Source organism: Populus trichocarpa, chromosome 10 (genome assembly GCF_000002775.5).
Source record: "Populus trichocarpa isolate Nisqually-1 chromosome 10, P.trichocarpa_v4.1, whole genome shotgun sequence".
Taxonomy (NCBI): Eukaryota; Viridiplantae; Streptophyta; class Magnoliopsida; order Malpighiales; family Salicaceae; genus Populus; species Populus trichocarpa.
In genome coordinates, this window is record NC_037294.2 from 2249570 (window position 1) to 2393128 (window position 143559).

The window sequence follows — 143559 nt, forward strand, 5'->3', positions numbered from 1 at the left end:
ACTGAGGATGTTTTTTTTATCCTTCACCTATGAATTAGGGGTTGGCTATCTTTTGAAGGACTATGTTCAGGAGATAATGGAGCATGGATGAAAGGGGCACAACTATGATGAGATGTGAAGATATGGTTAGGTATAAAGGTTGAGGATTCACTGGCCTCAGATCTAGCCGACCTTAGCAAATTCCATGCACAAAGAAAAATTCAGAACATGAATTCACATATAAAACCAAAATAAAATGCTAAACAGGAATTATATGCTATGCAATATAATCCATAGGTCATGTGGTTGATCTTAAACTAGTTGTGAAACAAGTCTAGCCTAGCATATACCCTCTCTACCTTAGTGTTGAGGAAGGGCCTTGCTACACCCTAGTAACTCATTAACACCCATTGTCTTCTTGATTTCTTTGAGAGAGAGGACTTCCCTTTAAAAGTCTTCTTCACCGACCCCTTTAGCAACATTTCCTGACCTTTAAGGTCTGAAACCTCTTGAGGACTCCTACCCTCCCTCATTCTAGTAGAAGAAGGTGGGGTTACGCTAAATTCAAATCTTGGGCTACTCTTGATGGTCGTAGATCTCTGGCGAATGTCACCCGTTTCAAGACTAAAGCTAAAATTCCCCTCAAGAGTTGAAAAAGTAAAAAAAAAATTGAAAAAAAAAGGGTTTATAAACAAGCCATTACTTTCAATTCCCATCAATGAATGAAGGACGAATGGCATCCCATTATAACCCTAGTAAGGCTAAACGCCTACTACATTAATTACTCGCCTTTGATGGTCTTCTCAAAATATTTGCTTCATCTTCCCTAAGAAACCTTTTCAAATCAGCACTAGGTTCAGATGTTTTTTCCTTAGGGAAAACAAGACGTGTCCTAACCAGTTGTCTCCCAAGATATCTTGTAAGCCTTTACATGTTATATGCATTAAAGAATTGAAGGGCAGCTGATGAGTGAATATTTTTTACTCAATTTTTTTGTGGCTTAGAAGAGCCCAGGACAATGTAGGTCTGGTAATATGCCAGATCCAATACAATTGGATTTAGCCGTCAGCTAAACCCAATGTAAACACCAAAATGGTGGAGTCATCAATTCCATATATATATATATATATGCAATTGATGACTCCACCATCTCTGCCGATTTTTGAATCGGTCAGCAGCAACGCAGTTTTAGCTGCTGATTTCCTGAATCGACAGCGACACATTTCGTTGTACTGCATACATTAGTAATTGCATTCTCTTAAATGTTTTGTACTGCAGTAGGGACGTCACACCAACGAGGTACCTAGGAAACCCGATACACGGGGACCTACTTTTGCAAGGAATCATGTAGTTTGCATTCTAAATCACGATGTATTTTGTATGAATCAATGTACTGAACGTATAACTTTTATTAGATCCTTTTGTTTAAATTCGTGATGACTATTAGTAGGATAGGAATGCAAACTCATGTCTATGTATGTATATTTTTAATGTGAACTTCTAATCATGCAAACATAATATTATGTGTTTAAGTAAGATTCACTTTTAAATGAAAGGTTGATTGTTGTTGATGTATGGATTGTATCTTGATGATGTGAGGGAACAGGTTTGCCAATTACCGACACGATATGTGTCAGGTACAAAAAAACAATTACCATTGTTTTGAGCTTGAAAAGCCGGGTTGTTACACCCAAGGTAACATAGATCTGGAAATATGTCAGACCAAATACACTTAAGTTTAGCTATCATGTGAACCAATGGTAATTTGGGCTTGGAAATATACAAGACCGAATATGATTGGGTTCAACTATCAGCTGAACCCAATGTAATATGGGTCTGACAAATTTGCCAAATCTAATGCACTTGGGGTTAACCATCAACTAAACCCAAGGTAACGTGGGTCTAGCAAGTTGTCATACCCAATTCATCTGGGTTCAACCATAAGCTGAACTCAAGGTTACATGGGTCTGGCAAATTATTTGGCTCATTACACTTGGGTTCAACCATCAGCTAAATCCAATGTAATGTGGGTTTGACAATATGTCAAGCCCAATATTTTTTGGTTTAACCATCAGCTAAACTCAGGGTAATATGAGTTTGATGGATAGCCATGCCTTTTTTATTTGAGTTTGGCCATATGTCAGGTCCAATTTTAAATTAGTTATGTGAATTATTTATGTCAGAGGTAATGATCTTTCTACATCTATAGATGTACAAAAGGTCTCTTAAGGTGTTTATCACACTTAACATCTCATTAATGATGTGTAAGGGATATTTGTCCTTCATTAATACAATTAAGAGCAAATGACTTTCTAGTCCTTCATTTCCTTAAAGACAACAAAGTTCAGGAGTTATAAACACCCCTTTAACCACCTAGGTGAGAGGTTCAAAACTTTTTCTATTCTAAAAGCTTACATATATTTCAAAGTATTAATCATCCCCAAAAACAAGAACAAACACTCTTGTTCTTGGAATTTAAGATTTTTTTATTCCATTTATTGCCTTTCCCATCTGATTTCATCATCGGAGGGTCATTAAGTCCCACCAATTAAGACTGTTTTTGTAGGTGCTAAGGCTTTTACCATTAATTTGGTACTTCTTGAGCTAAGGAGAAGAAAAATGTATACTTGAACATCTTGATTAATCATTATCCAAAAACCAAAAAATATGTTCTTTGAATATTATGAATTTTGGAACATCATCACTAACCAATTTGTATTATAATTTATTTTTGTTATATTAAAACATTTATTTAAGAATAATACTTGTGTAACTAGTTTGATTTTTCTAATTTGCTCAATTAAAAAAAAACATTATATCCTACATGACGACATGATAAACAAGAAAGCATGTCTAGAATATATATATAATTCACCTAATAATTGTAATAAACATAAGAAAACATGTGTTGTTTGCATAAATGTTACAACTCTGGTCATGATCCCGAAACTAATCTTATAGAAGGAAAATTGTAAAAAATAATAAAACAAAACTCTAAAAAAAAGAGTAAAAAAACATTAGCTTCTAAAAAGAAAAAAAACCAACCCGGTCTAATTTTTAAAAATCACAACTCATAAAATTCTTGAATCGAGTTCAATCAAGAAGCTTAATTCAAAACCAATTTAATTTTCAATGATGAAATTGTGAAAAAAAAAACTATCAATTTAAAAAACATGTCAAAGAAAAAAAGATAGCAATAAAAAAAATAAAGATTAAATTTAAAAGAAAAAAAAAACCTAAGAAGTGATAGACAAACTAAATAGCAATTAAATAAAAAATAAAAAAATAAAAAAGATATAAAATTAAGAATAAAAACTTTTTTATTCATTGAATTATCACTCAAACAATCCAGCTAAAGAAAATATCCTTACTAGTAACCCGTATAGTTATAAAACTTGGTTTAAAACTTGAGTTTGATGGATTAGTCTTTTGACTAGACTGATTATATTGTAAGGAGTTAAGGTGGATTTGACTCGTTAAACTTTTATCTAATCCAGCATAAAGCCTTGATTTCTGCTTCAGCTGTTGTTTAATTTTTAATCTTGAGGGCGGCCATTTGTTAATGTTTGTGCACATGATGACGATCTTGCCTGTTGTGGTTCTTTTAGTTCATTTCTTTTACCAGATGGGTGGCTGAGAGCTTTGTGGCCTTCCCTTTAATTTGACATGCACATTATCATCATTTCCTACCTAACTTCACTCCCACTTCACTACTAGTAGATAAGGTGTGAGTGGAATTAATACATTTTATTTAATGTATAAAATCAACGCAAAGATTTGGTGATTAAAAACATTTGAATCTAAAGATGCTTTTTTAATAAAAAAAAAAGAAGAAGCTGAGGTTCTGACTGTGGTCTTCACAGTCAGAACCTCAGCTTTTTTTTTAAATCTAGTAGGTATTTTGTAGAGGCATTTTCACAGCCAGAGGGATAGATATACACGTAAATATCTATCCATACGCATGCTAGAGGTTCTGACTGTGGTCTTCACTCTACAAGTACAGGCTGATCCTGCCCTAAATCTATCGAGCATGTTGTCCCATAGGAAGCTTTGCCTCTTCAGTTAAGAGCTGGGAATTTTAAGGTGCCAAATTGATGAAACAAGACAAGTTCACCACTTTTTCCTCTGCTTCGGCAGACTTCCCATTATTTCCGAAAATTGTACAAATCCCACGCCATTCCCTTTGTCAGCTTTGCAATGATTGCATGCTCTTGATGCTCAAACCGGGGTTATAAACTTATACATGCATGATCAGTTCAATGCTTACTTTGTTCATTTGTCTCAGTCAATCATGCTATTTGGCCAAGTTACAGGGACTAGAAATTGCTTAAACCACTCATAATTTCTCATTTTATGCCAATGAACCGATGTTTCTTGTCTATCGATCGACCGGTTTATGCTTTATTTTTAAATTGACGTATTTTTAAGTGTTTTTTTATAATTTTAATATGTTAATATTAAAAATAAAAAATAAAAATAAAAACATCATTTTAATATATAATTTTCAATTAAAAAGTATTGGGCAAAGAAAACTCAAGCATAGACTGGAGAGTACTTGCATATAGATGATGCATGGGCAGTCATGACCTTTATTCCTTGGGAAGCAAGAAAAAACATAACACAACATAATCCATTCTTCGTAGGGAAAGGGTTGGAGCAACGAGAAAGAACGCAGTACACACGAGTAATACAAACGACCTTATTCATATATAAAGTAGTACATAGCAATGGCCAGACTAATAATAATAATGCCGCCTTCAGCTACGGTGGTCTCCTTAATTTGAAGGCAAGAATCGGAATCCGGCAGGGATGATGTTTGCAACACTTAGGAGGGCTCCCAGAGGAGTGTTCCCGATGAACTGTAAGGATGACAGGAGGCCACCCAGAGCAGGGAGACTGGAGTTGCAGCTGGTCAGCGGTGTATCGACCTTCAGGTTGCAGTTGGTCAATAACGAGGAAAGAATATAATTTAGAGGATCCAACAAAATAGAAAAAATCCCAGATCCATTGGTGGTTGATGTAGAAACCACATTTCCTCCACATTGCAACTGCACGAGAGCATCTGCAGGAAAAAACCCGTTACTGTAATTACAACTTTATAAGCAAGATAATTAAGAAGAAGAACAAAGTCTAATTATTATTAATTAGATTAGTCATTGAATTTGTGAGACTTTATGATTTGTGAAAAAAGACTAACTTTTTTCTTTTTTTTTTCTATCTAACAAGATTGCTATTAAGGCCGACAACCCCGAAAGTTAGATTAACTCTTGAAATCTTCAGATCTTGTATATTAATCTCTTTTAACGTTATGTCTCAGATTTCAAGGTTTTGAAACCGAAGATTTCTTAGACTTGTAAATTTGATGGGTAAATCCATGATACAGATGATTTAAGCATGATCCAGATGATGTTTGCTTCAATTAATTTTCTTAAAACAATATTTTTTAGAGTTTTTTTTTAATCTATCTAAATTGACATGTTTTGGACAAAAAAAAAATATTGACATAATTTAATATGCTACACGGGTTAATCCACCCAACTCACCCAACTCGTAACCTAGATTTGAGATAGAATATGGGTAAAATAAAGTGTCTGTTTGATATTGTATTTATACATGTGTTCGAGTGCGTTTTAAAAATTTATTTGTTTTTAAAAAATATTAAATTGATATTTTTTAAAAATATTTTTGATAATTTTAATATACTGATTTTAAAAATAAAAATAAAAACTAAAATAATTATTTTTAAATAAAAAATATTTTTTTTACCCAAGTAAGAAACTTGGCTTTTAACTATGCTTTCAATGCTTTCCATTATAACAAAAAAAAATCCTAAAAAAAAAAAAAAAAACTCTTTGCTCCATTTGACGTGGGATGTTGTGCCATCCCAAAAACAGACTGTAATTACTTTTATGATAATCGAGGAAATTTCTAGCAAGGAAGAAATTGCATTCCACGATGTCGTATGTGATGAATGGTAACTATGTAATCATGACAATCTGGTCCGAGGATACTTTACTATCGATCAAAAGAATTAAAGAAAAAAAAAAGAGAGAGAAATCAGGGCTAGCATACTAGGGAAAACAGGGGTTGCTGTGCCATTAGCACCCATATTGCCATTGGCAGTGCAAAATAGAGTCCCTTGGATGCGGATCAAACCCAGAAGGCCGCCTATAAGCCCAAGCTGAGCTTCAGCAACTGGGGCTGCCAATATTGCAGCACCTACGAGAGAAACAAAGAGAAATGATTTGAAGGCCATGGTCTCAATGGCAGTAGTGATATTAATGCAAGAATTAGTGTATAAACTCAATCTTGATCTTGAAATTGAAGTGATTTTTGAGTCTCGACATGAGTAGCCATTTATAGAACAAGGGAGACCAAGTTGCAGCAGATTTTGCTGACTAACAGCTCTCTTATCTCTTCCTTGTTTGTGGTAATGGTGAGTTTACGTCGGATAATCTGCTGCATGAGCATGAAAAGAAACAGAACAATTCAAAATCTTAGTTTTGTCACGAAGCTCTAATTCTTCCTTCCCCGTGTGTGCCTCATCTGTGGTCTTCACCTACAAAACTCCCCCACCCCTAGTTTTCATTAGCATGCCTTCTGTCTCTCGAGAAAAGATAAAAGTCTTCGTTTTCTTGCCTCTTTGGAATTTATAAAGTAGAAGGGGCTCCAACTTCGGTGCAACTTGCTCTGCGTAGCTTAAACTTGGGGGTTCTCCGATAGAATTGTTCGTCTCCACTTGCTCTGAAAAGTTCATAGATTGGTCCATAGCTCCATGCTCTCGCATCTAGCTTGTAGCCTTTTTTTTCTTCCAACTCTTTCTGTCGTCCGGTTCTCGCCACTCTACTTAGCTTCTCAGTGAGGGCATTCAGAATAGAATATGCCCTCATAGACAGAAGCAAGGTCGGATTTCGTAGCTTTTTTTAGTTGGGTGTGATAGTTTTGTTAGTTGTCATGATAGAACTAATAGCAAAGCATATCATTGCCAAAGATTATGGTATTTGGATTCCACTTAAGCTGACAGTTTCACCCATGGATAATGACTTGAATTGACTCGAATAGAAAATTTTTAGACTCAATCAAGTTTCAAGTAAAAATCAAATGCAAAAATTCAGGTCCAGTAGATAATGGATATTGATCTACCCGAACATGACCTGAAATAAATAAATAACATTAAAGGTTGAGAAAATTACATGTTTAGCAAGCTAATTATGTACTAAATAGCTATAAAATATAGCATTCAAGTTCGGGTATCAAAAATGCATACTTATTCAGGTTCGAGTAGTTATTTTAGATTTGGATTCAAGTACCCACGGGTTGAATTTCTTAATATCCATACCCTACCCATTATCCATCGGGTTTCGGGTATCAAATAGTTATATATCATCTACTATTGTTTATTAATCAATAAAAAATAAAATAGTTGATAGTTATGTGTGCTATAACAATATTAAGGTATGTATATATTATATTATATTAAAAAAATCTATATATTCTAGAAATATATTTATATAATATAAAAATATATTTTGGGTTAGGTTCGGGTGGGTTGTCGAGTCGGGTTTGACAACTTTCATACTCTATGCATTATCGATCGAATCCAAAAAATATTTATTTATTTAGATTGGGTTGATATTCATCGGGTTCAGATTAAATTGTGATTCCCGGTACAAAACATTGCTGGTTATCTATTGCTATCCCTAATTACACTTGCTATTTTTTTGATGTTTTAGGACAAGGGACTCAAATTGAGGTATGCCAACTCTTAATTGTTCAATTGAGTTATGTATTCCTGGTTTCTGGTTTTGTGTTTAAAATGTACTACCTGTTTTTGCACTAATTTTAATCTTCTTCGTAGGTTTTTTATTTTTATCTTCATATTTTAACGATGTTAAATATTACCGTTAAGTCTACAACATCACAACACATGTCCAATCTAACAAAATTTGAATTATACAATAAAAATTATAAAAATTGAAAAGAAAAGAAATGATAGCACAAAGAGTCCTTTTCATATATATAAATTACGATTTGAATTGGAAATACAATCAAAACTAGAAAAAGTGAGGTAAAAAGAGGCGTGTTTTAAACATAATCAAGAGCACAGGGACCCTTGCATTTAAATCTCTCCCATGTCTGGCTCAAAGCCATTGAGGCCTTGCTGGTTTCATAATTTCAGTAAACTGAATAATCATATTCCATTTTCACTTCAAAACAAATCCGTAAGGGTATAAAAACCCTAATTTTGTTTTCCACATCATAAAATAGCGTCAAGATTTCTAGCTGAAATCCAGGTCTGAATCAAAGGTGCTGAATTACACAGCACAATACAAGAGGTCGTCAAAATGGCATGGGACTTGTGAGAGTTCATGAAGCACATGTTCTTTCATAACTCAAATCTAATGCTTCGATGATGCCCACCTGCAAAGGGCAAGCTCAAAGTGTAAGGAATAAATGAATAATTGACAGGGCAGGGACTTCAGGCCCCTGCGTGTGAGAAAGAGGTGGTTGATCCATGCGTCAAAATTTCGTCTTTGAAACAAGCACTGAGAAGCGCTTTCTTAATTTATTGTATTGTTTCCTGCCCTAGCAAACACAAGCTAAACACCACCACCTTTCCTATTCAAACCCACTATTACTTGTGCCATCCCCATATGCAATAGAATTCTCAGGCCTCGCAAAAACAAGACTCAACATGAGCAAAATCAGGCATGGCAGCTACTCTTCCATGACCATGACCATATAAAACATTCTTGAACTCACAGAGCTCCTCGCATCCTACCACTTTATGATGCTAAAAGCAGCAACCTTGATATTCCTATATCTTTCTCACAGAAGAAGAGTTACCGTTTATTTACTAGACTTCACTATGTATATATTAACAAGCACTTTGATCCTGATAGTGTTGCTTTCCAAGTCAAGATCCTAGAAGAACCTGGGTTCAGCGAGGAAAACAGCATTCATCATTCTCTTGCTCGTGTACCTATAAGAACAAAAAAACTCTCCTTTTCCATAGATGAGGCGACATTTCTGTAATTACAGATCTGCTGAAAAAAAGCAACATCAACCCATAGGATATTGATATGCTAATATCTAATAGTAGCATATTCTCTCCTACCCGTCTCTTATAGCTATGATAATAAATAAATTTAGAATGAGGAGCAATATCATGAGTTTTAACCTGTTGGGTATGGGATGCAGTGCGGGAATCACATCAGTTGGACTCGCCAGAGACTTGTTGAGGGTACACCAAAACTTGCTGGTGCTTATTGTGAGCACTGAAATGACAAGTCCTAATTGGTGTACTGGTAAGAACCCATGCATGTTGCTAACTAATTGTCTTTACTGAATGTGGCTGCAAATGTATTGAAGCTAAACATTGCCACAATAGGACCTATGGTCTTGCCATTTTCAGAACAACTACGGTATGTGGTTTCATTGATTTTGCAGAAGATGAGAATTGCTACCAGGACAAGCTTATATACTCCAGATTTTAAGAGAGCCTTTGAGCATTTCAGCATGCATACAGGAGGAAAAGCTGTCATTCAAGCAATTGAAAGAAACCTAGCATTGTTGAAAGAAGATGCCGACCCCTCTATGATGACTCTTCACAGATTTGGAAATACTTCATATTCTTCTATTTGGTACGAGCTAGGTTATATAGAAGCAAAAGGAAAGATGAAAAGGGGTGTTCGTGTTTGGCAGATTGCCTTCGGAAGTGGGTTCAAGTGTAATAGTGCAGTATGGAAATGCATTTACAATGAAGGAGCTGATATAGCAAATATTTGGGAAGATGAAATCCATAGATATCCAGTAGAAATACCAGATATCATGAAAATCAACTGAAATTTGTATTTACCAACCATATGAATCAGTACCTGCAAAATTTCAGCAGGACATCTTTGAATGTAAACTCTGATACTAGACAAGAAGATGAAGAAAAGTAAAACACCCAGCATTCACATAGGTCTTACAAAAATTCATCAATGCCAAATATAATCTAGAATATCAAAATCAAATCTGCTACCACTTTTGTCTTGAAATTCTTGGTTTTGAGGTCAAGATCAAGGGATCAAAAACCAGTTAATGAAATGCTAATCTCAAAATAAGCTACAATATCACCACTCCATCGCAACCATGTAAATCTTAAAAACCTCAGCTCTAACGATCTCACAGGTTCAAAAACCTGGTAATACATTGTTGATAAACCATAATACAGAAGTGGACTGTGTGCACCACACACAAGCATTATCCAGGCTCAACTACTAGCAACACAAAGAGATATATAATATACAAGACAAACAATATCAAGGCAAAACATTCTCAAATTCAACAATAATTAGAATATGGTCTCAAATAAAGCGAAGCCTGTAGTAACCAAACATAAATTCACACGAGGCAAAACAGCGCGGGGTGTCCACCAAAATTTCAAATAATCTCATTTCAAAATGTAAGAAAACAAAAACAAAACAGAAGAATTCATAAATACGCTCAATCTTCTTCCTCGCCTTCGTTCTCAGCAATGTTAAAGTATCTCAGCTCATAAGCATTCCTGTCCTTATTCGATGAAATAACCCTAAGCCAATCTCTCACGTTATGCTTCTTCAAGTACTTCTTTGTCAAATACTTCAAATAACTATAATAACAAAAACAAATTTAAAACAAAATAAATAAAAATATATACCATTAATTAATTATATATTATTTCTCATTATTACCGTTTGGAGAAGCTAGAGTCACAGGTGACGGTGATCTTGGACTTGTCACGGGTGACTGTAACGGAATCACCGAGAGCTCCGGGTTTGCCGCCGACTTTAATGCGTTCTTGGAGGAACTTTTCCAGTGAGGCAATGTCCATAATTTTATCTTCCACTGGCTTTGCACAATCGATCGTGAACGTTGTTGCTCCTTTCTTCTTTCCCTTGGCCCCGCCTACAGCTGCTGCTCCCTTGCTCATTTTCTTTGATTGATTATCTGCACACATAAACAGAAAATGTAAATAATTCATCAAAGCACAAGTAATAAATGGGAGAGATAGGTTATTCACCGGAGGGGATAGTTAGGGTTTTGGAGTGCTGCAGAAATGGAGGGGAAGAGGGAGAGTAATTAGGGTTAGGGTTTTATTGGAAGTGGACAGTTTGGCTTGTGGATCTGGTCGGGTATGTAAGGCCCAAAATTCCAGTCAGTTTATTTATTTTTTACCAAACCGATTGATGAAAAAATATATTTGGGAGTTGTGAAAAAATATATTCCAATCAGTTTTTTTACTAAATATTGAATGTCATGATCCCTATAATCAAATTTATATATTTATTTTTAAATACATACTCATGAAATTAATAATATAAATTTATCTCATTAATAATTATAATATCTACAAAAAAATCAAAGTCTAATCCATATTCAACATGTCTAGATTAAAAAAAAAGTTAAATATATTAGATTTGCAATTTATATAATATTACAAGTTAAGTTAAAATATATTTATGCTTCGAGACTAACTATATCCATGAACTTCCATAATAATAAACACTCTAAACATTAAACACAACAAGAATATTATTATTATTTTGGTGTATTATTCTATCATGTACCATGATTATCAAATAATTATTTAATTTAGAGTGTTTGGTATTGTGATAGCGGTTATTTTTTAAAGTATTTTTTGTTTAAAAATACATTAAAATAATATTTTTTTATTTTTTAACATCAATACGCTAAAATAATTAAAAAAAATCAATTTAAAATTAAAAAAAATCAAATTTTATTAAAAACACAACTCAGCCACGTTGTGAAACCCACTCTAAGTGTACATTTGTGACCATAAGCTTATTCATGGACTTGTCAAGTCCAGTCCAGCTCAGTCCGCTAAGTACAAGTGTGACCAAGATCTTTGTTCGTGGAGATACCATTCCGGTTCAAATTCCGGTAACATCATCTAATCTAACATTCACCTGCAACAAGAAAATGGCCAATGAGTGAATCTCTTTTCAATGTTACACAAACGTGATGATACCCTGAGACTAGCAGGCATATAATCAAGACTCTAAGCCTACCTCTTAGTTTGGTGAAAGACAAATTATCCCAGAAAATTACAGGAGATCCCATGTCCCAGAGTGCAGAAAATGGGTGACAACCTTAATTTTTTTCCTCTTCTTTTCCTCTTTTTTTTTTTTTTTTTAACCCAAAGCAGTGCTCAGTTGATTTAGCTGGGCATGCCGAACGGGGACGAAGTTGAATCCAAAACAACCGGGCTACATGAGTGCTGCATTCAAGTAGCCGAATAAGAACTAGTAATTGCACTCTTGACAACTTTTCAAGGCAACTTTGACGATGAGGAGTTAATTTCTGTTCTCATGCTCATTCTGATACAACATGCAACCGCAAATATAGTCGTACACCACAAAAGCTCAATACATGTTTCCATTTTGTCAAAAATGTTGCAAACGAGTATGATACATGGCCACCCAAATAGAAAAGGAGCAAGCACAATCATTAGAAGCGCCGGATATCTTTCGGTGGCTTGTAGTTGAGGGGATGAGTTTCTGGGGTGGCATCTTCATCCTCTTTCCACATTTTTATTGTCTTGTCAGCTTCACATGTAACAAGCCTTGAACCACTTACGTCATAGCAGACAGCATATATACCAGCTTCACTATCCAATGAGCCTGGAGAAAAATAGCTTTCAGCATAAACCTCTTTTCCATTCCACACACAACTAAATCTAACGGAAAAAAATAGAGGGGAGACAGTACCAGGCTGTACAATTGTCTGGGCTTGCTGGAAATTATGACCACTCTTCCAATCCCAGAACCATAAACTCCCGTTGTCACCTAAAACAATGTAAAGGACAAACAAGTAAAAAACATGTGAATATCTCCAACTTCCAACTTCGTTTCAATATAGAGACAAGTGAGGGAGAGTAGATGGTCCTCACATCAACCTATAGGAAAGAAACAAACCAAATTTTGGGAATAATACATAGTTGTCTGTCAGAGGATATCATGGGTCCAAACCCAAGGATTAACAACCTAGGGCTTTTATGGCCCAATGGTCAGGCTGTTTGGCCAGGGACAAAATGTTAGGCTTTAGACATGGACTGTGACTGATGATCTCTATCTAGTTAGACATCATGATTTCTGACAAAAAATCAGTAGAGCTTAGACCATCCTATTACTAATTAAAATGTACACTAAAGCATACCTCCTGTGGCCATTACACCATCTTCATTGACAGCCATTGCATTAATGATGGTTTTCTGCTGAGAACTGCTCCAAAAATTAAAATATCACGTTATTAGACATGATATGTAGGCAGAACATCATTATAAAGATGCCAGATACATGCAATGAAGAAATCAAATGATTTCTTAATAACCAATCAGAATTAGGCAGTGCCCTTGTTTTCGAACTAGTTTTCAGAGCAACTCTATGCAGTCTCAAAAATTAAAGGATTCTTTCAAACGATAAAGGAAACCCCCTTTCCATGGATCAAGCAGGTATTCCTACATCCCCACTTCTGTGTATTAACAACCTAGGTTACCAACCTTGCCACGAAGGATGTTAACAACCAAAGAGGCCAAAACACATAGGAGCTATGAAAATATATGGGATAAACATTTCAAAACCATATCTTGTTCGCCCAAATAAAGAACAATAAAGATGAATATTATGAGGGCAATAGATTTTCTTTTGCCCATAATATTTCGTAATTCATTTCACCAAGCTTAAGACAATCTTAAGCAATTACAGTCATGTAACAGAATCTCAGTCATCACAATACACAGGACAGACATAAAAGATGAAATCCTTGCATATACACAGGAGCGTGAGAACTGCAGAATTTAAGCAACTAGATATTTGTGTTCGAGAACTTACAGCATGTTGTGTAAAAATTCTCCTTTTGGAAGATTGAATTTCTTAATGTTGTCAGCTGATGCAGATGCAAAGCAGTGCCTGCAGCACCCAAAAGAAAAAATAAAACGTAGAACATATAACATATATAAAAATGAAAGCACAATATACCACATCATTTAACAAGTAAAATCAGTGGCATGTGTAGGCACTTACTCTGTCGGATGCAGCGCCATGGCTCGCACAGATTTCTTGTGATGTGTAAGAGTTAACATAGTCTTACCTGCAAGCCAGAAACACCATTATGCTAAACTTATAAAAATCTGTAGTATGAACAGGTAGAAGGGAATCCTCAAGAGAAATATAACTTACCATATCTAAGATCCCAGAACTTGATAGTTGAGTCATGGGAACCAGTAACCACTTGTGGATCCTGGAAACAGAAAGAATCACATTTAACCAATGATGTTAAAGACACAAAGGGAGCTTAAACCATGAAAGCAGTATTTAGTTTTTTCCCTGTCGACTTGCACTTATCACAAATAACAATCTCATTTCAAAATCATGAGGTAGCAAGGGTAATCAAGAGAAAAATGAAATCAGAAAAACAGGAAAATCACATACCGTAGGTCGAGTAAAAACTGAGCACACTGTATTATCATGCCCAGACAGTGCAAAAACTTGCACCTTTGTACGAATATCCCAGACCTGAGAATAATTTTGACTTGTTACCTTTCTATGTAAAAAAACAGCAAGAATTACAAATTTTGACTAAGTGGGTAGCCAAACATACTGCACACTCTATTGCAGGAAGAAAACTACATAATAAATTCCATACCCGGCAGACGGAATCACGCCCCCCAGTAAGCAAAAGGTCAATAGTAGGATGAAGGGCCAAGCAGTAGACACCACTTAGATGGCCATGATAAGACCGGATTGCCTACACAGAAAACATCAGTTTCACAAGCATATTCACTCACATTATAGCTTTGGATACGTTAATTAGGTATAAGTTCCCACCTTATTCTGTTCAAGGTCCCAGCATTTAACCTGTTTATCATCACCAGCAGAGAACATGTAGGTATGTCTTTGGCTAACGGCAAGACCTGCAAAGAGACAGTCCTATCATTTTAATCCGTTGACAGCATGATTAACCAAAAGAAAACAGCAATCATTTATCATCAACTAACCTCGTACTTGCTCGATGTGTCCAGTTAGTGTGAGCTTTAACCTTCCACTTCCTACATCCCATATCTAGTGCACCAAGACACAGGAAGGAATAAAAAAGCCATCAGAAGTTGTTCACACAAGTTGGGGGGAGAAATCCAATCTAGTTTATACTCTAAAATCTAAATAATGCAGGGAAACACTCATTGAACGACTCTAAATTGGCACTCCTAGAAAATAAAAATCTAAGCAACATCATAAATGAAGTACATGAAAAGTGCTTATTCTAAAATTTAAAATTTGTAAAATCATTAGATTGTAGATAATCTGGGTCAATAGTAAGATCTGGAATTTGGTACCCAAATAAATGACTTTGTGTCTCAGATCGCATAATTTAATGAGAAATGACATGATTACAAAACATGCAAAAGAGAGTAAAATGATGAGAGAGTGAATCCTAATAATGAACTAGTCGGGCTTCAAAAAAGCCAAGTATCAGTACATGTCATCAAGATAAATAGATGAAAGAATATCATTAAAAACTTGATACCTTGATTGTTCGATCTGCAGAACCAGTACAAAACCATGTATTACTTGGATCAAATGCAACAGATCTCACCCAACCCAAATGACCACTAATGACCTGCACAATCAGCCAAAGAGCAATGAATAACACCTTTGGGTTTGCATTCAACTACTAAAACAGAACCAGCATTTAAACACAGGCTACATGCAGTCAAAGTAAGACCCCTTGTAACCTATTGATGATCAATAGAACACTTGTCCAAATGGGACATCTAAAAAAATACATTTTCATCGAAAAAGACAAATACTAAGCATTAGAAGCAGACATGCAGTAAAAAGGCTGCATAACAACAAATTCTTATGCAGACCGGACATGTTCTACAGGAACCATTTTTGTTTAAAAGGAATAAAATACACATAATTTATTAGTTGCAAGTGACATTTGAGCAAAATACCAACACAGCCAACAAAGCTTCCCTAACAAGACTAGAATTTTTACCCTGTAGTTCTTCCATGGAGGACGCCAAACAGGGCGTGGCCATTTGCTTGGGATTCTTTCCATTATAGCAGAGGTTGAGAAGTTCCTATAACACAGGAAGCAAACAGAACACCAAGAAGTAATGTTATATGCAACAATACCAATCAGGACTACAAATATGTTAAATAAAGAGCATCACACTGCATATATTGGAAAACAATTGTCCTGTATTTTTTTAAAAAATTAAGCAACCACCATAGATATTTGAAAAAAAAAAAAAAAGGAGTGTGAGGGCACACACCAATAAATTCTGGTTTGATCCAATTCAGTGGGCAGGCGTTATATATAAATATGCGAAGTTTATCTGATTTATTATTGTCACACAAGACAAAAAAGGGAGGAAAATAAACCTTTCAGATGAACCAGAAGCAGTGATCACTGCAGTGCTTTTGCCCGAAACGCCACCATCACTCCTGATAAGAGGTTGAAAGTTATTTGCCAACAGCAAAAAATTCCTCATTGAAATGATAATTCATTTCCATGCCAATGAAACAAAGGGAAGTCTATAGACCATAACATAATCCAATACTCCTGAATTCATATTTTAATTCAATTCAGTATCCACATAGATCATGATCAATATCTCAGGTTATCCTCTTGACATGAAGTGGGAACATGCAAGGGCAAGTAAGGCTGGGATGACAAACAAAACATGATTCCAAACATCACCACATTTGCTAGTTAAAAAATGCATTGAAATTCAATGGTCGAAGTATCACAGAAAATATATCCAGCTGGACAGGAGAGAAATAAGATATATTAAAAGGGCATTGTTGTTCATGCTAACCTTTGCAGTAAAAATAAATGCAGAGAGAGAGAGAGAGAGAGAGAGCTCACCGCGCCTTTGATTGCAAAGATGGGCCAACAACCAATGCATTTTGAGCTCCACTTTTCTGCGAAACACTAGAATCACCTGAACCTGAAAAACAATCAAGGCACGTCCTAACCAAGTCAGTAAAAAAAATCCAAACCAACCAAATTCATTATTTCTCTTAATGAATCAGCAATTATGCACAACACAATTTAATTCTAAAAAAAGTGCTGCTATTAGCATAAACATATTAATGCACTATCAAGTACATATCAATACCCGGAAGAGCAAGGACATTAGAAGGCCCTGAAGCTTCCGTTGTGGCTGAATTAACTTGTTGCGGCTCACACGTGCTTTTGATTCCTTTATACTCCAAATTTATCTACACAACAAGTTCCACTAAATCCACAGCCACCGATACAGGTTTATAATAATAAAGCAAAGATAATCACTAGGTCCGTATCGAAATAAACTGAGGGGGATTTTAAACTAACCTTGTGGTTCATTCGAATTTTTTTACTGCAGAAACAAACCAACAATTAATTTTTTTTAAAGAAATCCATAAAATTAGGGTTTTGAAAATTGCAACCTTTCAGGATCGGGAGGAGCGAGCTGAGCGTGAGTAGGAGAGAAAAGATCGCTGGTTCGTTTTAGAGATTTGAAGCTAAGTTTCTTCACTGATTGTGGCTCTATTGGCTCCATTTCTACTGTGGGACCTGGCATTCTTCCCGTCTTCTTCAACTAGCTCTCTCTCTATTTCTCTCTCTCTGTCTGAGTAAGTGCTGGTTAGGGTTTTGAAGAGAAGACGACCCCGGGTCTTATTGGATGTCTCGTTGTTTAATACATCATTGCCATGGACGATTGTCGTTTGTATTTATATAAAAACCATGTGACCTAGGAAATGGCTTGCGTAACTAGCTTGTCGTGTCAATCGTTTCTTCATTTTGTTTTTTATTTTTAATTATTTGGTGTTGACATGACTTGAGTTTGATAAGGTTAATTGATTTATTAAAACTTAGGTTAACTAACTAAATATCTTTTTAGTTTAACTTTTAACTTGAAACTCAATCCATATTTAATAATAATAAAAAAAAATTCATTTGAGTAAATTTTAGTTTATTATATATTAATAAGACTTGGCCGGACCTATGACCTATTATAAGGTTCAAGTCATGGTTTGATGGATTCACTCGTTAATTGGTAGATTGATTGTTTTTTTTTTAAATTTTTTTTTTAAAAATGATTTTTTTTGAATAATTTAAAAAAAATTGAAACGAAATCATTTTGAACAAAAATAAAAAAACAAAACATTTATCGGGTCACCCAGGGCATTGGTTGACATTTCAGATCACCTAGATTTGATTATGTCACCTCCCTAGATGGTTCGCATGCTTGGTTTTTTTTTCAATTTTTTTCTAATTTTTTTATGAATTTAGATTTAAATGCACTATACAAAATTATTATTCAATTTTGTGATCTTTCACAAATAATATTATAGGCTTTTATGAGAATTTAAACTTTATTTTTTTTTTCAATTAATATGTGCCTAGTATGAAAAAAAAACTCATGAATATTTAATTAATATAAAATTCATGTTTTTTTAAGATTTTTAATTCATTTTTATATTAATTTATCATATTTATCAATATTTTTTTCTTTAACCATATATAAAATACTGTGAATTTGTTTAAATATTTTATTTTAAATTTTCTTTTAAGATCATAATGGATTTTTGTTTAAAAATAATTATTGCAATTTACAAAACATTCTGATATTGGATTGATAAGTGGTTTTGTGAGTATCTGTTTTTTCATATTATTAAATAAGATATGATTTTAAAAAACACAAAGTTAGGTTGGGAGTTTTCATGTTTGACTCACTAAATTGAGTTTAATGACAACGCCAAAGAACTTCAATGGTCTGAATTTTTTTTTTATATTTTAAATAATTTTGATCTAATTTGTAGCATGGCACGAGAAGTATCTTAGTTTTGTACTATATGTTGCACAATCATTTTCTCATTGTATTTATAGAAAGATTCATTTTTTTCTCATATTCTTCATAATCATGAGACATGATCATGGATGCTATCATCAATAGGCATTTCCTAATAACTATTAAAAGTGATTTTTTATTCAACAATAGAGGTAATCTCCTTAAGTTTGTATGCGTTGATATGTGAATTATACATCTATGATAAATTGTTTCATAAACTCACTATTAACAAAAAAAAAAAACTAAAAAGGATCAAAAGATCATGAAAACATTGTGGATTATGTTTGCTTTCATTGTGGACTCAAACAGTGTTTCTCATGAAATTTTTTGTTTGGTCTCAAGGGAAGTTTTATTTGATTACACCTCTTGCATGCCCAGGCACTAACCCACTATGGATTCAAGCAATAGGCTGCGATTTGGATCCTCACGTCCTCTCACATGTCTTTTTCGTGTTGCATTGGCTTTGGGTGGCGTTATGGATGGTGGCTAGAGTTATGGAATGATGGGTTCTTGGGTGATTTTGTTTTGCATGCCATTTATAAGTTGTGTGATATTGCTTCCGCTCTCAAGAAAACGATAGTAGGTTTGTAATCATCATGCATTAAATGCATTCCCCACTTGTTAGGTCCTTTATGATCTCATATGCATTGGGAAAGCTACTAGATATTGGGCTGATTTAATATTTTATTGGTTACAAGTGATTGATTATTTCTGAGTTCTATTTTGATTTATTTGATAAGTGACCAAATAAGTTTCATTTTGGTGTATGCTTCTTAGGTTTGGCTTGGTTTCATTCTGCATGTGTCATTCCCAACACCATATGTCATTTCAATTATTTTCTCATGACACTCTTTCTCTCGAGCTTGGTGGGTTTTGGGTTATTTTTGCTTGTATATTCACATATCTTACTGTGCAGGTTGTGTTAGGGGTGAGCAAAAAAACCGATAAATCGGAAAAACCGGAAAAAAAAACCGAATTAACCGATTAAAAATCACAAAAAAATTCATGTTCGGTTCGGTTCGGTTTCGGTTTCTAAAGCCTGAAACCGATTGAACCGAACCGAACTGAACCGGTTCAACTAGCCAGCACTTAAAAAAAAATAACTATAAATAGAATATTTTCTAACCCTAAAGTAACATTTACCCATCAGTCGCCCCCCCTCCCCTCCCTTCTCTGCATATCTTATTATCTCTCACTTTACTCTCCACGTTGATTTTTCTCCCCTCCCTCTACTATCTATGAGACTTTTGTCTTGCTGTGGCTTCTTTCTGGAAAGCACGGGTTCTTGAGAAAGCAAAGATTAATCAACAATGGCTTTTTTATGAGAGATGTGTGTTTGTTTGTTTTTGTTGGATCTGGTGGATGGATCCCTGATCCTCTCTCTCCTTTTCTTGTTGTTTCTTGTTCGTCCCCTCTCTGGTTTTTGGGTTTTCCCTTTCTCTGGTCTCTAGGTTCCCTCCTTTTCTGTCTCTCTGGTTTTGTGTCCTCTTTCCCCCTCTGATTTTATAAGGCCAAACCTCGAGAGAAATTCGATCTTTATCTTTCTGGGATAGTGATCTTGTATGCTGATAATTATTATTATTTTTTTGCTCTGTGTTTGGTGGGATAAGAACACCAACAGTCCTGTCATTGTTAGACTATTGGTGATGAGTTTCCTTAACATTAATGACGCATCGTGGGGTGAAGGAAACTGGAACAAAATGGGATTTGTGGTAGACAACCTGATCTACAATGTGGATTGGATTTGGTTGTGTTGATGGTTCTAATAGAGGCCAACATTTTTTTTTTCAGACGGGTTCTTGTATTCCAGAGGAGGAAGAGGATGAATAGTGTTGGTAGAGGACCATTGGGTTTGAATCGGTTTGGAAGGGAAAAAAAACCGAACTTGGTAGAGGACCATTGGGTTTGAATCGGTTTGGAAGGGAAAAAAACTGAACCGAACCGAAATTAATCGGTTTGAACCGGTTTTCGGTTCGGTTCAAAAAATTAAAAAAATCGATTTGGTTGTTTATTTTGGTTTAAAACCGAACCGAACCGGAAATGCTCAGCTCTAGGTTGTGTGAGTGTTTAATTTGGTTCCTCTTTTTGATAACTGCTCAATTGTTTTTCATTTAAGTCTTTTTTTCTTTGCTTCAGTTCTTTTTTTTTCTACTTCTATTTATCTAGGCTACTCATGGGTTATGTTGTGTTGTTGGTTTTGTTCTCTAGTGATTTGTTGGTGTTATTTCCCTTTGTTTTGTTTGGTTTCTATATGTTTTTTTACTTATTGTTTTTGTCCTTTTTTTTTTTGTTATGGTTTTGCAATTTTTCTAGGGTGCTCTGTTTGAGATGCTTCATGTACATTATTGTTGTTATTTGTTATTTATGAGATGCCTTTTTGTTTGAGTTGGTGTTGTTGTTTATTGTTTTTGAAATGCCTTTTTGTTCATGCTCTTAATTCTAATACACAATTGGGTTTTTGCCTCCACCATCTAGGTTGGCTAAAAAGGGTTAGTTCCTTGCATTGCTAGTTTAGGGAAGGCCTATTGAGGTTGTTGGGTTGCTTGTCATGTTGTCATGTTAAAGTAGGTTATATTGTCTTGCTTTCTCTTTTCTTTTTTTGTTTTAGAGTGGCTTATTGTTCTTGACCGTTGTCAGCTTGAGTTGTTTTTATTCTTTATTTTTGCTTTAACAATATTGGTTGTTTGCTTGCATAAACTATGCAGTTTTTTTTTAAATTAATGCGTATGTTGTTTTTGTTGGCTCTAGGGTGTTATGTTTAACGTCATGACATAATTTCCTAGTAAATCTTTGTTCTTTATGTAGTTTATTGTCCTTTGTTATAACAATTATTGTGGTGATACAGACCATTCTAAGCCCGAGCATGACATAGTCTATATTTAGAAACAATGCTGATTTTTTTTATTCAATAAATTGATATGCAAAATGCTCTATAACATAAAAAAATCATCTCATAGTTTATTATACCTAAGGGAAAAATCAAATAATGTATAAGTTCTTACAATATAATTTTCTACTATTATAATCGTGTTATCTAATATCAGATGCTTAACACAAATCATGATGCAAAAGGTAAATGCACTTTTATTATCTGATAGATTGCTCACTAGACTAATTAATGTTTGTGAGATGGCAAAAATGACTAGCAAGAATTGTCTATCAATAAGCCATCATAATTATCTATTATGGGTTCATCACAGATTTCACTGCATGCATTGAGTAAAATGCCATTAACAGTTGACTTGAGATGATATGTCATTTCAGATGTGCTAATAAAGAACAAGTGTGGTCTCACCCTGATTTGACCTTCATGATCTTAGAATTGTATTCAAATTCATGGTATCAAACATGCTAACAATACCTTGATAGACAAATGTGTAGTATATTTAGAAAATGGTCAAAATCACTCAGATCATAAGGCTACACCAACAACTAGATGACTCATTCGAGAATTGCTTCCAATTCCAGTACGTTTTACACTTTTCCACTTGGACTTGGCCATTTTTTAACTTTATTTTTTTAATCTTTGAATCAAATTAAAATTAGTTAAAATAGGTACTTAAATATATGTGGGGGATGCTCGATATAGCAGGTATTAAATTTTAATTGACATTAATTAAAATAAACAAATTAAAAAAAATATCAGTGATGTTTTTTAATTAAATATCATTTAATTTTTACTTGGTTTTTGAATAAGATTATGCTTTTTTTTTAATATTACTAGGTGTTCTTTTTGTGCAACCTTACTTCTTTTTTTCTTGAATCTGATTCAATTGTTTTCATGTGTGTTTCTATTTTTACTATCGTTTGATTAAAAAATAATTAGTTTCAAAAAACAAAGTTATTAAATACAAACAGGCTCATTACTCGTATTGTGAAATCATATATTTTGATCTATATTTATCCATCAACTTTTCAATTTAGTATATGGTTATCATTAACAACCTTTTTTCCGTAGTTAGAGGGGCAAATAATTCTCGATTTATTCTACTGAATTTATGTATCAACCTTCTGATTTATGATTATAAGTTTTTTTAATGTAAAAAAACACAACGAAAAGGCCTTTGTATTTATTTTATTTTAGTTGAATTTTTTTTATTTGACCAATGGGGAATCGCGGGCTGACTAACTAGTATTACCTAATACATATAAAAGACCTATCTCTTTCATTGTTCACGTCAATAGTGAGAGAGGTGGCCTCCTCTCTTCTTTTTTTTGGCATTTCCCTTTTTTTTTCCTTTCATTTTTGTTCTTATTTTCTAAATCTCATCCTTTAACATTTACTTGATTTTGATTTTATCTTTATAAATTGTTTTAGTTTAATTTCTATGAGATTATCATAATCTCAAATATACATCTTGAATTATATGAACAGTGAACCTTCTGCCCAATGTTTTTCTTTAATTTTCAAACTTTTTTTCTTTCAATTGCATCCTTTATGCTATAATTATATGAAATTAGTTATAAATTAAAATACATAGAAAATGCATGGCTCACCTTAAATCCATGAAAATTTTTATTTTGATCCAAAAATTCATTTTGTTAATTTCTCAGTCTTTAAGTTGGAGAGAGGAGAAAATTTTATGGGAAACTGTGAAAGAAAGAAAATGATTGGTTGTCTGATTCCAACAACAAAAATGATCATATTTGGTGTCGAGAAGAGGAGTTTGATGGTGGTGGCATTTTTTTTAAGGTCTTGATACGCGGGGTCACTCAGGCCCGCGCACATGGCCTGACCTATTTTTTATATATAAAAACCTTCATCATTGGGTTTTTATGAATTTTTTAATTTTTTCTCAAATTGATTCTTTAATATTGAGTTGATTTTGAATTGGTTTTTATTTTTTTATCATATAATTAAAATAAAAAAAATGTTAGTGAACCCATTGGAATCCACAACCCAGGTCACGAGTTCGGCGAGTTAACTTGATTGACCAAAATTGATCCAATTCATCATCATCTTAATGTTAAAAAAAATACGAGCATTAATTTTTTTTTAATTCAAATTTTTTTTAATAACCATCTAGATTGCTTTTATACTTAGGCGTTTGATCTTTGTTTTTTATGTTGTTGTTTTATCTCGAGACCCACCAAGTTGATTGGGTTAACATTAAAACAACTCATACGTGATTTAATTGGAAACCCAAACTTGACAAAAACTCAAGTCAAGAGTTTCAAGTTTAACTTGATGGACCAAATTTAATAATAATATTAAAAAAAATCAGCAACTTGGATGTTTTTTATGTTGAAAAAATCTTCAATCCAGCCCGCAGCAGCATAGCACAGTAAGAAAACTAAGCTTATACTATATATAAGATGAAGCAAATTCAATGCATATAAGCCAATCAAATGATTCCAAGGTTCATGAACTGAATTTACTTGACAATTTTTGTCTGCGGCTAATAATATAGAATCAGAAATCACTCTTATTAATATGGCCCATGTCCCTAGCTTACTCTCGAAAACTAATCAAATTCATGCATGCCAGGAGCAGAAATTTCCTGATGGGCTAGATGGTTAAGCAGGCTCTGATGGGTTATTGTACATTATATGGGCTAGATGGACCAGAGAATTTTCTTCGAAGCTCAGAAGTCAGACCACATGAGTGCGGGGGCCGTTTGATAACTGAGCACAAGGGCATCCCGAGTTCGAGCCTTGGGATGTGTGCTGTGTTTTAACTTTTAGGCCATTAAATTAAACTCGGCAAATTTCGAAGAGAGAGCCCGCATGATACTTTGAAAGGGGAAACACGAGAGAAAAAAAATGTAGTTTATTTTGTTTTTTTAAATATTTTTTTTAAAAAAATACATTAAAATAATACTTTTAATTTTATCACAACTATGCGCCTAAGGACAAATAACCCGATTGACGGATGCAGTAAAAAGGACAAATGTGGTCTAAGGTGAAAAAACACAGTACTATATTTCTCATGCCTTGTGTTGACATTTCGTAAAATGCTAACCCTTATGACGACTGAGTTGGATTCTCAACGTCTTCTATTATTCTGGACTTTGATTTGGTCAGGCTAGACCGAAGCGTCCACATATTCGCACAAGTGGTAAATTCAGCGTCTGCTTCAATGCATCTCCACTGCAACATAAACCAAAATATTCGATAATAGGCTGCAGCGTGATACAAACTAGTTCAGACAAATTAAACACTTGGTTCTACACAATCTAGTTTGTAGAAAATGGATCTCTTCCAATTTATCCTGTTTTAGACACCTCCATGACAGGGGCTCATGCCTCTTAATGCCCATATGAATTTGTTTCATGACCAGTTACAACACTCGCTCTTGCAAAGTTGTTTCTCCATACAGGCAGGCAGGCAGGCAGTCAATCCTTTTTAATCTATACAAGCAACATTTGAGCCAGATAACTTACACGAATCATGTCATTTCTTGTTGACCAAGTCATGGGAAGCATTTCATTCTCTGCACATAAGAAAAAGGATGAGTAGGAGTTTGTTCAGCATCATGCCACACCACATTAACTCTAATCTATGTTCACCAAATTCCAAATTTACCTGTTTCTCAATTTCAACAGCTGATGCAGAGAGTCTTCGTTTCAAGACTGACCTCTCCTCTTCGCAACTCTCCATCTCAGTATCTATAAGAAAAAAACATCAGTGAAAGAATTGTAAAAACTGAATCGTTTTTTTTTTTCCTTTTCTTTTAAGCTTTTATAGTTCACCACAAATAGCTCCAAAGAAATTCAAGCAGAAGTCCTTTATTTTTCATTGTTTAGTCCAAGAACAAATGTCAGTTCAAGATAGCGCAACGAAGCTTTTCCAGAAACCTGTTACTGCTCATTCCAATTATATATCATGTCGTGACTAATTCCTACAAAGATATTCAGCAGGTCATGAAAAGGGCCATTTCTTTCATCCAGTGCATCCATATCCAGTACAAGTCATGATATATAACAACATAGTTAAAACAAATGGTCTATCACCATTTCAAACTAACTTCTTTTACAGACAAAGATTAGTTACCTGTTCATGTTTTGCTGACCTGCTTTATCCTTGAGGCAAAAACCCCAAAACTATCAATATATATACTTCTCCTTTTCTTGTACTAATAATTGCTTTTAACCAATTTCAATTAAGATTTTTGGTGCCCAATGTTTTTTTTTTTTTTAATTTTTCATGTGCATTAGGTTTGACTAATTGTTAGTCATATACTAAAGATTGTCATGTGCAATTGGATAATTTGGGCAAGAAACCCACAATCAGCACTTTGGAATTATCTACAATCTGATAGTTTTGCAAAAACCAAATTAGGTAAGTTCTTGGGAAAAGATCACACATAAGAAACCTTCTTTTTCTTTGATGAAATACATCAAAAGCATTGGATGAACTAAGTAGAATGATTTCTGATAGGACACTCCTAGACATGGCCTGTGTAGGTTCTTAATGAATAGAGCAAATATGCTTGGTCATCAGTAAATGTTGAAGCCTCACAAGCAAAGAAGTCATATACATCATCCCTTAATTTTATTACATTAAGAACATACCGCTTGATTTATTAAGCAATGCGATGAAATGCCAGAAACAGAAAGATAACTAGCATACAGGTTCACACTGAACACAAGACAGACACAGAAGTCACTGTACCAAGAAAAAAAAAAACATTGCCCAGAAAATATATTTGCACATTAATTGATCAGAATATAGATGAGCTCAAGGACTAGCATTTGTCAATAAACATTTGTAGTATTGAAAACAAGTTTAGCAAATGAGTCCACATGCCATTTAACAGAAAAAATGTGAAACCCTAAAAAATAACCACTGGTTAGCAGTTGTTATCCATTATAGATTACAACAAATGAAAAGAGAAAATTCCTAAAAGATGTCAGAAACAAACTTAGAACAAATAGTTGATTAATGCGTACCATAATAATATGATGACAGGATTGTGATGCGTTCAGTAGGCTGGAAAAAAAAAGGAGAAAAAAGAGTATTTAGCCAGGTGCCGAGGAAGCAGCGGCTGCTCAGATAATAGTCCAAGTGAAAAAATATAATCAGAAGCAAGCAAAGAATGTTGACCTAAACCAATTATTGGCATAGATATATCCGCTGGGTGAAACAAAAGGCCACATACAACAATGCAAATAATAGATTTCTTGGCAAGGAATATTGCAGTCAGGCACAGGTATCCAGATTCACTCCTCATCACTGCATTAGTGTGCAACAGGAATAGAACTCACAACTGACCCCATTAAAAACATCCCAGAATATGTTGAACACCAGATAATCCAGAATCAGTTTTGGGTGTACATGATTTAAACATGCTCCAGACCAGTTTTAGATTTCCATATACTTGAATGAGTGGACAAATATAGCCTTGATTTGAAAACCTTCCACTCTTCTGTCTTCTTGGCATTCATATTTTTCTTTGCTTCCAAGTTATCTAGCATATGACAAGTCACAGCTACACAACAACATAAGCATGCATGTGGCTGTGTGTGTTTCTGAGTGAATGCTGACAATTTTGGTGATTGCAGAGATTGGATGAATTTGTAAATGCAGAAAATTTTTCATGATTACATAGGATGCAAGGGCTGAACCATAAACTCTTATGCTATACTTACTTTACAGAAATAAATATTCACCTGTAAGAAATAATTGAAATCCAATTTCTACTTTTCGCATCATCCTACTAAGGTAAAGCTGAAAGCTTATCAATACTTTACCATCACAAAAATTCCCTCCTTACGAGTACGGAGTTGCTCAAGCTTAGTCAGTGTGTCATCACCTTTGGTAACCTTGCCAAATATTGCATACTGAAAAGAAATCAAGATGGCAGTTTCAGGTCAAAGTGATGTTCAGGAATAATCCGTGTAAAACTATGTTTGGCATGTTGAACTAACATACTTGACCATCTAGATGAGGGGCATTTCCAAGAAGCATTGAGAATGAGGATTGTGCACTGTTTGGATCTTCAAATCTACAACAAAGTAAGAGGCAGCATCATATTAGAACATTACATTTGGATATTACCGGGGAGGGCACTAGAAAAGTGCTGGTCCAAAGTAAAAATGGAATAACTTTAGAACATAAACACATCCCAGGTTGCAGAATATCCTAAAATGAATAATTGCGCAAATTTTTCTAATATTTGACTATCCAAAATAACTTCTGCAATTCCTAGTGACAGTGAAAATACTATAACAGCAATCTTGTCCAGCATTCTCTTATCTTTAGTTTGAAAAGGATGAAATTGGTCTACTCCTGGGAAGCGTCTTCTGTCATCAACAGACAACATATCTCAGTCCCATTGACAATAACAAAGCACTTGGTGTTCAAGAATGCAGTCAAATGTTACGTATTTACCTTGGGCAATATCTGAAACAGTATTAACCAAATACACTAGCCCTAAAAGTGTCAATATGAGTTCCAAAACTATCATTGTTAATATCCAATTTCAAACATAAATATACTCCTCAAGTATGTGTACCAATGCCCTGATGTAAACCCTACAAAAAGTACTCTTTTGAGATTTGAATCTTCAAAAGGACCTACCATGATGTTGGCTTTTGCTAACATGAAAGGTTTGGTTAATCGAATTTAGGGCATTTAAGAAACATTCAACTCTCTATCCAGCAATTAGATGGGTAAAAGAACACAATCCAAACCTATTTGTTTCCCATGAGGTAATCGTTTCAGTGATGAGCTAAATTAATCTGCAATTTGGTTCTCTCAATATATCTTCTGATAATGGTGAATCTTAAAACATCTCCAACCACTTCTTTCACCCAAATGCTTAAAACTTAAAAGCCTTTGTGGCCTTTCCTTTGAGTCTCATTTTGGGAAATCATTTTTTCCTTTGTCTAAATACCCCCTTCTCACTCCAGTAGACAAAGACATTTCTATATCAACAGCAGTTGAGATCATTTTCATTGCGTTGTGTCCCCCAAGTTCTTTTTACACAGCGTTATAAAGATTCTAAGTTATTCTTAGGGTTCACTTTATAACCTGCAAGCTGTTAGACTTGGCTCTCAACAAGCTTACATGCAGAAAATGTAAAACAACTCGAAGAACTAATAATCATAGCGAACAAAGCATCTTGACTATATCAAAACTACATCCATGTCTCAATTAACCCCTTCGACAAAATAATTTGGACAGTATAGGATAGAAATAAGCAATAAATCTCAACAAAAAAAAATGAAGAAGATAACCTGCCCATAGAAAGAATTCCCCTAACATGTTTGACATCACTGAATTCACCAACAACAGTCTTCTTAGCTTCCTTTATTTGCTCTTCATTCATCGGAGCCGATCGTCCACCAACCACATCTGCTACTTGAGCAACAAACCCTTTATCAACCTGCCATATTTTCAGCTTCATATTTCATGTACTTATCCACTAAAACACAACTAACTTCTTCTAAGTAGCACTCGGTACATGAAAGTGGACAAAATGTAGAGCCACAACAGCTCTATTGGTGTTTGGTAAGCACACGGGACAGTACAAAATGTAATTTTATCTCGGATCATGTCAAAATTTCGTGTTGTCCAATTCCATCAAGTCCCGTCCAGTCACCAGACATAATCTTAGTATCCATTAAACTCATTTTAAGAAAAGATTGTAGAGTACCCGAAAGAAGTGATTGGTGTTGTAGCATCCAAGTCGAACAAGCTTGAAAATATGATCTACAGTTTGAGGAGCCACAGAAGGAAAGAATCCAAACTCAATGTCTCCATAGTTTGTCTAAAAAAGAAATCCCAGTTTCAAAAAAATTCATGTGTCATAATAACTCATAGTAAAGAACTAGATTAATTTCAGAAACACGGATGAATAAATGTCATTGAGCCGCAACAAACAAATGAACCTGAAAAACGACACGAGCAGAACTTAGGTGAGGATCCTGAGACGAGGAGGCAGCAACGAGGGCAACATATGCAAAGGAGACCACCCACCATGGGATCTTCATCCTTTTCTCTCTCTCAAACTTGGCGCCTGATCTGAAATTGGTTAGGAGAGGGAAAGAAGGAGCTACGAAGGGACAGTCTGACCTTGCTCTGAAACTAGAACTACAGTTTAGGATGAATTGCAATTTTGGTGCCTATAGTTTTCCTAATCTTACACTCCAGTCACTTTTTTAAGCCTTACTTTTTTTTCAGCTATTTTCTCATTGGGTTAGCTTCTGCATCAAGACTAAAATGTGTGAGTTGTAAAAGTGGTTTTTTAAAGTGTGTTTTATTTAAAAATATATTAAAATAATATTTTTTTAATTTTTAAAATTTATTTTTGATATTAAAATATCAAAATGATTTAAAAAAATTAATTTAAAATAATTTTTTTAACATATTTTGATAAAAAAATAGGTTTAATTTCAATTTCAAACATGCATTAAGCCCTTTATTTCATAGTTTTAAACTTTTTTATATTTGTTTAATATTATAAAAGTTGATTAATGAGAAACCCCTTTTATTTAAAGAAAAAATCTGGTTTGGGTTTTTAAAAAAGTGATTTCCTTCTATTTTAAAGAATATATTTTTCAGAAGTTGTGAAAATTAAAAAAATATCATGTTATTTGTTAATTATATCAAATTTAGTCTTTAAATTTTTTGTTGCAATATATTTTATTTTGAATTCTTTTTTTATTTATTTTTTTCAGTTCATAGAATTTTATTTAATTTGATTTTTTTATCAGTTTTAGTCTTGATTTTTTGTTGTTATTTATTTTTCTCTTGTCCTTTTCTTGATTATTTTTTTTATCTATAAGATTTGGTCCCTTTTTTAATTGTTATATATATTTTATTTAAAATAATTTATAAAATTGTAATATTTTTTTTCAATTTCACCATCTTTTAACATTTTTATCTGTTAGATTTGGTCCCCATTCTTTTTATTACTATTTGTTTTATTTTAAATAATTTATGAAAATAAAATTTTTTTTTCAGTTTCATCCTCCTTCAACTTTTTCAAGTATCAGATTTGTTCCTTGTTTTTTAATAAACTTTTAAAAAAATCAAAATATTAATAATTTATTTTTCAACTTATTTTCTATAGCATAGCCAAACATTAGAAAATATTTTACAACTTATTTTTTATAATATTACTAAACATTAAAAAATAATCCACTATAAATAAAAACTACTTTTCAGCAAACAAACAAAATCAAAATTTTTCTCTCAAGTGATCTTTAAAGCATATCCTCGTAACATTGTGATACACTGAGAATAAGTTAATAAATTTTTTAAAATATTGGTTTATATTTAATCTTTAAAAATAAAAAGTAAACCTTCTAAGCAACAAATCAACATATTTATCATAAGTTTATTAGAGAAGATGGGTGACTAAGTTGCGAGTTAAATGTCAAATATTGGAGTGACATTTAGAACCTATCAATCTATAAGTTATGTGTGCTCGTGAATATAGTTAGGTTTGAGCTCATAATTATATTCAATCTAATTTATGATATTTTATAAATTCTAAACTTGATTTATTTAAAAAAAATTTTACCTGAGTAAGTTGAATATATCAGGTTGAATAAAAAAAAAATTCATGAATCTAAAAATTATTTTAAGCAAGTTTAAATATAAAATTTAAACTCTAAATCCTAAACACACCGTCGTCTTTTCTAAAAGCTTTGATTCCCAATAAATCTACCATTTTAACTCTCCAGTCTCGACCATATAAACTACATGAAAAACTTTTATTCTTTCAACTGGATTGATTTATTATTTATTTATAATTTGTTTTAATAATATTAATATTATATATTAAGGTACTTTATATTAGAAAATAATTTTCAATAAAATTCTAATATTAAAAGTTAAAGTTACTGAATCCCATTTTTAATTTAGCTTTAAATATACTTATTAATAATATTTAATAATTTATATACAAATTTCCTAACACATCTTTATTCTTTATTTTTTTTTCTTTCCTCCAAATGCCAACTCCATAAAGTGAAATAAATAAATAAATAAATAAAGCTAGGCTAGTTTCCTCCTCAGATTCGAAGATAGTGCAGGTGAGCTGCCCTGTGTCTTCCTTGCAAGTTTTTGAATGATCCCTCCACACTCAACCTCCTCTCTGGATATTCTCTTTGGAATAGAGACAAGAACATCGCCATCCGGACAAGCCTCCACGCGGTTAGCAAAAACATTGCATATTATGATAAAAATTAATTTTTTAATTATATATATATAGTTAATTAATTTTCACAAGTATTTTTTTCTCCAAGATCCAAATCAAATTAAGGGCATTATTAATTCATAAATATTAATTTTGATATAATCTGTCGATTCCATCTAATTCAGACGAGGAATATAAAAAATACCGAATGCAATCATATTATAAAATTGAATATGAAATGTTACTGTATCCCCTTGATATAAAAAAAATTATTGGGATCCACAAATAATATTATAAAAACCATATAGTATAGCTTGATCCGTATACATTCAAAGGACTGTGTTTTTTTTTTAATTTTTAAAATCTAGTAGGTGGTTTCCAGTTAACCAAATAAACGTGACAACATCTTTCACAAGATCTAATAATAGTAATTTTATTTTTTTAAAAGTTTAATTAATCAAGTTTTAAATTTGATTTTTTAGAAATTACTAGTTTGAATTTCACAAATCTCAGAAATACTAGAAACTTGCATGATTATTAACTTTAAAATTCATGAAATTTATTGAAGTCCGCGGAAACTGAACCGAATATCCAAGTTAATAAATAAAAATAATAATAAGAATAGTAACTTTCTATATTAAAATAAGTAAATGTATATAATTTGTTTTTTTTAAAAGTAAAATATATATATATATACACGGTTTACCATAAACTCTTTGTGTTCTCCAAAATCCAGAGGGTAAATAATCCATTCTCCAAGGCAACAAAACGCGTCCCCAAAGCACCTTTAAGACCGTTCTCATGAGGAGATGAGAAACCCCATCTGCTCATATTCCCTCTCAGCACCATAACCCCACAAGATTTCAAGAAACCACAAAAGAGAGGGAAAGGATGTTCCAAGAGAGACATCGTCATCAACATCGTGGCCCACCCCATGGAATCCTACTAGCAGTGGTAGTCTGCGTAGTGGTGCTAGCTCCGTTCATCTTTGGTGACCAAGGAGCAGCCATAACCGAGGGTTTTGCTGAGCTTTTAAGCCCGATGGGTCTCTTACTCTTGCCCATTATCCTTCTCTTGGCCATCCAGTTCCTTTCCTCTGATCGTGGCTCGTTTGTCTCCTCTGTCTTCTCTACTGGTGAGCCCGATTCCTTCCACCGACTTAGTGGATCACCTGTTGGTGTTGCCCTCTTTCTTGCTCTGGTCTTGTTCTTGCTTTACAATCGTATGTCCATCTTTGGTGGTGGTGATGATTCTGGCGATTAAAAATGCTGCTTATTGATTCGATGGATCTGGTTGCTTTTCTTTCTGTTTTCAACTGTTGTGGTTTTTTGTGTATACAGTAGACTTTCTTGTATGAATACAAGCTGGGTTCGTAGATTCTCTTGTATGAACATGGGGTGGGTGGTGATTCGTCTTTAGATTCATGGGTATTATGGTCATTAGAAACAGATGAAAATTGGTCCTTCAAATTTCATTGTAACGAAATGACAGAAATACCCTCTTGAACTTACCCTCCCCATTCCCCCTTAACTAAAAATCGGTTTATTTTTTGTTTTAAAAATATTTTTGAAAAAATTTAAAATTTATTTATTTATTTATTTTAAATTAATATTTTTTAATATTTTTATATTATTAATAAAAACTCTTTAAAATACCATCACTGTTATACTCTCAAATGTCCCTCCACGATCCATGATTCACTCACGGTTACTTTTCCTGAAACCTTCTAGCATTTCTCATAATGAAGCGAGGGTATTATGGTAATTTAGGCTGTTGTTTATTCAGTTACATAAATAAAAATGTGAATTAAAGGTTGATGAGCAAATCCGACCAAACACGTTATCACCACTATCCTCTAAGCCAATTAAATACGTTATTACCCCTATTTTTCAAGCTAGATACCGTATTTATAAGGTCCGGGTTGGAGTTTGACCCGGTTTAAAGCTTGGATTATGGGTCAACTGATGTTATTTTATTTATTAAAATAAAATGATATTATTTTTGTAAAATAAATCGAGCACAAATTAAGTGGATTGTCTCCTTTTCTAGGGTATGTTACCCTAAAAATAAAATCAAATGTCGATATTTGACCTTTCCCTTTTTTACTTGAGATTGAATGAGTTGTCCATATATATATATATTTTTTAAGAATATTTTAATTCAAAAATATATTAAAATAATATTTTATTTATTTTTAAAAATTTATTTTTTACACCAGAAAATCAAAACAACTTAAAAATATAAAAAAATAATTTTTTAAAAAAATATAATTTTAAATTTTAAAAAAAATCAGGTTGGACCACCCAGCTAAACACAATGATCTTGTTTACTTTTATATTTTAAAAGTAATTTTTTTAATTGTTTTAAATTAATATTTTTTAGTATCTTCTGATTATTAATATTAAAAATAATTTTTTAAAAATAAAATAAATATTATTTTAATATATTTTTTAAATAAAAAATAATTTTTTATCACAACATTATATTTTAAAAAAATCAGGTGAAGATTCAAATATGATCCAAGTCCATTATTTATTGTTCACAGATATAATAATAATAATAATAATAATAATAAGCAGTTTAGCTACTTGTAGTAATGATTGTCAGGGAATCACGTAGAAGGAGATGCTCTTGCAGAACTAATGCATCAGACTGTCATCATCACATGGAGAAGAGATTGATTTTTTCCTCACAAACAAACAACTTTTAATATTTCCTTTCCTTTAAGCACATGGAGTACATATTTAACATCCTTTTTTTTTTAATTTGAATTTTTTTCGTTTTTAATTAATTATTTTAAAATTATTTTGATATAGTAATGATGAAGATGGATTTTAAAAGATAAAAAATATTTTATAACACAACATATATCATATAGAACATGGTGATAAAACCTTGTCAACAAATTAATTTGGTAATTTATTAATATCAAGTCTGGCTCGCAAAGGTTTTATCTTCAGGCCTTGTATGTTTTTGTGTTTTAAAAGTATTTTTGAAAATATTTGAAATTTTTTTATTTTTTATTTACTTCAAATTAATTTTTTTTTATGTTTTCAGATCGTTTTGATATGTTGATGTCAAAAATAATTTTTAAAAAATAAAAAAAATATTATTTTAATATATTTCCGAGTAAAAAACACTTTAAAAAATAACCACTACCAGACTTCCAAACACCCCGAACTAACTTGTAACCTGCGGTGAACAATTAGAAATCCGACTGGAGATAGCAACAGGAAACATGAAAGCTGTACAGTTGATGAGATGAAACTATAGAATAATCCTCAGCCCAGCACCAATCATGAAGAAACTCAAGAAAAAAACCCTAAATCCAGACAGCCATACGAAGAGGTGTTCATGGGAGGCACTCACACTGCCTGCCATGGAGCTGAATTGCAGTCATCCTTGATTAATGCAAGGCCAAAACGACGATCAAGATGAACAATACAGATGTTGATGGAGAAAGACCAAATATTTCTTCATATATATATGTCTATCTCTTTTCCGAGCTGTAAATCTTTTTATTCCATGAAATCAATCTTGAAAGGAAAGAACAGAAGCAGCAACGCGCACGGTATGAACAAGCTGTGTGCAAATTGCAAAATTGCAACTTTTTATATCAGATATACAATAAGCTCATGGCATATACTGTGGGTGTTAAAAAACCTCGTTAGTTTGCATCTTGAAGCAGCAATAGCAACGTCATGTTTTGGACTCCAATTTCATAATCTGATTTTTAAAAAAATAACAGGAAAAAAAAATTAAAAAAATTATACTTTTTATGTATTTGATTGTCTTGACAATTATTTAGATTGGCGTGTTTTAATTTTAAAATGATTTGATTATTCATTGTGGTGGGTTTTGAGTTTATTTTTTTATGATTTTTAATTGAATATTGATTCATGATTCATTGGATTTGTGTTGATTTATTTAGATTAGAATGCAATTTGAACATAATTTATGAAGTTAACAAAACTTGGTGCTTGAATTTTTTGTATTGTTGGATTTCTTTCTATGTTGTTGGGTGATGAATAAATAGTTTGCGTGGAGTTGATACCTTGATTAAAGCACGTTATTGCATTTTGTCGTACATGATCTTAGTATAATTTTATTAAAATTTTAAATTTTTAAAAGTTCATCTTGCAATTAATTTCGAGTTCTCTACATTTTTCTATCCCAACATATTTAATATTTAAAATTACGACCTACATATAAGACACTTTTTCGGTATTAGATAAATCGGTTCCCTTTCACAAAAACAAAAAAAAAATCTCTATAAAAAATATATACTTTTAATTTACATATAGTCAAATCTCTCAAAAAAATAATCATATTTGCATAAATAAATAAAAAATACAAGGTATAATTTAGCATCTTTGAATATAAAAAATCAAGAAAAATAGTAAGAACTTGGCTTGTATTTTAAAAATACCGAAAAAATTTATTTTATTTGATTATATATTAAAGATTACAAACTTATACGTAAAACGTATTTTCAATATTAAAAAAAGAATATAAAAATATATGTTTTGACATTAGAATGATTATATTTTAACCTAATAAGATAAATATTTTTTTACCGAGTATGACTTTTTTTAAATCTTAGACGGACCAACAGTTAGAAAGCACATTAAAATATTTTATTTTATATCAGATAAACAAACAATACAATTTACCTTTGATAGAGTATATCAGGGATGATACATTCTCCCTATATACAATCAGTCCTCTTATTCAAACTCTGAGACCAGTTAGGATTTCTAATTAGTAAAATACTAGGCAGCAACTCTAATTTTTTTTTTTAAGAAACAAGAGTTCCTTATTCTTTTCACTCTTCATCATAAAAATCTTGCTTTGGAAAAACGATCTCCGCGACGCCACATGCATAGAACAGACCACATTTTCAAGTAGGCCTATTCATGCAAAATCAGACCAACCTGGTCAACCAGACTTATTTTTGGGCTTGTGGTAGGCCTCGAGCTTTCAAGCCTTGTCTAATGAGAAAAAACTACATTTGTGAGAAAAATTGTTGAAATCCACATCATAGAAACCACCAAGTCCGTTGTCCTCGCGCTGCCACAGGCTATTTTCTTAATTGTGCATTGAGCTAGATTGAATCAACCGATGATTGAGAAAAAAAACGTATAAACAAACAAACAAAGTGAGCGAAACAATTTAACCACCATGTGGCAAGGCAAGGTAAAGTAGTGCGAAATGACATACAAATCAATATTTATATGAACAGTAAAGCAGCATAAGAAACTCAGTTATATGACATGGAACATGACAAAATAAAAATGGACAGACAAAAAAAAAAACCCTGCTGACAGATGTGTTGTCACAACCACATAAGATAGTCTGGTGAAGGGACTAGATTCTTCATCAAATGAATCAATTGCCGTAGTTGCTTATGTAAGAGCCAAGGATTTAGATTGGGGAGCATCGGCATTCAATATGAAGAACAAATGGTGAATGATGTGCGCATACTTGGTATGAAAAGACTTTGCAACATGAAATACGGATATCACATGCATAGGTGTAAATTTAAAACACTGCTGCTTCTCTTGAGATTCTGGTGGTGACATGGTGACTTGTATTTGAAAGTTCATGCAGACTCGTAGAGTGAAAGGAAGAAAGAAATGCCTGGGTTTTGGGGACATTGGCATCTAGTAATCATGTAAATAAAGTTTCATCACATGCTGTAACAAGGATAGGCAAAGAGTTTCATCATAGAACTTGTGAAAAAAACTGAGTATCTTCGAGAGAAGACAGGTTGTGTTTCCTGCTATAAAGACAAACTTAGTTCATCAAAGACATCAGTTCCAAGGTGAAACAACAGTGAGCGATTTTGGAATTAAGGAAGACATGCGGAATTTTCGATATTGGCGGCATTTAGTGGTAGCATATTCAAACTGTTCCTTTGGATTGTTGAGGATCAATCATAGATAAGGAGGCGCAGCAGAAGGAAAACGTTGCCAATGAAATACTAGAATCAGGCGAAGGTAGATGAGGTAAGAATTTCAAGTGTAGCATGGTATAGAATAATGACACATCAAATGAGAAACTTGTACAGGAATCCGAGAGTATAGCTGCTTAGTTAAATTCAAGGGGAAGCCAGGCCAGTCAATGCCTCACAAAGTTGGAACTTGAAAGACCACACTGTGACCTTGCACAGCTTCATGCAGACCAGTAAAATATCTTATGATTGTGAAAGTAAATAACGTAATAGTGCATAAACTCATACCACTAGTTTATCCACAAAACCCAGAGGGGAGAAGACTTATTGTGGACAATTAATTGATAATAAACATGAGAGTTTTATGCATATTCACATATTGTAAAGAGAATGTACAATAGACATATACCCAAAGGACAAGGAAGAGATTGAAGCCACAATGTTGGCCAAATGGTGAAATTTAAGAAGAATGGGATAGAGAGAACCTAATTCTAGAGTAATATTTCGGAATAACATCTAATCTCCGAAGCAAGCACAGAAACAGTCCCTGATAATGAATTAACATGTGCCTACACAACCATGGAGACAAACACACACAACATAATATTCCAAAGACATCAAACACCAAACTGGTGAGGGTAAGGCTAAACCTTTATATTGCTATCAAAATTTCGATACAATTATGCCTTGAGTCCTGCAAGTGAATCTCATTTGTATAACTTGGGAACCACATCCTTTAATAGCTTAGCACAGACAACACCATATGTATTCCACTAAAATGCATCCATCTTCGAATCACACATGGAGCCAAACATCAGATAGTGAGACATGTCACTAAATAGACGGTGACAGGGGACATCAAAGATCTCCACATGATCGAAGTGGCATTAAATGTAAACTAAGTGACCTTCCTCCAAACAAGCATCAGTAGCAAGAGTATTTTATACAGGAAAGCCCTTCATGAAATCAGGCACTGAGCAATCATCTGAACCAGAAAAATAAAATGAGAAAATGACATGATTCCTAGTCACGAATAAACAGGGTAATGAGCTTACCTTCATGCTAATCCGAGATCACGTAGCTTATCACAGTTAGGAGTGGGCATATTCCTACTCCATTGACGTCTGCGGATTTCTATGTTACAGTACCGCCAAAGCATATTTCTGTAATCCTTAATCACACTGTCTTCAATGCTATCTCGAGCAGGACTTCCAGGAGGAAAGTTCTTATCAAATGCTGATGATTTGACAAAATACTCCACGCCATACTTTTCAGTAGACATGGGAATCTGATAAGCTACATTCTTAAGCAAAGAGTACTCGGGCTCTGAAAACGGCAGATAAGCAAGCAAAATAATCAACAAGAAGGGCAGTATTTGCAGCAGAACAATCAAATTAGGTCCCCCTCCCTGCTCCCCCCTCTGTTGACCATCCGTTTCTCTATTCCTATAAACATGACGAGCCCTAAACACATCTGCCTGACCAAAAAAAGCCCTGAATATCTCATCAGGATCAAACTCGTCGTCATAATAAGAACCACGCGCACTTGTTCTCCGCCGCCTAACATTATTATTATTATACTGCTGGTTATGCTCAAACTCGTCAACCAAACCCGTCTGATCATACTGCTTCCTGGAATCACCATCACTCAAACACTTAAACGCCTTGCATAACTTCTTAAACGCCTCCTCCGATCCCGGAGCTTTATTCTTATCAGGATGAACTTTCAACGACAGTTTCCTATACGCCTTCCTAATCTCTTCAACGGAACAGCTCTTATCGACCCCAAGAATCCCATAGTAATCCTTATTCCTATTAATATGCCTAATCAAGTGCACATGCTCCTCAGTAAAACTCCTCTCCGCACTCATACCCTCATCACCATCATCACTCTTAACAAAACCATTCGTATTCCTATCCTTGGGATCACTTTGATCCACGGAAGCAGAGTTTTCCGATGAATCAAGCTTCTCACATGCAGATAAAAGATGATTAACAGACAAATTATGATTAAGACGTTGCGCCATTTTAATAAATTTGAAAGCGCGTTGTTTATTGCCGGATGCGATTGCTTCTTCGGCAATTCTAACACATCTTATTGCTTCATCTTTGTTTCCATCCATGATAATTATTAATTCCCACAACCTCAACACAAACAATTTAAGAAAATCTGTGTAAAGATAACGAAGACAATTTAGCATATGTTATTATTAATCATCAGATATTGAAGTAGGAAGGAAATTGAGAGTTACCTGGTGATAAAAATATTCGATCTGAGAGATAGAGAGGGAGAGAGATAGAGAAGGGGTGTGCCTGTGCTAGCAGAAGACCATCTAATCACCCAAAGAAATGTTTGGTGTGGGTTCGGTATTTATAGTGATGGGCCCAGGACTGGGCCCAGGACCACCTGCCAATTCTTGTTTATGACACCCCGTTCTAATACCACTTTTTAAAACTCGACGGGCCAACAAGTTAACCTGTAACTTTACATCTAAACTAGATTAAGTTTTAAAAAAATAAAATGAGATTTGATCCAGTGTAATTTTTTTTTTCAAAATAAATCGTTTTTATTACTTTATAAAATAAAAAAAAATAGGCTCAGTTGGATGGGAAAAAAAAAGCCGAAACAAATTTTATGTCACTTTTAATTTAGTCCAATTTGAGCAAATCTCAATGAAAATATTTCAGTTTTATTTTGTCGTTCTGTTTCATGAATATTATTTTTTTATTTTTAAAATTTATATTTTTTTTAATTTATCTTTTAATATTTAATTTATTAGAGATTAAATTTCATAGTTTTTTATCATTTGCTTTTTTGTGGTTATCTCAGTCTCATCATGTCAATTGACTTGATTTTTTTGTCTATTTTTTTAATTGATATTTTTTTCAGTTTCATCATTCAACATCTTAAATATTATATTGATTATGAATCAGGCTTTTTCATTATTTTGATTTAGTTTTTATGAAGTTATTTCAGTCTCATGACCTGAGTTACGAGTTTTGCAAGTTAACTTAGATGGATTTAGGTCAATTTATTGTGTCTTTTTTTAGATTTATTTTTTTTCAATTTCATCATTCAACAATGAGTTTATTGAAAATTGAACTTCATAATTTATCTTAATTTGTTTTATATAAGGTTATCATAGTCTTATGACTCGAGGTGCGAATTTGAAAAGTTAATATATGTTGACCCTGGTCAATCCAATATATTATTATTTCAATATTGAAAAAAAAAGATGTTGTCTTGAATTTTGTTTGTGGAGTAAGGGTGTGTTTGGGTGGGAGGTGTGGTAGCTTTTTTTTTTAAGGTACCACCTTCTTAAAACACACACCACACTTTCTAAAAGCAAAAAATATATGCTTTTAATAAGAGGTGTGGTAGCTTTTTGAAAAAAAACAATCACACCTCCCACCCAAACACCCTCTAAAACTACAGGGCAATTATCTTTGAACTCGTCAAGTCAATCGAATCACATCAAGTCTCCCCTAACATGGTTTAATTTTTTTTCTACTAGAAAAACGCTAGCTATGTCTAGATGTTTATTTTTACATTAAAAAAATTAATTCGATCCGCAACATAATAAAGGTCAACGATCCAATAATTGCTAGATAAAAATGCTTAAATTTTAAAATTATATTCAGATCCTTGACATTGTGTTTGTAATTTCAATTACATAATTCAAGTTAATTTATCTTTATATTTAAACTGGAATGGAATTATATATATTGAATTAATATTTTGAAAAATCCTCCAAAACAAAAATATATCATTACAATTAAAAAGATAAAATGCAAACTAAATTGAAATCTTACAAAAACTATGCCTAATACAAGATAGTTAACTTGAGGAACAACAATACAAGAAACAGAAAGACACGGGAAGCATAAGAACACATTTAACTTGAGTGATGGAGATTGAAACTAAACTAAAACGGTCTGTAAAACAGTTTTTTAGTGAATTTTAATATTTTAAAATAATAATAAAATATATATAAGATATTTCTTCTCTATCCTAATTATTTTTATCTTTTATATTCTAAAATAATAATCAAATATCGCCAACAAAATAATAGATAACATATAGAATTATTTGGTTAAATATTTAATTTGAGGTGAGATAAGATTACCTTCAAAAATATTTTACCAATATAAAGCGTATTCATTAATCTGTATATATTATATGTTTCACAACAAAATATATAAATAAAAAACTTCCGCGTGTAGCTAAACATATGAAAAAAGTTTTTTTTAAGTGAATTTATTAAAAAATATATATTTTTATAAAAATAGTTTGTTTTTTATACATTTGATTATATCATAGAAAATAATATAAAGATTAATTCTTTGTGTGAGGTATAATAATATATTTTGAATTATTAACTTTTTAAAAATAGTATAATTTTTATTTCTATCAATCTTTTTGAGGTCCCTGTAAATTATTGAAATTAATTTATTTTTTTGGAATTCTATTTATATATTATAATTTATATTTAGCATGTTGTGTATTATAATGTATTTTCTAGCAATATTGTCTAAATCAAATCAAAACACTAATATATACACTAAATATATATCTGTATATTAAACATATTGATATATCCTCATATACTATTCTATATACAATATTATATATTTGAAATATATTTTATTAATATATAAGAGAATAATAAAGTATTGTGTCATTTTAATTTTAATTTTTTCATAAAAAAGTGTTTTCCATTTCAAAAAACACTTTTCTCATTCATCTAAAGCTTATTTTTTAAATAAAAAAAATAGAAAGTAAATTTTATTAACTAGTTTTTCAAAGTATAACCTCCAGAACAGAAGGCTAGAGCAATATCACAAAATTTTGTCCCCGTCTACCACTTTAACAAATCTGCCGACATTTTGAAGATGAACTGAGTAAGAAGAGGAAGAATTTCATAAAACTTGCTAGTATCTACATACAGAATATATAGTGTTCAGTAACCCAAAACTGAACTATATCTTGTTCAGGACATCAAAACTGGTTTTTGCTTTGATATATGTTAGCTCCACTGTGATGACAATAAATTAAAATTACATATCTAAATCCTCAACTTGATGCTTCAGTATTTTTCAGATGGAAGGAAGAGAAACTTTAGAAATCAGTTTTCGTCATCAGAATAGAAACTCTGTCTCCTTCTCAGCGATTCTAATACATGCGGAGGACGATCAGTTCGAGCACCAGTACCGTCCTGGTTTGGCTTGAGTTTAGGCCTACTAATGGAGCTAAGTGGTGGTGTTGCTATTCCTCTGTTAACTTCTCTTAGCACAGACCTGACTCTAGCTTCAGCAACTGCATTTGCCATCGCCGATGCCACTCTTGAATCACTTTGCGGGTTTTCATTTAAGTTATCCTGAGCTTTTGTTCCACCTGCAGTCTTAGAAGCCCCAGGTGAAAGAAAGCTGCTATGGTTTTGCATAGAGGCTACAGCCACGGCAGCTGCTGATTTTGCCTTGGATGTTTCGTATTTTTGCATGTCGTAAATGAGCTCTTTCTGAAGTTGCTTGTCAGCGACTAATATTTCATCAATCTCATTCTTGTAATCCTTGAGAATAATCCGGAGACATTCCATGAGCGAACCTGTAAGTGGGCTGTTCTTGCTTTCTAGTAGTCGTTTAAGCTCTATAAAGATGGGGATGGTATTTTGAATAAGACCCTTCTTCACTGCTTGAGTTATGGCCCCTCTCTTGGCAGCTGCTGCAGAGACTCCGCCATCTCCACTTTCTTCCTCTACATCTCCCGCATCAGTCTGTGATCCACGGCCTGATGGGATTCGGATCTCTTTGCACGCAAGAATTTGAAAAGCATCCTGCACCCCCAATTAACAAACAAGTAAGAACAACAAGACGAGGATTCAAAATTATTACCCACCCCTCTGAATTACCACCAAAATAAAAATTGAGAAAGTCTTATTCACTAGGGAATTTGGTAAAAGATGGAAACTATGAGAAGTCCAGCTGCCATTTCACTAAGAGCAAAGGGCAGTAGGTGACTTCTACCATTGACACTCTGGTGAAATGATGGAGCAACCTTGAATGAGAAGAATGGTCGGTGATCTCTTAAACTAGAAAAGCACAGCAATTGAAAACTTACTCTTGCCAATTACACATATTCCTAAAGGGCTTGTGGAAGTGTGGTTCTTAGATAGGCATAGGATTACTACCTGCAGAACAGACTGTCCCCTGACATCCTCCAACTTGAGCATACCATCTGATGCAGCTGCAAGAATCTCAGCACACAGCTTTGCAAATGTTGCCAAGAGGTGCTCGGGAGCCATTTGTTTCAGCAAAGAAACATAGATGTGCATTCTTTTAGACCTTGAGTTTTCATCATTACCCCTGGAAATGATATTCTTCAATAGATTATCTTAATTGAAAATGTAGAGCATTTCTTTTCTTGGTTGCAGAATAACAGAGGCACCTACCTGATGGAAAATAGATGGCTCTCTGTTTGTGAACTTTTAGAACCACAATGCCCATTATGGGCATCACAGTCATTCAGAACAAAAATAGCTTCCACAAAACTGTTGTAAGCTAGAAGCGGTGCCTTGACTGCACACAAGTTATATACATCAGTAAAGCCCAGGAATACGTCACCAAAATAAAACTGATGAGTTGTGATTGCCTATTGACCTTTTAGAATATTCCCAAAGAGGAAATCAGCCAATTGTCTTATCGTTTCTGACTCATCAACTAGTGACAAAAGAAATCGAAGGAAGAGCACTCCCCTCCACTTCACATAGTCCCTCTGAATGTAAAAATATAATTAAAAAGTGAAAAAGGAACAGTGATGATTACTCCCATAAAAAGGAAAAGGAAACAATGGTATAACAAATGACAGAAACCCTGAAACAAAATTTAACCTGCAACAATCTTGAAAGCAGTATAAATGTCTGCCTCCTCACAAGTTCACATGGATCACGGAGACACTTGGTGATCTTCGATATGTAACTGTTGACTTCAAGAACAGCTAGTTAGTGTCAAAGAGATTATCGTTTAATACCAGTCTTTTTTTTCTCTATTTATGAAGAGACTATTATTAAAAAAAACAAAAAAGTTACTTCTGCCATTTGCCTACAGGCCTCACCAATCAACTAGAGCAGTATAGCGAATGCAAAAATCAGCCATCATTACAACAAGATTGTTTCTAAGAGCTGCAGAGTCACTCTTTTCAAGCTCCTGCAACATAAAGTGCATTGCAAGCATTTCAGAATTCAGAAGCTACTTTCAGCTGGAATGAGGAGCATAGTTTTATGGAGTCTTTGACATGAGGGGAAGAAACAAAGATGTAGCTTAAATAGCTCTCATATTGTTCAAGTCTCGTGCGAAGAAAAAAAGGTAGCTAAGTATATCACTGCAACTACAACCCCAGAGGCATTGCTTCAACTCTGTTATTGTACAAGAATCATGCAACTACAACTCCAAAATTGCGAATTCTTTCTAACTATATATTAAGATTCCTGATCAACAATACCCATCATTGCACTAAATGTCAACAAGAATGCTGAAGAAAAGTAGCATAAGTTTTGTATTTACTAGAAATTCAATTGTAACACTAGTGAGATGTTTGTTGGAACTATCGAACCTGCACAAACAAAGGAATATATCTTTTTGCAAGTTCTTCGTCTGCTAAGCAAATCTTTCCCATTGTTAACCATGCTTGAATGTACAAAGAGGGAGCTGTCTGTTTCAGAGAGACTTGAGGGCCTGGCAATTTACTTAATTTTGGATCAGAATTTCCTGAAGTGATGATGGTGTGTAGTAGAGGAATAATGGTGCTAGTATCCGCTGAAGGACAAATGATAACTAAAAACCCAATGGAATAAACTGCAGTTACTGCTTCTGACAACAATCTAGATAGGGCTGCAGCTCTCTTTCCCTTCCTAGTCGCACTTCTAGGAGGTGTGAAAAAAGCATCCCCCTTGTTTGTTTCTGAATCTCCTGTGATGTACTTCTCCAAGATCCGAGAAGCTTTAGAGAGAAGCTGCTGTACCCATTTGATGACAAGACTCTCAGCTTCATCAGCATCCAAAGCCTTCCGCTTGCACAAGGTTCTGAGTGCTTTAACATGAGCATTAACCTACATCAAACATGTCAATGCAATAAAACAAATCATACACATAAAGCCAGGAAAACATTGTGCCAACTCTTTAGTACTGGCTGCTTTAGGTTGCTTAACTCTTTCTAGGAACTATGCAACTAAAGTCATAGTGCCATTGCACTCATCCTCACAAGATTCTATCCTGCGAAGTTCACTTCATTAGAAAGTAACCAGATGGAAGCAAACTGCGTATTCCTTTCAGAGAACATATGTGCATTCTCTCTTTTCACACTTAATGGATTAAAGCAAAAGCAATATGCCCAAGATCAGCAGGATTAAAAGTCTGTATAGGGAACAGGAATAGTATACTTATAAGAGCTCCTATCATTGCATTAAACCTTGAAGTATACAGTTCATGTTGTTTAGAAATCATAATAAAGTAAAGCATTGTCAGCATATTCCTCCACATTTCTTATCCAACATCATGCTAAAGGTAACCTTTTGTAAACAGTGTACAAGCAAAATGAAAATTTGCATGACACTATTAAGAAACATTGGAAGCATGTCCATGCTGGATTCCCAGATGCATAGAAACTGAAGCTAAAGCTTGTCAAGATAAATTTAGCTATAAAAATGCAAGTCAGGCAAACTCTAGGCGTCTTTTGAAACCTCATACATAGCAATGGTGATCAATGTATGGCCCAAGAAGGACATGTTTAGAAATCTAGAATACAGTAAAGCAATATAAGCGTGTTCCTCCACATTTCTTATCCACCATCATGCTAAATGTGAACTTTTGAAAACGGTGTACAAGAAAAAAAATTAGTATGACACTATCATGAAACATTAGAAGCATGCACATGCTTGATACCTAATGTATAGAAACTGAAGTGGAAGCTTGTCGAGAATTTAGCTATAAAAATGCAATTCAAGCAAATTATAGGTGACTTTTGAAACATCAGAACATAGTAATGGTGACTAATGTATAGCCCAAGAAGGATGCTAGCAGGAGAGAACAGAAAAGGAGACGCTCCTATATACTATTATGCATATGCTTGTATAGCTACCTCTGTTGAATGCATGCTGAACTCTTCAATTCTTATGAGCAAGTTATGAGCTAACTCTGCTGCAGGTTCAGGGGGCAGCTCAACAGAAACATTTGAGATTGTTTGCAGGAGAAAAACACGATCGCTAACCCATTCAACAGAGCTGGACTCTATGCCATCTTCATCTTCATGCATAAATTCTTTAGGACATGGACTCTTAAACTCACCTACTGCTCTGTACTTATCAAGGAGCTGCCAGTGATGATGGAGAAACTCCCAGTCAACAGCTTTTGAAAGGTACGCTGACACCTCTGATAGAAGAAACCAAGCACCAGGTGGAGCTGTCCACTTCTCTATTGGCATGGAATTGCTCACCCAATAAGACTCAGAAGTCTTTATGATGTACTGTAATGCTATAGCAATTTTAGGCCTCAGTCGTTTCTTCTTACCCAAGCTTGTGCAGATTTTCTTCACCCAAGGTGTCACCTCTCCATTGCAGATCTCCTTCAAAAGAACCAAGATTCCTGGAAAGAGCAGCCCAATCTCCCTTTCTATATCTTTTGCTTTAACATTGGAATCAGAGAAAGTGGTCTGGTTGCGTATGGTACCCTCAGGTCCTGCTCTGGAAATGCGATCCAAAACCAGTTCCATGAACAAGTTCTCGCATTCTTCTTGAATACTACTTTCATTATCTGTTATTAATCGTGGAACAGAATGTAGCCACTCCATTATCACACTTTCATCTGAAAATGTTCTGAAAGCCTACAATGTCAATGAAGAACACAAGATAAGGAAGAGAGAATGCACAAAAGAGCATACGCAACAATTTATTTATTTATCTATTTATTTTTGTGAAGAAAAAACAAACTGGCCAAGAGGAGACACAACAACTTAGATAGGCGCACAACATACAAGGTCTAAACAAGCGATAGAGTACCATGCTTTACTCATGGCAACAAATTACAGACAGTATTAAACAAGGAAACATTACATGAAGCACTAAAGTGGACTTACCTCTGACAGAGCAGAAATTGCGGCTTTACGTATGCTCACAAGTGGATCAGAACAAGCCATGCCCATAGTCTTGAGCACAACCCCATCAAAATTGCCACCCAAAATAGCACTCAACTTGGTTACCAAAACAAGTGCAGCCTTCCTAACATTTGCCTTCTCATCCATGCACCTTTTCCTCAAAATATCATTTACCCCAACTTCCACCTCCACTTCCCCAAATCCTGTTACTTCCTTCAAAACATCATGATTCTTATCATCACTTGACAAAAACCCCACTAACTGAGCCAAATTAGACAAAGCACGAGCTCGAATTCCAGAACTCGAATCCGAGCAACGCTGAATCAATGCCTCCACACATTTAAAACCCCACGAATCCTTCACTTTACAATCCAAACCCACTCCAATAAACGGATCTTTAAGCAACATCATTAAATTCAAAATCAAATCCACTCCCAAAAGCCTAAGACTGGCCTTCCCTTGTGTCATTTTCACCACATACTCAGCAAACCCAACTTGGTGCTCTACGTCCATCACTCTAACAATCTCTATTATCGCCTCCACTGCGAACCCTCGAGGCTCCGCCTTCTCTGGAGCCTTTTGAGCTAAATACCGCGGCAAATTCACCACCCCCTTCTTAACCCCGTCACTTGTTTTCCCCGCACCCACCATCAAACCCTTCACAAACCCCAAAGCAAAGCTCCTCGCTTGCGATTTCCCCATCAAAATCAACGGCGCTAACGCCTTCAAAACCTCCGCCGCTGTCTCCCCTTCCTCTCCGTGCTCAGATTTCAAAACTTGACACAAAATCTTCGAACACAAACCCGCCAATCTCTCAAACCCCCCACCCATTTCCCTACTGGTCGCCAAAACCAGAATTTCCACTATAGTTTGAACCAAACACTTCAAACTATCAGGAAACCTGTCCAAGTGAATCAAGTCTAAAACAAATACTAATCTCTCAATAACACATAAAAAAACTCTCACGTCAAAAAAACCCTCACCCCCACCCTCACTCTCACCCCCATCCCCATCACCACCCCCATTATTACACGCAACAATCCCTCCTCTTTTCCTCCCTTTTCTCTTCTTAGCCACTCCCGAAGAATTTCCTTCTTGTGGGCAGCAGCGAGGGGACTTAACAGCCCGGCGAAGCGAGCGAAGGAGAGCGAGAAAAGAAATGGGATTGAAAAGAGTGAAAACTGGGGAATTAGGGAAAAGAATAAGAGAGAGGTAAATTTTTGAGGATAGGAGGGAAAGATGCGTAGGGGCCGAGTCCATTGCGGAAGTGAGAGAGGGGAGAAGAGAAGATAAAGAGAAGGATTTAGAGGAGAGACTGGAGAGGAATTGAGAAAGAATTTGGGGGTCATTTGAATCTAGGAGAGATTGGAGATTTTGGAGGGTTGAGAGAGTGAAAGGAAGTGATTGTGATTGGTTTTGAGTGTTTAGGGTTTCTTCTAGGTCTGTGATTAGGGCACAGACTGTTGGATCTTCTTCTTCTTCCATGAATTTGACTGGAATTGTTGCTGTTTTCTTTTCTTTTCTTGTTTTTTGCTCCTTTTAGTTTCTTTCTCTATCTTCAGGGTGAGGGCGAGGTTGACGATGAGTCGCTCGCTCCAGTTTTTGTTGGAAATTTTTTAGAATTTTTGGCTTTCCCGCTTAGAAGTTTCTGCATTTTTTTATTTTTATTTTTTTATAAGGAGAAATTACTCCAGCATTTATAGTTTTTAAACAGATTTGGGTAATGCATTTTAATAGTGTTAATAATAGTTGTTTTTATTTTTTATTTTTTATTTTAAAATATATTAAAATAATATTTTTTATTTTTTAAAATTTTAATTTTAATATTAATATATTAAACAATTTGAAAATATATATAAAAAATTAAGCAAAAAACAAATTTTAAATTTTGTCGAGTTTCTTTTTGAGCCGCAATCCCAAATGGAGGCTCACTGAATCATCTTAAGTTAATCCCTAATTTTTTTATAAAATAAAACAATGTTATTTTTGTTAAAAATAAATAAATAAATAATCAATAAATTATAAGTGAGTTTTTGACTAAATCACTCATGATTTTATTTTTTTTTATTTTGTTTTACACTCAACTGACCCTAGGTCAAGTTTGCGTTGAATCGTCTAGTTTTTTTTTACCTTATAAAATTTTTTAAATATTACACTTTACAACATCCAAACATATTTTAAAATCAATAAAATAACAATAATAACATCATATATATTAAAGTATATAAAATAATTATTACTACACACTCATTTTCTCTTTTCATGCTAGCATTTACTCTCTCTTACGGGAAAACCCAAACATAAATGCATGGTTTAAGACAATATCAAACTTCATTTTCTATGTCACTTTCTCTTCTTGTGTTTTGGTATCGACATTGATGCAATTACTAAGGATTTAGAGTGTTACTTATTTTTAAAGTTTAGGTAGTTTAGGTTGTAAAGTGTAATATTTAAAAGTGGAAAAAAAAATCATATCATAGGATGCGTAGAGTAATTTTTTCTTTTTATAATTATTGAGTATAATATTTGATTTAACCATGGTTATTAAACATGATTTGGTGGTTGACTTAGGAAAAGGATTGGATCATAGATCAAAACGATTGATCTAAAATAATATTATATTTAACCATAGTTATTAAACATGATTTGGTGGTTGACCGTGTGCAAGGCTTGAATCATGAGTTAAGAGAGTTGATTCGATATGACAAAAAATATACTTTTTAAAAAAATAGATCAAAATAATATTGTTGTTTTTTAATCGGGTTAACCTAGGTTTTGATCGAATCATCCAGGTCAATTCATTCCTCTATTTTTGTGAAAGTTATACCGTTTTAGGCTTCCGGTTAACTGAATCTTAGATTGACTTGCCAAGTCAATTCAAGTTCTATAAATAATGGATTTAGCTCTAAATTCCAATTTACTAATCTAGTATGTCTATTTATTTATTTCATAAGCTTGGTTGTGGGCATAAATTCTCCATCAAATTTGTGATCATAAGAGGAAAAAATGATAACCATTACTTTATGCAAGTCCATGGTTACATTGGAAATAACGTGGCGAGATCTTCATGTCAGTGTGGCAAGTGTGACGGTTGATGGCGCATAGCATCCCCTTTTTCTTTTTTTCCAATCCTTTTTTTTCTCTCTCCTCTCATCGGGATTCATGTTATTTTGCAAGAAAATAAATTTGTTCTTTTGTCTATGTTTTAAATTCGGTTCTTGTTGTTTTGATTTATATTTTTTTTTGCTCTGGATCCTTTTTTTTATAATTTTTTTTCAATTTATTTCTTCAACGCTGAGTTAGATAGGAGTTGGGCTTTGTAATGTTTTTGACGGGGTGATCACAATCTCATAACCTGAGTTATGAGTTTGAAATGGTACCTCGAGTTGAAATTTATCTTTTTTTAAGATATTTTTGTAGACATCGATTTTTTTTTCCGTTCACATCCTTCAACATTGGATTTGTTGAGAATTGAGCTTATAACTCTCTTCGATTTCCATTATAGGGGGTTATCCTGATCTCATGACCTGGGGTGCGGGTTAACTAGGGTAACTTGGGTTATTTTTTTACGATTGAATATATTTTTCAATTTTGTCATTTAACATTAATTTAATTTGAGAATTGAGCTTAATATATTTTCATGTTTTACCTTCTTTTAGGTTATCTTATTTGCATGATCCTGCTCAAAGGTCTAAAAGCCTTGCTCGAGTTCACTAGGTTTTTATAATCTATCTTGTTGATTGACTTGTTCTTTTTTTATTTCACCCTTCTATATTTGAATTGTTAGAAGCATTATATATTTTTTCAATTTGCTTTCTACAGGGATTATATCGACCTCACGACTTAAGTCAAGAGTTTAGCAAACTAACTCAGGTTAACTCATATCGCTTCTTTTGTCCTTTTTAATTTTTTAGTTTTATCGTTTAACATTGAATTGTATTGGAATTAAGCTTCATTTGATTTTCTGCATGCATTCTTTTTATGCAGGTTATCATAATCACTTTTTATTTTATAATTAACTATATTTACTATCATTGTTTTTTTTTTTCCTGAAGTCATCTTATTGGATCCGATCAAGTTTTTGACCTCATTTGTGGATTTTTTACCCTTTCCTTGCATCAAAATTTTTTTGGCCTAATCTATAGCTATCAGTATTGTTATAAAATGGCTTTTGATGGACTTGTCTAGGTCAAACTATCACCAAATACAGATTTGTCACAACGCACTAAAGGAACTAAAATTCATTATTATGCTTTATTGCTCATATAAACAATGAAGAACCTTAAATATATCTTTTAAATTATTTTGTAACAATCTTGTGCAATGATTGAGTTGGTAAGTGTGTGGGACATCCTCAAGGTCGTGTGTTCGAGAGCTAGATTGTGTAGAAAAATTCTTAATTATCATTTGTCTTTCCTTTTTTTAAAAAAAGAGGTGGAGTCATCCGCCCCTTTAATAAATAAAAAAAGGGTCAGAGCCCTTTGTTGTCATTTTCTTTTTTCTTGTCTTTTTTTTTTTTACACTCCAAGCAAAATTTACTAGATCCATCTACTTTTTAATTTTGATATAATTCTTAAATATTATTATAAATTTTTATTTGAATTTTAATAGTTTTTTCAGTTATTATATACATGATCTGAAAATAATAATACTAATAATAAATTATTTGGTTGAAATCAATATTTTATTATTGAAATTCTTAAATTGATTTTGAACATCATTATATTACATTTATGATTTTGTTTTTAATTTTCAACCACATATAATATGGACATGTTATTTAAAGATTGTTTGTTAACTTGCTTTAACAATTATAAAATATTTTTTAATAAAAAAAACTGAAACAATAATTACAATTAAAAACATTATGCTAACTAAAATAAATAAGAGATGCATCAGTAGGAAAATTTATTTTGATGAAGAAAAAATTTTAATCCGACTGTATTTTTTGGGTTTAATGACAATATCAAAGAATTTCATGAGATATTTGTTCTATGTTTAAAAAAACTTGGATCCCCTATAAAATAGTGCGAGCATGCAAACTAGTTACTTTATAAAAAATGATATTTGGATTATGCATATGCCTGTGATTTTATTGAGTATTTTATACCCATTCATGCTTAGAAAGATTTATATGAATGAATAATTTATGATATATTAAATGCATATTTAAACCACTAAGTGAAAAACCATCCAACTAAATATAACATTAACCTTGATTCATGTTTAGATATATGGTTCAAACCAACTAAAAATCTATATAAAGTTGACTTTCTAGTCTTTACCTAGACTCTACAAGTTATTATACTTACAACTAAATGGTGTGTGGAAATTATTGTTTCCCCACACCAAAATACACTGTGGATTACAACAGTAATCCACAGTGCATTACTCTCTTTTTTTTCACTTTTTTTTTCTTTTTTTTTTGCATTTTTCATTTTTTTTTCAACTTTCTTTTTCAACTTTCCCCCTTTTTTTGTTTTCTTTCAACTTTCCTCTGTTTTCTTTATTTTTGCATTTTTTTTATTTTTTTTTCAAAATTATTTTTTTATTTTATTTTTTAAATATTGAGTTGGTTAAAAATTTCATTTTGTAATTTTTTTCCTTTAAAATACTGTAGAGTGCTGCGGTATTTTCCCACATAGTTTTTTTATTTTATTTTTCTATTTTTCAAAATTATATTTGTTGATATTTTTTTTAATATTGAACTGATTGAAAATTTAGTTTTGTAATTTTTTTTCTTTAAAACATTATTGATTGCTACAATGTTTCTTCACATGGTTTTTTTTAATGATTTTCTCTGAAAATATCTTTTTTTATTTTATTTTTTAATATTGAGTTGGTTAAAAATTACAGTTACAATATGTGAGGAAAGCAATGTAACTTTCCTCGCAAATTACTGTGGATTGCTACAGTGTTTTTTTCCAGATGGTTTTTTTCTGTTTTGTTATGTTTTTCCCTAAAATTGTCTTTGTCAATTTTATTTTTTAAATATTAAGCTGGTTAAGAATTGCAATTACAAGTAAATACAAGTTTTTCCTCACAAAACATTATGGATTGATACAATTTTTCCTCACATGGTTTTTTTCCAGTTTCTTTTGTGTTTTCTTTTTTTGTAATATTTTTTTTCTAAAATTATCTTCGTCGATTTTTTTTTTAATATTGAGTTGGTTAGAATTTAACTTTGTAATAAAGTTTAATCATGTGAGGAAAACACTGTAGCTTTCCTCACAAAACATTGTGGATTGCTACAGTGTCTCTCCACATGGTTTTTTTTTCTTATAATTTTTTTCAAATTATCTTTGTCAATTTTATTTTTTTTAATATTGAATTATTTGAGAATTAAAATTACAAGTCATTGCAAATAAGGCTAAATCATGTGGGGAAGCACTGTATCTTTCATCACAAAACACTGTGAATTGCTACAGTGTTTCCAACATGATTTTTTTTCCCTTTTTTTGGTGTTTTTTTTCTTATTGTTTTTTCTAAAATTGTCTCTGTCGATTTTTTTTTAATATTGAGCTGATTAAGAATTTAGATTTGTAATTTTTTTCTTTAAAATACTATGAATTGTTGCAGTGTTTCCCCATATGATTTTTTAATGATTTTTTCCAAATTTATCTTTATCGATTTTTTTTAATATTGAGTTGGTTAAGAATTATAATTACAATAAAGTTAAATCATATGAGGAAAGCGTTGTAATTTTTCTCACAAAACACTGTGGATTGCTACAATATTTCTCTAAATGGTTTTTTATTTTATTTTATTGGGGAAAGCACTGTAGTTTTCCTCACAAAAAATTGTCAATTGCTACAACGTTTTTTCTCATGGGTTTTTTTCCTTTCAAAATTATCTTTGTTGGTTTTTTTAAAAATATTAAGTTGGTAGAGAATTTTACTTTGTAATTTTTTTTGCTTTTTATTAACATAAAAGCTAAATCATGTGGCGAAAACACTATATCTTTCCTCACAAAACACTGTAGATTGCTACAAATCATTTTGTTCAGTCTCTAAGTTTTTGATCACCAACATAATTTTTTTTCCCGTCATGAAATATTTGCTCCATCATACCTTTAGTTTCTCTTACTTATCTAGCACTGGTTCATAATTATAACACTATCAAGTGCATTTATTTTATAAGCCTGTGACAACGCGCATGCATGTCATCTCGTTAATATAACTAAAAGACGTGAGGTTGATTTAACTATTCATATGAATAGCAAACAAATTAATATATGTTTTAAAATATTTTATATGAACGTTGTTCAATAGCTTGCTTGGCCAACACGTGGTGCTGGCATGGTGAATGTTGCCAGCTCAAGAGTTGTCATTTGTAATATTTTTTGTTTCGTGGTCGTCTATTACATAACTTTTATTTTAATAAAAAAAGGGTGTTCAAATCGCAAAAAAGGAAAAACTAAAGGCCCATACGTGATGGTGGAGGTTTGTACTAGGCACATCCGCATATATATATATTTTTTTTTGTTGGTTATTTGAGTTTATTTTTTTTTAATTTTATTATTTAATATTGAATTGATTGTAAATTGATATTTTTATTTTTATTATATAATAAGATAAAAAAATTAATTTAATCTAAAAGGTTTAATAACCCGAGCATGAATTTAGAGGGTTAACTAGGGTATGTTTTTTCTTCCTTTGATTTTTTCTTTTTTGGACTTACCCGGTCAATAATATTATGTTAAGACAACTTTCACATGATTTAATTAAAAACTCGGGCTAAGTAAAGAGTCGTGCCATGATTTTTTTTTTGCTTTTTTTAATCTTTTGCTCTCTCTCTCTCTCTTCAATTCCATCATTTTAACCGAATTTTATAATTCAATATTGATTTAATTATTAATTAATATTTGTATTTTTTTATCACATAATAAATAAAAAAACTCAACCCAGTGGATTCTATAACTCAAGTCGCGAGTTTAACAGGGTATGTCAAAACCTGTCATGTTTCTTTGTTTTTTCTTCTTTGGACCCACCTGGTAAACAAGGTCATATCAGAACAATTTTTACTCGATTTAATTTAAAACTCAGCAAAATAAAGAATTCGGTTATGATTTTTAAAGTTCGAAACGTTGTATTAAGTTTAATAACAATGTTAAAAAAAATTTAATAATCTAAAGATTATTTTTTTACATTTCAAAAAAAATATTATCCGAGCCGTAACGATTTCATGGCCGATTATCACCCAAATGAGTTTCATAGCCATTAGCCAATTATTCATATATGACTTGGAAGTGTTATTAAATAGCTGTTTGGAGTGAGTTTTTGTATCTTCAAAACATAAATTACATGGAAACATATTATATTTATTCTTATTATCTTTGTATCTTTTATCCTAAAATCGTAATGAAATGCTATCTAAAAACAAATGACATAATACAAAACTTGTTTCATATCTATTTATAAAATCAAACAAAAAAAATGCCTTTAAACCTTTTAATAGCCAATTATTAAATTTTGATTTGACATTTCAAGGGAATTTAAGGATCCATGCTATAAAAAAACCTAAAACTTTGTTTATTTCATTGGAAATAGCTAGGTACGAGGGTTTGGCTTACATGTGATGGGCCAAGTTTGCTGGGCACCCGACCTCACGTGCTTAGCTTGTTTTGGGTTTTTATTGTGTTTTTATGAATTTTAGTCTAATTTATTCTAGTTTTTTTTAAAATTAATTTATTTAAAATATACTACATATATTATTTTATTAAATCCTTGAACTAATTAACAATACATTTTAGATATAATTTTATAAAATAGTATTTTATTTTTATTTTATTTTTTTAATAAGATTATATCACTCTTCTAAAAACATCAATAAACATTCTTTTTGTACAACCGGACATGGTTGTTTTTTATTTTAGATTTTACTAGGTTGCTTTCATGTGAGCATTTATTCTTTTTATCATATAATTAGATAAAAAATAATTAAAAAAACAAATTTATCAGGCCTAATTAGTTCAATGATCTAGGTCACGGATTAATCGAGATTAGGTTAGGTCGATCCAATATGTCGTCACCTTAACATTTAAAGAAAAAAATTAATCTTTAATATTTTTAAATTAAAATATATTTGTTGATGATGTAAAGAAAAACAATTACTCCTCGCGAGACATTTAACTATTTTGATAATTTTATGTTTCAATTAACTAGTCTGGTAACTATTTGTATCATAATGGTAATAAATAGATTTATCGAGGTTTTTATAATGTTTTCGAGATATTTTTCAAGTAAAAGTGATATAGAAAATGGGTTTTTTAGACCCAAAAACTTGGACTCTTGATTTTTCTTGTCTTCAGAGGTGACTAGAGAAGAGCCAATCAAACAACAAGTTGTTTATTGCATCTGCCGTAATAGGCGCGTGCGTGCGTGTCTATCAAACTATGCGTTGCTCACTCCTAAAAAAAATAGTCAGGTGCGTGGGCCGACTTTACTTGTGATGGACCAAGCTTGCTGGGTACCCAACCCCACGTGCTTGGCCTGTTTTGGGTTTTCATTTTTTTCCGGTGAATTATAGTCTAATTTCTTATAGTTTCTTTTAAATTAATTAATGATATATTTAAGATATTGTTTTATAAAAAACCATTTAATTTTTATTTTATAAAACATCAATAAACATTCTTTTTGTGCAACCAAACATGGTTGTTTTTTATTTTAGATTTTACTAGGTTGCTTTCATGCGAGCATCTATTCTTTTTATCATATAATTAGATAAAAAAATAATTAAAAAAAACAAAGTTATCAAGCCTAATTAGGTCAATGATCTAGGTCGCGAATTAATCGAGATTAGCCTAAGTCGATTCAATATGTTGTCACCTCAACATTTGAAGAAAAAAAATTATTCTTGAATTTTTTTAAGTCATACTATGTTTTTTTTACCGGTTATCCAAGTTATTTTTGAATTATCAAATCAACTAGTCATATCAAAACTAATATGTACTAATATGTGTTTATTTACTTGCTCCGCGACTTAACATTTAATTAGTGTTAATATACTTGATCTATTTTATTTAATATATACATCAAGTTTTGAGTTTATATTTTTTTTTTACTAAAAACACATTAGTAATATATGCATATTATTTGTTAAGTAAAAAAAATTGCTCCTCGCGAGCCAGTTAACTCGTTTGATAATTTTATGTTTCAATTTACTAGTTTGATAACTATTTGTATCATAATGCTAATATGATGACGAATTTAATGCATCAGGTAGTTAGTTTATTTAAATAAACGACTTTAAAAAAAATGTATATTTTCATATATACATTCATATCAAATCACAAAAAACCATGATTGATAAGTAGCTTTTTAGGTAGCGGTACAATCTGTGTTTTATATATATATTTTATTTTTGTTTAAAATTATTTTTTTAGTTTATTTTAATATGTTAATGTAAAAAAATTTAAAAAAAATATTATTTTAATATATTTTAAATAAAAAAATATTTTTAAAAATAATTATTATCATAATTTTAAATATATATTTTATTAAAAGTGAGGGAAGAGTTCGTGCCACAAAATCACAAACTTTGGCCTTATGGAATTTACCTTGGGATTTTTGTTTTGAGATCAAGGAATTGTTTTTAAATTATGCTACTTATTTTATTCAATTTACAGTGCATTTTCACGAGTTTTATAACTCAAGGGCACTGAATCTAAATACAAAGAAGTATACTTAATCCATGTAAATAATGCAATGGTAGCACATTTATACACACTTATACTCCTGTTAAAATTATATTTGATTATTATTTCAAGATAAAATAATAAAATAATAAAAATAAAATGCACATATCTTCATATACTTTATATTTTAAAAATATAAAATAAAAATAACATGTTTTTATGTACTTTGTGTTTTAAAAGTATAAAAATATACGGTATATTTTGTCATGTACTCCGTGTTAAAGTGATGTTTGATTATTGTTTTGAAACAAACAAAATAAAAATAATTTTTTATATCTTCTTAGAAATACCAAGTAGACACAATGTAATGAATTAGAGTAAAACAAAGACAATAACTCATGTACATATCATATAACTCACCTTCCATTCAAGAGGGGGGAAAACAACAACGTTGCTGTTGAGACAAGAATAACATTAAAATGTTAGAAAGATACTTAAAATATTGATTGTCAAATATATATGATAGCAGGAACATGAAAATGGAATTCAGTGACTAAGAACAACATTAAAAAGGTGTTCGAGAATGTGATAACGATTGTTTTTAAAAATATTTTTTGTTTGAAAATACATCAAAATAATATATTTTTTTATTTTTTAAAAATTATTTTTAATATCAATATATCAAAACGATCTAAAAATACAAAAAAAATTAATATAATATAATTTTTTATAAAATAATTTTAAAACAACAAAACAAAAGGCCTCTAAAACACTACTATATGAAAGTATGGTTGCCTATAAGGGTGAACAAAAAAACTGAAAAATCAATTAAACCAAGAAAACTGGAAAAAAAAATAACCGAAAAAACCGAACCGTGAAAAAAAAACCGATTAAAATTTTGAAAAAACCGACCGGTTCAGTTTTATAAGCCTGAAATAAAAAAAAAAACAAACCGAACCCAAACCGAAAAAAACCCGGAAAAAACAGAGCCAGACCGAAAAAAACCCGAGTCAAACCGGAATAAACCGAGCCAAACCGGTTTGAACATGTTTTTCTTCTAAAAAAATCAAACCGTAATCAGTCGATTTGAACCAATTTTTAATTTTTTTTTAAATTCAATTTAATTATTTTTTTTTAATACAAACCGAATCGAAGCGAAAATAATCAAATCCTAGAGGCCTAAAAGAGCTTGGGTAAAAAGAACCTCTTTGGATTGTGGTACTCGGTTAGCCATCATAAATTTAGATGGGCTGAATATCTAAAAGACAAAAAGCATAGAAATTAAAAATGAGAATGAATAGCATGTTGCTTATAACTTTGGCATAGAAATAACATAGCATTGGGCCAAGTGATTTTACATGCAAGCATCATTATTGGGAAAATTGTTTTGTATTTTTCTCAACAATGAACACATTTAATATTTTTAAATGTTTTTTTAATAATTTATATAAAAAACATAATTTTAATATATATTTTTTATTAAAAAGCACCATTTATCAATCAAAACATGTATCAGTAGAAGAAGGATTAGATCAAACCCAATCAAAATCAATATTTATTTACATGAAAGCATGAAAAATACAAATAAAATATGTACATCATACTTAAAATGTTTTTTTTTTTTTTTTTAAAAAAAAGAATACAATTAAAAAATATAAAAAACTATTCGAACAAAATTAATCGAAATATGTTCGAGGAGAGGAAGGATTGAATCAAACCCAGTCAAAATCAATATTTTTGTTCATCTATTGATTTATATCAAAGCATGAGAAACACAAATAGAATTTAAAAAAAAAACTGACAAAAGGATATAATTGAAAAACATAAAAAACTATTCGAACCTAATCCATAAATTTTACATATCTAGGAGGTTCCCTCAAAATTCTAAACAAAATCCATATCCCTTTCGGTTTCGGATTGTTCGAGTGCCGTGTCCTAGCAAATATTAAAAATTCTTGCGAATTTGTCCCTTGCCCCCCCCAAAAGAGCAAATTCCCCACTTGCCCCAAACTAAAAATAAAAGGTTAATCTTAATCCCACGGCCACAAGGACTCATTGGACAGTATTTAATTTCCAACGTACTTTCTTGTAAATTTACAATCCCATCTGATTACTCCTGGTTCCAGCGAAACCCTCGTCTATAAATACATACTGTCCCTAACCTGGCAAAGTCTCTCTCGCTCTCTCCTGCTCTCGCAATCGCTGCTTCTTTGTCTGTCTTTGGGTCGATCCGAAAGAGAGGAGCTCTTCTGCGCAATCATGTTGGTCTATCAAGATCTTCTCTCTGGTAATTTTTTCTTTTCTGCTCGTTATTTTCTTAGACATGTGAAAAGTATAATTGTGTTGGATTTTGGATCTAATAGTAGTGTTAGGGGTTTTTAGCTAGTTCTCTGCGATCTATAAAGAAGAAACTGAGATGGGTTTTTTTTATCTGGTCTGATTAAATTTCTAGTGTTTGTTTCTTGATGATTAAAAATTTTGTATTTATTTGATTTGATTTTAAATTTTAAGCAAAACTCATCTGTTTTTGGTAGCTATAGACGGTGTCAGTAGTGTTTAGCACGTGGTATCTTGAATTATTTGGATTGATTTGACCAATATGCTGACGATAGGGTTGGTGTGGTTTTTTGTGATTTTTATTAGGTGATGAGCTTCTCTCGGATTCGTTCCCATACAAGGAGATTGAGAATGGGATACTGTGGGAAGTTGAAGGAAAGGTTAGTTTTATTAAGAATTTCTGATTTTGTGATTTGGACTGTTTATGTTTGAACTGGGGATGCTAGATTGTTGCTGGTGGTGTTTGTTGATTTTTATTATATGATTTTTGTGTAGTGGGTTGTTCAAGGAGCCGTTGATGTAGACATTGGTGCAAATCCTTCAGCTGAAGGAGGTGATGAGGATGAGGGTGTTGATGACCAAGCTGCCAAGGTTGTTGACATCGTTGACACATTTAGGCTCCAGGTGAGTTTGTGTGCTATTTGTTAAATGGCTCAAGCCTTCTTTTGTTTTTTGGTTTTTTCTCTGTGTTGAGATATTATTGGGGCAAAAGCTGATGAAAAGTTTGGTTGATGCTTTCAGGAGCAACCTCCATTTGACAAGAAGCAGTTTCTTACACAGATTAAGAAATTTATCAAGAATCTGTCGGAGAAACTTGATGAGGACCAGAAGGAACATTTTAGAAAGAACATTGAGGGAGCAACCAAGTTCTTGCTTTCAAAAATCAAGGACTTGCAATTGTAAGTTCCTTTTGATAGATTGATGCTCTCATCCATTGTTTGCTTCAATGTGGACTCTATTGGGTTTCCGTTCCACTCAATTTGTTTTTGTGAACTCATGTTGCATGGCTTTCATGATATTTATGAGGTTGCGCTTGTCTTGCAGCTTTGTGGGGGAGAGCATGCATGATGATGGTTGCTTGGTCTTTGCTTATTACAAAGAAGGTGCTACCGATCCAACATTCTTGTACTTTGCCCCTTCTTTGAAGGAGGTCAAGTGCTGAAGAGTGCCAATAGCTGGCCTTGATGTGCAAGTGCTAGCTTTATTAGTTTTAGTTTTATCCTTGAATGCTTTGCTATCTTTTGTTCTGGTGGACTTGAGGATTTGCGCGTCCTATTTTGGTTTAATTGTTGTCTGCAAACCATTACAGGTTCGTTAATGGCTCTTTATGCTTTGCTTGACCAAATAATCCAATTTGTGGTCCAGGTGTGCTCTTATAATTTCCGGTGCATGTGGCTGTTTCATTAATTTACAATGTTATTTGCAAACCCCTTGTTTACAATTAATGGCACCTGTGCTGTTGACCTTCTAGTCTTCTACCGGAATTCTCACTTGTGTAGAAAGATTGGTGCTTGAATACTTTAACGATGTCGTGGGAGCACGACGGCCCCTATGGGAGGGAGGGGAACTGTTTGCCAGGTAAAATGACAGTAGCGGGGAATCTTTGTTTTAGGATGCAAGACACCTTGATGAAGGATTTTTTGTACAGCTAATTTGTCTCAAGGTTGCTGCGAGTAGAGTACAGCTGAGGAGGCGATTCGATAGGTTCGCAATGCTTTATTGCAGAAGTGCACTTTCACTCTAATAGTACTGAGTCGTATCTTCGAGTTAGGTTACGCTTTAAATAATTTTAAAAAGACGAATCCTTCATGAGTCTGCTGCATTAAAATAATATATATATATATATATTAAAAAGGTGAATTTATCCTTCACTCCCAAAAATTTAGCAATAAAATATTAAAAATTCTTATCAAACACTTGTATATTATCTCTAATTTTTTTGTTTTAAAAGAATGAATTTATTTTTGTGTTTTAAAAATATTTAAAAAAAAATTTAAATTTTTTTAAATTTTTTTTGTTTTAAATTAATATTTTTTTAATATTTTTTAATATTTTGATGTAGAAATAATTTTTAAAAAATAAAAAATATTATTTTAATATATTTTTTTAAAAGAAATACTTTAAAAAACATTTACAATTACATTACTAAACATGTTCAAATGTAAAACAACACAGCAAATAAGTTCAAAGCATCATAGAGATAAGGAGATTGGAATTGCAAGAGAAGAGGGTGCAAACCTGGAGATGAAGAAGACAAACGAGAACAAGACGAACACGAAGAGAGTGAAATGGCCGAGGCTATCCCTTATCTTTAAACATATCTAGTTTGTTCCCTATAACCTTATCTAAGTTAGAATTCAAGTAGTTTATAACCTTATCTAAGTTAGAATTCAAGTAGTTTTAAAGTTCTTGTTTTTAAAAAAAATTAAATTTTTTAATTATTTTTCTTTATTTCAAATTAAATTTTTATTGATGTTTTTATATTATTTTTATATGTTAATATTAAAAATAAATTTTAAAAAATAATTCCTATTAAAATATTAGACATGCTCTTAATGGGTTATCTATATAGTATATATAGACTCCCTTGTACGGCTATAGATACCAAACATTCACTAACCTAGAAATTTATATTTTAGTTTGAAAATACAACAATGATTGTGGTGGTTTAAAATATTTTTTGTTTATAAATATATTAAAATAATATTTTTTATTTTAAAAAAATTATTTTTAATATAATCATATTAAAATTATTTTAAATAAAAAGATTTCAAATTTTGAAGTAACAGGCTATAAATACTAACCAAGGAGCATTACTGTTTTGGTAGCTTCACAATCAACACAGAAAACAGAGTGCATTACGAGCACACAGTAGTGATCACTGACACTGCCCAGAAGTGCCCTGAAACATAGCTTCTAGGGTTTCAGAGGATTCAATTTGCAATGAAATTAGGATAAACTTTGAACTCAGTAGCTCCATGATTATGACCGCCCACCTGGTACCAACACTGCATCGCCCTTCACGTTCCTAGCATCACCCTCTACTGCTTCTATTATCACATCATTTACCTACAAATTAATATTCATAAACAAATTATAAGAGCTGCCACCTCCTCCCCTCTTTCATTAATAAAATCAAGCAGTTAAATTGTTTGCCCTTGGTTGAGAAAATTTGATGCCTCTAGTTTGAAGCTATTCAGTCTTTTTCAATGATCCGTTATTCGTTAAAGAATCGTTCAGAGGTAGATATGTAATTTCAACTTTTTTGGAATAATAAAATGACTTATTTACTTTAGGTAAAAAAAAATTAGAAATTGTTGATCCAAAAATTTATATCTTTTTATTTTTTAGTAAACAATTAAAGATGTTTTTGCCCTTTAAATAAGAAAAAAAAAAGGCATATGTAAAAGGGTCTTTACATCTTTTCATAGAGGCTTTTTTTTATTGTTGTTAATTCTAGATTGATTTATGGAGGATATTTTTTTTATGTTGATAATTAATTTAAAATTTTAAAAAGTTGTTGACGAGTGCTGCTTACGCACCAACACATGGGATTAATTTAAAATTTTAAAAAGTTGTTGACGAGTGCTGCTTACGCACCAACACGTGGGAGGCCCTCATGCTTTTTTGATGACGTGTGTGGCAACTTTCGTTTGCCAAATATGTCATTTCACCAAGTCATTAGAAGCGTCACTCTGTCCTTTTTTTATGGTGTGGCGTGTGTCAGCAATAGATGATAGACAATTTATTCCAGGTGACCCTTTTTTTTTTTTCTCTCCCCTACCCCTAAAATTACACTTCAATCCTCTTTATTTTTTGGTATTTCAATTGAGTCCAATGATAATTTATCATATATTATTTTTTTAATTCGGTCATTATTCTTTTAATTTTTTAATTTTATCCCTGATCCTTTTATTAAAATCTTATTGGTTTTCAGATTCATCCTTCAATTAAAACTTATGGTGTATGTTCTTCTCAATTTAGTCCTCATTCTTTTGATTTTTTTACTTTGTTAAAGTTTTTTTTCTTTTCAATTTAACCCTCCAATCAAAAATTTTTTGTTACTCTCTATTTTTATTTTTCACCCTCATTCTTTTAATTATATATATATATTTTTATTTTAGATCCTTTTGTGTAATGATTTTTTCCCACAGTCTCATCCTTCAACATTTGATTTGTTAGAGATTGAACTTCATGGTTTTTTATTTATTTATAGTGCTTTCAGTCTAATGACTGGGTTATGGATTTGAATAGTTAACAGAGTCGACATCTTTTTTTTGGTCATTTTCTTTTCCGGTTTCATTGTTCGATTTTTTTTTTAAAATTGGCTTTATGGTTTTTCTCAATTTCATTTATATCGGGTCATCATGATCTCGTGACTTGAATCACGAGTTTTGTAGGATAATTCACCCCTTATTACCTATACATGTTCATCATGCTAACTTGGGTTGAATTTGGTTGTTTCTTTGTCGCCTTATTTTATCCAATTTCGTACTCCTAAGGTTTTTTCCCAAGTTATTAAGATATATATCACGATTTATTTTATCATCTAATTAAAATAAAATCAACTTATTAAACCCGGTCGAGCCTATTACTCAAGTCATTTGTTTTTTAATTATTTCTTTTAAACATACCTGTGGCACCTAGACTATCATTGCCTTTTTTTTAATGGGAGCACTAACTAAGATATATATGATAATTCAGTAAAGAAATCATTTAACTTCAATTTTAATTTTCATACTTTCAAGAAGGTGTGTTGAGAGTGTGGTTGCAGTTATTTTTCACTTGAAAAAACATCAAAATAATTTTTTATTTTATTTTTAATACCAGCGCATCAAAACGATCTAAAAATATCAAAAAATCAAATCTTTACCAAAAACAATTTGAAATCCAGTGATTAAGTCTTTATTGTTACTTGTTGGATCCCAACCTCCAACTGATCACATGCTTTAAGTTAAAGCAAGGTGCTGCATTGAAAAGGGTTTTTTTTTTTCCTGGTTACACGACGAGATCCACCAGCATCATTCTTCTTCGTATGCCCCGCTTGACCAGACAGCACGCCCTCAAAAAACCTTATTTCAAGCTAATTACAACCATGTTGTCCATTGCAGACACAATCCCAGGTCAAGCCTAGGGGAGGAGGAAGCTTATAGATGCATGCTTGCTGCCTTGATGAATTTTCATATCACATTAAAGTTTATATAGAGTATAGACTATAGAGTACTCACTGCCTCATCTTTTATTTTAGACATTGTTGTCACCATCATTGGAAAATTGCAATGAACTTTTGATAGTTTTTTTTTTGTTTTTTTATTGATATCAATATATTAAAATTATTAAAAAATATTAAAAAAATATAAATTTAATATTTTTTCATGTTAAATGCTCTTTTAAAAAGTATTTAACAACAATTTCAAACACGATAGGAGTATAGAAGGACCGTGTTGCGCACCTAGCCTAAAAAAAGGATCCATACTCGCTTGGGTCTGCAATACTAAGCCTGCGCGCTTGGCTCTATCGGTGTTTTTTTAAATGATTTGATGACTTGTCATTCATTTATTTTTTTAAAATTAAATGCACAGAGCTTCATCTTTATATTGGGTTGTCTCCAATTCAGATTTTCAACCACATTTAATTTAATGACCAACAAGTTAGGTTTAGGGTTTTTTTAATTCAAAAAACTTATTTTAACTTGAAAATATTTATATAAATTCTATAAATAAACATATTTTAATCCAAAAACACCATAAAACTAGTTCAAAAATAAAAATATAAATCAATTAAAAAATAAACTTCCTGAATTTAAATCTACTCCTTTTTGCATTCATGAAGCTCTAACCTATAAAGCGAACTCATTAATATTATTTATTCTGATACAAATAATAAACTTCCAAATGCAATCCTGCCACGACGATTCTCGTGCGTGCATATTTTTCAGAGCCATCGGAGAAGCCAGACCCACACCTGAATCACGATTGAACAGGAGACATGCCTATCGTATGTAATTTGCTCCTCCCAGATCACCAGTTACAAAAAAATCTCTCTAATCCAATGCATGATTTTTTTGTTTTGTTTTGTTTTTTTATTTCATCCCAGTATTCATCTTAAAAACATGATATTCCATTAATATTTATTTCTTCTTCTTCTTCTTCTTTTATTCTATTTTATTTTTATAAAAATTTAGTAGAAATGTCTGCAGAGTGTTCCGCAAGTATCATCTCCCATTTATTAGGAAAGGTTATAGATTCAGACTCCAAAAAATTAACACACAAAAATTCTAAAATTAAGATAAAAAAAAGAGCGAAAGAAAAGGGTTAATCAGATTAAGTTAATGTTTAACATTGTAGTTATGATTTAAAAAAATAAAATTTTAAAAAACTATAATTCATTGCCTTTTCTTAATATAAAATCTCAAAAAATAGAATAACGGGCAAAATTGTAATGTGATATTGATTAATCAAACAATTTTTAATTTATACTTGCAGTAAAATACAGTCCGCACTATAAAATCATGCTTAGCTTAACAATAATTTCTTAAAGTTTTTTTTCTTTTAGTTTTTTCTAAGTTTAGCATTTTTGTTTATAATATGCTGCATGCTTTTTTTTTTAGACACCGTTTATGAATGAGATGCAATCCGTATTCTATAAATTTTTTTTTTTTTTTGATCGCAATTAAATATAATAACATGGAAATGAATCTGTTTTTAATATGGAAAGAAAATACTTTTTAAATTTTTTATTAAACAACAAGAGAAATACAGTATATATATACAATACCACTCAAACTAATACAAAAAAATAATTATATAAAAAAACAAAAACCTAATAATCGGGAAATTAATTCTAAATCCCTATAAAGAAAACCAGGGCATTCTTGTATTCCTGTAATCTCTTCTATCATACATGTAATAATAATAATAATAATAATAATAATAATAATAATAAACTCATTATTTTGATTTGAAAGGTAGGGGAGGTTGTTGACATGCTAGATCTTATTTTAATAATTGGCTTTGAAATTAATTATTTGACTTGGCGTAGAAAAAACATATATGTCTTTACCTTTTACCCGAACAAACAAACATGTCCGATATCCACGCACCTCCAATATTTTTAAATTCAATTTCTAGCATATGGTGTTGGTATTTTGATTCCTCCTCTAGTGCCGTCCTAACAAAGGCGAATTTTAATATTTTACATTATTATTTAAAGTAATTTATTATATATATTTTAGTTGAAAATATATTAAAATAATTTTTTTATTTTTTATTTTTACATCAACACATTAAAATCATAAAAAATATCTAAAGAATATAAATGAGTGGAAATTGTGAAAATAAAAGGAGGGGCAGATTAGTCTTTAAAAAGAAATAGCCGTTAAATAAAAAATTTGAAAACCATAATACTCCAACAAGAAAATAAAATTATCAAGTACTAATGTCCCACGTCAGCATCACATCATCACAAGCGTTCCCTCCCTCCCTCCCTCTCTAGTCTAATGCTAATAACATTTCTTCTTCTCCTCTCAAATAACAGCAAAATAAATTCACATTAGAGCAAAAAAAAACTAAAAATTAGGGTTTTGCTTTCAGTTTCAGATCTGAATCACAAATTTCTATTTCACATGGTAGATCTCTCTCGTCTCGATTAAGAACTTCGTCTTCTAAGTTCGTAAACAAATTGAATTTCATCGGAATAATTCGGAATCGAATTACGTTTCATGTTCTGTTTTGGATTCGGATTCTATCCTCCTTGTTAGTTCTGCTTCTCTAAAAAATTAATTTATTTAGTAATTTTTGTTTTAATTTGTTTCTGCATTGCTAATTTTGTTTTGTTTTTTGTTTTTAATTTGTGTGTGAAGCGGTGGTGATAAATAGATCTTGAAAATTGGCTCCACAGAGGCGATCACAGCGCCAAATGGGCGGCAAGATGCAGCAAACGAATGCTTCTGCTGCTTCCACCGCACTCTATGATCATGCCGCCGCCGGTGGTTCCTTGGGCCCCTCTGCTGATGCTGGTGATGCGGTCACGGCTAGATGGCTTCAGTCTGCCGGCTTGCAGCATCTGGCCTCTCCCTTGGCTTCTACTGGTATCGATCATCGCCTCCTTCCTCATATTTTAATGCAGGTATAAAAAGGAAACTTGATTCACTTTTAATTCGCGTTCCTTGTAAGTTGATGGCGGTTATTTGTATTGCCATTTGTACTGATTATGATATCTGAGGGAAAGGAATATACATAATTTGTTGTGTTTTGGTGCCAAGAAGTCACATTTGGAGTGCGGACTTGTAGTATTTTCGAGCTAATTTTTTTTCTTCATATACTGGATCAAGTTCTTGATACACAGTTGTTGTTCAATCTTCTTTATGTCGAGTTTTCTACCTGTGAAATTCATGCTTGTTGTCCTTGGTTTTCGAGTATTAGAATAAGTAATCAAATCTGGTTTGTTTCATGTGCTTGGATGGATTTGTGGTTCTGCTTGGATCTGAGTTGGATGGTTTATTTTATGTATTTGTTAAAGGGTTATGGAGCACAATCTGCTGAAGAGAAACAGAGGCTTTTCAAGCTTATGAGAAACCTCAATTTTAATGGAGAGGCTGTTTCTGAGCCTTACATCCCATCTGCCCAAACTTCAACTGGTGTGTCTGCCTCAGATGGCTTTTATTCTCCTGACTTTAGGGGGGATTTTGGAGCTGGCCTTTTGGATCTTCATGCTATGGATGATACAGAACTTCTATCTGAGGTACCACATCTAACTTGGTGGGAAGAATTTACGTATACAGCTTTCATGGGTCCCAACCTTAAAATGAGCAACCAGTAAAAGTAATGTATTCATCCTACAGTTCCTTGCACCAAATTGTTTACTTACACTAGATGATAGGTGGTATTGTTATTTGCTTCTCCCTCTTCCACGTGTCAGTGATGTGAAACTCTGTTCACATTCAAGTATGAAGAACATGAGGAAAAATAGCTGTCTATTTGATGATGCTCTTTAAGATAGTGATATTGCCTTTCGATTTTGAACCATTCAACTCCCACAGTCCCTCTTCTGTCCAATAGTGGGCCTATCTCTTTTTTTCCCCTTTTCTCTCAAGGGGAAGCTGGTAGTAACTGAATCAATTTAACTGGAAGTAGGTAGTAGTTGTTGACTCTGGAATTGGATTCAGGAGTTTAGAATCAGTCATTGAGGCTATGGAATTCTGACAAGGCCTTGTTTCTCCCTGATGGATTTTTCCTTAGCCATTTTTGCTGCGCTGTTTATCACTTCATACATGCTAATATATTCGTTGGAATGTTTAGTATTGTCTTTTCTCTCTCTCGCGTTGTTTTCTTGATATTGGGAGGATACTGCCCCTTATTCCTTTTTATTACTGTTTTTGTAACGTTTTCAGCATGCCATCTCAGAACCATTTGATCCATCACCATTGATGCCTGGTGTTTCAAAAGGATTTGAAAATGACTTCAATTTGACTAGTAGCAGACAGCAAAGAGAGCAAACTGATGCAGATTTGTCAGTTCCATTCCCCACTAATGAAAAGGAGAACAGCACAAAGGAAAATAACGTGGCAAAGATTAAAGTTGTGGTAAGTTGATTTGTAGGATTGTAAGCCCGCGTGTTGTTGTATGTGTTCATTTGGATGCCTGCATGCAGAAATGTGGTTGAGTTGTGAGCACGTGATTTTGATGTGAAAACTTATCATTTTTGTTGGGTGAAGAATTGCATCATCGCTGATGATGTAGACATAATTTGCTAGTTTTGGTGAAGTTACTACTACATCTTCCAAGCTCAACTCACAGATTCTTCTAGTATTTTGTTCTAACTTAGAAAACGTGTCTTGCTATTTGTAGTATTTAGGAGAAGCTATCTTAGATGCCTTGTTTGTTACTCAACTCAACTAAGTGAATCCCAAACCTGTGGGTTTTTAAGTAGAAATGTTGGTGCCATGTGCAATAGTGCTTTTATTTTCTCTTCTTAGATAGTATTTGCAGAATCACATTATACTACCTTACTTGACAGACCAGGCAAACATTCTTTAATTTTTTTTTGGTTTCTCACATTCTGAATCCTTTCTCTTCAGCCTTGGTGAATACCAGCATATGGATGATATCCTGTTTGTCTTTGTTCTGTTTGCCATTTGCTTTATTCACAAGCACACAAGGAAAAGTTTCCTGCAAAGCTTTTAATAATATTTGTGCCATAGGTACGTAAAAGACCACTAAACAAGAAAGAGCTTGCTAGGAAGGAGGACGACATTGTAACGGTGTACGACAATGCTTTAGCTGTCCACGAACCCAGGCTAAAGGTTTGTTTCCTTGATGTTGAAAAAAAGTCTTATAGTATTTCGTAAGATTTTTCATATGCAGGTTGGAATTTTTTACTGAAGTTGTCCTGGTATTCTGTTCTCTTCCTCTTCATTTTTTATTTTCAGAGGTCTGATATTTCTTTCTGATATGTTAGGTGGACTTGACTGCATATGTTGAGAAGCACGAGTTCTGTTTTGATGCTGTTCTGGATGAGCGTGTCACCAATGATGAGGTAATGTTTTGCATGTCAGGGATAAAAGTTGAAATGTAACAACCACTATGAAATCATGCTTGGTTTTAGTCACAAGAAAGTGTAAATCCTTTAATAATTTTTGCTATTATTTTAGTTACGAGAATGTGTGAATCATGGGAGTTTTTAAATGAGCTATTTATTTTATACCTGTATTCAGCTCTTATGACATTTTTTGCTCTAATCCATATCATCTTTCTGCATGTTATTATTGAAGTAGTGTCCCTTTGTAGTTGCTAATTGGTTAGCTCACAGAAATGATTGCTTCCCTTGCTGAAACAGGTATATCGGGTTACTGTGGAACCAATTATTCCCACCATTTTTCAGCGAACAAAAGCCACATGTTTTGCATATGGTCAGACAGGTAGAAATTCTGTCTTATTGTTCTTGCAACAGATGCTTGCTATATATTTTTTTCTCATCATGTCCATTTTATTTGTCATGGCAAAATTTTCACATATAAAATGTCCCAGTTTAATTTTTTGGATCTATGTTTCCATGTTTCCTGGAAGAAAAAAAAAACTAGATTTTCCCTGCTGCACTTGCTCTTGTTTTCATCTCCTGCATATTTATTTTGGTTTCCTTTGAGGTGGAATGTGCATGGTGGGACGATCCATTTCTTATTTTTACTTTGAAGTTTTCTTTTCACAGATGCTGCCTCTTCTGAAGCTAAGTTTAGCTCAAACTGTTGTGGATAACTGAAATCCTGATACTGCTTTTATTTCAGGTAGTGGTAAGACATTCACAATGCAGCCGCTGCCTCTTAGAGCTGCTGAAGATCTTGTTAGATTGTTGCATCAGCCAGTTTATCGTAATCAGAGATTCAAATTGTGGCTTAGCTTCTTTGAAATATATGGTGGAAAACTCTTTGATCTTCTCAGTGAAAGAAAGTTAGTATTTCCCTGTTTCTTGTTGGTTTATTTCATTTGTCTTCTCACAAGTCGTGTCTTCAGAACTTCGAATCAATTAGATTCAATTTGTAATGGGGTAAAGATGACTATGATTCTGCTGATATTATTCCTCACATGCACCATGTGTTCCTTGGGTGCTTGCTATTGCGACTTGAAGTCACCCTTTTATGAGTTCATCTGATGTGGTTGTGGCATAAGAAGTAATAAAAAGGACATTTTTTTACAATCATTCTATAAGATTCATTTTCTGTGTAGTTTCACTTTTCACTTTTTAATCTTGGCTAGCTCAGCAACTTAATTTAATTGAAGTAACCATAGAAGATGCATTGTCCCTTGTCAAACATGCATTATCTTTGCTGTATGTTTTCTTCAGAATCATTTTTATGTGTTTATTCATGTATCTAAAAGTCTTAAGCTGTGAATGGTTAATGCGTTCAACCACACATGCTGAATGGCATTATTCTTCTCAATTAGGAAACTTTGTATGAGAGAAGATGGCCGGCAACAAGTTTGCATTGTTGGATTGCAAGAATTTGAAGTTTCTGATGTACAAATTGTTAAGGAATTTATTGAGAAGGGGAATGCTGCCAGAAGTACAGGATCTACTGGTGCCAATGAGGAATCTTCAAGGTCACATGCTATTTTACAACTTGTTGTTAAGAAGCACAGTGAAGTAAAAGACTCCAGGAGGAACAATGATGTGAATGACTATAGAAGTGGAAAAGTGGTTGGGAAAATTTCATTTATTGATCTTGCTGGTAGTGAACGAGGTGCAGACACCACCGACAATGACCGGCAAACAAGGTATCCTTATCTGCACTACACTCTTCTATTTCTTCTTTTGTTCTAACTGCAAGTTTGTCACTATAGTTTTTGACAATTACTTACTTGAGTTTTTAAGAATCTGTTTATTGGATTCCATGCTGATCAAATATGATCCAGTGATTATTTTATAAACAACACCAAGGCCTCTTTTTGCTGCACCACTAGTGTGCCAATAGGGTGGGTTTCCTCTGAATTCTTCTCTGTCCAGCTTGGTCTGTCTAAAGATTTTGGGAACAGAAAAATACGAGTTTCTGTGGAAGAGATGCTAAACACTCATTTATTAAGACTTGTTTGGTAAAGTTAATGTGGGGAAGAACCTTCAGGATTTAAAAGTAAATTCATAAGAAATCAATAAAAATTTCTAAATTTTCTAGAATGAATATTAATAAAGACCTTCCCATTCTTTCTGCACCTCTGTCAGTGTTTAACTATTAAATGGATTTGGCTTTTGTGATGAAAACTGGTAGCTCTAGCTATTGCAATCAAGTTGCCTCTTTGGCATTGCGTGGTAAATTGGGCTCATCAATCAGCTGAGTATCGTTTACAAATGTTTAGAACTCATTGAGCTTGAGGTGGAGAAGCAACTTTTCTTCTAATTAAGGTGCTGGATTTTAGATTGTATTATCTAGTTGTTTTAGGAGAGCCAGGTCTTGTTATTTTTTTGGCATCTTGATCCATTTTAATGTTGATGTGAGCATTCTGTTTGCTGTGGGGTTATTTAAAGATTTCATAAGAGATCCACCTTAGGACTTCCAAATCTTTTGCATATTTTTTTTTTCAGTTCCTGGTACCAAAACTAGCAATATAAGTTCTGTACCAAAACTATCATGATCTATTTTAATGTTGATGGGTGAGCATTCTGTTTGTTGTGGGGTTATTTAAAGATTTCATAAGAGATCCACCTTAAGACTTCCAAATCTTGTGCATGCTTTTTATTTTTTCCATTCCTGGCACCAAAACTAGCAATGTCAGTTCTGTACCTATGGATTCATTCTCCAGATGCTACCTTAAACTTCCTAAACTAGATTGGCATTGTCATCTCGCCTGATGTCCATCCTTGTGGTGACTGATGATGGATATCTTTTACTCATTACAAAAAGTTATCTTGCCTGATTTGGCAGTTAAACAATCACTAGGTCTTTGAATTAGTTGTTGCAAGGCAAGCTTGGTTTTGCACTTCTTGATGCACCTTTTGGTTCTTTGCAGGATTGAAGGTGCAGAAATCAACAAGAGCCTTTTGGCTCTTAAGGAGTGCATTCGTGCTTTGGACAATGACCAGATCCATATACCATTCCGTGGGAGCAAACTCACAGAAGTACTCCGTGATTCCTTTGTGGGCAACTCTAGGACAGTTATGGTCTCTTGCATTTCCCCAAATGCTGGCTCATGTGAACATACACTCAATACATTGAGATATGCGGATAGGTAAGTGCGATCCTATTGCCTCAACTGAATATAGTTGCAGTGGTCTCTTGTCTTCACCTTTGATGATAAAGCATGCTTATTTAAATGAACAGGGTTAAAAGTCTTTCTAAAAGCGGAAATGCAAGAAAGGATCAGGCTGTAAGTTCATTACCGCCAACTAACAAGGATGCTTCCTCTACATCATCACTGCCGGTCTCTGTTGATGTTGATGATGTTTATGAGCAACAAGAGGTCAGGGTGCCAGATATGGGTAGAAGGGTTGTAGAGAAAGAAACTCCATCTTACAATCCTACTGTTGATTATGATAAACAGCCCTCAAGTTTTCCATCAGGTTTTTCCTTAAATGAACGAGAAGAAAATGGGTTGAGTTCTGGCATAGCAGACAGGGAGAGGTTTGAAAGTAATAGTTCCTATGGTGGTTTGGCAAGTCAAAAAGTCAATTCATCATACACCCAGCACTCAGCTGATACAGAAGAGAAAGTGCCGAAGGTGTCTCCACCTCGCAGAAAAATATCCAGGGAGGAAAAGTCAGAAAAATTTGGAAACTGGTTGAAAAAAGATGGCAGTGGATCCGATCTCCCCACCGCAATCCCAAAGCTGCAGAATACAGGAAACTATAGTGCAAGTAACACTGGATCACGACAGTACAAACCGGACCCTCCTGTTGGGAATATAAATGCAATACTTGAGGTTGGTAGCATATTTGGTATTTATACTAATTTTGTGGTGTCTTTTTGAAAGTTTGTTATGCCCTTAGTTGACCATTTTATTGGTATTTTTTTAGGAAGAAGAGGCCCTAATCGCTGCTCATAGAAAAGAAATTGAGGATACAATGGAGATTGTTCGTGAAGTAAGTGAATCCCCATCCTCTTCCTTTGCTTAAATTCTGAAACATGTTTTAAGCTGCTTTGTGATAACTCGGGGTGTTTCTTTCTTCTTGTTTCTCTTCTTTTCTTTTTTGAGCTGGGGGTGGTGGTTCAATTTGGCATTTAAAATGCATGAAGTGTTTGGGAACGGGACGTGGTTTTCTAAAAATTTGAATTGTTTTTAATATTTTCAGATCGTTTTGATGTGTTGGTGTTAAAATAAATTTTTAAAAGATAAAAAAAATATTATTTTAATATATTTATAAGCCAAAAACACTTCGAACAACCATCAATACCCATGCACACCCCTGTAATCCTTAAATTTTAATTGCATGGTTACCATTCGTGTGCTAATGTTGTGTGGCTTTGGGTACCAGGAAATGAAACTGTTGGCAGAAGTTGACCAACCAGGCAGTCTCATTGACAACTATGTAACCCAGTTGAACTTCGTGCTCTCACGCAAGGCAGCTGGCCTGGTTAGCCTCCAAGCACGCCTTGCTCGGTTCCAGCATCGACTAAGAGAACAAGAGATACTTAATCGGAAGAGAGTCCCTCGTTAATGCAGCACTTTCTTTACCTGCCAAACTTAAGGCTGTCTTGTAATTCCAAATCTCATGTATTTCACTACTACAATATGATTTTGTCCTTGTTGATTCGATATAATCAGCTCCCAGCAATGGAAATTTAATTTCAATTACCCTTGTATAAACTCAAATTTAATTCTTGCAGTCAGCTAGCCGGGAAAGGTGTTCGGTTTTTGTCATGATCTGATGCGACTTGACCGCCATCGACTGCCAGGCTTCCAACTGTAGTGGTGGGGCGGGATTCACGTTAAAGGTAACTCGAACATGATTATGGAAGGATTTAAAAGACCAAAAAAAAAAAAAAAACTGAAATAGAAATTTTTTTTTGTTCTGCTGCAATTACTCTTCTTCCTATTCCACTATATGCTTTTAAGCGTTTACAAGAACAGAAAACTCGGAGCAGTAAGTGAAACTTCAGTAGTCTCAGATCATGCGTGAACTGAGGGAATTTACACGCCCGCACACCCAGAATAGCAAAAGAATACCCTGTAACTACAGGCAATCACTGCCTATTATGTACGCAAAGAAACCAAATAGAGCAAGGTAGCAACACCAGGAAAGTGACCAGTTTTCCCAAAAGAACACAGAAGCAAAAAAACTGACCATGCATCTCTTCCCCCCCAAAGCAGGACTTCTATCATTACAATTATGAACCCACCAAGGGATGGCTACAATAACTACTAGGCTGAATGAATCAAACGGGTAGAGTAAATAACCAGCCACAGGTCCTGCCTTGTTCAGTGTCAACATTGGTTTGCATCGTTGCACAAGGAATAATCCTTAACCCATCAAGCCAACAGGGAAACCTTGAACTGCTTGCCTTGCTTTGCTACCACATTGCCACTTGGACGGAGGCTGAAGGACACCCTCTATTCACAAGTAAGGCAGATCTGCTGCCTGCAGAATCACTAATACAAAATAATGGATATTGAGTAGCACGTTTACACTTTCAATCAGTCAGCTTTCAGTCTCAGAATTTCCTTGGCTGTCCTCAACCGAAAATAGGGCATGTGCTCCTGCAAAACAGACATATACAGATTTGAGTTCAGAGTTGACAACGATTACTGGTTTCCTACACAGTATAACAAGATCTGTTTCCCGGCTGGTTCATTTTTTAGAATTACAAAGAAAAAGGTTTGATTGTACCCGAGGGAGAGAGAAAAAAAAAGAATGAGGTTTATCTTGTTTTTGCAATCTGAACCATTCCCTAGAAAAAGGATCCCCAGTGGGCACGTCAACCAGTTGGTTCATTGGCTTGAAACCTTGAAGAAAACATGAAATGATATTCACCACAATGGGGGCCATTGGAGAAATAGAGGCCATCGCTTATCTATGACAGGTGGGTGGGCTTTCAAAATTCCATATTTTTAAGCTTCAACAAATGCAGGTCAATGACTATAAATTAGAGACCTAAGCAAATCTTTCCGATACAGAAGAAATATATCAGCACTGTCAAAAGCATAATCACCTTACCTGGCCAAAACACAGTCCTACACCTCTGCTATAAAAATCAGCATATTTGATCATAAACACACCACAGTCATACCTGCTTATATGGAAACGATGTTAATACTAGAAATAGTTTAAAATAGTTGATAGTAAAAGCTTATTGTGGATTAAGGTATTCAGCAGAATTGAATTGGGAAAAGCCATGTGAGCAGGTTGAAGCCACACATGCAGCGTACATGAAGAAAATACACTAGTTCGTTGAGGAAACTCTTAAAAACAGTTTCATCGTAGAAAAGAATAGATGGAGATACTAAGGGACTTAGGCACCTCAGCAGTGAAGCATCAAAAGTAGCCCCAGTGTAAATTTGTTGCGTGGTTTCTTCAAAACAGCTACGGCATAGACAGGAACAAAACTATTGAAACTCAGACTAAGTGAAGCAGTAAATTGAGATTCTTTTATCAACTGATCCATCATGTTCTAAATATCGAGTAAGCATTCACTATACACATGCCTACTTGTTTCCTTGATTCTATAGTAACAATGAATATGATTCAGGACTAAGAAACCACATCCTAGAACTTAACAGTACATCACATCCTAAAATTTTAAAGCCAAATCATATTACATTAGATAAGGGAAAGTGTAGCATTTAAGACAGGTGGAGAAAGAAAGAGAACAATATGTTGCATCCATCTTCAGGCATGTTAAGTTTATTCTGACTCCTACAGACCAATTTTTCAGGAAGATAACTCACTGACAAGTAGAATCAAGACTGTAGAGCTGATTTTAAATGTAAAGCCAGGGAGGAGACCATGGTCAAGGAACATTTTCCAGAGATTTCTTTCATTTATTCATACAATATCACAACAGCTCACAACAAATTTTAGTCCACGGGATCATGATAGAACTGAATAGTGAAGGCCAGTCCATTCAGCTGACCCCGACTATTTTGCCTCTGAGCCTTAGTTCAGTTAAGTTGTATTTCTTTTATGATTCAATCTTTGTTGTATAAGTTATGCTTCTATAACAAGGTACTTCTTTTTGATCCTCTAACAAGCTTCAGAAGACGTGATAATTTAAAAGAGAAACCATTTTTTCTTTATAATTGATAACAGAGAAAATATCTTGCACTTGATTCCAAAAGAAGAATACTAAGAAAAAAGAATACACACCCGTTCTGCTGTTCAGGAAGGTCTTCAACAAATTCACGCTCCCAATTACTTACGTCAATGTCTTTCTTACTCTTGTCTTTCACTTCTTCAGCATAGTATTTAGCCTGGTACACATCAATTAAAAACATCAGCCAAGAATTGAAGAAGTTGTGAGTAAATATCATAGTTGAGCATTTTCCCATATATTTTCCATTTTCCCCTCCTTTTCAATTTTGCAACTGCCAGCAATAAGCATAAAGATTTGGAGCCACTGAAGTGCTAGATCACAGATTCACAACGCAAATTTCCTGAATACAAGAAAACCATCTTAACACTACAAAACCACAGCTGTTGCAGGGATAGAAGTTAAGATTTGCAACCTTAACTTCATAACATACATGAGCAAGCCCACAATCCTTGATACATTTACCTTTTTATAAATCCTTAATTTACAAACTTTAGAAAGCAAAAAATCAAAGAAAAACTTTTTTGTTATCAACTGGACTTGAGAGTGTCCTTTTTGTCATCAACTAGACTTGAGAGAGTAAATTTTGCAAATAATTATACCAATTCCAAAACCTAACCGACTTTCAGAAGATCACTGAACCCTTTGTGAGATGATTTTATAGCATCAAAACATAGAAAGAATCATATGCATTGGTTAGGACTTCAAAAATAAAACCCCTCATCCCAACATTAGAAGCTGTCTATATAGTTGGATCAAGCAAGCATCTACTACGCACTTTGGGAGAATTGGAAAGGTATAAAGGGCACAATCCATATCTTTCATTATGTAATCCAACTTTTTAAGCTTCAGGCTTCCAATATTAAGAGTTTGGTCATGGGGACAGGCTTTTGTCAAAAACAGAAATGGCTGGATTCAATGGTCCTTTAGCTTCTAAAGTAGTCATTAGGACAATCAAACAAAGGAACTCTCAATGGAACCTTGTCACTTGAAAATTAGAGAGATTAATGCTTTAGCTATGATGTCCTTGGAACTAGTTAGGAATACATAGAAATCAAAACAAAACATACCAAACTTTCAAGAACTCTGATGTCCCTTCCTTTGAGTGAATCGAGATATTGGAACTTGTGATCCTTTTTATTAATGATTGCCAAACACCAATGTATCTCTTGGTGAACAGGGACAAATATCTGAGCACAAGCAAAAAATGAGAATATGTGCAACTTACAGCGAACAAAAATAAGTACTCAGAAAATGGAAAGGATTTGCATCGTTTTACTTTGTCACAGTCAATCAAGAAATATCCCAACTTTTTTTCCGTCGTCCATCTTTTGACAGCTCTATAATCAAAGCCACCCTTACCTCCACCTGTTAACTGGACATAAACATTTAGGATAACATTCAGAGCTTCAACAAAAAAAAAAAAAAAAAAAAAAAACAAGAAGAAGAAGAAGGCAAAAGCACAACAAGCACAGTTAGCTGCAAATAATTATAAGCAAAGTTCTGAACTCTAATAACATATACAATCAGCATGAGATGAAAGCAGTAATAATTTAAAATGAACAGCTCTATTCAAAGATTTCCTTTTTTTTTGGGAGAGGGGTGGGGGGATGAGCTTTGAGAATTAACACCTTTTTCTACCTGTTGCCAACTACGAAACACGGACTCAGAATCACTTATTTGCATTCAGAATGAGTAATCATATTAAAAAGATGAACAATGTAAAGGGGAAAACATGAAAGCAGAGGAACAGGCTCGAAATTGACGTCTCAAACTTCACTAATTCTCAAGAAAATTCAACCATGGCTGCCAAAAGAGTACTATTTTTAATATTTCAATGCATTACGTTGAGACTAACGTTTAACAAGATTGAAGGACAGAAAGTAAAGTCATACCTTTTTGTAAAAGAAAGTATTGAAGAAATGACATTTCAAGAACTTCTTCGGTTCTCTCCTTTCCCTTTCTTTAAGCAACTCCATGTACAAATTTATGACCTGCAAAAAGAAGAAAACACAAACCTATCAACAAGACCATATTAGCAGCTAACCAGTACCATTGCATTTAATGAACCATTCAACTTCAAACTACAAAAAGTGGGAACACATTGCTAACTAGAACTATAGAAAAAACTATAATCCAAAAACATCACCTCGTCATTCAACCATGTTCCTGGTGCAAGGCAGCGCAAAGTTTGTCCAGTAATATCAATATTGGAATTATCGTGACTGACCAAGACCCTCCTCCTGAAGGAATGACCAAGATAATGTTATAACAGCAATATCAACAACTCAAACATCAAAAGGAAATATTGATCAAATATACCTATTGTTGGGCAAAAATGCACGCTTAACCTCGGCTTCTTCCTCAGGTGTGAGAGGGATAAAAGGCTCACGGGGTATCTCCTGAAAGTATAACACACTTTTAATAGGATAAAACAAGAATAAACACCCTTCCAAATCATTATTTTCCCAGTAGAACAACACTCCATTGGCCAAAAAAAAATAAAAACTTTTAGGCATAATAAGAAGGGTACTTCTTCCGTTGCCCAAAAAGGCAGATTCTACTCAACCTCGCAAACAAGAAAATGTATGAAGACCTGAAACTCAAGTTCAATAAAACAAAGAGAACAGCTCACCTCTACAGGTTCCTTCTTCACAGGCCGCAACGCCTTTAGCGAATCCCACCTTTTCTCATTGTACTCAATCTCAAATTCCAAAGATGTCAACTTCCTGTTCCTCCTCTCTGTATTCTCCAACAACTTCTTGTAAGCCTCAACACCCAAAACTTCAACTTCATTATTCAATGCCAATGAACCCAGCATCTTCCCTGCATCCTCCACCCCTAAATCCCCATCAATAGTAACCACTGATCTCTCCTCCAAAATCTTAACATCCCCACTTCCCAACCTCTGGTCCAAAACCGTGGACCCTCCCTCTATTCCATCCTCTTCAATGACCTCGACTTCTTCAATACTAGAATCCTCAGACACAATTTCTTGCTCAATCTTCTCACTCTCATTATCAACATCAACCACTTCTTTCTCTTTAACCAAATACCTAATCGCGCCAAACGCGCTTTGTTTCGCATAACCCAACTTTTTACTCAAAAACTTCCACATTAAATCGCCGCCACCACCACCACCAAAAGTTCTCTTCTTTTCACTAAAATCACCACTTCTAATCTTTGACAAGCCAAATTTCTGAGGTCTACAAGGGGCGTGAACCTCTCGGCGAAACCTTGTAGCTGATTCTGGGTACCTAGAGATTCTAGAGGCAATACTGTTAGAGGAACCTAGGGTTTGGTTGTTGTATTCAGGAGTTTGATACAAAGTATAGAATCTGGGCTTTTTAGATATGTGGAAATCTGGAGAATTTGAAAATAGGTTGTCGTTGTTACATCGGTGGTCTCTTTTGTGGTTACTACTACTTGTTAGAGCACCCATTTTTTGAGAAATCTTAAACCCATCTACAGAATAAGAATTCCTGACAAAATTAGGGTTTTGCAGTGAAGATTTGAATTGGGGGGTTTTAGAAAATTGAAAAGAAAAATAAGGTTCGGATCTTTTTGAAATTTGAGAGGGCTGATAGGAAATGTTTGATGGCGATTGTGATTGTGATTGTGATTTGAGATGGGGGTGGTTGTTACATTTTATTTTTGTTTCGCGGCACAGAAGAGGACCTTGACTTTCTGGCAGGGTTTTCATGGTGTTTAAACTGTTGAGCTTATGATTATTTTCAATTTTTGATTAGGTTTGATTTTACATTTATTAAAACCGAATAGCTCCGATTTGAATTAACAAGATTTTAGTTTTTTTTTTCTTTTATTTTTTATTTCAAAACAGTGTGTTTAACTGTTACTTTTTAAGATATATATTTTTAAAATATATTAAAATAATATATTTTTTATTTTTAAAAAATTATTTTTAACATCAACATATTAAAATAATTAAAAAATATAAAAAAATTAATTTAAAAAAATTCAATTTTTAAAAAACATAATTTTGAAAACATCCTCTAAATATACATTCAATAAATTGATTGGTTTGGTTTTTTTCATTTCTAGAATCTAAAATAAAAGTAAACTTAACTGGAAATAAAAATAAAATAAATAAGATTATTTAACAAATTTTAAAAACCATTTAGAATTAATTTAAAGATGTTTTAAATAATTCAATTAATTTACTAACTTGTTATTATTTTTATATTACAATCTAAACAACAGATCTCCTAAATCTCAATTTCTAAAAGATTGTGATTGGCGAAATGTAGTAGTTAATTTTTAAAATGATTTTGAATAAAAATATATATTAAAATAATATATATTTTTTAATTTTTAAAATATATTTGATATCAATTTGAAAACATTAAATATATTTTTTAAAATTAAATTTGAGTTAATCTTTATTTGACCGAATCCCAAACACAACCTATAATTAGGTTTTTTTTTCTGTCAAAATAACTTTTTTTTTTAAAATAAACTATTTTCTTATTAAAAAAAATTTAGGAAAAAAATTATTCTATTCCCGCTCAAAATTGCTGCCTAATTAACCCGAAACCCAGCCAAAATAATTATTTTATTAATTATATTGCAATACTTATCTTACCACCAAGTAATTTGAAAATAATCTTGTATTAATACTAATTATTGATATCATTATATAATTATGATTCAATAAGTGCATTGTTTACTTTCAAAAATAAGTTTCATTACAAAAAAATAATTACGAATTATTAAATTAATTCACCGAATGAATTGTAAAAAATTATCTTTACCTTTTCTTAATTTAACTAATATTTTTAATTATAAATAATTAAGTATGATTTCAATAAAAAAAGTTATTACACTAAAAAAGAAAAAAAAATATATTGTTTTTTTTTTCGGTACATAGGAAATAAGGAAACAGAGCTAAGGAACTCTTGAAAAACTTGGACTCATGGAGTCCGCAAGCAACAATGGCTCCTTTCCTGGCGGAGGAGAATCCCAAACCCTACAGTCACAAGACTCTTTCGCAGCCAGCTTCGCCATGAAATCTGCACACGCATTACCTTCTTTGTAGAAATGACAAATGCTGACCTCCTAATTCCCATGATATCTGCTAGAAGAAGCTATTGCAAGCCTTGAGGAGGCTCATCCCAGATCATCAAACCATAATCGCAGGAAGCTTTGCCATAAAATCAACACAGAAATTAGCTTGTCTAAATGTATGTTCAATTCTACTTATCCAGTCTCTACTAAGTAATTCTCTATTCTCTAAAATAAGAGCCCTATACATATGGAAACCCACTTGGTTAGCAGATAACAATCTAATAGCATCCTTCAAATCTGAGTGACAGATTATCTTACGATATCTGGAAGAAGGTTACAAGCAACACCTGCAAAGGCAGTAAATCCAACAAGAAAATTCCCCGTACTAAACCTAATTAAACCACCAGCTCCAATCCTACTAGGGTTACCGAGAGAGCTACCATCCACATTAATCTTTATAAAATCCCAAGGAGGTTGTTGCCACAAGATCTAAATTGTTTCTTTGGTTACATACATATCTTTCCCCCAAGCCATATGAGAATCAACAACCATTCTCCAAATATTCCTCCTAAGCCAAACATCACCTTCATAATGGTTTTTGAAAGCAAAACAATTTCTCTGCCTCCAAATCCACCATAAAGCCGAAAGAAACAGATGACCCTGGTCTGAATCCACTAGCTGAATAATCCAGTCAACAATTTTCCCACTAAGAAAATTAGTTGCTCTGATGAAACCAAGTTCCTGCCAAACCTCCCAAGCTTTTCTGCAGTCCCTAATACAATGCCAAGTATCCTCAACAACAAGTTGGCAGCGGGGACATACCTGATTGTCCGTTAACCTCCTCCTAAATCGAAGTGTGTTTGTTGGTAAACAGCCATGGAAGACGAGCCAAATTAAGTGCTTGACCTTTTCTATAGCCTTAAGCTTTACTAACCAACGCCATTTCCCCGTATCCTCCTCCATATGTCTAGATCTATTTAGAAGCCAAGTATACCCAAGATGAGGAGTATAAGTGCCAACAATTGAATTTTCCCAAACCACAGAGTCCTTTAGATCTTGCTCTCTAGGAATTGGGATAACTAAGATTCCAAAACGAATATCACTAGGAATTACCTTAGATAGTGACTCCAAGTTTCATTTCCCATCAACCCAAAAATCCTTCACTAATATGTCTATGTCACTAATATTCACTACAGGAAGAATCAACGCTAAGCTCCCAAACTCCAGCCATTTATCATACCAGATCGACACATCTCCAGTACCAAGCCTTATCATGAATCCCTCCCTCAAATGTTTAAGAGCTCGAACGATGGATTTCCAGTTGTAAGAACTGGAATTAGAATAGTTCTAAATCTAAACCAACAACTTATTCTTCACATATTTATTGGGTAGCATTTGCACCCACAATTTACCAGGGCTATTCAGGAGATGCCATATCAGTTTTCCTAGCAGAGATATATTTCTAAACCTTGTTTCCCTCACACCCAAACCCCCATTGATGCGAGGACGAGTCACCATATTCTAATTAATCAAAATTCCAACTCCTTCTTGTCTCTTGGTTACCCCAAATAAATTTCATGACAATTTTATCAATTTGCATGCATGTAGCATTAGGCAACCATATTCCACACATCCTTCCCAACAATGTGCCAATATTTTTTTAAAGAAAAAAGCCTGAAAACCATTAGTACTTGGAGCCTTAAAAAAGTCCATCTGCGTAAAGGCTGTATAAACCTCCTCCTTTGACACTAAACGAACAAGACTAGCCTTCCCCTCGTCTGAGATCATTGGAAGAGCATCCAACCCCAAATAAACGTTCCCAACTGGTACATTTGACAAAAGAGATTTTTGGAATAGTTCAGGGCTTATCCTTGAAGTATTTTATCCTCTGTACACCAATTTTCATTTTGAAGAAATAGGCTGTGGATTCTATTTTGTTTCCATCTCGCCATTGTCAGAGTGTGAAAGAACTTAGTGTTCCTGTCACCACACTGAACCTATTTTTCTCTAGATTTTTGGTACTAGAAAAGCTCCTCTTGCTGTAGCACCATATTATACTCTTTCCATAGACGCTTTGCTTACATAGCCAAAGAATCAGTAGGTTGCTCATCTAGACAATTCTGTACTCCAACAAGGCAAGCCAAAATCCTTATTTTGTTCTTGAAGATATTACCAAAAGTAAATTTATTGAAGATGATGGAGTCATCTCTAACAATATCTAACCCTTGTAAAACATTCTTCTCATAAACACTCCAAGCTCTAGAAACCACCTCCTAATAATCCTTATGAGTGGACTAAGCAACTTCAAAATGGAAAGGTCGCTCTCTTTTAAACATTGGTAAACCACCGTATCGTAGAAGGATAGGATGATGGTTAGAATGCAGCTTACATAATTCTCCACAAATGCCTCAGGGAACGTATCCAGCCATTCCAGATCAACCAGGACTCTATCTAATTTTTTTGCTAGGTGCATCACTTCCTGAATGTGATGGTGCCAAGTAAAGCCTTTTGCTTCCAGGTCGGTGAGATTACAAGCAGATAAAACTTCATTAAACTTCCCTGCTTTAACATGCGAAAAAATTCCCCCACAGATTCTGAAGGTAGAAGGACTTCATTAAAGTCTCCAGTGAGCATCCAGGGGCCATTGACCATTGTTTTGATAGAAATGAGTCAATCCCAGAGCTGATAATGCAAACTAGGAATACGAGAAGCATAAAATAGGGACATGAACCAAGATTGACTACCCACTTTAATCTCTACCGTGGCACATTAAGCCATGACATCTAATGTAGAAACAAAAAAAATTACCCCCCTGATGTTAGCACCCAAATACCTCCAGCATTAACTTCCATAATTACTGCAGGAAAATAGCCTAGCCAATTCCAAAAGCTGGCCATTCTCCCAAACTGAACATGAGTTTCCAATAACACGCAAATACTAGGATGATATTTCATACTTAACTTTTTACAATGATGCTTGCTTGTGGCATTAACAGCTCCACGTACATTCCAAGACCAAACAACAAAATTATCAAAACAATTCATCATAAGAAAAAGAAAAATTGAGAGGCAGACAAAACCTTCCCACCAAACTCACTATTGGTTAGTCTCATTCCCTGACCCTAGGATCATCCTGGTATCATTTACTTTATTCCTACGTTCAGTATGCAAGTACAAATTTACCCCTCATGACATTCACTGTATTTATGTCAACTTTGATTGGGGTTCCAAGAGCCGAGCCTAAAGCAAGGAGAAAACCCTCGTCGTAGAACATGACATTCAAATCAGGAATTCTAGCCCATACTAGCGTCCAATCGATTTTGGCTGTTGTAGATACAAAGGATGGAGACCATGTTCTAAAAGTTAAATAGTAATCAAAGATCATCTATGGTCCGTCATTCATCACCTTCATCCAATCCATTTCATGGTTGAATTTCACCATGAAAAATCCATGACCCACATCCATTAGCTCAAATCCCCTAGCAAGGTGCCATACCTTTTTTAGTATGATATTCTTTCCTAAGAGCTTAACTATCAGGGAACCACACCATGGGTAACACAATTCTATGAAGACCTTGTCATCTAGATGAACCTTCAGAAGCAACTGATTTCTATCTTCATATTCGATATGACACTAACTTCTCTATTAGCAAATCAATTTTCTCATGCATAGATGGTGGTGGTTTCGTTCCCAACACCTTATCTCTAAACAATATCTACCCCTGAAAAGATGTTCCGCTGATGTTAAATGATTTAGCACCACCATCCAAGTCTAGTGGTTTATTAGATATAGTTTCATGCCCATTTTGTGTTCTAGAGAGTTCTACCTCTATCTCGAAATTTACCTAAAAAATCCATTTATAGCCAGGAGGCTTCTGATATCTAAGATAGTAGCTTTATATCTATGAAAATCAACTTGGTAAATCAAGCGAATGGTGGTCTCCCGAGAATCTAAATTTCACAAGACTTTTCTATAGCCTCGATCCCAAACTAGGAGAAGGCCATGTTTCAACGCTAGAAATTTAGGAAGTAAATTAGATTCCATACCTGCAAAAACTATAAATCCCACCTGATAAGTTCCCGCAGTTGTGCGAATATGACTCCCTAGAGCCAACTCTACCAGTAGGGTTACCCAAAGAGCTCTCATCTACATCTAACTTAACGACACCTTCTTCTGGTCCCTGCCATGACACTATAAAGGCTGATTCCATACCTGCAAAAACTATAAATCCCACCTGATAAGTTCCCGCAGTTGTGCGAATATGACTCCCTAGAGCCAACTCTACCAGTAGGGTTACCCAAAGAGCTCTCATCTACATCTAACTTAATGACACCTTCTTCTGGTCCCTGCCATGACACTATAAAGGCTGAAGACTGTACCTTATCAATTCATAAATAGTGCTCTCACATCTTGATTCCCAAAGACAATCAATCATATTGCGTCTTCGCCAAATCCACCACATGGCAGCGAGGAACATATATTGATTTCCTGTGGAAGTCATCAGAATAATCCAATATGTAGGATTGGCAGTATAGAAGCCTATCATATGAATGAATCTCAACTCCTGCCAAATACTTTTAGCCATGCCGTGGTCTCGCAAAAAGTAGAGAATGTGTTCATCTCTAGATTTGTAAATATCATAAAGAGAAGTAAGTACTAAATCTCTATTGGACCTAAAAGAATTAGTTGGCAGCCTCATGTGAGAAATAAGCCAAATCACGTTTTTTAGCTTTTCAAGGGCCTTGAGTTTGTTTATCCAGTTCCATTTTGTGTCTTGTTGAAGCACTCTCCTTGAGATCAACCAAGAATAAGCCAGGTAGGGCTTATACATGCTTGCATGGAGCTGCTCCAGGCCATGTAATCCTCAATGTTAGCTATAGAAGGGATAGGAATCGCTGATATTTTCAGTTTAAAAATCTTCAGAGGTATACGTCGATACACAACCTAGGTTTCAAACACCATCATCCCACACATCCCACCACCGTCCTTAAGCCAATTATCACACCATAAGGATAAATCCCTTTTGCCAATCCTCCAAATAAACCCCTCCTGAAGTTGAACGAACCTAAGGTGGCAATATTAAGATGAAGATGCTGACTATTCTAAAGGTACTTGTGCTTAAGGATTCTCACCTATAACATGTTCGATGACTGAAAAATTTGCCTGACCAATTTTCCTAGTAAGGAGTTGTTTGAGAGCATGGCATCCTTCATACCAAGACCACCATACCCATGCAGGCACACAATCTTTGTTAGATCATCAGATACTTTAGGAAAAAATCATGGAGCATCTATAACATATTCCAATATTCATTCTATTAGCCATTTGATTGAGTCTTCTAATATTGTGCTATTTTTTTAGAATGAGTTTGTTTATATTTTACTAACTTATACTTACAATGTATATCTATAAATGTAGAATTGAAAGGAAACTTACTTATGACATGAGAATTCGCTTTCTTATCCCTGGATCAATTACTTCAGTGCCACTTCAATTACTAGAACCAAAGTGATATTTCACAATACAAACATCTTTGTAAATCTTGTCAAGTTAATACAGAGAGTCCAAAATAAGAAAAGAGAAAGAGAGAACTATTTTCTTTCTTTCAACAATAAAAACTTGCCTTTTCATATGATTTATGTCCCTTATATATATATAGGAAATAGTTACTTCCTTTAGTAACTCATCTAAATACTTGGACTAAACTCATTCCATGAATGACTAAATCTATCTAATACATTATATTTCAGACTTGTACAATAATTTCTTAATGAACAAATCATGCGACCTGAAGCACACAGTGAAAAGAGCTCCGATATATAAACCTAATACAGGCCATATATGAGACATCAACCTCATAATTAATTATCCTTTAAAATGTACTAATATACCCCAAGCATTTTTAGTTACACATGATTGAATATAATTCAATCCCTCAAGAATTTCATACTCAATCCATCCTTACAATTACAAGTATTCTAAATCATATCAAATTTATTCAAGTGATATGATCCCGGCCGGTGAAAAGAAGTAACATGTGTAGAACTAAAATTACCTTTTCTTTCGCACTCATATCAATCAGATCTGAATTAACTCGCTTTCCTAAGAGTATTCCTTTAAGTTGAATCATTCTATGACCATGAGATATACTTTAAAGTGACGATCATTTATATATCACCTCTTGATACAGTCAAAAGTCACAAATGATAAGATTTTAAGATCTTATATATGATCTCCAAGACTCATATAATAAAGAAACAGGGATCCATTCTTTATTCTTGTAATGGTCGTTAACACATGTAATATAAATACATGCTATAGTGAAGCTTACTCTTTTTTTTTTCTCAAGACAAAGAGTGTATGTCAATGCTCTTCTTGTCAGAGAAAATACACCATACTAGTCTTAGTTTTGTCGCAAAAAACATAGACTTCAAATAAGAAATTTTCATTTGCTCATTGTCATTAGTGGCATATGAATAATTTTATACCCGACTTCAATCATATAGACACATGAATGGTGAGAATTCATTTATGTTGATTTTTTTTATTTAAGAACCTCATTTTGATCCCAACCAAGGTGATATTTTAATATTTACTTTGAGTTAAATTTGCTCTTATTGTACCCAAGTCGTTTATTGAGCATTAAAACTCAATTAGTCTCATCTCTACTCACCTTACAAGTGCTAGAGGTTATTGCTCATATGAGTGAGCCAATCTAAGTCTATCGACATACTTTAACAAATTGTACTATACGATACTCAATATATTCCATAAAATAAATAATGAATAAAATGATATTCTAATGGCATTTATTCATTACTCAATCATTGTAAGCCTTCGTATGATCCTTAAAACTAGTTATATTACTAATTACATTCTACACAGGTCAATGGATCTCACATGTCTAACAAATGCATCCTTTGCTAGTGGTTTTGTGAGTGGATATGCAACCATAGAATTTGTAGAAATATGTTTTAGGATCAAGTCATGTTCAATAATTGCTTTTCTAATGTAATGATATCTCATTTTGATGTGTTTGGTCTTTCCATGGTATTTTGGATCTTTCACTATAGCTACTGCAGTAGTGTTATCACAGTAAATTGTCACTGGATTTGATGCTGATTTGATAATTTTCAAATGAGACAAGAAACTTTTTAACCAAATAACATCTTGTGTGCCGCGGAATAAGCTACATACTCAACCTTTATAGTAGATAAGGCTATACAAGATTGTTTCTTTCTCCTCTATAATGTTCCACTATCATTAAGCAAGAAAGTATATCCCGAAGTTGATTTGGATTGGTCGACATCTCCTTCACAATCAGCATTAGAGTAATCAATCAATCATAAGTCTATCTTTCTTTGGTAACATAACATGTAATTTGAAGTTCCTTTCAGATATCGTAGAATCTTCTTGATTGCCATGTAGTGTTTTTAACCAGGGTTTGATTGATATCGGCTAACCAATCCAACGACATAACATATATTAGGACGTGTGCATATCATTGCATACATCAAACTACCAACGATACTGGCATAAAGTACTCTGGACATTTTCTTTTATCTTTTAGAGTCTTGGGATACATATCACGGCTTAGGCTTAAACTTTTATCAATAAGGGTGTCCATTAGTTTGCTATCTTGCATGTGATAGCGCTCTAACATCTTTTTAATGTAAGTCTCTTGAGTTAACGGCTAACCAATCCAACGACATAACATATATTAGGACGTGTGCATATCATTGCATACATCAAACTACCAACGATACTGGCATAAAGTACTCTGGACATTTTCTTTTATCTTTTAGAGTCTTGGGATACATATCACGGCTTAGGCTTAAACTTTTATCAACAAGGGTGTCCATTAGTTTGCTATCTTGCATGTGATAGCGCTCTAACATCTTTTTAATGTAAGTCTCTTGAGTTATACCCAAAAACCTTTTAGTGCAATCTTTTATGATTTTCACACCAAGAATATAGCTAGCCTCACCCATGTCTTTCATTTCAAAGTTTGATGATAACCACCTTTTAGTAGTATCAATCATCTATTTACTATTTCCAGTTATTAAAATGTCGTAACATATAAGGACAATATTATAAAACTATTCTTAGAACATTTTAAACACACGCAATTATCTTCTTCCATAATTGTAAAACTATCCTTAAGGATAGCTTGATGAAGCTTAAAGTTCCATTGTCTAGAAGTTTACTTAAGACCATATATGGATCTTTTAAGCTTGCAAACTTTGCGCTCTTATTCTTTAGTCTCGAATGCTAAAAGCTGATCCATATAGATATTCTCATTTAGTTCTCCATTGAGAAATGCAATTCTAACATCCATTTGGTATAACTTTAGGTCCATATGTGGGACTATAGCTAAAATGAGGTGAACTGAAGTAATCCTTATAACTTGTGAAGATGTATCTTCATAATCAATTCCCTATTCTTGAGTGTAGCCTTTCACTACTAATTGAGCCTTTTAATGTTCTATTGACCCATCCACCTTACGCTTAATTTTAAGAACCCATTTATTTCCAATGGATCTTCATCCTGATGATAAATTAACCAAGTCCCAAACTTGATCATCGACTCTATTTTTTCTTTCATAGCTTTAATCCATTCTCTTGGTTTAGGACCAGACAAAACATTACTGAATGTTTTAGGCTCTTCATTGTCTTGTGGAGCAATCATGAATGCTTCCCCCTCAATCTCAAATCAACGACGAGGAATTGGTTCACGAATGCTTCTACAAGGTTGAGATTGCTCATGATCTTGCTCCATGAGAGTAAGAATAGATAAAATAGCACTCCCACTATTTCCAGGAGGATTAAGAGTTTCTTCTAAGTCCTCTACTGAATGACTTGTTGCTTTATAATCTGGATTTTTCATTTCATATAATTGAAAATCTTTATTAACCTCAATGTCGTTAGGAAATTCTTTTCTAAGAATACAACATCACGCGATTCAATCTCCGTCACTCTTCCATAAGCTTTTTCACCAATAAATACAAATCCTTTGGAATGTTCAGAATATCTTATAAAGATACATTTCTTCCATTTAGGACCAAGTTTCCTATATTCATGAGAATTATTGTGAATATAAGATGTACACCCCTATGGACGTAAATAACCTAGATTAAGTTTGTCATTGTTTCATAGTTCATACGGGGTGGATGATACAAATTTAGAGGACACTCAATTAAGTATGTAGGCAGTAGTTGACAGTGCATCTTTCCAAAATGAAATTGGTAAGTTAGCATGCACCATCATTGATCTAACCATGTCAAATAAGGTCTTATTCCTCCTTTCTGCTACACCATTTTGCTGTGGAGTATAAGAAATAGTTAATTGACTAGCTACACCATTTTCATCATAAATTTTTTAAATTGTTCAGATAGGTATCCTCGATCAGTTCTTAAAACTTTGATCTTAGTGCTTAGTTTTTCCTCCATCAGATTGGTGTATCGAATGAAACAATCCAATGCTTTAGACTTATATGAGATCAAATAAACATGACTAAATCGTGTGGAATCATATATAATTATGATGAAATAATTTTCTCTATGTCTTGCCCTCACATTCATTGGGCCACAAATGTCTGAATGAATAAGATGTAATGGACTACTGGCTCTTTTAGCTTTGCCAAATGGTAATTTAGTTGCTTTTTTAGCAAAACAATACTCATAAACAAATAATTCTTTTTTGGTAAGTAATCCTAAAAGACCAGCTCTTGTCAATCTATATAATTGGTCTTGCCAAATGTGTCATAATCTAGCATGCCAAGTTATGATATCACTAGTATTAGTAGTGTTGGAATTTTGAACAACATAAATAGAAGCATCATCATTAATAGATATATTACAATGTCTAACACCATAAAACCATTTAATACAAAACAAGAACCATAAAAAATATTATCCAGATATATTTTTACACAACAACCAATAAACGCAATATTAAAACCCAATTGTAGTAAAGCATGAACAGACACAAGATTCCATCGAACTTCTAAAGTGTACAGTAGTACATCATGAAGATAAAGTGTGCGACCGTCCCACAAATCCAGTTTGCAAGTACCGATCCTAAGCACAACAACGGAAGTATTATTCCCTATGTATATGTATCTACTTCTCTTTGGAATTCAACAAAATTCCACAAAGGCTATTTGATCCCTTGCTATGTGGTCGGTTGCTCCTGAATCTACAGTAAAGAAAAAGAAATAGATTCAGCAAGCATTAAACAATTGCTAACGTATATGTTAGAGGGATGGTTGTGGTTAAACGTTACCTTTGGCTCAGTATAATCACGAGCAAAGTGACCAGGTTTACCACAATTAAAACAATTCATATTCTTGCCTTTCTTACTGCCGCGTTTCCTACGCTTGCGTTTATATCCAATGCTACTTGATTCTATTCTTCTCTTGCTATATTTGGGACCTTTACCCTTAGAGCATCTCCAATGGAGCTGCTAAATGGATAGCTAAAAATAAAAAAGTAATATTTTGGCTTTTCTTTGCTTGTTTTTCATACTCCAAGGGGAAAGCCAAACAAAATGCGAAAATGCTTTTTCTTTCCCACAAATGTTATTCCTACATATCTCTCAAAAGAGCCAAAACTAACAAAGTAGGGCCAACAAAAGAATAAGCTAATTAAATCTAGCCATGTGGAAAAAGAAATAACATCAAAATCATTAAAAACAAATAAAACACTTATTTATTCCACTCTAATAGAATTGGCTTTGCAAATGGCTTTTTTCCATTGGAATATACATGGTAAAAAAAGCTATATTTATACTATTCAAAATGCTATTTTATCAATTTGCCTCTTTGAAATAACATCTCCCATTAGAGATGCTCTTACCTTTTCTATATTTAGAGCCATATGCTCCACGCATCTTAATCTTAGATATGAAAGCCTCGTGTACAGGCTTCTTAGCATGAAGTCGATCTTCTTCAAGCTTGACATGATGAGCAACATCATTAAATTTCTTGATGTTGTCATTGTGGGCAAGGTTAACACGCACGTGTTCCTAATTGCTTGGCAAAGAGCGGATAACAACTTGGATTTATTGTTCATTAGTCGTCTCATGCCCAACACCCCTTAATTCACTGATCATGTTAGACATGACTGTAAGATGTTGCCTCATTGTCTGATTTTGGCGCTTCTTGTAACCATCAAATTTGAGGGTTAACTGATGCAGTCTAGTAGTGAAGGTTCTCCCATATTGAATCTTTATTGCATCCCAAACCAATTAGGCTGAACGATGCCTTTCAAAACGCAATATTATATCATTTCTCATGCCACTCAACATCAAAATGCGAGATATATGATCCTTGCGCTTATAGGTTTGATATGCTTCCATATCAAGCCTGTGCTAAGTAGTGTTTCCTTGCTCAGATTCAGCCATCGATTGTGTGATTGTTTCCAACATTTCTTGCCCTTCCAGAGATACTCAATTTTACAATGCCAAACATCGTAATTCTTTTCACTTAGTTTTTCTATATGGTTCAAATCAATAATAATACTTTTAGATACAACCATATTAAGCGCTATTGACACCAATTACAAATATTAGTATCTAGTACAATTTAAATGATATTTATTACCACTCCATTCTAAATCAAACAAATAATAATCTAACACATACAATAGAAATGAAACGATTGTTAAACACTTAATCAATTTTTATTTGTATGGTCTAATTATTATTGAAAATTTAAATGAGTGCAAAATTATAGTTATTAGTTTCAACTAACAACTCCCACTGATCAAATTGCAAATATTTTCATATACATGCATATAATGTAATTAAAACTTAAATTACATAAAATATGCAATTAAAAAAAATAAACAACCAATTATCTTAACAAAAAAATACCGAAATAAAAATACAAAATTAAGAATAATAAATTTTAAAATTATTTTATATTGCAGGTACAAAAGTAGGTTCTCCAATTACATCATCTACTTCATCAGAGTCATCTCCTCCAAGTTCATTCTACTCAAACCATGAAATGAATTTAGCTACAACATCCAAATGACTTGTGCTTCTTCCAATGTGTCGTATATCTTTTTCAGTATACTGATGTTTCCTCTCAAGCAACATTTCATCAGCGAGATTGTTGAAATCTAAGGATTCCAGCCTATATTCCAATAATAGTCGAACCGACATGCATTCCTCAAGCAGAGAATTGAGAACGATTAACATTTGATATTCCATGAAGAATTTATAAACATTACTCATAGCCAGTCTATTCATCCAATGATACATATAATCAATGTGCTCTTGAATTTTATGAACAAGATTAATGGTATAACCCAATAAATAATTAATTTGTTGTTACCTATCTACTACAACAAAATATTCCAAAAGCATATAAATATAATAATCAATATTTAATTAACGCATGTAACATTTTGTTTCCTTCTTAAGTGCCAAATAATAGTTACACATCTACCAAATCCAGATGTGTTATCATGTTTTTTTCCTTTATCTGCCAAATGACAATTACACATCTGCCAAATCCAGATGTGTTCTGGAATTTTTTTTATGTTGGAAAATTTGCTTCATACAAATTTAATTGTTAATAGAAAGGAGAGATGGTTGGCATCTCCCTTGACAAGGATGGGATCAGCCTTTTGGCTTCCCTGTTACCACATATCTGGTTAAAACTCTCCACTTTATAGGTGGATCTATAACCTAATTTTAATTATTTATGTTCCAATGCATCTTTTTTTCAACATAGAATGTAAAACAAACGTTTATGTTGTAACAAATGTTTTGCTCGAAAAATATATATATTAAAAGCATGACTCTGATACCAATGTAGATTTGAAAGGAAACTTACTTGTGACGTGAGAATTCGATTTCTTATCACTGGATCAATTACTTCAGTGCCACTTTAATTACTAGAACCAAAGTGATATTCCATAGTACGAACGTCTTTGTAAATCTTGTCAAGTTAATGCAGAGAGTCCAAGATGGGAGAAGAGTAAAAGAGAACTATTTATTCCAACAATGAAAATTTGTCTTTTCATATGGGTTATGTCCCTATATATATAAGTAGAGGAAAAAATTACTTTCTTTAGTAACTCTTTTAAATGCTTAGACAAGGCCCATCCTTTAATAGGCAGACCAGGCCAAGCTTTATCTCATATTCATATGTCCATGTTTTATATTTCTTACATGGTATCAGCCTAAAAATCTAAAAGCTCATGCTTTCTTAACCGATCCCCAAACTTTCACATACTTTTCAATGGTCAACACCACCAATGCCACTTCTACTACTACAACACTTGCCATCCCCATATCCACCACTATTTCCATCAAACTTGATGGCTCCAATAATTATCTGGCGTGGAAGATGTAGTTTCTTAATCTACTCCGCAACCATGATATGACAGGCTTCATTAATGGTACTGAAGTTTGCCCTCTCAAGAATCGTTTTATTGGTTCATTGAACCCTGCCTATGATGTTTTGCAAGAAGGATGTTTTTCTCCTTGGATAGATATTTGCCTCCATTTCTGAAAGGCGGTCTCCACCAATTATAGATTGACCACATCCAAGCAAGTCTGAACTACTCTCCAAAATCATTTTTCATCCTAATCATGATCCTACATCTTCCACCTCAAACGTCAACTACAAATGTTGACTCAAGGAGGAAAAACCTGTTTTACGCATCTTGATACTACCAAAAGTCTTATTGATCAATTGGTAGTAGCTGGCAAACATGTGGATGATCAAAACCTCATCAATTTTCTTCTAATTAACCTACAAAGTTCCTATACACCATTTGTTACCTCTTTTAACTTTGCATCCCAAGACACTGAGTTCACATTTGAAGATTTTCAAACTGAGCTTCTAGGCTTTGAAAACCTTTTAAAAATCAATCAGTCTGCTCCTACTTCAAATAATGGCCACTTTATCTTTACTGCACGTAAACCAAAACTACCAGCCTTTATAAAGAAGCCAAAACCATCCAACTCTCGTGTTCCATAATATACCCTATCTACTACTTCACAAGTTCAGAAAACTCATCCCATCTATCATGTATGTGATAAAACTGGACACATTGCTATTGATTGTTTTCATCGTTTTGTCTATTCCTATCAAAGAATGTATCCTCCTCAGGATCTAGCAACTATGGTCACTAACATTAATGTCAAATATGATAATCAAGTGTGGTACATGGACAATGGGGCCAATGTCTATATCACCTTTATTGCATCTAAACTCACCACTCAACAGCCTTTTCGTGAGTTTGATTTTGTTACTGTCAGCAATGGTTTAGGTTTGCAAATCCAAAAACATTTACTCTTCATCCTTTTGATTAGGTCACTCTAGTTTCCATCTCAATAAAATTCTTTATTGTCCACAAGCAGCTACCAATCTTATTTTTGTTAATCAGTTTTGTTTAGATAATAATTGTTAGTTTATACTAATTGCTAGTGATTTTATCATAAAGGAGAACTTGATAGAAAAACTTTTACTGCGAGGTGTGGCTGAAAATGGCCTATATCTGCTAGTTGGGTGCAAGTCGTCTTAGAAAAGCCTCGCATGTCTGTCTGCAAACATAGGGGTTCATGCTACCACTATAACTTGGCACTTCAGACTCAACCATCCCTCTATTGTTGTCTTAGATATCTTGTGTCGTTTAAATAAACTCTATATCACAAGCCATTCTAATAATTTAGATTTTTGTTCAGTTTATCGACTTGGCAAAGCTAAACAACTCCCTTTCTCAAAACCTAGTCGTCAATCCTTAGTTTCTTTAGCTTTAATCCGTTATGATATATGGGTTTCCCTGTTAAATCAATTGGTGGATGTAAGTACTATATTTTATTTGTTGATGATTATTCTCGTTATTCATGGTTATATCGTTTGCAACAAAAATCTAACGTGTTTGTAACCTTCGTTAAATTTAAAACAATTGCAGAAAAACTCTTTTCCATCTCTATTAAATAATTACAAACAGACAATGATGATGAGTTTACCTCTATCAGTTTAAAACTTTTTGTTAGCCCAAGGAATTTATTATCGTTTAATGTGTCCTCAAACATCTCAACAAAATGGAATCGCAGAACGAAAACAGACACATTCAGGAAATGGGACTCACGTTACTTGCCAAATCTGATTTACCACCCTAATATTGCGTTGATTCCTTTCTTATTGTTGTGTTCTTGATAAATAGACTACCTATAAAGGTCTTAAAGAATCAAACACCTTATTTTTTACTTCATAAAACTGAACCATAATATATGGATTATGTTTATTTGGTTGTGCATGTTACCCTTTCCTCAGACCCCATAATGACCACAAATTAGCATTCAAAAGTAAGAAGTGTCTTTTTCTTGGATATTCCAACTATAAAAAAGGGTACATGTGTCTTGACTTAGCCACCAACCATGTATACATCTCACGACATGTGGTGTTTGATGAACATAATTTCCCAGCTAAGAAATTGACAGTGTTTAACTCACCTTCAAATCAAAATTCTACAACAATTAAGTCTCTGATAATCCCTGCTCTGTTTTGGATTCACAATGACGTGCTTCAATGGGCAGAGAATTTGATGCATTGGTGGAGAATGACACTTGGTTTTTATATCCACGTCCACCTCGTAAACATATTGTGCGCAATGAGTAGGTATATAAGGTGAAAAGGAAACTTGATGGTAGTGTTGAGTGTTTCAAAGTTAGACTTGTGGCTAAACGGTATGATCAAATTAGTGGAATTGATTTCCATGAAACTTTCTCTCTTGTGATTAAATTGACAACCATCATATTGGTTTTGACCATAACAGTTCACTTTCATTGGCCTATTCGACAGTTGGATGTGTCCAATGCTTTCTTACATGGATTTCTCCATGATGAAATGTTTATGGAATAACCACGAGGCTTTATTGATGATACAAAACCTGATTTTATCTACAGACTACACAAGTCTTTGTATGGCCTCAAACAAGCTCTAAGAGCATGGTTTCAACATTTATCTCAGCAATTGGTTGAACTTAGGTTTGAAGAATGAATAAATGATTACTCTTTGTTCACACTACATACTGACAACACAAAACTTTTTGTCTTAATCCATGTAGATGACATTTTGGTCACAAGTTCAGACTTCCTCAAAATTGATGGTCTAATCCGAAGCCTGTAAAGCATTTTTCATATCAAAGATCTTGGTTTATTATCCTATTTCTTTGGTGTGCAAGCTGATAGGAGTTCATAGAGTCTTTATTTATGTCAGACCAAGAATATCTGTGATATATTAGATCGCACCAAAATGGCTGGAGCCAAACCCCTTGCCTCTTTTACTGTATCAGGTACTAAGTTGTCTAGCTTTAATGGTGATTTGCTTTATGATATCATAAATTATAGACATATTATTGGGGCCCTACAGTACTACACAATCGTAAGACCAGATATAACATATGCTGTAAACCAATTGTGTTAGTATATGTATCAACCGAGGTCATCACATTGGCAGGCTATAAAGAGGGTTCTACATTATTTGAAAGGCACGATCAAAGATGGTTTATACTACACTCCTTCTCTCCTTGAGATTCATATTTATTGTGACTCAGATTAGGTAGACAATCCTGATGATAGAAGGTCTACTAGAGGTTATGGAGTGTTCTTGGGTAGTAACTTAGTGTCTTGGAGTTCTAAGAAACAACATGTAGTGTCCCACTCCAGTACAGAGGCAGAATACCATTTAATGGCTCTAGCTACCACTGAATTATACTGGATACGCATGCTATTCAAAGAGTTAGGTATTAGTATTGCGTCTACACTGACTTTTTGGTGTGACAATATCAGTGTAATTGCTTTAGTATCAAATTCAATGTTCCTTGCTCGAACAAAACATGTGGAGATTGATTACCATTTTATTAGAGAGAAAGTCTGCAACTGTGATGTCAAAATCCAACATATCTCGAAACTTGATCAAGTAGTCGATATTTTTACCAAAGGACAGTCTGCTTAATGATTTCAAGTTCTAAAGCACAAATTAATGGTTCATTCACACCCCTATCAATTTGAAGGGGGGTGTTAGATCATCAGATAATTTAGGAGAAAATCATGAAGGATATGCAGTAATAACAAATTTCAATATCCATTCTGTTAGCAATTTGATTGTCTCATAATATTGTGCCCTCTTTTTAGAATAAGTTTGTTCCATACTTTACTAACTTACAGTTACAATATATATCTATAAATATAATACAATGATCTATGGCTAAGTGAGGACAACCAAGCTTCATCTCATTTCCATTTTTCCATATTTTATAGTTCTTACAATCTTCTCCCATTTCACTAAATGAATACCTCACCCTATGTCCTTACTCCTCTTGATAAAATTTCCAACCACCTTATCGATGCCATTGCAAGTCGATTGAGGTAGCCAATAATTTTGCACTTGATAAATAAGGATCGCATTAATCACTGACTTAGCAAAAGTATTTCTCCTTGCTTTATGTAACAGCTTCCCCTTTCAATTTGCTAATCTCCCATCGATCTTTTCAAGGATAAAGTTAAAATCACATTTTCTCACTCTACCCTGAAAAGAGGAAACCACAGATACTTGCCAAGATCATTAGCAACTCCAAGAGATGATAAATAGGCAAATTTTACCCGCTTCATTCGACTTACCATCTTAGAGATCATGAACCTTGATTTCTCAATATTAACTTTTAAACCGGAGGCGTCATAAAAATCAGATAGGACATTATCGACTAGTCGCATATGAAAAGACTTAGCTTCCTATACGAATGTAAGAAACAAACCATTTATCTTCCTCCTGCAAATTACTATCTTTCATGCACCAATCCCCATTTGCAAGAAACAAACCATTTATCTGATTTTGCTTCCTATACGTATGGAAAAACTTTGTGTTCTTATCACTCAGCTGTTAGAAAATATTTAGGATGGAAACAAATATGAAGTTGGCTTAGAAATATAAAAACACTATTTTTAAGGTGTTTATTTGTCCCACATAGAGACAACACCTCCAGGATACAACTAAGCCCTATAAACCTCTAAAAGAATGAGAAGATAAGACCAAGAAAAGAATATATGTTTTTATTGTGTGTAATTTTCTATGTAGTAACAGGTTTTATAGACTTGAAACATAACTATGAAACAAATAATTGTTGATCAATCAATATGACTGTTGATGAAACAATATGATTGTTTGATGAAACAATATGTTTGTTAATCAAACAATATAACTATTGATCAAACAATATACTTTAAATTAAACTAATTGCTGTCATTCAATTTTATCTCAACAGTTACAAGTGTTAAAATTAATTACAAAAATTAATTTAAGGATGAATTAATCTTACTGATATATTAAGTTTCAAGTGTCATCTTTTGATAGTATAAATATTCATATAATAGCATTAGAAAGTTCACTAGAAAAGTCCTTCCACCATGACTTAATTTACTACACAATAAAAACCCACACTTATAAACATTAAGAGGAAATTTTTTTTTCCATATACATTTTTTTTTTATTTATTCATTTACAAACTACACCAACACCAACTTCACCTATTTTTCCCTAGACTTCTGATACTAAAGCATCTCTTAGTAATTGTCTCCCACACAAAGTTTCAACGAAGACTTCTAGAAATTGCATACGCCAATCACAATTTACTATGACTCTATCCAGTCGTTTAGCAATATGCATTACAACATAAATATGGATATGCCAGGTATATTTTTGACCCTTAAAACCTAGGTCCATCAGGCTGCAGGTTTCCATTACTTCTTTGGATTTCATGGCTCTTACCCTTAGAAAGTGTCCTCCCAATGTCTCCGAGAGGTGGATACCTTCATTGAAATCTCCAATAACTACCCAAGATCTACCTATATGTGATTTAATCTCGTTCAGATGATCCCAAAGACGCACACGTAAACTTAAAATCGGAGAAGCATAAACTGCTGATAAGTTCTAAATTTGTTGATCCTTAATAATGGTCAGAGTAATACATTGTGGCATTATGTCTATAACATTGATGTTAATGCTACCACCTAAAGATAAAATCCATTCCTCCTGCATGACCACTAGCTTCCACAATGGCAGCCGGGCTATGACCAACCTTTTTTCAGAAGCTAGCTACTGTGATAAATTGAGTATGAGTCTCAAGAAGAACAAACAGATTAGGATGATATCCGCTAATTAATTCCCTAAAATGACGCTTACTTCTCAAGCTAGAAGCACCCCGTACATTCCACGATAAGACTGAAAAATCACTGAAGATGTTCATCATTAGAATAAAATATATAAAGAGACCGACCCTGATCAGCTCGGATAGCCTCTATATACATCTCAGTGATGTCCCCCACAAGATTCACGCTTTCAATCATTGTTGTCTTCTCACTTGAGCCCCCTGACTGCTCAACATGTTGTCCATTAAGAATGAAAATACCAAGTTGCACTGGCTTGTTGCCACGGTACTCTATCGGGTTATCAGGTCGCAATACATATGTTTCTACCACTGCTGAAAGTACCCTTCTAAGTTATTCCTTGAACACGCCTTGAGCACCTTTAATGGTCCCTGGTGAGGACGTAGCTTTATCATTAGAACCTGCAGAAAACTCCATCCCAATATATAGTCGCACTGGAATTTCCTTTGGGTTGCAAAGGCTTCCTCAAGTGTCCCTTCTCTTTACCTCCAGTAACTCCCTTGCAAATTCATCTTCCCTTGATATCTTTATTAGCCATATACTGTATAGAACTTGTATCATCCCGACGTGACCTCTTATTCTGTTTAGGAATATCTTTAGGGTTCCGATCAAAAGGGTCTTCATTAAATTTGGTTCCACTAGGCTGTCCCTTAAAAAAAAAAAACCTTATTTCCCTTATATATATGGACTCTTAGACTCACCCAAAATATTAGGCCCAGCTTGATTCTCTGTCCCTGTAGCTTTGGCAGCAGGTTCACTAAGAGCTGCGAATTTATTTTGATTTTGCGCTGACTCTTTACCCTTATACATGCTCCCCTTATCGCTCCGTGAGTTCTGTGAATTTATTTTGATTTTGAATTCCACTGTAATACTCCCTGTCATTTCCTAAGATGCTGATTTCTCAGGATGTGGGATAATTGCAGGATCATCGGGATTCTCTCCACTCGCCGCCATGTTCATGATAGGGTTTTTGTTCGAGGAGCCTCCAAGGAAACCCAAAGTGCAAGATCTCCCATGATGTCCATAACATCCATAATTCCCACAAATAATGTGTAACCCTTCATATTCAACCTTGTACCAGTGACCCCATATACAGACCTTCCTCAGTACCAAAGGTTGATTCAAGTCATTTTTGCATACAAATTCTCGCAAACCGACCCCTCTCAATTCAAAACCTCTTGTTAACCTCCATATTCCTTTTAACCTCGTATTCATATGGGTGTAGCCTATGCTCTTCCCCAATAGCTTAACGATCAATGTCTTCCCCCATGACTGACAAAGATCATTGAATATCTTGTCATCAAGGAATATCTTCGACACCAAGCTTTGCCTTAGCTTGTCCACATTCTTCTTGATTGGTGGTATGAACTGTTAAAAAAAAACATTTAAATCAAATAGCTTAAACTGTTAGGTAAGATTTCAAGATATGATTTATATTATTTTATAACATATCTTTTTAAATAAAAACTCTTTAGATTTAAAGCTTGCACAGACCCGTATTATTTTGTGTTTAATTTTTATCAAATAAATAGAGATGATGAGATTCGAACTAGTAATTATTTGGTTATTAAAGCTCTAATACCATGTCAAAGAATTATCTCAACCTAATAACTTAAATTATTAGATAAAATCACAAAATATAATTTATATTATTTTTTAACATTAATTTTGATCCCAAGACTCTATCACGAAAAGACATCCTTGTTGCTATTTGGTGATTTAGCAATCTTCTTATCCCCAGGAGGATCACCAATATCTAGCGGCTTCTTTGGGATGGTATCTTGCATTTGTTAATTCATTCCCTTCAGACTCGACTTCCATAGAAATATCTTCGTATTGTTGCTTTTTTTTTACTTCGAAAAAACGATAAAGGAAAAATGTATTTTGGAATTCTAGGTTTTTTATTTTAAAAAAAGTAAATCTCATTAAAAAATATTATTAAGTTAATATTTTTTTAGTGTTTGTTATTATTATTTTAATGTATTGATATTAAAAATTAAAAAATATATTTTAATATATTTTCAAATAAAAAATAATTTTTAAAATCAAAATACCCTATAATATATTACAAGTATATAAAAAAACTTTTTTAAAACTTTTTTTTTTTTTTGCAATTTAGCTACTTAGACAACATTGTATGATCATATATGAATAAACCAACATTGAAAAAAGTTTAGATAAATCACTACAAAACATACCTTTCTCTTTAATCATAATCGATAAAAAAAACAAATTAAGTCAATTCGCATGAGCTATATATATATATATATATATATATTAAATTTAATAGCTTTATCAATTACCAAATATAATTTCGACAAAAAGTCATACAAAATTACAATGAAAACACCAAAAGGCCAAACAAATCAATAATTCATCACCAAATAAATCTTTGAAAATATTTTTTTATTAACAAAGAGTACCAAAAACTTACCCTTGATGGACAAAAAAAAAAACACAACGAGCATGATATTACATATTTTTATTGGTGATGCAACCATGTGAAGAATCTTAGATATAGTTGAGTTCATCAAATATACGAGCACAAAGGTTTTCTCAGCTGAATCTAGCTATAGAGTTTTTATTCGTATCTATTTATTTACTATAAAGTTTTTTTTTTTTTAGTGAATTTAAAAAAAATAAATTTTTTTATATTTATTAATGTCATAAAACATGAGGTAGTAAATAACTTATTAATATTTTAATTATTATTTTTAAGTTTATTAAGGGAATGAGAACCGAATATGATAAATAAAAAAAATTCAAAAATGATAAAATTAAAAAAAAATCAATTTCATATATTATTTTAAATATAGCAATTAAAGAAATAGATATCGAATCTGATTGATAGAAAAGTTGATAGATGATAAAATTAAAAAAAAAATCAATTTCATAAATTATTTCAAATAAAATAAAATGAAGATCAAATTGGTAAATAAAAAAATTCAATTAAGAAAAGAATAAGAGAAAAACAAATAACAATCAAAATAATGAGGATCAAAGTTGATATACAAATAAGATTAAATCAAATTTTAAGAGATGAAATTAAAAAGTATTCAAAACAAAATATATAACAATAAAAATATTAAGGACCATAATTGATATAATCAATAAATAACAATATATATTTTTTATTTTTTTTATAATTTCTGAAAAGTTTTTTCCGTTCAAAACAAATAGAAAATTTTTTTTTGAAAACTAAACCAAAAATTTCTAGAATATATTTTTCATTGAATAACTTTTTTAATAGTAAATAAACATGAAAAAAAATTAAAATAATTTTCAAAAACTATTTTTCATTAAACATCATAATAGTGTTTGTCATAACCTAGAGTATAATGTTAAACACAGTTCTTGTCAGGTTTGCTAAAACTTTATAGCATAATAATTGACCATAGTAAATGGCACAGTAGTTTCCATTGTTATAGTTGATTTGCCATTATCTTGGGCACGATATTTTCAATGGTTGTAATAATTGAATCTTCTCACTATTTTCCCTGATGGAAGAGCTCAATTTCAGGATGAGTTTTTTTTTTTAATTGTCTAATTATAATATATAAAAATAAAAATAATAATTATTATAATTTTAAAATTTAATTAAATGTTGAACCGATATAAAACTAAAATAACTAAATAGAAGAAGAATTAACTTGAATTAATATTTTTTTAAAAGGTCAAACAATGTTATTTTGACTAAAAAAATTTCAAAAAAAATCAATAAGTTTGTAACTCGTGTTATGACTAGGTTTTTTTGCAAGTCAAATGAGTCATGGGTTGATTTGAGTATTTTATCGAGTCAATTTTTTTTTATTTTTTTATTAAACTTGGATCAGTTCAGACCTCGGGTAGACTCGTCAGGCCGGTCTGAATTTTATAACTACAATTATTATACTATTATCAATCTCAAAACACTTAGTATAAACAAAAAAAAATTAATTATTTTCTTTAAATATGTAAGTTTGATAAGGATATATATTGAAAGTAAAATAATATTTATCTTTGTACATCATTATCAAATATAATTATATATTATGTCTCATTTTTTTCTTTTCTCATCTCCTGTTCTTTTTGTTCTTTAATTGTTCTTTAAAGTAACCAAATGTTATTTTAATGTGTGTTATACAAGTTCAAATAAAAATGAAAAAAATGGGTGAAAAATTAAAAGGAAAACAGATGTAATTAAATTTTGAATTTTTAAGGAAATTTTATATCACATCAACTTATTTCATGAATTCATAATGTGAATGAGGTAAACACAAGTAGCAAAGAGAGAATCAAATCAAGCCCTTAAACACATTACCCTTGAGAGTTTGGGTGTTCATGGAAGATGGATCCATCATCCACCATGCAGACGACAATGACTTTATCACGAGGATGAGATGAATTAAAAGAAAATTAAGCAAACACATTACCAAAATATTTCAAGAATTAGTTCAAATACAATAGGTGTATAGCTATCATAAGAATATTTTAAAAATTATTTATCGTTGTAAATAGCTAGTTTGATACAAGCATATGAGTATACATAAGATCTGTGGTGGGGCAGACGTTCTTCTGTGTATAACTATCGATTCTATAATCAAATCAACTTGATTCCGGCAAAGGCCAAGCAGAAGACTAAACAAACAAAGGAGTATTTTCTATCCGTCCAGTATCACTTTGCTTCATGTGGTGGTGACACTCCTGGTTATCACTACAATCTGGGGAAAGTAATGGTCGCCGGATTACAGTCTCCAGTTATAGCTGAACTATGGAAATGTTGCATCATATTGCAGCCAAAGTGAGGCACAAGGAGAATGCTCTTATGGTTTTTTTCTTTTTTACATCTTAAACAGCACACGGCACGGCAGAGCAATTTTGAGCTTGCATGAAGAATCAATATTTCCATAGTTGAGCTAAAAATACTCAGGAAGGCCCACTTTCTGATTTCACACGAGTTGCACAACCGCAGCCACTCGCAAGGTCCCATTTTGGAGTTGCTCTGCAAGCTCATCGAAGAACAAAGCAGCACGCCAGCCCCATCCCTTAGGAGCTTTAGGTAAAAGAGTGCCCCTTTGTTTGAGTCTTCCAAACACCATTACTTCTCTCTTTGATGGACAAATCAGCTGAAATTAAGCCAGAAGGGGGCCATAATTATACAAATATGTAATTGTGTGAGCAATGATGGTAAGTAATTTTACGGTGCTATGCAAATGCATCCACAAACAGTGCACTGAAAAAGAAAATAACCATGAAACAGTCACAGGTGGAACCCATTCGGGGCCCCATCAATTCAATGGTTCAGAAATATATTTTTTTTGCGTGTGAATGCCCTTCTTCCTTGCATTTTCGAAGCACTAATGAAAGTAACTAAATCAAGACTCATTTGTTTAGTTGCAAGTTTACCTGAAAACGAGCAGTAACCTTTTCACGAGAGTCCACGTATATATGAACCTGAAACCGGAAAGCAAGTTACGTTGGTGGTAATTGATAGCTTCAACTATAATACGTGGCAATCATGAATTCTAGGAATACAACACCAGTGACAGGGTAATCATCAAAAAAGGGAAACCATAAAAAAAAAAAAGGAAAGAAGAGGAAGAACATGATAAAGGAGGAATATCTTTCATAGTTGATACTTGATTGATAACAGATCATCTCTGGTAAGTAAGGCTAACCTTTCTGAGGGAATCAGTAATCTCTGCCTTCCTCCGGTGAAGAAACAACCCTGCAGAGACAAAGGCAACATAATTTCCATCTATCCTGATGAACATAGAATAGCATGTTTTCAGCATAAAAGTTTTTAGCAAACAGAATAATACCAAGAGTTCGACGTCCTTGAGGATCTTCATCATTAAAGGCTTGAACACTAACCTATAAAATCAAACAGATCATGTAAAGATCAACCTCTATAAGAACATTTGAAGAACCCTCGTAAAACTAGTAAATGATGTTCACAAGTGAACAGCTGATATTTTAAATACCTTCCAGAGAGAACCAGCATAAAAGATTTCCGGAGAGTGCTTGACTTGGCCATCACTGAGCCTGTGCACATCCTCAAATTCAACCCTGTGTCAATTCAGCAGAAGATATGTAAGAACTTGTTCCACAAAGCATTCACCAATTAAATGAAAAGGCCAAGGGAGAAAATGAGAGTTAAATCATAGGTGGAATTGTAGCACAAATGAAGAGGATGACCAAACTCATGATGGCTGGTTCTTGAGACAGGTGGATAAAGCTGACCATGACTCTATGATTTGAGTACACAGATATTATCTCCAAAGTGTCAAACTACAATCCTGAGAAATCAGGTTGTGATTTGCAATTCTTGTGTACAAGTGTTAGCCTCAAATGAAGAGGAAATTGAAAAAAATAATATCCAGAGCACAGGTTATGGCCAAAAGACATTCCATCATTCAATGTGTCCACTCACCTAAGCCTCTCTGTGTAATATCTTTCATTATCCAAAATTACTAATTTTGAGAAATGCAAGAAAACAAGTATGCAATAAACTCTCACCCAAAACGAAATGGAGGGAAATGACTTAAAGGTGTTTTCATATCTAGCGATATGGAGTTGTTTGCATTCTCCCACTCAAATCCAATGGCATGTTCTGGTGATTCTAGCATCTGGACAGCAATACCACTGGTGCTCGGTGCTGAAACTGATGTTTTAGACAATCTTCCGTGCAAATCTGTTTCATATCCTCTTTCCATATGCTCTCCATGAATAGTCGAGTTGCTCCCCCCTTGACTTAACCCAACAAGAGCTGTCAACCCATCCCCTGATAGGTCTCCATTGTGGTCAGTTCTGTTCTCCGAATCATCACTAGCAACAGACTGCTGGCAATTTCTGTTGCCCATACCAAATGGCACACGAGAGAAAACAAAACGTGTAGGGGGCCATGCAGCTGCTGGCACAAATGTAGTTCCACGCCCAATACCTGCAAGCCCATCAATAGGTCCCCTAACATGCACTCGTACTGGCCTAAAGAGGCCATTTCCCTCGCCTTGACCAGAATCAGCAACATATACATTAGTCACACCCCCAGAAGAATTGTGGTGCTCATGCTCTTGCATGTAATAACCTGTGGTGGCAACTACATGTGAAATCCCAAATGGCTGCCTGCAAGTGCATGCCATACTCATTAGGCAGCACATTTTACAAGTGTCAGCACCAATTTCCTGCACCCTCTGGCTCAGAAGCATCTGCATGTTACATACAAACAAGAATTCAGCATGGTTTGTGAAAAAAATGAATGGTTGTATTGGTATGGGAAATGGTGTATAATCTTCCAATAGATGAATAAAAGGCATAATACTGGTAGCATTACTCTCGGGTGGCAGTTTCCAAGATTTAATCGAGGAGTAAATTCAAAAAGACAGAGAAATCAGATGGTTTATGTATGAAGCAAGGGGATGATACCCCAGATCCAGCCTGAAAACCTATGAACTGGATTCTGTGTGTGCATAAGCAGCATGGAATATCCCATTCCCTTTTTCATGTATCTTTTATACACAGCAAAATATGTAATTCTCATGAAATAGAAAAAGATTTACAATATTGGAAGCAAACAGCTGTTAGAACAAACCTGCAGCCAAAGACCATCATTCACAGCTTTGCAAGGAAAACCCAACTCTTCAAGCTGCTTTCTTACATTTAAAAGTGCCTCAAAAGACATGTTGCAATACAAAAGAGAACCCCCTTCAAATATGTTGATGAAAGTATCATAATCCTCCCTATGAACTCCACAGTTCCCTTTAGCATAACCTTTCACCTGTCTTCTGCCCACAACCCTACCACCCCATGAAAGTTGAGGCATGTCACATCTTTCCCAATCATTGAGAATGAGCCCATTACCGGAAGGGTCTAGAGAATTGCAATTCCTAGATTGGTTGCTTGCAAGCCAATTATTATTATTCAAATGGTATGAGCCGTCTTCAGATGGCCCCTCCATAGCCACTCCACTAGATTCTAGTCCACTTGTTCCAGCACTGATTGGCATTTCTACATAAGAACATGAGGTTCCATTTGCATTCATCACTGAAAATGAGTTGCTCAGTGATGAAGATTGTCCCATATCGCAAGGATGTAGTGTCCCCAAATTCGATTGAGTGTACGCAGCTTGTTGAGCCTGTTGTTTGGAAACAGAAACCCCTGGCTGGAAGTCACCCACACCATCAGCAAGCTCAACCAGAAGATTACGAGCAGCATCATGTCCCTCAAGGCCATCTTTTAGAGCTAAGCATCCAAGTTCAGATTCCAATGCATTACTAGTGCAGTTATCACTCAAGTTTTTTCCCTTTGCTTTCGAAGAGTCAGAATGAACATCCATGTTCGCCTCAGCACTGGGACTTCCTTGCTCAGAATGTTCAGTCTTGCAAAAGGCACCTTTTGCAAGAAGAGTGTACAGTGCCAGTTCAAACCTTTTTAACAGAAATGGAAAAGGAAAAACTTAGAGTTAACAAAAGTAATTAAACCTCAACCTGTGTCCAGAAAAACGAGATTTATCAGCTACCTCTACCCCTTACCGTTTCTCTTCACTAGATACCCACAGTTCATCTGAAGTCAGTAATGCATGCAGAGTTTGAGAGGAAAGTTTTGGAAGTACCTACCACAATGGGAAGGATCCATAATTTATAGATTGCACATATAACAACGTGATAGAACCAAATACCAAAATATCAAAACACACATACGAGTTAAGACAATCTTCAGAAAATGAATTTAGGCTGCCACGAAGACTTTAACATCATAAATCATCATTTCCAGAGAGGACAAAGAAATAAAATCACTACATTAAAAATGTTAAGAAACAGGTCTGCTTGAAAGAAAATAGCACACAAAACAAAGTTTCGATAGACAAAATCATAAGATAGTACAAACAAATTTTATTAAATTTTCAAAAAACTTCACCTTTTTAGATAAACATCTTACATAAACAAAAACATAGAATTCATTAAAAGGGGAAAAAAAACTCAAAATCATGACTATTGAAACTTCAACATGATAAATGTGTAGATAATCATTACAATTTCCTCGCTTTCCCTTGAGAGCATAATAATACTAATACAACATCACACATTTCACTCTCCTATAACATCAGAAAAGGCTCATCACAAGTCACTCAAACCTGTCATTCAAAAATCTTGCTTCCCAGGGAGGAAGCGGCACTAATTCCAAATGAATCATAATCTAAAAAATCGACCCTGGTGATACAGATTTTTCCACTATTCTTCTTACGAGGTCAATACAATCATCGATGATTATCTAAACATCTGTTCCACATTTGATCATCCCCCACATTCCCCCCCATTTACACAATAGCATCAAATCTTACCTCTTTCAACTCAATCGCACCACTTTGACAAAGGTAACCCCAGCAAGCATTTCTCACACGTTCCCCGTGTATTCCATAATCTTGACTCTCCGCAAACACCTGAGAGAACCCAAAAAAATAAATAAAAAACCACACGCACACCTCACAACAACCAAACCAAATAATAATAAAATCCGAACCTGATAAGCCAAGAAATTCGAAGTCCACAATTCGGAAATAATAAAATCCGTACAAATTGCACACAAATCCTGCACCACTCCAAACCCAAAATCACTAAACACACCAGAGCAACCGTCACTCGTATATATAATAATAATAAAAAAAAAAACATTTTTTTTTTGTAATTTTTACCTGAAGGTCAAGAAATGAAGCCGCAGCTAAGACGCGAAAGGCGTTAATATCATTAAGCTTAGGGTGATGTCCGTACAAATAAGCCAAAGCCATAGCAATTGCCTCCGCATTCACATTTTTATCATCCACTTTTAATGTAACAACAGGCGAGCTCGCTTCTTTCCATGGACCATGCAACATATTCCTAATCATAAAATCAATCAAATCAATTGTAATTACGATGATGATTAATTAATTAATAGTGAGTGAGTGAGTGAGTAATTACCGGAAGTAAGAGCTGCGTGAGAGGATGAGGCGATGGAGGTGGTAGGTGGAGCCCATGGCGTGGACGATGATATCGGAGAAAGAACCTGAATTGAAACCTTCGATTTGGATGTGATCACAGAGAGAGGTGAGGTTACAGTCGAGTGCACGGAGTTCGGTGCTTGTTCCGTCATTGTCTGAGGTTTGAATTGTCATTTCCATCCTGTATGAACCCTCTCCTTCTTTCGGATATTGCGATGCTGCTGCTGCTGCTGCCATTTGATTGATTTAACAGAAGAAGATATGCATTGATTTTTTATTTTTTTGAGAAAAGCTCTCTGTATTTTCCCTTCTTCTGTGGAGTGTTATTGTGGAAAGGGGTAAAAAAGATTCCTACCAGTCAATGAGTGGGACGGGGAAGGTGAAACGCCGCGTTTTAAGGCATCGGGTTTATGCTGAAGGTGAAGCTGTGGTTACAAAACTACAAATCAGTCCCTATCTTTTTCTTTTTACAATATTTTTTTTATTCCTTTTTACAGTATTTTTTTTTTAAATAGATGAGATTCAAGAATATATGATTGAGATTTCCTCTTTATATATATAGAATCTGGTACTGGGCCGTACATGTTGTACGGATATGAATAGATTTGGAAGATGAGGTACTGATTTGTAGTTAAGTTCATTTATTGTTGTCAGGTTCCTAGTTTCTGTGGCATTGATAAACACTCTCTTAAACCCTAAAACCTCTTAGGGTCAATTTATTTTTTACTTTTATTTATCTCCTTGAAGCATGGATTATTATGAAGATTGATCTGCAAGATTAAACAGCGTAGCGATTGCACACAGGTGAAGATGCTGTTGAGGAACCAGGGTAAAGTATTCTATGGAAAGATTGCAAAAATGGGGATTTTTTATTTGATTTGAATTCTATCTTGTTCTTGGATTTTTCTACATAAATGGCATGTTTGTATTTAATTTGAACCCTATCTTGTTCTTAGATTTTGCTACAAAAATGGGATCTTTGAATTTCTAGTTATCTTATACTTCTTCTTTTTTACTTTCATTTTGGTGCTGCAGGAATAGTATTGACTTACAATTCAAGGTGTTGGTACATTTTAATCAATTCAAGGAAGTTGGCTTCATTTTCTAATGGCCCTCCTTCAGATTCGGGTGGGAAATCTCATCTCTGTAATGAAGGGGTCAATCAAGAAAACTCGAGGAATTTTGATGGTGTGAGACGGGGAGTAGATGACGTGTGCCATGTTTTGGAAAGTGGTTCTTGGGGACCATCCCTTGAGAATTCTTTGTCAATGTTTAATGAAAAACCTCAACCTGAGTTGGTTATTGGAGTGTTAAGGAGGTTGAAAGATGTTAATCAAGCAGTGAATTATTTCCGTTGGGTCGAGAGGAAAAGTGAGGAACCACTTAGTCCGGAAGCTTATAATTCACTTCTTATGGTGATGGTTAGAACTAGGAATTTTGATTACTTAGAGCAGATTCTGGGAGAGATGAGTATTGCAGGATTTGGCCCTACTAATTACACTTGCGTGGAGTTAGTTGCGAGCTGTGTTAAATCACGGAAGCTTATAGAAGCTTTTGATCTCCTGCAAATGATGAGGCATTTTAAATTTCGCCCGGCGTTTTCTGCTTATACAACTTTGATCGGTGCTTTGTCTGAAGTAGGTGAATCTGATCGCATGCTTGCTCTTTTCAATCAAATGCAAGAGCTGGGTTACGAAGTGAATGTGCATTTGCTTACGACTCTAATTCGTGTGTTTTCCAGGGAGGGTCGTGTTGATGCTGCTCTCTCCCTACTGGATGAAATGAAGAGCAACACTTTTGATGCTGATATTGTGCTTTATAATGTTTGCATAGACTGCTTTGGTAAGGTGGGAAAGGTGGATATGGCTTGGAAATTTTTTCATGAGATGAAGGCAAATGGTTTAGTGCCTGATGATGTGACTTATACTAGCATGATGGGTGTTCTATGCAAAGCCAACAGACTTGATGAAGCCGTGGAGATATTTGAGCAGATGGAGCAAAACAGACAAGTTCCATGTGCGTATGCTTACAACACCATGATTATGGGTTATGGATCAGCTGGAAAGTTTGACGAGGCATACAGTTTGCTTGAGAGGCAAAGGGCAAAAGGGTGCATTCCAAGTGTGGTTGCGTATAATTGCATTCTTACTTGCCTTGGGAAGAAGGGAAAAACAGACAAGGCATTAAGAATTTTTGAGGAGATGAAGAGAGATGCAATGCCCAATCTTCCAACATATAACATTATAATAGGCATGCTTTGCAAGGCTGGAAATGTCGAGGCTGCTTTCAAGGTTCGGGATGCCATGAAAGAGGCTGGCTTGTTTCCTAATGTCAGAACCATAAACATAATGATCGATAGGCTGTGTAAAGCTCAAAAGCTTGATGAAGCTTGTTCAATATTTGAAGGAATGGATCATAAAGTTTGCTCCCCAGATGGTGCTACATTCTGTTCGCTTATAGATGGTTTGGGCAAGCAAGGTAGAGTGGATGATGCTTACAGGATTTATGAACGGATGCTGGATGCTGATCAAATTCCAAATGTTGTTGTTTATACATCCCTCATCAGAAATTTCTTCAAGTGTGACAGGAAGGAGGATGGTCACAAGATGTACAAAGAAATGATGCGTAGTGGATGTTCTCCTGACCTCATGCTCCTGAATACCTACATGGATTGTGTTTTCAAGGCTGGTGAAACTGAGAAAGGCAGGGCTTTGTTTGAGGAAATAAAGGCTCGAGGGTTTCTTCCTGATACAAGAAGCTATTCGATCCTAATCCATAGCCTTGTGAAAGCTGGTTTCGCACGGGAAACCTACGAGTTATATTATGCAATGAAGGACCAGGGCTGTGTTTTGGACACCCGTGCATACAACACTGTTATTGATGGGTTCTGCAAGTCAGGTAAGGTGAACAAAGCTTATCAGCTACTGGAGGAAATGAAGACAATGGGCCACCATCCAACTGTTGTGACCTATGGTTCTGTCGTCGATGGCCTCGCTAAAATTGATAGACTTGATGAAGCATACATGCTCTTCGAGGAAGCAAAGTCGAATGGCATAGAGTTAAATCAGGTGATCTATAGTAGTCTTATTGATGGTTTTGGAAAAGTTGGTAGAGTTGATGAAGCATATCTAGTTATGGAAGAAATGATGCAGAAAGGTTTAACGCCCAATGTATACACATGGAATTGCTTGCTGGATGGATTGGTGAAAGCCGAGGAAATTAATGAGGCCCTTGTCTGCTTTCAGTCCATGAAAGACTTGAAATGCACTCCGAATCAGATAACTTATTGCATTCTCATAAATGGCCTCTGTAAGGTTAGGAAATTTAACAAGGCCTTTGTGTTTTGGCAAGAGATGCAAAAGCAGGGGTTAAAACCCAATACCATCACCTACACTGCCATGATCTCTGGACTTGCAAAGTCTGGAAATGTTGCACAGGCAAGTAGTCTATTTGAGAGATTTAGGGCAAGTGGGGGAATACCTGATTCTGCTAGTTATAATGCTATGATAGAAGGGCTGAGCATCGCAAATAGGGCTCTGGACGCATATCAACTTTTTGAGGAAACTCGGTTGAAGGGTTGCAGTATTCATACCAAGACTTGTGTTGCACTTTTGGATGCACTGCATAAGGCCGAATGTCTTGAGCAGGCGGCAATAGTGGGGGCTGTTTTGAGGGAAACAGCAAAATCTCAACATGCTGTAAGATCTTGGTAATATCAGGTGGTTTTTTTTTTTGGTTCTGAGGGACAGGCCATTGTGGCTAACCTGGCAACTGCTTGGTGGCATAGCAGTGATCAATTCACTGGGTGGATGAGTTACATGTAATTCCTTACTTCCTAACATCCTTAACGGAGCCACACTTGCTTCTTGCAGCAGTATGTTCTTATCTGTTAATTCTGAAATTAATTGAATACAAATGTAACTTTTCTATGCAATACCAGTTTGGGAAGGAAAAACCTTTGCATAATTGTACTTCTTTCTGGACATCCAAATGCATTTTCTCCATAGTGATAACCGGAGACTATTAGGAATGTAAAGGATAGTACTGTGTGTTCCCATATTCTTTTTTCTTGGTTTTGTTCCCTTGATTTCATATTCGCTGGATTAGTACCAAAGATAAAAACTAATCAAAATGTCTAGCTGCTGAGCTGAGTATGCGGTTTTACCGATTCTTGGTTTTTCACAAGCAATTCTTTCTGCAGGTAATTGTATTGACTTCATGCTGCATTGGTGCAAGTTGATGCCGAATTTGTACATTTGATGCCCACAGCTGACATCATACATGATAATATCTTTGAATACTTCATTGTCTTGCTGATCAGCAACATCAGATTGTGTCCAGAACCGACAGTACAAGCAGAATGCTCATTTTTGTTCATCCACTGATTAAAGGGGTACATATATCTGAGTTTCCTTCTTGGATTTGTCCTCCAACAGGGATGTTTCTTGTATCATGATGAAGTTTTTTCAATCCTCACATAATTATGAGGTGGCATGTTTCAGTTCAAATAAATAGCTTGAATGCCAACGTAGAATAAGTATTGGGCCATTTTTTTTCTGCACTAATTATATTTTTACTGTAATCTTAGAGAAAGGCAAGAGGTCCAAGGAATAGTTAGTTACATTTTATAATCTGGCAAGAGCAAAACTTGCAACCTCAGCTGCTATAGACGCAGATCTATGCTAACTGGAATGGCAGCGGTATGGGATTTGATACTTTTCAACTGATAATGCTTCAATACAGTTTTTGTTGCTCGCACTATCTTTTCCTGTTTGAAGATGCTTTTTCATTCTTCATGTTCTGCTGTTGTGATCACTCATGCCCCTCCCCCTACAGCTTCTCTTTTTGTCTTCCTTTTGTGACATCTGACACATCATATTTTAGCATGCGTCGCAGCGAATTTTTTTTTTTTTTAGTTTAACGTGGGTGTTCGGGCTAGCTTGCGCGTACCTCGACTAATCCCACGGGTCCTGAAGTTAACGATCATGTAAACCTCCAGTGGCCATCATATGAGCAACCACAGGGTTCGAACCTGAAACCACAGAGAGAGCAAACATCTTGGTTCTAAGCTCTTACCACTGGAGCACCACCTAAATGGTTACATCGCAGCCAATTTTTTTTTTAGTTTAACGTGGGTGTCCGGGCCAGCTTGCGCGCACCTCGACTAATCCCACGGGCCCTGAAGTTAACGACCATGTAAGCCTCCAGTGGCCATCATATGAGCAACCACAAGGCTCGAACCTGAGACCACAGAGGGAGCAAACCTCTTGGTGTCAAGCTCTTACCACCAACTTTGCTTGCATTAAGAAGTGCCATTTTGTCCACGAAGGATAGCCTCGGCTATATGCAATGCTGTTTTTGTCGTTCGGATTGTCCATGTTTCAGGTTCCTTTTCTTTTTGTGATGTGGTGTGGTCTGATTTATGTTTTTCTCGTCCTACTGATTTGAAGCAGATCATTAGCGTGTACACATGCAACTTGCTAAGCAGATCATTTACCTCATGAATACGTTTTTGGTTTCTTGTAACTAGTTACGAAACTTGGCTTTACGGGTTAACATGATAACTTATTGACTTAACTCTAGAATGAACTAGGTTTTAAATTAAAATATATAAAAATTAATTTGATATAACATGATTGATTTAGTAGGTTCACATGCAACTTGACAAAACCGATCAAAACTTAATTTGATTTTAAAAACTTTTCAAGACAATGTCATCATAGCATTTTTTAAAATATCATTGATAAAATATCTTAAATTGACATGGATCATGGGACCAATCTGATTTTAAATTTATTTTTTTATTTAATTATACAATAATAAAAATATATATTCTAAAAAAAATACAACAAATAAGATCGAAGAGAAATATACTTATAACATCAAAATTGTCTTTTCTAATTCAAGAGATTTTATTATGTTTCGACAATAATACCAGTGGCATGAAAAAAAATCTTTGAAAACAATGTTTTTATAAAAAAGCATTATTAAAATAATAAAAAAAACTCATTATAATCATGAAAACAAGTTTCAATAAAAAAATTCATTAATTGATCATCTTTACATAACTATATGAAAAACAAATATGAGAATAATATATTTGAGAAAATTATATAAGAAATTTACAATAAAAAAATTAAGAAAATAAATATTTTATTCTCATTCAATATCAATATCATTGGAATATTTTAAATGGGATTTATTTCATTGAGAAATTCAATGATCATCATCATCTCAAGAATAACTCTAACATTTCATAGATACCTATCACTTCGCATCCATCATATGTGTATGTTTAATATTGTAATGCAGGTATTTTTTAAAAGTATTTTTTACTTGAAAATATATTAAAATAATTTTTTTTAATATCAGCACATTAAAATCATCAGAAATTAAAAACTAAAAAACCCAATTCAATACTTTTTGAAGCAAAATATATTTTTGAAATACAATCAAACCTAAAAACAAATGAACTCAATTAAGATATATGTCATAATTGACAAATATTATATTATAATTGATTTGATTTATGCTATTCAAAAAATATAAATCATATATAGATATAAAAATATAAATCATGTTCGAGGATATATTTTATTTGATTCATAAGGCAATAGATAATATCACTATAAAAAAAGTCATAATATTCTTTAAAGTGATGGTATAATTTTGATTAGTAACATGTTTTTTTTTCCATAAAAAACAGCTACAATTAAAATAAAAATCTGTTAAAAATCTCAATCATTTGAAATATAAAGGGAAATATATATCTTCAACCCAAACCTCATTTTATTATCAATGCATCTTTTTATTGTTTTAGCAAAAAAAATATGTTTTTTTAATCATTACACTATTTTTAAAATAAAAATTTAAAAAAAAATCATAGAAAGAGATCAAACACCTAGCCCAAAGAAATTAGTCTCGCATGCCTTGCCCAACAAACAAGGCCTAGTGTTCATAGGCCTATAAAAACAGGCTCGTGTGCCTAGACTTCTTTACTTTGTCCTTTCATTTTAAAAAATAACGCAAATGATATGTCATTTGTAGTGGTGAATAACACATTGTCTAGTAATTTTCCACCATTGAAAACATGTTTATTTTATTAAAAAAATAAAATTTCAATATATTTTTACATGATAAACACCTTAAAAAGCTCAATAAATCAATATCTAGTCCTAAAACGTCTCTAAATTGGTTAGATATACAAAATTAAATCGAATAAAAAATTTCTTCCTTAATAGAAACTCAAAAAATAGCTCAATTGCACTCTTCTCATTAATAGGAACTAGTGATACTAAAATCAATTTTTTCAGTGGTGAAATGAGGCCAATTAACCATTTTCTCTATCTTCTCTTATTTTTTTTTTATTTTTTCACTCTTCTTAATTTTGAGTGATTGAATTGTAAAGCAAATGAAGTTAAGGATTGAAACGCGCTATTGAGATCAGAAATTAAAAAAATAAAAAATTTAGAAAATATATTTTACCTTTTCATGTCCCATGAATAGTAAAAAAAAAATATTTATCTTCTTGTTCCGGATGAAATTAAAAAGAAAAAAGGATCGATAGGAACAATTGCAAAAGGCCCAAAAGAATTAAGGGACCAAAACAAATAATCGTGAAAGAAAAGAAAAAGAAAACGAAACAGTAAAAACCCTTCCTGTAGTGTAATTTAGGTGCCACGATCTTGTCCAGACCAAATCTTGAAGATTTCTGTCTAATACATGAACAATAATTTAATTACCATAAAACCATAGAATCTCTTATTTTCTTTGATTATCGTGATATATATTGAGAGATATATTATTTCTTATTTTCCAAAATTGATGGTGACAACGAGACAGAAGAAAGAGAGATATGAGAGAATGACTCACCATCATCCAGGGGTATTTTCGTCATCTTATTATTCATACCTCAACTAACAAATCGGCAGCGACTAAAGAAGTACAATATGTGAAGAGCAGAAATTGACATGTAGAATATACCGACATATATAAATAAATGTTTTTGTTTTAAGTTTGAATAGTTTACTACTTGGTTTGAAAAGTTCTTGAACATGTTATATATTTTTTAAAAAGAATATTATTATAAGGAAATAATTTATTAATTAACTATAAAATTCACACAGATGAAGCACTGAGTGATAAAAGAATAATTCTTTTTTAAAAAATAATTATATTAAAATATTCATATTTATTTTATTTTATATTGTTCATGAGCAAGCTCAAGCTCAGTAAAAAAAAATAACAAACCAAGCTTGAACACTATTTTAGAACACAACATGATACTTAAATTCATGTTAGGCTATATATTTTTTTTAGTTCTTACCTGGGTATCCTTATATCCTTTTAAAATGTAAGACTAGTCTCGTTTGAATTTCATGACTGCCCGGCTGCCCCTCTCAATAAATACGCTTTCTGGGAATCGAACTTGTGTTCTCATCTTTACAGGAATATAGCAGTGTCTTAATCGTTAGACCAACACTTCATTGATATGTTAGACTATATTTAATTTAAACGAATCAATGATGATACTAGTTGGCTCGACTCATTTCACTTGTAATCTAGAAAATAATTATTTAAAAGGTAAGTGGAAAGTTAATTAGTAGGGTGTTTTTATAGAAAAGAAAATTACTTTGAAATTTATATTTACACAAATATTTTAATGGGTTTTCTATATGGTAGAATATTTAATGGGTCTTTTCGTTAATTATCCCCTCTATATGGTAGAATACTTTGAAATTTCATTTTCATTGAAATTCCTAAAGTTAACAAGAGGAAATCACCATTATTATTGCTAGGGTTTATAAAGCCATCAAGTGCCGCTATTAACTTTTTTAAAAAAAAAAATGTAAATAAAAATATGACTTGAATATGGTTGATCATAGGAAATATATCTAATTTAAATGCAAGAAGATTAGTTCAAAAAATAAAATAAAAAATTAAATTCCATATTTAATGTGTTGGTATGGCATATTTTAATGAGAACTATATATTCTATTGATATTTTCGCCATAAAAATGATTTAATCCTAAACAATGAGCCGGTACAAGACTGATGTGCTGTAAAAGCTGGCAAATAAAACTCAAATTTAGGAGTGAAGGAGCTGGGAGTAAGAAATTTGAGTTAGATTAAAATTAAAACTAAAAAGAAGAAGGAAAAAACAATGTTTGCTAGGTTTGTTTTCTGGAATTTATTTTTCGGGAAACCGCTTTTCAAACTTTCATGTATTTGTTTGACATTAGAAAAGTTGGTCAACGAAAAACACTTTCTAGTCAAAGGAAAATTTGGCTTGGTTTCCAGGAAAGTGTTTTCCTGAAAAATTTGGGTGGAAAACACTTTCCGGAAATTGTGAAAAATTTAGAAATGTCATATTATTTGCTGATTATATCAAATTTGGTCCTCAAACTTTTGATTGCTATATATATTTTGTTTTGAATATTTATTTTTCAATTTCATCTCTTAAAATTTATTTTTTATATTAACTTTGGTCCTCATTTTTATAATTGTTATTTGCTTTTTCCTTATCATTTTTTTATTGAAATTTTTTATCTATCAAATTTGGTCCTCATTCTTTTTATTGTTACTTTTTTTTTGAAATAATTTATGAAATGTTAATTATTATTATTTTAATTTCTTCATCTTTTATTTTTTTTATTTTTTAGATTTGATCTCTATTATTTTGATTATTATTTATTTTATTTGAGATAATTTATGAAATTATATTTTTTTTTCAATTTCATTCAGATTCAACTTTTTAATTTGTAAGATTTGTTCCTCATTATTTTAATAAACTTGAGAAAAATAAAATATTAATAAGTTATTTTCCAGCTCATTTTCCATGACATAACCAAACACTGGAAAGTGTTTTCCAACTTATTTTTCATTACACTACCAAACATCAGAAAATAATTCACTTTCCCGGAATTCACTTTCCAAAAGAAAACTACTTTCTGGCAAACAAACGAGGCCTACACATAATTTACTGTGGATGGTAATAATGTTTTCTCCTTCTTGGCCTTTAAAAAAAATAGACTTTTAGCCAAATCTTTAGGGGTAAAATAGTCTTTACATTAGGATTATTTTAGAGTTTTAATATTAACTAGGAATAAGACAAGCAATTTACATTTTAATTGTATAGTAAAATCACATCTCTTTCCTTTAAAGAAATAGCTTTTTATCTTAAATTGAGGGTTACTTTTGTTTTTTTCAAAATAAAATGCACAGTAGAATAGCCTATTTACCCTTGGAATGAAAAGACTAATTCCATTACAAATGAACAGTAAAAAAAACCTTGACACCTTTGGGTTTTTAACTCTTCATTTAGAGAGCTTCCTTCCCTGTTCTTCCATTTCTAGAATTGGTTAAAGAACAAGTCAAACTTATTACTCTTGATCACAAAGAGTATGACATCTTTATCCTTATTAGAATTCCTTTGTGGTATCTCTAACTTATCAAATAGTTTTATTCAAACTTTATCTTTTATTCCCAATAAAAATCATGTAATTTTCAGCTTAAACACCATAAAAAAAACCATATAACCAACCTTACCTCCCTTCATCTTCATACCAGATTGCTAGTTTGTTCGGGTTAACAACCCAAAGCGCATCATCTTGGTATCAGAGAAAGGTTTCAAAACAGATTCGGGACTTTAAATGTGGCTGACTTGGAATCAGAAATATCAAGGATTATGAACTAAAACAAATTGTTTTCTATGACTTGGATTCGAATTGGAACGAGTGTTCCCTTGCTGATTGTGGTGGCTATTCATATTCTTCATTGAATTTGTGATCTGAGTTGAAAGACATTGTTTTTTGAATTTTTGTGTGAATTATGAGAAATTGATATACCATGGCTAGAGAAAGAGATGAAGTTTCAAGGGGAATCAGTTTGCAACAATTTTAAATTAATAGGTTGCAACGATCTTATGACGAGATTCAAGAAGAACTAACAGGAATTCATGATCAAATAGATGTCCTCATACAAATGATGCAAAGGAACAATTTGTAACCCTTAATAAAGGCAAACCCGTAGGTGATCGAACCTAAACGAGATAAGAAAATGGGGTTTAGTAAAGGGGTACAAGTTCATAAGGGTAAAGAAAAGGTTATCGAACCTCAACATCCTAAGAGGTTGCGAAACGTTAAGTGTTTCAAATATTTGTGGAATGGACATATTTCTTCTTAATGTCTGAACAAGAGAGTTATGGCGGTGCATGGGAAATATAAGGAGTTGGTTAGTGGTAATGACGTCGAAACTGAAGTTAAGGATGAAGAATGAGAAGATCTTGAGCCAGCAAAAGGGGATTTGTTAGTAGTGCAGCGGGTTTTGAATGCACAAGCTGATGTATGTGAAGAATAATGTAAGAACATCTTTCATACGAGATGCCAGATTCGAGATAAGGTGTGTGGAATGATCATTGACAATAAAAGTTGCATTAACATTATGTCCACTACTTTGATGGAGAAATTAGGTTTAGCTATTGTTTCGCATCCTAAATCGTATAATCTACGGTGGCTTAACGAGAATGGAGAGATTTAGGTGACAAAGCAAGTTCGTGTGCCTTTTTCCATCAAAACCTATCATGATGAGGTTTTGTGTGATATGGCTCTGATGTCAGCTAGCCATATATTATTATGGTGTCCGTGGAAATTCGATAATGATGTGACCTACAATGACAGAAGAATGTTTAATCATTTATACTGAATGAGAAGAAGGTGAATTTGTTGTTATTAAGTTCTCGACAAGTTAGAGAGAATAAGTTGTGAAGACAAAAAATGAGGTGAAATCAGGTAAAGGGCTTATGTTAGCCAAGAAGGGAGACATTGAATAAGCACTAGCTTTGATTGGGGTTGTTTTCATGGTATGAGTGAAACCATTATTGCAAGTAGTGAATGTGAAATTGCTAAGGTAGATTATGAAATTGCTAAGGTGAATGTGAAATTCCAGGAGAGTTACCTAAAAGTTTATCATCTATTCGTGGAATTGAGCATCAAATTAACTTGGTGTTGGGAGCTTCACTTCCTAAATGACCAACCTTTAGGTGTAATCCATAGGAGGAAAAGGAGATTCAAAGACAGGTTGGTGAGCTCTTAAAGAAAGGCTACATGCAAGAGTCACTTAGTCCATGTTTCGTGCCTACCTTGCTTATGTCGAAGAAGGATGGTAGCGTGCAGATGTGTGTGGACAATCGTGCAATCAATAAGATAACAGTTAAGTATAAATCTTCTATACCTAGACTTGATGATTTGCTTGACAAGTTGTATAGTGTTGCGTTGTTTTCTAAGATTGATTTAATAAGTGGTTATCATTACATTAGGATGAAAGAGGGGGATGAATGAAAAACAATATTTAAAACTAAAAATTAGTTGTATGAATGGATGGTAATGTCATTTGGTTATTTAATGCACCTAGTACTTTACTAATGTGGTTGTCGAATGTGCTAAAGGAGCTTGTGATGGGTTCTTTATGCATGAAGGTTTCTTATTCAAGATGGGTAGAATGTGTATTTCTTCAGGTTCTTTATGGGATTTGCTTGTACGAGAGACTCATGATGGTGGTCTTGGTGGTCATTTTGGTGAAAAGAAGATTTATAAGCTACTGAAAGAACATTTCTTTTGGCCTAACATGTTAAGGATGTTCGCAAAGTGATTGGGAGATGCGTTGTGTGCAAGAAGGCTAAGAGCAAGGAGAATGCATATGAGTTATATATGTTGTTGCCTATTCCGAAGCATCCATTGATGAATATTGTCACGGGGTCGCGCCGCGACGTCGTCGGCTATGGCAGAGGCTTTTTTCGTGCCTCTTGATGAGGTGTTGTGTTGGAAATGTTTTTGGATTTAATCATAAAATTTTGATTAATATTCAAGAGTCGCCACCTAGTATTATGACTATTAGGAACCTATGGTTTGTGAGAGTCTGGGTAAAAGACTGGTTATGCAAGGGGAAGACGCATCACCCCCAATGCACCCTACTTAAGGTAAGCTGCATTGCTATTTGATTGTTTTTTTCTAAGTTGGATTTCTATTCGTTGGTCTTTTCTAAGGTTCAAGGTAAATCTCTCTTCATGAGAAAATCTCTACCTTATCAGGTTAAATCCTACCGTTCTAAATTCTAAATTTTAGCATCGCATTTTTACACCTTGTATCTTTAATACCGAAGGGTGTGCTTTATCATGTAATTTTACACCCCACGGATATTAAAGTCTATTTCTGGACCCTAAAAAAATGATTGGAAAAAGGTTTTTAATATTTTGGACAAACCCTAATGGATTATCATAAATTGGTTATGATATCTATTTTTTTTTTTAAAGATGAGAAAGATGCAATTTTTTTTTATGAAAATATGCTAAGAAAATTTTAGGATTTGGCCGTATGCATGAAAATAAAATATTTTTGTTCTTTTTTGTTTTTGAAATGAGAAATTAATTTAAAAGTTTTTGAGATTTTTTTAAAAATGTTTTGAATTTTTTTGAAATATTTTGGAGTAAACCGAGTATTTTAATACCAGATTTGTATTTTACAGTGTAAATATACAACCCGATATTATGCACAATTGGTAGAAAAACATTTGAGAAAATAAAAAAAAAATTGAAATGATTTTTGAAATTTTTTTGGATATGTTTTGTTTTTTTAAATATATAATATTATAATAAATATTTGAGCCGAGTCGGCCCAACTAACTAGGTCGGACTCAGTCTAAGAATGATTGGGTTGGATTGATCTCGGTCCAACAAATGTTTTTTATTTTCGGGGGTGGGCTGGAATAGGCCCAACCAAAGTTATTAAAATCGCGAGTTGACTCTTAAAATCTTACGATTTTACGAGTCAACATGTATATAACGTGTCAAATCGGGTTAAAACTCGAAATCGGTCAAACTCGGTTAAAATCGGTAAAATCGGACCGATTTTACAAGTTTGACCGATTTCGAGTTTTAACCCGCAAAAGTTAAAAATTTTACTGTCTCCCTGTCCGAGTCCCTTGACACTCCACTACATAGTCCCCACTCCCCAATCTCCCCTTTCCCCGTTGCCCAAATCTCAAATTTTTAATCTTAGCAGATTAACACCAGCATTAGAGGATCTTAGGTATGAGAAAGTCTTATACTGTATTTTAGGTCGAAAAGGCATGATCGAAGGATCGAAACCATAGGAAGACAGAGGTAGATGGTAAGGAATCAAAGGAGTAAAATAAGAGATGTGAATACTTATATAGAGAGAAATATTGTGTTTTAGACTAACCATTTGTTAACTACAAAGAGAGACAACAAAAACTCAGAAAGAACTTGAAATACATGTCTTGCTTGATGAGATATTTGAACATTATTCCTAGGACTTGTTACTAACATAAAAAAGGTGGAAGGTGAGGTGACATGAGATTAAATTGATGTCATTTTGTACGTTTTTGTTCTCGTTATCACGAGTTCACTGTATTGGTCTCTGTTAAATTTTTTTTGAAGTTGGTGATGTACCTTAGAATGTTGTATCATCTCACTAGTTGTCTGCAGTGTGTTTCAAGACCTGTCCTCTAGAAAATGTTCTGAAACTCTATCAATAAAACATAGTTGTTCAATCTTATTTTTTTTCTTTTCGTATTTTTAATTTATTTAAACCATATATGAATTTTTATTTGAATTATGTATTTTAAGATGTTTGGACATTTGTATTGTTTATTTCACTTTAATTTTAATTGTGTTATATTATTATTTACTACTTGACTGAAATTGTCAATATATAATTAGTTAAAATATTTTTCTTGCGATTTTACGATCCGAGTTTATATTGTATATTTCGTGTCGTGTCCCAACTATCTGGGCTGGGCAAAATCAGATTAGGCCCACCATATAAGTGAATTATTTGCATAATGTAAACAGTAGTTCACGTTCTGCATGCAACCAAAATGATTGCAGAAGATAGAGACGGTTGGAGGAGAAGACTATTGGAGGCAATGGTCACGGCCGTGATTAGGAGGCTGAGCTGATGGTTCGAGCGTTGTTGTTGCGAGGAACGGTGGAAAAGTTAGCAGTCGGTGGCAGAGGAATGAAAAGAAAAAGAAGAAAATCTGCAAAGGGAAGAGGGAGGAGTTCACGGTGGTTGTTCTGCCACTAGTGAGGGTCTGGGTTGGTGGAGACAATGGTGTTCAAGCCGATGGTGAGTTTGGTGGTGGCCGAAGGTCACAACGGAGAGAGAAAGAGGAGAGAGAACTTGTTGCAGAAAAACCGGGGAGGGGAACTGATTTTTGACTGATTTTACACCTCATTTTCTTCCTGTCCAGGCCATGAAATCCACCTCTATTTATAGGGGTTAGAAGAGGGTAATCTTGTATTCACAGGGTGAAAATTCCAACCCTTGATTCGGTTGGTAAGGATCACAATTGTTGATTCAAAATAGGCACCATGAACTGTCAAATCTGACAGTTCAAGGCTGCCTAAGTTGGCTACTTTAGAACAGCGTCGAGGCTGTTTTGATGATAATCTTTAATGGACCATACTCGGGGATAGAAGGATGTCGGGTGACTATTTTGGTTTATGTATTGTCAATTTTGGTGGACATATAAGGTATTAAATGCATATGAAAAGTAGCCACCCGAGCAGCTAAATCGGGGAAGACAATGAACAGTGACCAAACGACGTGTCATTTGGCCTTTTAAAAAAAAATCAAAATGATGTCGTTTTGGGTTGAATTAAAGATTTTTTGTTATCTTCAATTTAGTCCTCCAGCTTACACTTTTGTGCAATTGTACCCCTAATTGACCATAAACTTTCGATTTAATGTGATTAAGCCCCTAATGAACTTCAATTTGAACCCCGAAGTTACGCGCCTATTGCGATTTAGTTCTTGGTCTCGGATTTATGCAATTTAACCCCTAATTGACCATTAAACTTTCAATTTCTTCAATTTCACCCTCGGGTTCAACCAATTAAGCCCCTATAGTTCGACGCCTTTTACAAATTGGTCCTTGGTTGCGAAACTATTCAATTGGACCCCTAATTAACCCCAAAACTTTATTTTCTTGCAATTTTACCCATGATTTCAATCAATTAACTTGGTAAAAAATTAAATTTGGTCTTTTAAAATTCCAATCTTCCCAATTAAGCCCGAATTGGGCTCTCAAACTTAAGTTTTCACCAATTAAGCCCCTAATAAAATTAATTTGACCCATTTAAAGTGTAATTAAGTCCTTGCACTTAATTAAATCCTTCAATTGGACCAAAATTAATTCTTAAACATAATTAAAAATCAATTTGGCCCATGATTAAATCAAATTGGCCTATTAAAAATTTTATTGTGTCCTTGGACTGAATTTTTATGCAAATTCATCCAATAATCATTTAATTTGACCTTGAATTTGCATTGTTTCTTCATTTTTTGGCATAATAGGGTACAATTAGTCCTTGAATTTCCTTTAAAATTGCAGTTATATTCCCCAACTTGTTTTCTCTACGTTGCCAACCTTTATTTTATTTATTTTATTTTTATTTTGAAAAAAAAAGTGAATTTTTTGGAATAACCCAGAATTGGGTTATGACAAATACTAGCAAGGAATCGATACTTGGGTTTCTTATAACACAATGTGGAAAGGATTCAATTATGGTTGTGGTTGATCGATTTTCCAAAATGTCACATTTTATACCTTGCCACAAGACTGATGATGCTATGAATATTGCTAATGTGTTCTTTAGGGAAGTTGTATGGTTGCATAAAGTCCCTAAAAGTATTGTGTCTGATTATGATGAAAAGTTCCTAATCCATTTTTGGAAGTTTCTTTAAAGGAAGCTTGGAACAAAACTACTATTTAATATGACATGTACAACGCAAATTGATGAACAAATCGAGGTTCGATCTCATATCGAGAAGACAGCAAAGTATGCAAAACTTGCTAATAAATGGTGAAAGATGTTGACGATTCTGATTTGAGGACAAATCACTTTCAACCCAAGGGTGATGATATGCATCATGATTATAACATGGAAGGGGTTGATTCTAATGTGTATGGGTATTCAGATGGTCCAATGATGAAAGTTCGGGTGAAACAACTACAAAGTGTCTTAACAAGTTAGATTAACATGACTGAAGTTTAGATGAGTTTGGAGGCTTATAAACTAAATGGAAATGGTTCAGATATGTTTGTTTGTTTTCAAATAAGACTTGGGTCATGATTTGAGAGTTTTGGAGACTTTGGGTTTACTATCAACCCCTGGGTCGATTTGAGTCTGAATTTTCACCACCTTATTGCATTGGAAAACAAGCTTATTCTATATGGTTTTCAAGTTCAGAACGTCATCTTTCCAGATTATATAACCATGCATGCATTGGAGTTGTGTGTGAGAAGTTATGGTTGTTTTTATTTATATATGTGTGTGTGTGTGTGTGTTCTATATTAAAAAAAAATATATGTGCTATTTATTATTTGTCTAGTTTTCTGAACAAAATTATTTATCTGGGTCTCAATTATGTCATTTTGGTATTTTCTAGAATTGAAGGGTTATTCCAAGTATAAAATGATGTTTCTGACCAAGTATTAGGAACTTTTGGAAATAATATAAAACTTTTCAACTTCTCATTTAGAGAGAATTTTTTCATGTTCTTCCATTCCCAAAATTGGTTGAAGAACAAATCAGACTTATTACTCTTAATCGCAAAGAGTGTGGCACCTTTATCCTGATTAGAATTCCTTTGTGGTATTTCTTACTTATCAAAGAGATTCATTCAGACTTTATCCCTCATTTTTATTACAAAATCATGTAATTTTCAGCCTAAACATCATACGAAAAATCATATAATCGAACCTATCTTCCTTCATCTTTATATCAGATTACTAGTTTGTTCGGGTTAGAAACCCAAGGCACATCACTTTTGTCTTTCAAAATAAAATACACAGTAAAATAAGCTATTTATCCTTGGAATGAAAAGAAAACTTACTAATGCTTGAAGGGGCCTTACGTATATCCTCATTACAAACAAACAGTGAAAAGACTTTGACACCTTTGAGTTCAAATAATTTAAGCCTTGTGTTAAAGGGTATTTTTATCATTTTATTTTTGTTTTTTTTCTAACTAATGGTGGGGTCATTTTATTATTTTACTAAATAAAAAATGAATTAAAAAAGGCTAGCGCGTGTAGCTGATTACGACATCCAAAATTGTTGTTTTGGGGTGGGGTCTTGTGTGTCTCAACATATTCTCCATGAAAAGGCAGCGCATGTACATCGAAATTCGCCAGTTTGTCATTGGTGGCCATTCTTTTTTTCCTCTCCTTTCTTTCCTCTTTTTTCCTCGTTATTTGCATTGCCCTGCAAAGTTTCAGATCAACCATTACACTTCTCTTTCTATTTTATTTAATCCCCTTTTCTTTTAGTTATTGTTTGCTTTATTTTAAATAAGTTATGAGAATTTTATTTCAATTTCATCCTCATTCAAGCTCTTGATTTGTGAAATTTGATCCTCATTCTTTTAATTGATATGTATAGAATTTGAAATAATATTTAGAGCATATTTTTTTTACGGTTTCACCCTCCATTATTTTTTCCTTTTAGATTCAACCCTCATTCTTTTGATTGTTTTTTTATTTACTTTGCAAAGTTTTTAAAATTGTTTTTTTTACTCGATTTCATCCTTCAACTTTTATTTTTTATGGATTATAGCTTCTTCATTAATCCCGTGTCCAGGATTTCACGGGTTTCAAATTTTGAAAATTAGCCACCTTTAGGAGGTTTGCTTGGGATTTATTTGTTTTTGTTTATATTTCATAAAACTAATATTTTTTTATTTTATCCTTCATTATTTATTTAATTGGAGATTGAATTTTATTATTTTTATAGCTTTTTATGTCCTTTGTTTTTTATTTGATTTTTATTCTCTCAAGTATTTTTATTTATTGTTCTTTATTAAGTTTATTTTTAAAAAATAAATTTTATTATTTAGTTAAATAGAATTGATTGGTTGAATATAAGCAAAAGATCACTTTTTTTTTTGGTTTTCTTTTATAAGTCATTACTCTAGTGACCCATATGACTTCTTTTAATGTCGTCATATAATCTTTTGCAGTGGGGTTTTAACCGTCTCAGGAAGCTCTTCTAGTGGTAGACAATGTCCACAATGAAATGATGATGAGTTTGCATTGATTTTTTTCTTTCTTCTCCTTTTAAGTATAATATTGGTGACTCATTTGTTTTAGTTAATTGTTACCAAATAGTTTTTGTACGGATTGTGTGCTATCATTACTTATAGTTTAAATCATAATATTACATTACTTGATCTTATTGGATTCAGTTAAGTTAATGACTCGATCATCAAGTTTTTCTTGCTTCTTTATAGATACTATTGTTGCCTAAACATCCCTATTGTACATTAAAAAAACTGATTGGCTCGCGGCGTAGCGCAAGTCACAAGTTTAGTTTTCTACTATTCGTGTAGGATTTGAGTAAATTATAAATTAGTCTCTTTAGTTTTGTAAAAAAATTTAAACAATTATTTTAGTTTCACAAGCTAATTAACTAGTATCCTTAATCATTTTCATATTTCTTTTCAATTCATTTTTCTAAGAAAAACAAATGGAAAAATTGATGGGCTAAGAAGATATATTTTTTAAAAATAAATTAACATTAAATTAAGCATAGTTGATATTGATTTAGAAGCTAATTATTTAATTTTTGAAGTTTAAAGGACAACCAAGAGGAATTGGTTTAGGGGTTGCTTGACATAGAAACCGTATTTAATTTTTGAAGTTTAAAGGACAACCAAGAGGAATTGGTTTAGGGGTTGCTTGACATAGAAACCGTTTTGCACCGCGTTCCTAAAAAATTCAAATTTTTGTTTTTTTTACTAAAATTTAATATGGTTTGTATGTTTTGGATCGTTTTGATGTGTTGATGTCAAAAATAATTTTTTAAAAAATGAAAAAACATCATTTGCATGAATTTCAGCACAAAAAGTTATTTGAAAAGCAATCGCTACCACACTGTCAAACATAAAGTATGGTTGGAATTGTGTTTTGTCATAATCATAGTTTTGAAAGTATTTAATTAATTAAAACACATCATATTTTTACATGTTTTCACTAAAACGCTCTCTTAAAACCTCAATTATGAAAAAACTATAATTTATAATTTTTTAAAATCTATTTTTTAACTACAAAAATTAATGCAATACAAACATAACCTTAATGATTAAGAAAATTTGGAGCGTGGAAAAAGAATTTAAATCTTATCTTTTTTTTACTTTTAATAAACTTTTAAATAGTAAAAATAATTCTTTTTCCTCATGATAAAAAATATATAGAGTTGCTGACCAAAAGTTTTGTTATTTTTCCCTTCTTTATAAACAGTTAAAATATTTATTTGACCTTGGAAAAGACAAAAAAATAAGGTATGCATTCGGGGGTACTCTTATCCTTTCACACATGTTTGTTTTAGTAATTTCAAGGGTTATAAGGGTATTTTGATATTTTTATGTTGAATTTTAAATTTTTTATTTAAGAAAGTTGTTGACGCATGCTCATTACGCATCAATGAGTGGGTGACATCCACACCATTTGGGCAACGTGTGTGACACTGCTCAATGGCCAAACCTGACTTTTCATCGTGTTTTTTAAAATGTCATCGTGTCCTCTTCCTCATGGTGTGGTGTATGGCAGCGTATGGTGGTCAGATTGTTGTCGGTAGTCATTTTTGTTTTCCATTCTTTTCTATCTCTTGCTAGATAAAGTGCATAATTGTCTTTTTTGTTTTTTTGTTTTCAATTTCAACCCTCATTCTTGTTTCTTATTTCGTTCTTATAACTTTTATAAAGTTTTGTTTGTTTTCAATTTAGTCCTTTAATTACAGTTTCTCATTTTTTTTCATTTCGGTCCTTATTCTTTTAATTTTTAATTTTTTTCTTTAACCCTTTTGTTAAAGTTTTATTGGCTTTCAATTGCATCATTCAATTGTTTTATTTTTTTCAATTTAACCCTCATTCTTTTAATTTGTTTTTCCTTTAGTTAAAGTTATTTTTCAATTTAATTTAACCCTCCAATTTAAAATTTTTATTTGCCCTCTAATTAATTTTTTATTTTGATATTCACCCTTATTCTTTTAAAAGATCTTTTTGTGTAGTTGATTTTTTTCTTTCCTGGTTTCATCTTTCGACATTTGATTTGCTAGAGATTCGACTTCATATTTGGTTTCCATTTGTAATGCTTCCCATCTAATAATCATGGTCATGAGTTTGAAAAGTTAATGTCATTTAACATTCTTTTTTTTTTGCTCATTTTCTTTTACAATCTTATCATTCTGTATTAATTCATGCAAAAGTCGTTACCTAGTTTATGAGACTGGGACAAACTAATAAAAAAATTGAAGATAATCACAAAAACAAAATTTTTTTTAAAATGCTTTTTTTAATAGAAGGTTTTTTAAAATTATTTTGTTTGTATCTGATTTTTTAAGATATTATTATAATTTATATATATATTTTTTTTGTTTTATACAAATGAACTTTATTTTTCAAAATAAAAATATATTCATTTTTAAATAATATTTTTGATATATTCAGCTTTGCATAATATTTTTTTTAGGATGTGAATTTATTTAATCAATTTCATTTATATTTATATTTCTATTATCTTTTATTTATTTAAATAAATAAGTTCAGTAAACTCAATCAGTAAGTATTTTATTTCGTGTGATTGAATATATTAATATACATTCATCTTTTAATTTTTTTAATTTCTTTTTAGTTATTACTAATGATTTTTTTTATATATTTACATAGATTATTATCAATTTATTTAATTAGATACTTCAATGGTTTTATATAAAAACACATAAAAATTTACAACTCGTAACTAGTTCATGATTTAAGGGGTGTTTGAGAGTGTGATATAAATTTCTTTTTACTTAGAATTATATTAAAATTATTTTTATTTTATTTTTTAAAAATTATTTTTAATATTAATACTTTAAAAAAATTTAAAAACCAAAATTAATTTTTTTTAAAATTCAAATTTTATCTAAACCGGCAGCTGGTATAAACATCACAGTACGAAGTACAAAATGGAGTAGAAAAGGAAGTTAAAAAAAGGGGTTCTTTGTTTCTATAATTGTCTCATCACTCTCTCAGTCATACACCCATCCTCACATTTTGCATACCCAAAGCCAAGCCAAGCAAGAGAAGAAAGCATCAATAACATTGCATAACCCTCTTCTTGATTTCAAAAATCAATCTTTCCTTCACAGTACTTTGGTCAAAAGAAATGGCACTGAAACCTATTGACAACGCTCTTCCACTTCCACATGAAACTGCCAAATTTGGAGTAAATGAAGAAAGCAAGATTGCATCATTGCCTCCTCCTCCTGCAGATCCGATCATTGATTATATCTCTTCTGAGAATCTTGAACCCATTTCAGATCCTGAATCCGAGATCCAGGCAAGTCATTCTTTTTTGGATCTTTCTTTATTTTTAGACCCATACCCAGATGCCATTTCATTTTAGATTTTGATGGGTCTTTTTTTGTGTGGATATTAATTTTGGGTTCTTTTTTTTCAGGGTTTAGTAGAAGAGTTAGATTCAAAGGACTGGACAAGGGTTTGCGAGTCGTTGAATAATGTTAGGAGATTTGCACTCTATCACTCGTTGCTCTTGCTGCCAATCTTGTAAGGGTTTTTTTTTCCAGATTTGAGATGATCAGTAGTGTTTCTTGAAGTGTTTTGATGATGGGGTTTTGGGTAAATATGTTGTTATAGGGAAAAGGTGATGTTAATGGTGGTGAAAGCTATGAAGAATCCAAGAAGTGCTTTGTGCAAGACATCTATCATGGCTTCATCTGATATTTTCAAGGTCTTTGGTGACCAGTCACTTGACTCTGCTAATAACGCATTTGATAACTTGGTGAGGACTGGTGACTTGTTTTTTTCAATTCCTAATTTGTTGCGGCTTGCATTTTGATTTGTTATGTTTCTTGTTTGAATCGTGGTTAATGCTTTTGGATTGTAATGTGGTTGCACAGCTGTTGCAACTACTACTGAAAGCTTCCCAAGACAAAAGGTTCGTGTGTGAAGAAGCAGATAAAGCATTAAATGCAATGGTGAAGTCCATGACCCCTCTGCCTTTGCTCAATAAGCTCCGGCCTTATGTTAGACATATCAACCCTAGAATCAGGGCCAAAGCTGCCATAACTATCTCTAACTCTGTCTCCAAGATGGTAAAATTATATAAAGCTATATATTTTGTATTCATGTTGCCCAGTTTAGCTTGTGAAGGGGAGAATGATAATTAACTGGTGAGAGTTTATGTGGTGTTGATTTCAGGGCCTAGAAGCAATGAACGAATTTGGGTTGGTTTCGCTGGTTCAAATGGCTGCAGATTTGTTGAATGATAGATTGCCTGAGGCAAGAGAAGCGGCAAGGAACATCGTGACTTGTATATATGAAGCATATACCAGAAATGAGGAGCAGAAGCAGGAATCATGGCAAAACTTTTGCCAATCCAGTTTACCACCTATTCATGCTCAGTCTATGGTCAAAATTACTAGTTCTCAATAATTTTCCGTGTTGTGATAATGTTTACTCTATCAGCAGAGGCAACAGAACCACGCGAAGAAGTTAATACCTTGAGTTTTTGTGTAAATTCTATTTTTACATGATTTAGTAACAGGTGTTCTGGTGATGTGGTTGGTGTTTCAACTTTCAAGTTCTTTTTCTGAGTTCTGCATTTGCTTGTTGAAAAAATAGAGGATGTTGGTATACAGTACTATTGGGTTTCATTGCTAATCGTACAGATTCATTTGATTAAAAGATGGCAAAGCATGAGATGCATTAGCATTCGTTCTTGTGATGTTGTCCAACTTTACATACCAAGAAATGGCTTTGATTAACATGATAGGATCCAGTTTCCCAGCTTTTCTTGGAATTATTGGATCTAGGTTTCTCCTGTTTGCTTTTAGTAGCTGCTAAAGGCAGCATTGTTATGGATCCTTGGGTTTTCAATCTTTTCACTGCCGCAGCATGTCATTGGCTCATTGAGCTACTGTCCTTTTCTATTGAATCAAATTACAAGGTTAACTGTTGTCCAATGTATCTTTCAGGCTTCAGCCATCAGCATAACCTTGATGTGCCACACCTGGTGCAAAAATTGTCGCCTAGCAAATTGTTTGCATGGACAGGGAAAAAAAAACAAGAATCAAAGTGAATGCTTATCGAGCAAGCAGTACAGGAGTACTGAATCCTTCAAATGAGAAGAAAAATAATCGTTTACACCGATTTAGTTCCTACTTGAATCAAGTCTTTCCCTGCACAAAATTGAGTGGTTGTATCTTTTAAACTTCCATTAGCAGACAAAACTGTCACTCGCACACCATAGAAAAAGCATCATCTTTTTTGGCTCAGATTATGAGAACAGCTGATGGTGAGGAACAGCAAGCCATGCTGGGAATTTCTGGTTTGAATGGCCAGTGTAATTTCCTGGTAACAGTGGATTCATATATTTAGAAGACCAGTGGCATGCAAGGTCCTTCAACTCCACCCAGTAACTTCACATAAGCATGCAAATTCCTTAACTCCACCGGTAACTTCTCATTATCATGCAGAGTCACCAACTCCGAAAGGGAACTTCTAATAAGAATAAGCCTGCAGATTGAAAGTGGCTTCCATTGTTAGGTAAACTCATAAAAGAAACCACGTTTGGTTCGTATGTCTTCTCTGCTAGCTGATTTATTTAGGCGCTTTAATTTTGTTCAAGCAAAGAGTACAAAGCCATCTCCGCCTCAGAAAATGGTTGTCCAACATAGAGCTTAAGCTGCTCCTTTCTTCACAACAACAACCTTCTTAAATTCGATTTCACTGCCTCATGAAGTTCCTGCAAAGAATCAAATTTCCTTCCATATTAGAGCATTGATTAAGAGGCATCTGGATCAATATAAAATATACAAAAAATAATCTACTTATCTTTTGTACATGTTTTGTTTTCAATATAATTATTTATACAAGTTCTAACACGTATAAGCTATAAAATTTAAATATGAATAATTTTTTATAACTTTCACGTGATTTTTAACAAATTATTGTCCTGCCTCTATTATTCAAGATTCTTTATCCTTACATTTTTGTCTTTATTATTCAAGATTTTTTGTCCATATATTTTTAGAATTTTTGCTTGTATGGCCGATTGCACTCTAAAACTTATCACATGCATCATTTTCATTGGCAGTTTTTATCAAATAGACATTCATTTGTATTTGACCATCCTTTACTTTTATACCATTTATTTTCTTTTTTTTATATATATTTTTCTTGACCATCCTTTACTTTTATACCATTTATTTTCTTTCTTTTATATATATTTTTCTTGTTCTAGCTGATTGTCTTCACTTTTATTATCATTCTACTACTTTTCATTTTTTATTGAGTTGGCATCCATCTTATTTGGGTAATAAAGCTACTACTATACAAGGCTTCCTTTTCTATTTTTTAAAGTATGGTATTATATTAAAAGTCACACATCGGTAACATGAATTTTTCAAAAATTTCCCTTCCAAACCGTTGCACTTTGTAATATTTATTTCCACCAATATTCACAACATAGATACATATTGAATTATTGAAATAAACATTCATAAAAATAAAAGTATTACATATTTATAGTAAATAGTTATCCTCACTAAAATATTACATGTTTACATTAAATTAAACAACATCGAGCTAAACAATGCAATAACATAACATTCGTAAAAGAGAATCTGTTTTGGAACAACTAGTCTCTTAAATTACAATCCGAATAAAAATAAATACAGGCAACCCAATAGTCCAATAACTCACATAAAAAGTCTATAATTACAACAATGAATAATACAATGAATAAAACTAACTTCTGCAACTGAAAACTATTCTTTTCAAAACTGTCAGCTCATTATTCTGCAAATGTAAACATGTATAAATAAATTATCAAGAATGTCAAATAACATAACAAATTAAATTTACCTATCACTTTAACATAGTTAATAAATTAACGTTTTATAAAATAAAACCATACCATGTTAGCTAAGCACGTTTACGTCGTGCATATATTCACATCAATCATTTCAACTTCTCTTCAAGACCATCCATACTAGATTACATTTCTTCTTTTCTTTTTAAACTCAGATACTCCATAACAAATTCATGAAAATCATCATCAATTGAAACTCTATGAATTGAGTGGAATACTACAGCCTTGCCGATCCATATGCAAAGAAGTGGAATCACTTCTAGTCGACATGCTCTCAAGTATTTGATCCCACATTGACAATAGCTAAACACCAATTCCAAACGTCTTCTTCTTTCTACCTCGAACCTCAGAAGGATCTTTTTCTTTTCTTTTGTCACTACTCTTTGTGTTGCTGCTGCTCGATATATTCACCCCGCCAACCATTCGAGACATGTCATTCTCCAAATTTGGAATCCCATCCTTCTCCAAATCATTGTTTCCTTCTTCCATATCAACACCATTAATGTTGAAATTACTTGTGTCAGGATTGACATCATTGCCACCAAGTACTCCTAACGATGGAGCCCACACATACTCTCCAGTAGCAACAATGTTGGAATACATTCTGTCAAATTCAATCTTCAAAGATGGTTCAATACTAGCATGTCTAAATTTTTTGGCTCCTCTAATTTCATACATAAAAGAAATAAAAATAATTAATGCAACATCATGTGTTTAAAAAATTTATGAAATCTGACAACAACAAATGAAATTGTTAGGATCATGAGGAATTAACATGAATTTTCGCTTTCCACCACTCATCGCTAGCTAAAATTGTTTCTAATTCATTACTCCAACCCACACTAGTTTCAGAAATCAGCTTTGTCCATATCCTCCAATTCTTTTTGCATCCATCCCATTTGTTATTCAGTTGTGTTTTAGTGAATGCATGACTAGTTTGTTCTTTGAATGATGTTATAAGAAATTTTCATCTCGTTTTATCGAAATGAGTATTAGGTCTCATTCTCATATCAATGGCCTTAATGTATAGGTCACAAAATGTATGCAACATGTTCTTTGTCCAAGCAGCCTTATTAATAGATTCAAGACCTTCCATTGTATCTTTTAAAACATTTAACAAAAGGAAACAAGCAATGATATCATATTTATATGCAAAAATCTGCATTAACACAAATACAAAATACTTATTATAAATAATAAGAAAAACTGAAAAGTATAAAATGCATGTTGTGGAAGACTTTAGTTTATTGAATATATTTAACAAAAAACACTTTAATAACCCTTCTTTAAGGAAAACTGAAAGCATGAGGTGTTGATACAATGTAGTTTTAATAATTTGTAAGACAAAACAAAATAAAAAACAGCAGGCTATGAGGGGTAATTATAAAGATGAGTATAGACAAGTCATACGCTTGCTTACTGTAAAAATCAACAATGAATTTTAATTTGTTCTTTTCCCGGCTTTCTACTTATTGGATTTCAAGTTTTGAAACTAACTACCTTATCTATTTGTTAGGGTTATTATTGGAGCAACAATTATTCTTGTCAGTTTTTTTTAAAGTGAATTTCAGTTCTGTTTAAGCATTGGATGCCCTTGGATTTCTTGTTTCCCTCTATATCAAATGGAAAGAATAAAGGACATATATCGGAGCTAGCATCACAGTCATACAGTACAAACCAAGTGAATTTGTTCAAGACTTTAAACACTATTTTCTACAAATCAAACTCAATCTACAATTCATGACTTTAAACACTATTTTCTACAAATCAAAATCAATCTGCAATTCAAGACTTTCAACACTACTTTATACAAATCAAGCCCAATCTACAATTAATAACTTTTGATTGTTACAAACAAGATGATTATATACTCCTCTATATGAACAAAAAAAACCTCAAAACTTCATCAATTACACAACACCCTAATTCAATTCTCACAAAACAAAATATTACACTTTTTTCCAGTTATATACAAAAAAATAATAATAAAAAAGCAGCAATTAAATCCAACTATTAGTCGAACTAAAGGAAACCCATTTTAGAGCAGACGAAACCCATGTTAATAAATTAATCAAACATACAAAACTCCATAAAACATGAGTAATTTCAACAGAGAAAAAAATGTATAAAGAAAAATCATCTATTTTTAAGAATAGGTTGCATACAAGTGCAATAATTTGTAGTTAATTAACAACATTGATAATTAATCACAATAAAACAAAAACAATGGAGCATCACAAAAATTAAAATTTGTAGATAATTAAAATAAATTTTAAGATGGAGATAAGTAAAAACTCACAGTTAGAGCATCTCCAATGGAAAATGCTATATTGAAGAGCCAAATGGAGAAAATAGCTTTTTGAATAGTGTAAATATAGCTTTTTTGATTATGTGCATTCCAATGATAAAAAGCTATTTAGAAAAGCCATTTATATTTTAATATATTTCATGTTAAATTAATTTTAATATAATTATATAACTAATTTAGATATTTTATATATAATATAATTATGATGTTATTAATTATATAATTAATATGAGTAATTTCATAACAATATATTTAAAATAACCAAGAATTTTCTACATATTTAATTAAAAATACATTACATTACAATAAATCAATCAAAGTTAATTAAAAATTAAAACCCCTCTTTTGCATAATTTCTAACTTTCTATTTTGAAAATACGCTGCAGAAATTGGATCCAAATTAGAAATATCCATTTTCATAATTTGTTCTTCTTTCTCAATCCTGTCCAATTCTTGTTTCTCTTGTTGAATCATCATGGCTTGTTGCTCTAACATAATTTTCCTGTCTTGTTTCTTCTGATCCTCAATTTTAACTAGAGTATCCCTGAATTGTTGTAAGAGATTCGTTACAGTTACATCCCCAACTTTATCTTTTCCTTGTCTACGTTTAAGTCGTTCCTTTGCAGCCTTCTGACCGATTGGTCTATCTTGATAAATCAATGGTTCACTATCTTCTCCTAAACTAACAGAATCAGGGGTAGATGGAGTTGATGAAGCCGAACTTGCATTGACATGATTTTTTTTGTTTTTTGTTTGACCTTTGATGTGGACTTGCACGCTCAAATTGCCATTTGGGTTCTTTTCTTAAGATAACCCAACAATGTTTTAGTTGAAATCGTTTGCCAACGCAAGAAGCATACATTTGCCGAGCATTATTAATCTGGTAAAAAAATAAATAAATTAAATAATGTTAAAATATGTGTTAAACAATTTAACATAGAAATGAATATTAACATTACCCTTGATTCTTCGGTCATTCCACTTTGCTGACGATTTTCAATTTGAGTAACAAATCCAACAAATTTACCGACTTCTCTATTTATTTCTTGCCATCTACTTGAGATGCTTATTTGTACGCGAGCCCAGAACTGTTTTGTTTGTTGTTCAACTCCTGTAATTGGATCCTTGCTTGTATTTAGCCATACAGAGACAAGTAAACAATCATCCTCTTGTGAGAAATTTTTACTTCTTTGTGATTTTTTTGCCGAATGGACATTTAAATTCGAGCATGTTAAGTCATCAATTAATTGATTAGAATCACTTGGTTGAGAGAGAATATCTTCTGACTCACTCATAAGAAAGTTGGTAAAAGAGCTTGGAAAATTTGAATCCATCTACATTAAAAAAAAAAAACTCAAGTTAAGACCTTATAAGAGAGTGTAAAAGAAGTTCACATTCAATGTCTAGCAATTTTATAGTTTTCAAACATGCGAATTAATAATAAGCATTGCCTCCTACTTGTTCTAACATAATAATTTGACCATTTTTTGGAACTAAAAGAGAATCGATATACTGGTTTAATTGCATTCTCAATAAGACAAATATAATTGACCTCAAATTAAAACAGACAATCAAAAATAAATTTTAAATATGTCACTCTATTTTTTTATCAATATCAACTACCATTATTAATTCCTCTCAATTTTATCAAAGATAACAACATAAATAAAAACTGTCTTCCTTAACCCATATTAAAAACATAAAATAATAAAGAAATAAAAATCATCACAAATATTAAATTAACAACAAAAGATCTAAAAAATCAAGAGATATAAAAGAGAAAATAGAAAAAGCTTTTAAACAAGCATACCTTTTAATTTCAGCTAATTAACACAATCAATGTTAATAATTAACCGGAGAATAATTGATTCTTGTTTTTCTAAATTTGAGAGAAGGGTGAGACACAATACAAAATTTTAAAACTACAAGTTTTTTCTTCATGCATTTAAAGAAAATTTCTTCTATATTTAAAGAAAAAAAAAGAGTTGTTGGCCAACGGCTATAAAAACAGCCGTTGGCCAACAATTATTATTTTGGCCATTTCTACAGTGAAATGTAGAAATGGCTGCCAAGTAAACAAATAGCCAAAATGACTATTTGTTTAGCTACTCCGTTGGAATGTAAAAAGTGAAAGAATAAAAGCTAAAGTATATTTGCCTTCTCATTTAGCTCGTGAGTTGGAGTTGCTCTTACTCTTCTCTCGTTTGAGTTTCTCCAACACGGATCTGCTGTTTATTTCTGCAAACCCAAATAGTAAAGAAATGTTAGAAACATCATATGAAAATCTACACTAAATTTGATCTGACTTGAAGATGAATGAAGAAAAGGGTGCATGGATATAAGATTTTAATTTACAGAAAAAAAAAACA

At 33.1% G+C, this 143559-nt stretch overlaps 14 protein-coding genes, 1 long non-coding RNA gene and 1 other non-coding gene across 27 annotated transcripts; 8 read left to right on the forward strand and 8 right to left on the reverse strand.

The window, feature by feature from the left end:
- Positions 1-4531: 4531 nt before the first annotated feature.
- LOC7475905 (phylloplanin) lies at positions 4532-6304 on the reverse strand. The gene is made up of 2 exons (XM_002315478.4): positions 6052-6304; positions 4532-5041 (listed from the first exon to the last, which is right to left on the reverse strand). Exons 1-2 carry the CDS (start codon positions 6233-6235, stop codon positions 4755-4757), a joined length of 471 nt encoding a protein of 156 aa, XP_002315514.1. The 5' UTR covers positions 6236-6304; the 3' UTR covers positions 4532-4754.
- A 2020-nt stretch (positions 6305-8324) lies between these two features.
- On the forward strand, positions 8325-9825 carry LOC18102267 (probable 3-ketoacyl-CoA synthase 21). The gene is given in 5 exon segments (XM_024609930.2): positions 8325-8338; positions 8745-9001; positions 9004-9093; positions 9096-9320; positions 9323-9825. Coding segments are annotated over 5 exon segments (1089 nt in total).
- Positions 9826-10286: 461 nt separating this feature from the next.
- Positions 10287-11184, reverse strand: LOC7475906 (60S ribosomal protein L22-2). The gene is made up of 3 exons (XM_002315479.3): positions 11027-11184; positions 10698-10953; positions 10287-10615 (listed from the first exon to the last, which is right to left on the reverse strand). Exons 2-3 carry the CDS (start codon positions 10934-10936, stop codon positions 10471-10473), a joined length of 384 nt encoding a protein of 127 aa, XP_002315515.1. The 5' UTR covers positions 10937-10953; positions 11027-11184; the 3' UTR covers positions 10287-10470.
- A 1108-nt stretch (positions 11185-12292) lies between these two features.
- Positions 12293-17724, reverse strand: LOC7475907 (protein pleiotropic regulatory locus 1). The gene is made up of 17 exons (XM_002315480.4): positions 17463-17724; positions 17368-17392; positions 17153-17255; positions 16900-16981; positions 16413-16475; positions 16024-16108; positions 15550-15642; positions 15023-15086; positions 14853-14938; positions 14671-14772; positions 14457-14540; positions 14205-14265; positions 14049-14115; positions 13857-13934; positions 13183-13247; positions 12735-12812; positions 12293-12647 (listed from the first exon to the last, which is right to left on the reverse strand). The coding sequence occupies exons 1-17, from the start codon at positions 17594-17596 to the stop codon at positions 12475-12477; spliced, it is 1443 nt and encodes a 480-aa protein (XP_002315516.3). The 5' UTR covers positions 17597-17724; the 3' UTR covers positions 12293-12474.
- A 6899-nt stretch (positions 17725-24623) lies between these two features.
- On the reverse strand, positions 24624-29926 carry LOC7475908 (peptidyl-prolyl cis-trans isomerase CYP23). Of its 2 annotated transcripts, XM_002315481.4 has the most exons (9): positions 29704-29926; positions 29469-29582; positions 29050-29198; positions 27743-27815; positions 27562-27651; positions 26761-26800; positions 25394-25476; positions 25252-25301; positions 24624-24958 (listed from the first exon to the last, which is right to left on the reverse strand). In XM_002315481.4, exons 1-8 carry the CDS (start codon positions 29803-29805, stop codon positions 25281-25283), a joined length of 672 nt encoding a protein of 223 aa, XP_002315517.3. In that variant the 5' UTR covers positions 29806-29926; the 3' UTR covers positions 24624-24958; positions 25252-25280. The 2 variants fall into 2 exon arrangements, 1 of the variants encoding a protein (XP_002315517.3); XR_008060459.1 differs by lacking the exons at positions 24624-24958; positions 25252-25301 and having other exon boundaries at positions 27481-27651; positions 29704-29914.
- A 2741-nt stretch (positions 29927-32667) lies between these two features.
- LOC7475909 (uncharacterized) lies at positions 32668-33468 on the forward strand. The gene has a single exon (XM_002314345.4). It carries the CDS (start codon positions 32850-32852, stop codon positions 33219-33221), a length of 372 nt encoding a protein of 123 aa, XP_002314381.3. The 5' UTR covers positions 32668-32849; the 3' UTR covers positions 33222-33468.
- A 3105-nt stretch (positions 33469-36573) lies between these two features.
- LOC7496690 (chaperone protein dnaJ 49) lies at positions 36574-40265 on the reverse strand. Of its 2 annotated transcripts, none has more exons than XM_024611228.2 (3): positions 40163-40265; positions 38967-40080; positions 36574-37062 (listed from the first exon to the last, which is right to left on the reverse strand). In XM_024611228.2, exon 2 carries the CDS (start codon positions 40031-40033, stop codon positions 38969-38971), a length of 1065 nt encoding a protein of 354 aa, XP_024466996.1. In that variant the 5' UTR covers positions 40034-40080; positions 40163-40265; the 3' UTR covers positions 36574-37062; positions 38967-38968. The 2 variants fall into 2 exon arrangements, with proteins under 2 accessions (XP_024466996.1, XP_002315518.1); XM_002315482.4 differs by lacking the exon at positions 36574-37062 and adding an exon at positions 38545-38896.
- A 2544-nt stretch (positions 40266-42809) lies between these two features.
- LOC7475910 (uncharacterized) lies at positions 42810-49688 on the reverse strand. The gene is made up of 9 exons (XM_002315483.4): positions 48036-49688; positions 47043-47783; positions 45520-46014; positions 45022-45113; positions 44798-44885; positions 44568-44682; positions 44360-44486; positions 44099-44273; positions 42810-43744 (listed from the first exon to the last, which is right to left on the reverse strand). The coding sequence occupies exons 1-9, from the start codon at positions 49536-49538 to the stop codon at positions 43037-43039; spliced, it is 4044 nt and encodes a 1347-aa protein (XP_002315519.4). The 5' UTR covers positions 49539-49688; the 3' UTR covers positions 42810-43036.
- An 11074-nt stretch (positions 49689-60762) lies between these two features.
- LOC7475911 (translationally-controlled tumor protein homolog) lies at positions 60763-62405 on the forward strand. The gene is made up of 5 exons (XM_002314346.4): positions 60763-60976; positions 61333-61406; positions 61522-61650; positions 61768-61925; positions 62071-62405. The coding sequence occupies exons 1-5, from the start codon at positions 60949-60951 to the stop codon at positions 62186-62188; spliced, it is 507 nt and encodes a 168-aa protein (XP_002314382.1). The 5' UTR covers positions 60763-60948; the 3' UTR covers positions 62189-62405.
- Positions 62406-68497: 6092 nt separating this feature from the next.
- LOC7496691 (kinesin-like protein KIN-13A) lies at positions 68498-76304 on the forward strand. 4 transcript variants are annotated; one of them, XM_052456271.1, is made up of 13 exons: positions 68498-68780; positions 68888-69115; positions 69547-69768; positions 70418-70609; positions 71228-71329; positions 71485-71562; positions 71863-71944; positions 72308-72470; positions 72966-73295; positions 74523-74741; positions 74834-75431; positions 75526-75591; positions 75985-76304. In XM_052456271.1, exons 2-13 carry the CDS (start codon positions 68969-68971, stop codon positions 76165-76167), a joined length of 2382 nt encoding a protein of 793 aa, XP_052312231.1. In that variant the 5' UTR covers positions 68498-68780; positions 68888-68968; the 3' UTR covers positions 76168-76304. The 4 variants fall into 4 exon arrangements, with proteins under 4 accessions (XP_052312231.1, XP_002314383.1, XP_024465160.1 ...); XM_002314347.4 differs by having other exon boundaries at positions 68499-68780; positions 68888-69153; XM_024609392.2 differs by having other exon boundaries at positions 68503-68653; positions 68888-69153.
- Positions 76305-76573: 269 nt separating this feature from the next.
- LOC7496692 (ubiquitin-like-specific protease ESD4) lies at positions 76574-82476 on the reverse strand. 4 transcript variants are annotated; one of them, XM_024609394.2, is made up of 9 exons: positions 81393-82474; positions 81080-81159; positions 80907-81000; positions 80653-80751; positions 80037-80132; positions 79828-79947; positions 78814-78917; positions 77660-77737; positions 76574-77207 (listed from the first exon to the last, which is right to left on the reverse strand). In XM_024609394.2, exons 1-9 carry the CDS (start codon positions 82458-82460, stop codon positions 77183-77185), a joined length of 1764 nt encoding a protein of 587 aa, XP_024465162.2. In that variant the 5' UTR covers positions 82461-82474; the 3' UTR covers positions 76574-77182. The 4 variants fall into 4 exon arrangements, with proteins under 4 accessions (XP_024465162.2, XP_024465161.2, XP_024465163.2 ...); XM_024609393.2 differs by having other exon boundaries at positions 77665-77737; positions 81393-82472; XM_024609395.2 differs by lacking the exon at positions 77660-77737.
- On the forward strand, positions 77732-78746 carry LOC112328781 (uncharacterized). Its single transcript, XR_002983947.2, has 2 exons — positions 77732-78129; positions 78383-78746. It is a non-coding gene; the product is annotated as an uncharacterized LOC112328781 (long non-coding RNA).
- A 13882-nt stretch (positions 82477-96358) lies between the features above and the next one.
- Positions 96359-96488, forward strand: LOC112329041 (U6atac minor spliceosomal RNA). Its single transcript, XR_002984536.1, has one exon. It is a non-coding gene; the product is annotated as a U6atac minor spliceosomal RNA (small nuclear RNA).
- A 10865-nt stretch (positions 96489-107353) lies between these two features.
- Positions 107354-113266, reverse strand: LOC7475915 (uncharacterized). Its single transcript, XM_024609630.2, has 12 exons — positions 112905-113266; positions 112640-112823; positions 112468-112536; positions 112289-112387; positions 111480-111559; positions 110540-111374; positions 109468-110156; positions 108933-109017; positions 108771-108822; positions 108627-108676; positions 108355-108402; positions 107354-108074 (listed from the first exon to the last, which is right to left on the reverse strand). The coding sequence occupies exons 1-12, from the start codon at positions 113159-113161 to the stop codon at positions 107898-107900; spliced, it is 2625 nt and encodes an 874-aa protein (XP_024465398.2). The 5' UTR covers positions 113162-113266; the 3' UTR covers positions 107354-107897.
- A 205-nt stretch (positions 113267-113471) lies between these two features.
- LOC7475916 (pentatricopeptide repeat-containing protein At3g06920) lies at positions 113472-117685 on the forward strand. Of its 4 annotated transcripts, none has more exons than XR_002983990.2 (3): positions 113472-113753; positions 113960-116798; positions 117126-117685. XR_002983990.2 is itself a non-coding variant. In XM_024609628.2 (2 exons), exons 1-2 carry the CDS (start codon positions 113735-113737, stop codon positions 116635-116637), a joined length of 2697 nt encoding a protein of 898 aa, XP_024465396.2. In that variant the 5' UTR covers positions 113472-113734; the 3' UTR covers positions 116638-116892. The 4 variants fall into 4 exon arrangements, 1 of the variants encoding a protein (XP_024465396.2); XR_002983991.2 differs by having other exon boundaries at positions 113960-116744; XR_008060279.1 differs by having other exon boundaries at positions 113473-113728; positions 113960-116744.
- Positions 117686-134970: 17285 nt separating this feature from the next.
- Positions 134971-136583, forward strand: LOC7496693 (uncharacterized). Its single transcript, XM_024609781.2, has 5 exons — positions 134971-135327; positions 135448-135554; positions 135645-135789; positions 135908-136102; positions 136209-136583. The coding sequence occupies exons 1-5, from the start codon at positions 135154-135156 to the stop codon at positions 136440-136442; spliced, it is 855 nt and encodes a 284-aa protein (XP_024465549.1). The 5' UTR covers positions 134971-135153; the 3' UTR covers positions 136443-136583.
- Positions 136584-143559: the final 6976 nt, after the last annotated feature.

Coding starts and splice junctions, on each gene's coding strand:
- LOC7496693 (XM_024609781.2), top strand. CDS start 135,154: ATGGCACTGAAACCTATTGACAACGCTCTTCCACTTCCACATGAAACT. Junction 135,328..135,447: donor ATCCTGAATCCGAGATCCAG/GCAAGTCATTCT, acceptor CTTTTTTTTCAG/GGTTTAGTAGAAGAGTTAGA. Junction 135,790..135,907: donor ATAACGCATTTGATAACTTG/GTGAGGACTGGT, acceptor GTGGTTGCACAG/CTGTTGCAACTACTACTGAA.
- LOC7475908 (XM_002315481.4), bottom strand. CDS start 29,805: ATGAAGATCCCATGGTGGGTGGTCTCCTTTGCATATGTTGCCCTCGTT. Junction 26,801..27,561: donor AGGAGGGAATTTTTGTGATG/GTAAAGTATTGA, acceptor TTTTTTTTCCAG/CCTACTGAACGCATCACAAT. Junction 25,477..26,760: donor CCTGTCATCATATTATTATG/GTACGCATTAAT, acceptor TTTTTCTTATAG/ATACTGAGATGGAGAGTTGC.
- LOC7475907 (XM_002315480.4), bottom strand. CDS start 17,596: ATGCCAGGTCCCACAGTAGAAATGGAGCCAATAGAGCCACAATCAGTG. Junction 14,266..14,456: donor CAGTTTTTACTCGACCTACG/GTATGTGATTTT, acceptor TTCTGTTTCCAG/GATCCACAAGTGGTTACTGG. Junction 12,813..13,182: donor TGGTGTAATGGCCACAGGAG/GTATGCTTTAGT, acceptor ACATTGTTTTAG/GTGACAACGGGAGTTTATGG.
- LOC7496690 (XM_024611228.2), bottom strand. CDS start 40,033: ATGGATGGAAACAAAGATGAAGCAATAAGATGTGTTAGAATTGCCGAA.
- LOC7475909 (XM_002314345.4), top strand. CDS start 32,850: ATGTTCCAAGAGAGACATCGTCATCAACATCGTGGCCCACCCCATGGA.
- LOC7475905 (XM_002315478.4), bottom strand. CDS start 6,235: ATGGCCTTCAAATCATTTCTCTTTGTTTCTCTCGTAGGTGCTGCAATA. Junction 5,042..6,051: donor AGCAACCCCTGTTTTCCCTA/GTATGCTAGCCC, acceptor TTTTTCCTGCAG/ATGCTCTCGTGCAGTTGCAA.
- LOC7475911 (XM_002314346.4), top strand. CDS start 60,949: ATGTTGGTCTATCAAGATCTTCTCTCTG. Junction 60,977..61,332: donor CTATCAAGATCTTCTCTCTG/GTAATTTTTTCT, acceptor GATTTTTATTAG/GTGATGAGCTTCTCTCGGAT. Junction 61,651..61,767: donor TTGACACATTTAGGCTCCAG/GTGAGTTTGTGT, acceptor TGATGCTTTCAG/GAGCAACCTCCATTTGACAA.
- LOC7475910 (XM_002315483.4), bottom strand. CDS start 49,538: ATGGAAGAAGAAGAAGATCCAACAGTCTGTGCCCTAATCACAGACCTA. Junction 47,784..48,035: donor CAATTTCTGCTCTGTCAGAG/GTAAGTCCACTT, acceptor TTGACATTGTAG/GCTTTCAGAACATTTTCAGA. Junction 43,745..44,098: donor GGGGACAGTCTGTTCTGCAG/GTAGTAATCCTA, acceptor TTGGGGGTGCAG/GATGCTTTTCAAATTCTTGC.
- LOC7475915 (XM_024609630.2), bottom strand. CDS start 113,161: ATGGCAGCAGCAGCAGCAGCATCGCAATATCCGAAAGAAGGAGAGGGT. Junction 111,375..111,479: donor GTATCTAGTGAAGAGAAACG/GTAAGGGGTAGA, acceptor TCTGTTAAAAAG/GTTTGAACTGGCACTGTACA. Junction 108,403..108,626: donor TTACTGATTCCCTCAGAAAG/GTTAGCCTTACT, acceptor TTCCGGTTTCAG/GTTCATATATACGTGGACTC.
- LOC7496692 (XM_024609393.2), bottom strand. CDS start 82,460: ATGAAAACCCTGCCAGAAAGTCAAGGTCCTCTTCTGTGCCGCGAAACA. Junction 81,001..81,079: donor GCATTTTTGCCCAACAATAG/GTATATTTGATC, acceptor TCATTCCTTCAG/GAGGAGGGTCTTGGTCAGTC. Junction 78,918..79,827: donor TCAGAGTTCTTGAAAGTTTG/GTATGTTTTGTT, acceptor GATGTGTACCAG/GCTAAATACTATGCTGAAGA.
- LOC7496691 (XM_002314347.4), top strand. CDS start 68,944: ATGGGCGGCAAGATGCAGCAAACGAATGCTTCTGCTGCTTCCACCGCA. Junction 75,432..75,525: donor ATATAAATGCAATACTTGAG/GTTGGTAGCATA, acceptor GTATTTTTTTAG/GAAGAAGAGGCCCTAATCGC. Junction 75,592..75,984: donor CAATGGAGATTGTTCGTGAA/GTAAGTGAATCC, acceptor TTTGGGTACCAG/GAAATGAAACTGTTGGCAGA.
- LOC7475906 (XM_002315479.3), bottom strand. CDS start 10,936: ATGAGCAAGGGAGCAGCAGCTGTAGGCGGGGCCAAGGGAAAGAAGAAA. Junction 10,616..10,697: donor GACTCTAGCTTCTCCAAACG/GTAATAATGAGA, acceptor TTGTTATTATAG/TTATTTGAAGTATTTGACAA.